At 41.3% G+C, this 144179-nt stretch overlaps 2 protein-coding genes across 5 annotated transcripts; one reads left to right on the forward strand and one right to left on the reverse strand.

Annotated features, from left to right (window-relative positions):
* Positions 1–5999: 5999 nt before the first annotated feature.
* Positions 6000–92884, reverse strand: mylk4a (myosin light chain kinase family, member 4a). 4 transcript variants are annotated; one of them, XM_042346874.1, is made up of 15 exons: positions 92701–92883; positions 91306–91564; positions 31845–31941; positions 31026–31758; positions 29997–30319; positions 27913–28018; positions 26801–26894; positions 26298–26407; positions 25567–25708; positions 24880–24950; positions 22088–22216; positions 14832–14984; positions 14285–14363; positions 10768–10843; positions 6181–6241 (listed from the first exon to the last, which is right to left on the reverse strand). In XM_042346874.1, exons 2-14 carry the CDS (start codon positions 91474–91476, stop codon positions 10796–10798), a joined length of 2256 nt encoding a protein of 751 aa, XP_042202808.1. In that variant the 5' UTR covers positions 91477–91564; positions 92701–92883; the 3' UTR covers positions 6181–6241; positions 10768–10795. The 4 variants fall into 4 exon arrangements, with proteins under 4 accessions (XP_042202807.1, XP_042202805.1, XP_042202806.1 ...); XM_042346873.1 differs by lacking the exon at positions 14285–14363 and having other exon boundaries at positions 6000–6241; positions 92701–92884; XM_042346871.1 differs by lacking the exon at positions 14285–14363 and having other exon boundaries at positions 6000–6241; positions 10711–10843; positions 92701–92884.
* A 27679-nt stretch (positions 92885–120563) lies between these two features.
* wrnip1 (WRN helicase interacting protein 1) lies at positions 120564–139171 on the forward strand. Its single transcript, XM_042346319.1, has 8 exons — positions 120564–120778; positions 121322–121636; positions 130032–130232; positions 130734–130969; positions 133652–133881; positions 135296–135451; positions 136314–136393; positions 137521–139171. The coding sequence occupies exons 1-8, from the start codon at positions 120584–120586 to the stop codon at positions 137743–137745; spliced, it is 1638 nt and encodes a 545-aa protein (XP_042202253.1). The 5' UTR covers positions 120564–120583; the 3' UTR covers positions 137746–139171.
* The last annotated feature ends 5008 nt before the right edge of the window (positions 139172–144179 follow it).

The following is a 144179-nucleotide window of genomic DNA, read 5'->3' on the forward strand; positions in this document are numbered from 1 at the left end:
AGGACTTCCGATAGAAACCCCTGAGGAACCCATTGTAATCCTCCTCAATTTGGACCGGGTTCTCCTAACAATTACCCTCACTTTCAACCCTTCAGACAATTTTAATTCCACATCTATGCCATGTTCTTACTGTCCAATACTATCAGGTTGTGAAGAAGTCCATTCCCTCATGTGGTACTTTGTTGAAAATCTTTCGGTTGTCTAGATATACTGCTTCAAACGGCTTCCCACAGTTAATTTGGGATGTCATCACCACAATGAGATTGGTCAGAAAAAATTCTATCCCTGTTGAATCGGTGTGATCTGTCATTTATTAGGTTATCTTCTGATGATTGACTGTCATTTTTCCAATTATTGAAGTCAAGCTAATGGGTCTATGGTTGCCAATTATGATTCTGTCACTTTTGTCTTTCCAGTTGAAGTTATAAATGTTTTGGGAAAATGTGTATAAGGTTGGAGATTATGGAGCACATCTTTTCAGTTTACAAAGATGAAGTGGTCTGAAAGGTGGAAGTAAAATATAAACAGCATCCCACAATACCTCTCCCACCAAAAGAGAACACCCCTAAATCTCTTTCAGCCTTCCTATTGACAATCAGTACCCTATCCATGAAGTACACACATTTTCTATTAATGTTTCTTGTGTGTAGTACCTTGCATTTATTAGTATTAAACTTCCCTGCTGATGACAGATTAGCCAGCTCATCGAAAAACTTGGAAGGGCAGACAGGTAACTGGGGGCAGGGACTCTTCTCACTCAATAGTGTTAATACTGCAAACCAAAACCCTGTTGGATAGGGTGGTCCTAGCTATACAAACAATAGAAGCTTACCAGAGAGTGCTTTCAATGGCAAGCTGTGAAATTTTAGCTGGTTAGATTCCAGCAATACCACAAAGCAGTCTGGCGTCCCTAAACCTTGGCTCTTACCTTCCTTTCTGGAATTAGGTAAGCAAGATGCATCCCTCCAGGAAGAGAGTGTGCATTCCATTCCAAACATAGGAATTTCCATGGCATGGCAGGTCACATCAGCACAGTCACGAAGGACAGTCCAAGCAAAGTTAATGCCCATTAAACCCCCCATATACCAATATGAGTCAGCAATTGGGATGGATGCCCCTTGGATCTGCGAATCAATGACTTCAAGGTTCCTCTTGATCCATAACACTGCACTTGTCTCACAATAATTTCCCACTGAGTGTCGCAATGTTCCGGATTATGAGTGCAGCATGCAAGATCCCCACTTGAGTCTGCCAACAGCACACCTCATCTTTCAGATAATTCTATAATATTTGTATTGATTTTGTATCAAATTCTCAGTTTCCACATCTCTCCATGGGCTGACCCTGTTGTTTCACACAGCCATGGTCACTTTGTAAGGCTATAGACACTTTGTAAGACTACAGTCACTTTGCAAGACTATAGTAACATTGTATGGGTTTAGACATTCTGTGAGGCTATAGTCATTTTATAAGATGACAGACAACAACTTGGATTTATATAACGCCCTCCAAGCCGGATGGTGTCTCAGAGCGCTTCACAGTAACTGATCTCGGGGTCGAACCAGGGGGATGGGGAGAAAGGTGACCAAAGGCGCGGTTGAAGAGAAAGGTCTTCAGCAGAGACCTGAAAATAGGAAGAGAGGGAGTGAGGAGAAGGGAGAGAGGAAGAGAATTCCAGAACCTCAGGGCATAGTGGTCGAGGGTGAAGCGGAGGACTTGGGGGATGAGGAGGAGGCCAGCCCTGGAGGAACAAAGGCAACGGGTGCTGTTTTGAGGAGAGAGGAGGTCAGAGAGGTAGGGGGGTGCAGAGGAGTGGAGGGATTTGAATATGAGGGTGAGGATCTTGAAGTCGATCCTCTCTGGGACAGGCAGCCAGTGCAGTCTGACAAGGACTGGGGTGATCAGGGAGCGGAGTTTGGTGCGAGTGAGAATGCGGGCGGCAGAGTTTTGAATGATCTGGATTTCATGAATGGTAATGGATGGGAGACCGGCAAGGAGGGCATTAGAATAGTCCGGCCGAGAGGTGACAAAGGCATGGACTAGGGATTCAGCGGCCTTCGGAGAGAGGTATTGGCCGAGACAAACGATGAGTCGGAGGTGGAAGAAGGCGGTGTTGGTGAGGGACCGGATGTGGGAGAGGAAGGATAATTGGGGGTCGAACCTGATGCCTAAGTTGCGTACGGATTCGGAGAGTTTTAGGGGGAGGTCGGGTAGGTGGAGGAGGTGAGAGGCGTGAGATTTTAGACGTTGACGAGAGCCAAAGAGTATGGCTTCCGTCTTGTCAACGTTCAGCTGAAGGAAATTTGCGCTCCTCCAGCCCCTGAGGTCTGACAGGTAGGCTGACAGAACATCAGGGGACTGGGGGTCATAAAGAGAGGTGGAAAAATAGAGTTGGATGTCGTCCGCGTACATGTGGAAATGTACCCCATGTCTGCGGATGACATCTCCAAGAGGGAGCATGTAGATCAGAAAGAGGAGGGGTCCAAGGATGGATCCTTGGGGTACCCCACAGGTAACCGGGTGAGAGCGGGAGAAGAAGCCATTTGTGCAGATGTTCTGGTGGGGGTTTATGAGATAAGTCTCGAACCAGGCGAGTGCGGTCCCACTGAGGTGGATGGCGGAGGAAAGGCGGTGGAGGAGGATGGCGTGATCAACTTTGTAAGTCTCTTTGTAAGTCACTTTGTAAGTCTCAAGACTCGTTTACGCAAAGGCAAATGGGGGGGAAGAAGACCACAATCTGTAGTTTCTGAATTAGGAGTTACATTTGTTTAAAGTGACCTCTAGTGGCTTTAAACTGAATCAAAAAAGTAATGGCCATGCAATTAAGTTTTTTTTAAAAAAGGCTACTTGTTATAACATGCTGTATCTTTTAAATTGCTATTGATGACTGAAACGAAAAACAAAGTCAGCATCAATTATGAACCACAGTGGTTGTTTTTACTAGATATATAATACCAGTGGTTTTATTCTGAACAAACGTGCCACTTGTAACAATCTCGGCTCAATCAAACAAACCGTGACTTATAAAGGAAATAACTTCCATCACTGTGTAATGCATATATTTTTTCAGTTCATTAGGACAAAGAAAGCACATTACGAGGAAAGTTTAACATTGAAGTGACTTTTAAGGTCACAAAAAGAAATGCCAATACATCCTAAAGTGAACACATAGTCAATGTGAACTATCGCTAAATACCATAAGCATTTCAACTATGATTTGTAAGCAGGAGGCCGGACCTCATATCCAAGTGACATATCTTACGTTAGGTAGTTCCTTGTTGGCAAACTGGCCTTCATGGAAGGTGAAGAGAAGATTCTACAGTTTCTAGACTCAGACAATACAGCATTGCTTGCATTCACAAGATGTCTCAAATATGAGCACTCGATTGGGGGGAGTTTAAAATCATGTATCATGGTAAAAATCTACACATCACCTGAACAAAATAACACCAACAAAATAACCTCCTTGTGCATTAAGCAAAGTCCTTCAAAATTCAGACATTCAAGTGTATTTGATGTGTCTAGTCTTGTTTTCTCAAATTCTAGCTGTATCTGAACTGGCAAAGCCCCTACCTAATGAGAGTTACACATATTCAGCAGATTCCTTACAATGATGGGCTACTGATACCATACTAATAGCCCCATCTTCACAGTATTCACAACCATATGTCTACTATTTGCCGAGTTTCTAAAATATAAGATTTCCTTCCACCATTACATAGAGAATGTAGTTATTTTCCCAGCAACACACAGTTAGTACATAATCTTAATATAGTAATATGCAGTTATGAAAAAACACACTCTGCCGGATTATTATGAAATTATCAAAGTGAAAACCACAACAACAAACACTTTTTGCAACAATTTGCTCATGGCTTAAATATTGCACCATACAGGGGGAGGGGGAGAAAAAAATCATAAAAATTGAATATCAGGAGAATTACCAGTTGTATTCAAAGATTTGAATACTTTGGGTTTTGCAAAAAAATAATTTCAAGTGAGAAAATCTAAATTGATAATATTTGATAATATTTGTATTTGCATTAACTCCATTAAGGCATTTATAATCAATAGGGATTCCATCATGAAAATACCCAGATGATCTGTAGTGAAAACACAGTCAGATTAGCTTTGAACATTGAAATATTAAATTTCAAATCCATTGCTCCTCACAACCATGTCTCACATTGCAGCGGCTTTAAAAACATTGTCACAATTTAATTTATTTGTTTCAGTTTAAATTAAAAATAAAATGGGATACGGGAAGTGTAATTTCCTTCGCAAATTCAAGCATAACTGTCTCGTGGAGAACAACATGATAGGTTTGTGGGAATGTCTGAACATTGGTTCTGCAGACTAGTTTGATTCCCTGTTTAAAATAAGCCATTAAGAGTGCAACTTTTGCAAGTTTCATGAAAAGAGACATGGATTAAAAGTTAGCTTGGGCGAGAGGCCTGCAATAAATATGACAGAGTACTTGAAACATAAATCAACCACAACAGTAACAAATAGCGTTTACAACAAGAACAATAACTTGCATTTATATAGCGCCCTTCATGCCGAATGGCACCTCGGAGAGCTTAAATGTGCTTTTCACATTTGGAGGACATACCAAGGTGTTGGGCAGTCTAGGGTTTGCATTCAAGCTGGGGGTTGGATTCAGGAGGAGTGGGGGCCAAGACCGTTGTGGGAGGGGAGATGACTGACAACACGGTCAAAGAGAGAGGTATTAAGAGAGACCTTCAAGGAGGCGAGGGAAGGGATGAGGCAAAGGGACTCTGGGACTCTGGGATGAAATGACAGAGGGTGTGGGCAGAAAGGCTGAAGGCCTGACCACCGATGGTGGGGTGGGCAGGGCTGGGGACATGGAGCAGGCCAGTGCCTGAGCGGAGGAAGTGAGATGGTTGGTAGGGATTTAGAAGATCACAAAGGTAGGGTGGGGCAAGACTATGAAGAGATTTAAAAATGAAGATGAGGACCTTGAACACCACACAGTGAACTCTTGCAATGAATGGCCTAGTGCAGGAAAACATTGCCCTCGCCCTCAGCCAGTCACGTGGTAACTACTTTGACTGTTGTGGCAAGATCTCTGTGAGTGGAAATTTTAGAGTTTGCCTTCTGTGAGGTTCTGCCTGATTGTTAAAACCTGAGCAATTCAGGTTGTTAAAATAAGCAAAATGAACAACAGTACATATGTCTACACATAAACGTATACTGTACTTAACTTAAACAAGTTTTAACAAATAAACTGCCAATTGTGGGGTGGGGGGGCTGTTCTGTCACACTAAGAACTGCTTACTCTGCGCAGGTTCAGTGTGTATTTGTGTAGGTCCTCCTGGTTACATCCCCTCCTCTTGGCCCCGGAGGACTCATGCCTACATAATCACCCCTGACATAGAGTCACTGAGCTCTTTTCCCTGGAGTGACGAATATATCAAGAGTTTAGTTGGTCAAGCAAATTCCTCTGTTTAACATTGTATCACTTCTGAAAGTATTTCTTAAATGTTATTTTCCTAATATTTAGCAGGATTCACTGCTAGAAGTTGCATCGAATGAATTTCAACTGAATCACTTGATTCCCACTTTCTCCAGTGAAAACAATTTTACTGCAATTGAAGGCCATCCTGAAATTGGTTTTCTGTGATTAAAAAGGGAATATATTCTGTCTTCTGCCTAAAGACTGCATTAAACAAGGACACTAAAATATTAATTACAAATTAAATGATATTGATGCACACTCTGGCCCTCAAATTAATATCAATAAATTACATATTTATATTTTGTAAGTAGAGACAGTACTGACATATCAGACTACAATTATGCTTGCTTTTTTTTTAGAAAGAATAACACATCAAAATAACTCTGAGTTGTTTTGTGAATTATGCTCGTGCTGCTGAAATTCAAATTTCTGAACCTAGATTGATCTAGGTTTAGATTTTCGCCCACAGTCAATTCACTTTATAGTATATTCTGTGAAGCGCTTTGAGACGTCTCGAAGATGAGATAAGGCACTATATCAAATGCAAGGATTATTATTATTATTATCTAACAGCCTTGGATTAGCAAAGAAGTAAGGTGGTTCAGTGATGTGTATCGTATCCAGTTTTCTACTGCTGTAGATGAAAAGCAAAGGTGTGTTGATCCAACTAGCAGAGGCAGCTCATGCTTCTACAGAGGCTGAAGCATCAGAATTGTTGAATTTCTTGAATCGGTTTGTAGCTGTTACTCCATGATAGGTTTTCTGCAGAGAAATAAAATTAAAACAATTGCCGACAGTCCCACAGATTCACAAGTTTCTCTTAACTAGTTGGCAATGGAGGGTTAAAGGGAAGGGGGGCATTGACAGAGGCTTGAGGCAGTGTGCCGTTTTTATCAATTACCTCATGTAGCAGTGAAGTGAATCGGTGACATTTGTTACATGCCTGAAGTGAGTCAGACAATCTTTCTGAGTATTATCAAACATAGAATAGGGTAATACCAATGATAGGTACTCTTCACTGCATTGGACCACACCACCTTCCCCTGTCCCATCGGTTTCAGTTTATTCGGTTTAGGAATTCCAGGCTGTACCACTAGATTGAGTATTCTCGGCGAACCGGAGAGGAACAGTCCTGCCCAACAAGAATACAACTCCCAAACTGTGGATGGTAGTGCTGTAATGGGCCATCTTCTACAATGCAGGTGGAATGTAGCATTCAGTGGGAAAAATAGAACAGGGAGAAAAGGTAAAACTAAACTGAAAAATGAAAACAAAAAAAAACATTGAACAGCAAATGCAATAAGTTCATAATAAATGAAATTTGGTTCTACGCCCAGAGAGAATAAGAAGTATCCACTCAGCATTTATTGAAAAGTTTACCAAGTGGTGTTGCAATATAGAAATACACCTAGAGGATTCAACATTCTTTGTTTCTGTTGGTGCGAGGCATGGAAAAAAATCTAGTTTATTCATTTTAACAACACATACTAGAGGTACAAGAGCCAGATAGTGAGACAGAATGAAGCATGGGGCGCAGATCCAAAATATGGGCTACTTAGATTCACAAATTCAAATGTTGTGTATTGCAAGAGATATTGGAGAATTTTGCTGGCGTCTATCTTTCTTCAACATCTGACCCACATTTATGCGGAGAAATTCCACCTGGATCCAGCTTTACTCTATTTGTATAGGATTTCAGAGCATTCAGAATGTGATAGTTTGCTGAATTCAACCTTATTTTTTAAGCTGATTTTCTGCAGTTCACAAAAGAACTTACTGAAAACTGATTTCAAGATTAACAACAACAAATTATACTTATGTAGAGCCCTTCACGTCGGAAAGAGTCCCAGGGTGCTGGATAGTCAGAAGTTTTTGGACCCGAGCTGGGAGTTGGGGTCAGGAGAGGTGGAGGGCAGGGGGTGTGGGGGTGGGAGGGTGGCCAAAGGCACATTCGAAGAGGAAGGTCTTTAGAAAGAGACGAGAGAGGGGGTGAGGTGGAGGGACTGTAGGATAGAGTTCCAAAGTGTGGGGGTAGAGATACTGAATGCCCGATCGCCAACGGTAGACCAGGAAGTGCGGGGGACCTGAATCAGGCTGGTGTCCACTGAGTGGAGCGAGCAGACCGGATGATATGGGGTGAGGAGGTCGGAGAGGTAATAAGGAGCAAGACCGTGGAGGGCTTTGAAGGTGAGAATGAGTGTTTGTACTCGATTCTCTGAGGGATGGGAAGCCAGTGAAGCCAGGCAAGAACACAGGTGATGGACTCTATTTGTATAGAGTCTCCTCTAGCTTCTCGCAGCTGTCATGCCTGTGGACTGACGATGCCCCACTGATCGCTCTGCTCCCAGTCTTGCGTGCGTGTTTGCCTGCCAGCCCTGACCCGATCCACACGCTCCCAAAATGCTCCCGTTCCTACCACCCCACCCCCATGCTCGGTTCCTGATCCTTGACTGTCCAGCGCCTTGGGACGGCCTCCCGACGTGAAAGGCGCTCTATAAATTTAATTTTGTTGCTGTTGTTGTTCGTTACTCCCACTCAGTCCTTCTCTCCTACCACCCTCCCCGTCTTCTCTCCCTCCTGGACGCTCTCACAGCCCCCAGCTCCAGCTTGGGCATCCTCCGCCGGGCTCACTGTGGCACTCGGCGATGGTGGTCCTAGAGCAGCCACCCTGACTGTTCCATATTCTACTTAGTCCGCAAAACCCGTCTCCCCCGCCTGCAACAGATAAATCACCTTCTCTCATCCACATCCTTCCTAACTCTCTCCTCTCATGCTCGACAGTCGTTTCCCCCCCACACAATCTACAACCACCTCCAATCCCTCCCCTGCCTGCGCCCTATTCACATTGGCTTCAAAATGTTTGCTCCCTCTCTAATAAAGCTCTTGGAAATCCACGACCTCATCCTGGCCGAGTAATTAGACATTTGGGGGTTTATGGAAACCTGGCTCTCCCCGGTCCCCCTTGTTGAATCCTCCCCACCTGGTTACACTTCTCACCACAGCCCCCCACCCCAACAAATGCGATGGTGAGGTGACCCTCATCTTCAAACCTTCATTGATCTATCCCTCTATTCCTCTGGCTGTATCCCCTCTTTTGAGCACCTCACCCTGTACCATCCCTCCTCTCTCACTTCAAAATTCTCATATTTTACTGCCCCCCAAACCTCCTGGGTTCTTCCTTGCAGATATCTCCTCTCTCCTCTCATTCCTGTTCCTCTGCACAAAACGCCTGCTCATAATTTCAATCTTCATCTCCATTCCCCCTGCCCCATCTCCCCTGACTTTTCCGCCCTCCTCTCCACCATAAACCTCATCCTCCATGTAAACTCCCTAACCCACAACCGTGGCCAATTCCTTTACCTCATCATCACCCACAGTCTAGACATCATTGATCTGTCCATCACAGACAAGGCCATCTCAGACCACTTCCTCATCTCCTTCTCCTCTCATATCACCCTCCCCTCCTCCAAGCCCACAACCATCTTTTTTCACCTATGGAAACAGCTTCCACTGGAGTCCCTCACAAACACCCTCTCATTCTTGAACCTTCTTTCTCTCTCTGTCTCTCCACTTGCAGCGATCCAGACTCAAGCTGCTAAACGATCACCTCTCCTCAACTTTCAATTCCCTTGTCCCCTTGAAAACCAGCTCTGTCTCCAAGCCTACCCGTTCCCCCTGGTACAATAGTAATCTCCACCCCCTCAAATCCCAAACCTGGTCGCTCAAGCCCAGACGGCACAAAACCAATTGTGGCATGAGCATATTCATATCTCCCTCTGCTCCTTCTCTCAAACCAAAACTACGTTCTACTCACAGCCCTTTGTGAGGACAAAATCAAAACCAAAATCCTGTTCTCCACTATCCACCACCATGTTTCCTCTCAAGCACCCTTGATTCTCAATTCTGATGCCAAGCGCGAAGAGGTCCTGAATTTCTTTATCTCTGAGATGGATAATATTCTCCTTTTCCCCTACCCCCATGTCGCCCACCATGGCCCCCAACTTACACTCATTTGCCCCTATCTCCTCCCTGCTCCCTTTACCCCACCATCACTCAGATGGAGCCCACCACCTGCTGCCTCGATCCCCTCCCCATCCAGCTTCTGGTCACTCAACCACCCCTCCTCTGCCTACTGCTAGCTGACGCAATCAACCAGTCCCTCTCCTTAGGCTGTGTCCCATTCCCCCTCAAAACCGCTGTCATCACTTCTCCTCTTAAAAAAAACTACCCTCAATCCCTCCAATCTCAGAAACTTCAGACCCATCTCAAACCTGCCTCTCCCTCAGACTCACTGAACCCGTGCGCAACTTAGGCGTCAGGTTCAATCCCCAGTTTGCTTTCCACCCCACATCCATTCCCTGACCAGGACCGTTTTCTTCCACCTCCGTCACATTGCTGGCCTCCGTATGTACCCAACAAAGCCCAAATCCTTGTTTAAACTTTCATCACTTCCCGGCTGGACTATTCCAACGCCCTCCTCGCTGATCGCCCCAGCTCCTCCATACACAAAATTCAATTAATTCAAAACTCTGCCACCTGGATACTCACCCGCACAAAACTCCATACCCCCATCACACCAGTCCTTGCCAGGTTCCACTGGCTCCAAATTACTGAACGGATCGATTTCTAGATCCTCTCACTCGTTTTCAATCCCTTCATGCCCCCCACCTCCCAACCTATCTGATCTGCTTAATATGCCAATCAGCCAATATGCCCCAAAACTCTGGAACTCTCTCCCTCAATCCTTCTGCCTTGCCCCCTCCATCCTTCAAATCACACCTAAAGACCTTCTTTTGGTCAAGCTTACGTTCACCTCCCACCTCCCTCTCCCCCTGGCTCGGTGTCAGATTCCACCAATGTCAAGCTACCCCGTGGGAAGGCCACTATATAAATGCTAGTTGTAGTTGTAAATTCTGGACACTTAGATCTGCTACATAAATAGAGTAAATCTAGACCCAGGTCGCATTTTGTCCCAAAAGACTCATTGGGGAGTAAACCCAGATTGTGAACAGCATACTAGTCAGAGTTCACATTATACTGTGGCACTAAACACTTAAAAGGAAAGTGTAAAACTGTCAAAGTTTATAAAAAAAAGAATTTTAGAATAATTTTTTAGCAGATTTGTTGTTAAAAAATGGGCCATGCTGATAGATCCACACTTTGATTTGAATTGGATGAGCATAAAAAAGTGGAAATGAGACATCAAATTCTGTTGTAAACTATCATTGTACCTTCCATTGCCGTCGCACCATGTATTTCTGAAGAAGGATCTGGGACTTGAGACGAACCTTACACTGTTTGGCTTTCTCTGCAATGTTATTTAGCCAAGTCTGCTTCAGGCACTGGGCAGCACTGATTCTTGCCCTGTGTACATAAAAAGAAGGGGAAAGTTATATCTCAGAGTTAACAAGAGGGAACAGTTCATTTCTATGGTAATTATTAGCACAAAACAGCTATTCAAGGAGCACCTTACAAATTGCTTCAGTTGTCTCAGCAACAAAAACAATAACACATACAAAATTACTCATGCTCACACAATGCATGGATGGATTTGCAATTGAGCTGTAATGGTAGAATCAAAGAGAAACAGATACTTGGGTAGTAGAGGCACATTGTTCTATAAAATAAATTGTTGCTGCAATTTACAGTATATCACATGAATCGCTTTGAACTGTCTTCTTGACATGATAAAGCACTATATCAAAGGCAAGAATTATAATTATTAATATTATTGAGGGTTATTACAAAAGGGCAGGGCATTGGCCTTAAAAAATCTTTCGCTATGTTCCTATCACAGCGAGATCTGCACAATGTAGTGGGTGTAGATGAAGCACGGTGTTAGTATGTGCAGTGAGCTACACGTACACAATTTATGACTCAACTCAGGCCACAATGCCTTTTGACTAATATGCCTGCAATGAGCAAGCTGTTACATGGCCAAAAGTAGCTGTGCAAACAATTCAACAGCAAATGTGATGCTACACAACAATTTCACATAAATAGAGCCAATGTGAGATAAATTATTCAGACTGTTTCAAGTTTCAGCAAGGTGAAGCGGGTCTGTTACCATCAATCCTGAATTGTGCTGTCATCAAAGAAAGATTTTGGACCGACTTGCTTTGAGAATTCAGTTGATGTGCTACATTGCTGGCTGCCATGACATGATGATTAACAGAGACGGATCTTCCATTTAATATAAAGCTAAAGGAAACACCCAAACTGCATGAACATTTTACACACAGTTTGGATATTTATTGTAGCTCTATATAAACACAGAACAATATCTAAGGGCAACAAAAGTCTCTGATGAGATTATATTGTTAAACATATTGTTAATGATTGAGCTACAAAAATGGTCTTGAACATGTGTACCCATGAAGTATCGGCCCATTATACCCCAGCACTGGTAGAGGCCTCCGATTATATTCTTTGGCTGTTTCTTTTTGGAGAAGGCTACGTAGAAGGGAAATTAATAGCGGAGCGAGAAAATCTAAAAAAACATAAATCTATCCCACATTTTAGATACAGCGATTGATCCACACTGTGGTGTATACCTACGCATTCTGCTGTGTGCAAGTCTGGGGCAGAGTGGAGACAGAATGATGGGCAGACTGTAGGATTACTTGCAGCACAATGAGTTCTCAGAGTTCTTTTGGCAGACAGATGCCCCCAGTCATATTAAGACTTTGGAACAAGCAACTTAATTTTATATTGTACTTGCATATATGAGATCAACATTATGCCCCATTAAACACAGCCACAATAAAACATCACTCCCTGCATGCTAGCCAAGAAATGCAAGCAATGACATCTAGCACTGCAGTTCTTGTTATTCTTATATTAAAGTAGACCTGCATTGGGGCACTAGAAGAATACACTGACAGTGATGTATTATGGTGAGGTTGCAAATATTCTGCTCTAGATTGAAACAGTTTAGATCATTGCCTAGGCCAATATAAAATAAATGAAGATCTTTTATTCCTTATTTTCTCAGCCTTTGCATATCATGCCTAAATTGCAACCCATGTTGTCATTCAGCTAAAACAATGCAATCAAATAGGTTGCAATGTGTTTAGATCCCTGTTTCTGCTCCTGTCTGTTGACTGGAAGCAGATTGTGGCAGTGCAAAGTGTAATGGTTAAAGGGGGTAGGGTCACTGTCTTCATAAAAAGGCTTTACAAAATCATTGCCTTCGGTCCTGTTTGTGGAGGGAGAAGAGTCCTGCATCATTTTCATCGCAACAATTTCAGCTACAAGGGACCAGGAATGCATTTCAATGTGTTTTATGTCACCCTGTAGTGCACTTACACACAGACAAATAAGGTTTGCCAATTTATCATGAAGACCAGTGCCTCTTTAACCTGTCAGTAAATTGGTTTTACATTCTGTAGTGGGGTTAATTTGAATTACTCTGTTCCTTTAATAATCTGAGGTCAATGTACAGAATCTGTAGCTCTTTGATGGTTGAGGGATGAGGGTTGGGGATGGGATTAAAAAAGACATTTTCAGGCAATAATTTGAACTAAATACAGATTATTCTGTTGTCAAAAAGTAGGTGAGATACTCCCATCTAGTGGTCTGACAAGATATACCACACAGTGAATTCACTGCAACACCTTCTCATTCTGGGACATGAAAGGAATAGGAGACTATCAGCTCCTCCTTTTTGTTTATCAAGGAACAATACAACTGAACAAAGATTTGTCTGTCAGTGTAAGATCTGGCATTCAGAGACTGCAACTGAAATCCAATTGTTGGTCCCACTGCCATGGAGTCAAGAGTGAAAAAGAGCTCCAGAATCAGCTGCACAACCTGCTAAGTGTAAAACACAAAGCAAAGACTACAGTCGGATATAGAGCAAGTAACTGGTAACTTAATGGGGGCTTAATGAACTTACCCCACAAGGCATTTGCTGTTGTGTAAAGAGCAACAGTGAAAAGGCCACAGTGAGCAGCAATCTCTTTATGAATAAGCTCTATGTCTCTTCTGGTTTATCAGAGTCTTGTTCACAAGAAATTCACAAGAAACTCCATATCCCTGTGGATACTATGGTGTGTGAAGTTTCAGTTCAGAAATACTAAATTTCTCGATTGAAATTATACAGTATTCTGAAAAGAAAAACGGGAAAAAAAGAAGCAAAAGATAAATCCACAGCTGCGTTTAAGGTGTTTACATTTCTGAAAATGACTAATTAAATCTTTTCTGAAAGTTTATTTTAAACTTTTTATAACATGCACACACACACAGTTTGCAGGCAACATGGGACTGCTCATGTAAGAGATTACTAGGAATAAATGTAACTTTGTAAACACATGGATGACCTGGTATCTGCAGCAGAGCAAAGATGTTTTGCTGAAAGATGGAAACAGCAGCTATAAATTAACTATAATGTATAACTGGCTGGACTGCATGCAGGTATCAAGCAGCTAATGATCCTTAACAAGAATATTATATTACTTTTCCTGATTTATTAATGAGCTCCACGAATGACATTTTCACCTTCCATTCTAGCAAGATCGCCAAGCATACAATGCAGTCTGGATAAAGGCAGCACATCATAAAAAAATCCTTTTTTGTTTCACTTGCAAAACGATAACTGAACACATTTACAAGCAGATCCTTATGCAACATCAAGCCCATGTTCATGAAAACACTCATAACAGCCTTTTCTCATGTGCTTTAACATGTAGCAAGAACTTCAATCATCTAAGCAAGTGCGAAGTTCAATGAATATGGGCCTGACCACCACGATAAAGCCAATGAAAAGATTCACTGTTTTCAGGACGGATGTAGAGAATGTAAGACCTTGCGACTGAGCCTGTAATGCAGGTTGTGGTCTGACAGCCAACGGTGTTTAAGGGCCTCTTTTGCACTAACTCTCCAGCTAAAGGAAAATAAAAATAAAATCACAGGAATTTATATGAAATATGCATTGAATAGACCAACTGATTTTCAGGGAGCACTTATATAAATAAACTATATTAACAATTTGACATTAGTATATTATTTATAGGTATTTCTTCACCTCTCACTCCCATTACTACTTGTAAGAAGAACATTAGACAATTTGTATTTTACTAAATGGCAATTAATGAGCTGCTATTCTTTTATGCAATAATAGTATCTAACTTACACTCAAGGTGAATTGACTTTGTAACATAAATTTTTATGAGCCTTCAAGTGATTGACATGTTATGGTAATGAAGTGTTAAAATTAGCAATGTACAGCAAGTTATTTGAAAGTATAACTCTTGAGTACTATTTTAGAAAGCCACATGAAAACAACAGCTTGGATTGCAAATAATAACTGGAAGCTATAACGTGGTGTATGGTGTACAATAAACAGATGTACCCCTTTTCCTTGATGAGAAGTTTGGATATGAATTCTTTGGCATCCTCTGAGACATTGTCAAATTCTTCATCGTCAAAGTCCCAACTACAGGTAAGAATGTTGTTCAGGGTCTCATTGTCATCCTCTCCAAGGAATGGAGAAAGTCCGGTGAGCCTAGAGTCAACAGGAAAAGATAAATTGGAGGGAGATGCATCAGTAAAGATCTCCTGTGTATAAACCTGCAGTCTGTGATTGACTAATAGCTGTTGCCAAAATGTGAATCGCTTGAATACTAGTGAAAAGGATAAATAGGAATGTAGAAAAGAGATCTGGTTACAAGCTGGGCAGGACTGGGAGCTAAATATTTCAGGCTATAAGATCTTTAGAAAAGACAGGGACATTGGGAAAGGAGGAGGAGTAGCAATATTGATAAAAGTCACTATTACAGCAGTGGAAAGGAAAGATTTCAGTAAGGACGATGAGGTAGTGAAACACTGTGGGTAGAAGTAAGGAACAGCAAAGGAGATAAGACTCTGTTGGGAGTAGTCTACAGACCTCCTGAGAGTTGTGATGAAGTAGGGAAATGTATAAATCAGAGATCAGGGAAGCATGTAGCAAGAGCAATGTGGTTATAATGGGAGATTTCAATTTTCACAAAGAACTGGGAGAAGCAGGACACCTCGGTGGAGTCCTGTAGCTCAGTGGTTAGAGCACTCGCTTTGCAAGTGAGAGACCTGAGTTCAATTCCAGGCAGGGCGAAAACTTAGACAAGTTTCCTTATTCCACACGCCTAATAATAATCCCTCCAAAAAAAAACAAAACAATAATAAATTGGTCATTTTCAATCTACAACTGTTTGTGGGACATTGCTGTGCGCAATTGGCTGCCGCGTTCGCCCACAAATACCAGTCAATTCACTTTACAGTGTGTTCTGTGAAGCGCTTTGGGACGTCCTCCCGACGTGAAAAGCGCTATATCAAATGCAAGGATTATTATTATTATTATTATAAAGGCAACACATTTCTAAAATGTATTCAGGATAGTTTTTTTGGAACAACATGTTTTAGAACTTTCAAGGGAACAAGCCATACCGGATTTGGTGATGAGTAATGAAGCAGAACTAGTCAACAATCTGACAGTAAAGGAACATCTTGCAAATAGTGATCATAATATGATTGTAATGAAAGCTATGCAAACTCCTTACTTGTCGGCTCCCCAACTCCTCCCTACATAGGTTGCAGATCATCTAGAACTCTGTAGCCCATGTCCTCTCCTGCACCTATCAGCCCCATCCTCGCCCGACTCCACTGGCTTCCCATCACACAGAGGATACTGTACAAGATCTTAGTACTCACCTTCAAAGCCTTCCATGGTCTTGCTCCCCCCTACTCTGCAACCTTCTAACCCCCTACCAAACTGCTCGCTCCCTCCGCTCAGCGGGCTCTAGCCTGCTTCATGTCTCCCACGTCACTCGCCCCACTATTGGTGGGCGGGACTTCTGCCACTCTGCTCCCACCCTCTGGAACTCCATCCCGCAGTCCCTCCACCTCTCCCTCTCCCTTGCCTGCTTCAAGACCCATCTCAAGACTCTCCTCTTCGACCGTGCTTTCGATCACTTGCTTTACCCACTGCCCTCCACCTGCCCCGATCCCGACCCCCAGCTCGGGTCCAAAACTCTTGTCTGTCCAGGGCAATGGGACGTCCTCCCTACATTAAAGGCGCTATACAAATATAATTTTGTTGTTGTTTCCATTGTAATACAATTAAATTGGATTTGAGAGGGAAAAGGGAGAGTCCCAAACCAAGGTTTTAAATTTAAGTAAGGCAAGCTTTGATGGAATGAGAAATATATTGACCACAATAAACTGGGCTGAAGTGTTAATGGGTGAACTTGCAGATGAACAATGGGAAGTATTCAAAAAAGTATTTGATACAATACAGAACAAGAACATACCCCTAAAATGCAAAAGCTCCAATCGTGTAGATACAGAAAAGTTATTTCTTCCGGTCGGGAATCCAAAGCAAGGGGGCATAGTCTTAAAATTAGAACCAGGCATTTAAGAATGAAATCAGGAAGAATTTTTCCACTCAAAGGGTGGTAGAAATCTGGAATGCTCTCCCCGAAAAGGCCATGGATGTTGGAACCATCCACACCTTCAAGAGTGAGGTTGATAGATTTTTGGTAGGTCAGAGTATTAAGGGATATGGGGAGAAAGCGAGAAATTGGAATTGAAAAGATTAGTTGTACAGATCAGCCATGATCTAATTAAATGGTGAAACAGGCTCGAAGGGCTGAATGGCCTCCTCCTGTTCCTATGTTCCTATGTTCCTATGGCCTCCTCCTGTTCCTATGTTCCTACGAATAATTGTCTTCCAGACCAAACAGAATAAACATTTCAAATTCTATTCATTTGTTGGAACCTTTTTTTTAACACCCATTAATTCACATGCATCCTTCCATACCAAGGACAGACCACAGTCAGCAATGGAGGATACCTGGAGCAATCATCAACCATTAGATTTAGCAGTGTGCAGCTGAAACTTAGTAAAATAACACAAATAACACCAGTAATAAGAAAATAATCAGGACAGCACTGATCTTAACTCTGTCAATGTTTGTCATGAGCCATCAATATAAAAGTTGCAATCTTTGCCCTTAACAAATTGAGTGTAATTTGCAATATATCAGAATGGAATTACATAATAAGGAATATCATTTAAATTTCCTTAGATTCTACTCCGAAGTAGAGTTGTCATAGATCAACACATTGCACTTCTGGTTACTTGAGTGACTTGGATTAAAAACATAGAAATCTACAGGGCAGAAAGAGGCCATTCTGCCCATCTAGCTCATACTGACTCACACAGGAAGGAGATCACTTCAATCCCACCATCCATCTTATCTTACTTATTAATAAACCCCATTGGGAAATGTAGAAGTACCAATTATATCCCTATTATTTTGGACTCTCGAGATCTTTGTGGAAAGGGCTTTCAGTATTTGAAGTATAAACGGAAAGAAACCAAAACAAAAGGAATACATTAAAGTGTAGGCTAAGTACAGTGGGAAACTGCTGATGAAAATGAATTGGATTTCTTAATGAGTATAAATCCATATCAAAGAGTAAACATAGTAAGATAGTTGCCTCTCATTTCTTTCTCAAAGTGAGATAGACCATTGGACTATAATGGTCTTTTCTGACCTTGGACAGCCTTATGTCCCTAATTCTAGCTACAATATGTTGACCGTGGTATGCACCAGTTTCGCTAGAATTCACGAGAGTAAGATGATCTAATTAAATCAGATGTGGAGTGCTTAACTGGGTATCAGAGATGTCCCTTGTTCTCCCCGACTATTCCAAGGGACCCCTTTGGCCCTGAAATTGTTTGGGGTTGCTATATTCCAGGGTGACAGTAGTGCTGTTGAGATAAGAATGTTGTGAGTAAGGAATGAACGTTGTTTAATGGCTGTCATTTTTGATGGTGTCAGTTTGTGTTGATGTGGCAAGTGGATCCAGGTGCTACCTCACAGTGAGAAAGGGAAAAATATTGGACATTCCCCTAGATCATATTCATCCACCATCTCCTAGATAATAATAATCATCCATACATTTGATATAGCACCTTTCACTTTGATAGGATGTCTCAAAGCACTTCACAGGATTTACTGCAAAGTGGAATGTGTATGTCACAAGCTTTGAGAGCAGCTCTCTAACTCATGTTTTGGTCAGGGTGGTGCAAGCTTTTGTTATTGAATGGTGCAGTGAGTAACAGCAAGAAAAAACAGAACACCTCAAAATCAGTTTAAAACATTAAACCTATTAAGTTAAGCACTCTGAGACATTGCCCGTATGAAGGGCAGTGTATAAATGCAAGTTGCTTATTGTATACCTGTTCTGTAATAATCAATTATTTTGTTCACTGTAAAGACTTGTTTACCACCTAACTAAGCTGAAGAAACTGTTTCTAAACCAAAAAGCATAGTAACTGTGAAATTACTTTGGGAGGAAGGTGAGAGATAGACAACGTGATGTGATTTTAAGTCCTGGTGGTAATTATCACACCACATACTGCATTCGTTCCCCCTGTTTTGTACATGAATGCTGGTAAAGCCATATGTTCCACATGTTCAATTCAATTATTAGCTACAATTAGCACAAAGTCTCTCTTACATTCACAATGCTTTTAAGTGAATATAATTATTTTTCAACTGCACTGACTGAATGCTTTTAACTTTCAATAGTTTTCCTGTATGGGGATTCAGTGCGACTGAGGAATGCAGATCATCTAAGGAGGTTTTCTGGTTGACTGCCCCTAAGGAGGCGGCTTGATTCAGAGTGAGAGTGAGAAGTTAATTAAGCAGAACTACAAGGATATTTGATTATGGTAATTACAAACGTTTTTGGAATGGACGGTAAAGATTTGTTCAGAGGGAAGTAGACTGCAGGACACACTGAACGAGATGCCATTGGGAGGGGCCTGCTTAACTTGGACCTCTGCTAATTGGTAATGAACATTGTCGGATAAATACTGCTGAGACATTAGCTGGAGCAGAGCTGAGGTTAGCTGGTTGGATCTGCCAACAAAAGCAGGCAATGGGACGATGGTACTGTTGACTCAGAGTCCTGAAGGCATATTTCACAAGACACACACTGAAATAATATTACGAGGTTTTCAAATGTCAAAAATGTCCATCTGCTAACAGAATGCAACAAAGTTTGTCTGTAAATATCTCAGAAATAATTTACTTTTATGGCAGCATTTCCTGGAATTTACATTACAGATTTGAGATACATATTAATTTCTTTAAAATCACAAATATATCTCAGATGTCTTCTAATGGTCTTCATTCATTTGTTGCTAATCTCTCAAGCCATTTGACTATATTTACTTTATGCTGGTGTGCTATTGCATGGACATCAGTTGCTGAATGGCTTTCTAACAGTAGCGTGAGCCTAGGTTGATTTTCCCATTCTAAACCAGGGAAAATCTATGCCAACTATAGCATGCTTGCTGGTCCGTTGGGTGAGATGCAACACAGATGGCATCAAACTGCTGCATTCGGATAATGCAACACAGGTGGGATCAAACTTGGTAGGGAGGTCCAAGCTGGACAGGCAATGCCAAGGCAGGCAATGGAATCACCAAGTCAGTTCTTACCTATACTTATAAAACGACAATGTCTGTTTGTCTGTGTGTCGTGTATCCATCAATCATCCAATAACCGATTGAAGCAGGGACATGATTTATACCTCATCTGACAGTGTCATGGGCATATTTGTTTTGAGGGGGAACTCCTATCGTTGATGAGGAGATATATTAAAAAATGCTTTAATTAAGCGCCAAAATATGAGGTATGCATCGTATTTTGTAGCTACGTAGCAACAGAGGAAAGCAGACACCGTTCAGAGAGATACATCTATATTCTGCAACAAATGAATGGGACTTTTTTCTGGTTGTCATGAGAGTTAAAGTCCTCCCTTGTGGGACAGACAGAGAGAGACTGAGAAAAAGAGACTGAGATCGTGAGAATGACTGAGAGAGAGAGAGAGAGAGAGAGAGAGACTAAGAGAGAATATATTATAAAGTGTAGGGACTGTGTGTTTTGTGGGAGAGACAGAGAAAGACTGAGAGAGACAGGCTGAGAGAAAGAGACGAGAGAGACTGAAAGAGACTGAGAGTGAGACTGGAAGAGAGTCACAGAGAGAGACTGGGAGAGAGAGACTGAGAGAGAAAGAGAGAGACTGAGACAGTGAGAGAGAGACTGAGAGAGAGAGATAGGGAGACTGGGAGAGAGACTGAGAGAGACACTGAGGGATAGACAGAGAGAGAGAGACTGAGAGAGAGCGAGACTAAGAGAGACTGAGAGAGACAGATAGAGAGAGATTGAGAGAGAGAGACTGAGAGAAAATATATTAAAGGAGTCCTTCCACTGAGTCCTCCCAAAAGGAGTCCTCCCAGCTAAGTATAGATAAAAATGAAATGTCTGTCTGTGTGTCAATCTATATTCCATATTGGATCCTTTGGTTGCAAGCGAAGTTGCAACAGGTACAGCTAGTAATCTATAAGTTTGTGTTCACTCAGAATGCTACTAAGGTTGTCTGAACTCATTTCACATAGGACCCTTATAACTTGTACAAAAGGGAACATTTCAAACCATTGCACTGGGAAGGATTATTTTTACACAGGCCACAAAAGTGTACTGATTCAATAGTATAGTATAAAATACTGCCTATTCCCTGAAATTTGACTATTTTGTGGGCGGGGCGGCGATGAGGTTGACATGTTCTCCAGAGAGCTAAGCTGAGTTGAGTTGGCTCCAAGGTGACATGCTTGATAACAAAGATCAGAATTGAGGCAATCTTTTGTAGCAGTTTAGGTAATGATATAATAATAATCCTTCCATTTGATACAATGCAGTATCATATCACTGAGACGTCACAAAGGGAATACTGTAAGATGGAGTGATTGTGTACATTTTGTAGCGTGCCACACTATAGGGTCCCCAAGCCTTAACTATCCCCAACCTGCACCCCAAAGAATCCCCAAGCCTCCCCTCACTGGAAATAGATAATTAGGATGCATCCCTCTAGGGAGAGAGTGCTCATTCTATCCAGACAGAAATTTCCATGCAAAGGTGGCATACAGATGTGGAATGCCAGTCTTTTTTGGATACTCTTAAGAACTAGGGAAAGGTTTCTGCATGTGTGAGACACCTGGCTGACTAAAACATTTTTTTTAATTCCAGAGAATGGGAAAATTAGTGCAGGGCCAGCAAGTATCTGTGCACTATAATTTATTGATGTAAATGAGGAATACTGACATTTGTAGCAAGTTTTGCAAGGTGAGGCAGCATTTATCTGTGTGTCAGCAGAGTTTTGGGGCTGCAATGTCTGCAGGGTAGAGGAAAGTCAGATTATAGCTGCTGCCCTTTGAGTTACATCGATCTGAAAGTTCATGATTGCACTTCCACAGACAGTTTCCCCTGGACTTGGCAGTGATTTGAGCAAATACACTGAATCCAGCTGTCCAATGATTTACAGCAGGTTTAATATCATGGTTGGTTGTTCTTACCTTGCTCTGTGCATTTTTGCATTCTTCTAACCCTCCCTTGCATTGTACAGAATTGCTCTATTGTCATCTCTCAATTACACAGTGCAGGAGAGAAACAAGGAAAAAGGCCTCCGTATGGAATAAGAAGAATGGAGGTGATAAATTTAGAATATGATTCCCTCTGATTCCCCCACTCCCCCTCCGAGCCCCTGTATTATACTTACAACATGTAGGTAATTACTCCCAGGCTCCACATATCCGTAGGAAATGACACAAAATCATAATTAACAACTTCAGGAGAGAGGAATTCTGGAGTCCCAAAATGTATTTTTAGTTTTTCTCGAGGCTTATATCTAATATAAAAGACAAACAAGTTGAAATTAGATCTTAGTCATCTCCATCCATTCACCTGTAAAATGGTATATACCAGTAACACCTATATTAAAGACAAAACCAGATTACTTCCTGAATTTTAACCATTTGTCTGGACAAGGAGGAATCTATATTTTAATATCTCTAAATTTAAATTTTATAGTAAAGCATAAAATAATTTTATCAAAGACTTATTACCTCTCTCTTTAATGTTATACACAATTGCGTAAAAATTCCATTTAGCATCAGCCACATGAATGGAATTTCCCATTCATGGCAAAAGGTAGTGTGTGCAACACTGAATGGAATTATTACCCCAATATTCAACATGTGTTGTTCACAGATACCAGCAAGCGTTTCGATCTGGATCTGAATCCTAATATAAGAGCAGAACAAATCTTCTTCAGTGTTTGTGAACAGTGCATATTGGACTCAGTTACAGTGAAAGGTGCATGTTGGACCCAGTTAATAATCATAATAATCCTTGCATTTGATATATAGTCTTTCATTTAGTGAGGATGTCTCAAAGCTCTTTACAATGTTTACTGTGAAGTGGACTGACTGTATTTTTGTAGGCGAACACAGCAGTCCATTTGCTCAGAGCAATGGCCCACAACAGCCAAGAAATGAATGACCAATTGTATTTGGGGGATTGTTAGCCAGGACACCAGGAGAAACTCCTAAGTTAGTGAACAGTGCATTTTGGACCCAAGCCCATTTTGAATTCAATAGTCTTAACATGCTGGGCAGCATACCTTATAGGACTTGATAACACATGCTACCCAGCATGGAAGGTGCTACATAAATGCAAGTGGTTGTTGTTAATGATGGTGCTAAGCGATTATAATGGGGAAATCCCATTAGAGACTTATATTAACTTTATCGAACGCCAACCACCTGAATTATATTGTTCAACAACAACTAGATCACACAAAAAATAAAACAATGGAAATTATAGTAAGCACGGCATATCACAAGTAAGCAAAACTATTTTATTGTTAATAATAATAATCCTCGCATTGGATGTACTGCCTTTCACATTGGATGACATTTCAAAGCGCTTTACTGTTGTTGTACTGTGTCTGTTCAATTAATGAAAGCAACAATAACACATGTTCTGCAAAACCTGATGGCTTTTCAATCAAACATGTCCAGCAATTCAATAAAATACAACAATTTAAATTTCCATTTTTATAGCATTGGGAGGACATCATAAAGCCCTTAAGATTACTGGATGGCATCTGAACAGAGAGTACGAGTTGAGCGGCTGGGAGGGGAATGATGTTGACCAAAAAAAATGGTAAAAAAGTAGGTGGAGTCCTGTAGCTCAGTGGTTAGAGCACTTGCCTCACAAGCGAGAGACCTGGGTTTGATTCCCAGCAGGGCGAAACGTTGGGCAAGTTTTCTTACTCAACACACCTCTGTTTACCTAGCAGTAAGTTGGAACCCAGTTGTTAGTTGATTGGCAGATCGCTTTTCCAGGGGTAATAATTCCTTCATAAAAAATAATAATAATTTGGTCACTCAATCCACGACTGTTTGTGGGTCATTACTGTGCGCAATTGACTGCCGCGTTCCGCCCACAAAATATACAGCTAATTAATTTACAGTATGTTCTGTGAAGCGCTTTGAGATGTCTCAATGATGTGTTAATGCGCTATATCAAATGCAAGGATTATTATTGTTATTACTATTATTATATTGGTCTTGAGACGGAGCTTAAACGAGGAGCCAGTTGGAGGGACTCTGGGATGGAGTTCAAGAGAGTGGGGTATAAAATGCAATGATACAGTAATAAAATTATATACTATATGTTGGAAACAGTTTTGGAAGCAATATCGTGTGTGGCGGATTTGAACCTAGGAAAAATAATAAGCAATCCTCATGTGATTTGATGCCAAACATTTTTTGATTATCATCGGATTTTTTTAAATTCAAAATGATTTTTTTGAAATGGTATCTTTTCAATAAAATGGAATTTCTTCATTTAAGGAAATTCGTGAAGTAGTATTACCCGTTGGGGGATTTGATCCCATTGCCTTTTGCTACAACTTTAATAAGATTAAATTGGAAGCATTTGAACCTACATAATCATAGTTTGCACAGTAAAAGGATTTACGGGTCACATATATTGGCAGGTACTTTTCTCCATTTAAGACACTTAGTCTAATCCCTCTCTGTTTGTCCACTTTAGTATCAATTAACAAAAGGAAACTGAACATCATAGTGTCCTTGCTACCTAAATTCTTTGTAAAATATTGCATTTGTTTTGCCAGTTCCCAGGCCACTTATTAATGTGACAGAAAAATATCTTCTATTGTGACACGAAAGGAAAAAAACATTGTTTATCATCTCTGCTATCGGGTATTGTGTAAGATTGTGTGAAATGGGGCTTCAGTTCAATAGGAACTTAGCAATAATAATCGTTGTGTTTGGTATAGCGCCTGTCCACCTAAACAGACAGATGGGACCTCAATTTAATGACTCATCTGAAGGACAGTATTTCTGACAATGCAACTCTCCCTGTACTGGAGTGTCAGCCTAGTCTACAAACTCAAAGTACCGACATGTGGCTCAAACCCACAAACTCTTGACTTAGAAGCGAGAGTGCTACCAACTGAGCCATGCTGATAACATGTCTTACCTTCTCGCAAAGCCAAAGTCAATTATCTTTACTTGATTGGTTACTCGGTTAACACACAAGATATTCTCAGGCTGAGGGTTTAGAAACAGAATAAATGTGTCAGAAACCATGTCAAACAAATACTGATCAAAATTTTCACCTCAAACAAAATTTAGCCCTGTGCAAGAAGTTTAACAAGGTTAGCCTGAAAATATTAAAACTTTTCAGCACCATTCTGCCATATTATACTAATGAAGACACTGGGGATTGGATTTGGAACACAAGCAATAGGAAATTCAAGCAATAACATAAACATAAACAGCAACAGCGCAGTAAAAACCATCACTGAACTTCATCTCACCTCAGCTGAACTATTACTTGAAACTGTATACTATAGTTTGGTAACTTTAAATAATACTTAATGATCAGCATGGGTTAAATAATGTATAAGGATTTGATCATTTTATATAATTATATATAGTGACCAAATTAAGTGATATAGTAATTATGATTAGGTTATTCTATGTGGTGTATAGTCATTACATTGCATTTCGTACATATAAGAAACTAATAAGTATAAATTCAGTCCACATCCCAAGCATGCAATAAACGAATAAACACTTCGTAATGTGGTTCCACTGTAAGAAGGCATTTCATAATAAGTTAAATTAATCCTTGCATTTTTTTGATATTTCTCTTGCTACATACCTTCAGATCCAGGTGAACAATATACATCTGGTGCATGTACCGAAGCCCTTCGCAAATCTGCCTTGTGAGCAAGATTGTGTCTAGTTCTGTTAAATTGCAGCTCTCATCTATTATCCTGTCAAATAGTTCTCCACCTTCAATACTAAGGAAAGAAATTAAAACAATACACTCTTTTAAACTAAATTGTTACAATATCATCTGATAATTTTTAGTTAATAGATGCTGGGCCTGGTTCAAATCAGGTCAATGTTATACATAGAGCCTTTGGCAATGTTGGCCATAAATGGGATTTATTATCCCATTATATTCAGACATCACCAAAGGTGCTACATCTAATGCTGACTGGAAATTTCAGCTCAAGAGGTTTAACAAGATTAGATTGAGAATATTAATTCTAGATGCAAATTCCATTCAGTTTTAACAGTATACATAATGACAAGCCACACTATTTTAGCTGTTAGACTCTAGCAATACGCCAAGGCTTTGCTCTTGCCAACCTACACCTAACACTTTCCAGAATTTGGTGCCCAACCAAAAAGGGAGTTCACATTCAATTCCAGACATAGGAAATTTCCATGAGCAGGTGGCACATATATATGGAAATCTCCATTTCTTGGATACTCTTAAGTAAAATGGAAATATTTCTAGTGGAAATAGTATCTCACAATTTACGCTATCAAATGTCCAGCATTAAAAAAGTGCTGAAAGCAAAGAAAATGAGCAGTTCTTACTATTCCATGATCAGAATAATGTCATTCTTTGATTCAAAAGCATCGTAGAGTTGGATGAGGTTTGTGTGATTTAGCTGGTTCATGACTTGGATTTCATTCTTTACTTCCTCCTGTTAGTCAGTGAAAACAGCAACAATTTTACATTTACATAGTGTCTTTCACGTCGGGACATATCACGGCATTTCACAGAGCTTTTCACAGAGTCAAAAAGAAAATTCTTAAAGTGGATTTTAAACGTGGGCAGGAGGATCGAGGAGAAGACTTCAGGATGGAATTCCAAAGAGCAGAGGCAGAACGGCTTAAAGCTTACCCACCAAAGGTGGGGCAAATGGTCAGGGGTAATGAAGCAGGCCAAAGTTCACAGAGCAGAGTGAACAGCCGGGTGTAATTGGGAAGCAGGAGGTCACAGATGTAAGGTGGGTCAGAGAAAGTCAAATTATATCAAGTGATGCCTAATCTAAAGGGAGTAATTTTCATCATTCTGTCTCTGGTATATACTGTACCTTATCCTTTACGAATCTGACTTTAATAATCTTAGCAGCTAAGGTGAGACCTGTTGATTTCTCTACACACTTGTGTACTTGTCCAAATCGCCCTCTGAAACAAATAAGCATGTTACACAAGTAACAATGTATTATGAGAAAAATCATATGAAAACAGAACTTATACATTTTCTGAATAATATTAATAATAGTTCTGGGCACAACTATTTGACTATTAAAAATGTCATATCGTATGCATTTAATGAAAATCTTTACAAACCTCCCAAAGTAAGAAAGAAAAAAAATCTGACAGTGCAAGTGCAGAACGTTGCTTGACTATTCACCTACATGTTTAACATTGCAGTTAGGAAGCAACTGTGTTCATTATTAGAATATTTTAAGAGCATTGCATTATTTTCACTCCTGCCTTTTTACCCAGGATATTCTCCCAATTCCCAAACTAAGGGCATAAAGATACAATAAATCTAACCCAGAGTGATAGGATTTTTGATTGAATAATAATAATCTTTTAATTTTATATCATGCCTTATTAAGTCAAATGTCTAATTGCTGCATACATGTTGGCGAATGTGGCAAACAATATGCACACATTAATGTCGCACAAACAGCCATGAAGTGAATTCCATTTTTTGCTGAGGGACTGTTAATTTGGACACCGGGAGAAACTCTCTTCTTTTTTCAGATGGTGCCATGGGATTTTTAAGATCCACCTGACCAGACAGATTGGACCTCAGTTTATCGCCTCATCCAAAGGACGGCACCTGCAACACGTAGCACATCCCCAGCATTGCACTGAAAGGTCTGCCGAGACTATGTGAGGTTCAAGTCCACAACCTCCTTACTCAGAAATTGTGGTAAATTTGCAGGTAGGCAGATGGTACAATGTATAAAGGATATGGTATTTGCAAAAAAATCATTTGCTCAACATTTTTTCTATGCTTACCAAAAACTGTGACAGTTAAAAGCTAAACATAGTGAAATAAGCCATTACAATGCAAAAAGAAACACCACCAAGTATGTTCCAATATTCCCTCTCCTGGATTTGCCAAAAAGACACTGAATCATTTATTTATTGTACTATAGTTTTCAAATAAAATCTAAAGATAACTGACCCTCCAAGAACATCCGATTTGTGGACAGTATAGTGGTTGCTGATCTTTGCTGGTTTGGCTGAGACAATCCGATGTTCAAATGGTGCAGGAGCGGGAGGGCTGTCATCTAGGTCAGGAAACATGAAGTATGTTAACATTTTAGCCCCTCCGTTTAGTACAAGAGAGGAATGCAAAGGACACCAAAGCGTTACATTGGTTGTGTCCTCTCCTATACCAGGCTCTGTAAGTCCATCAGCCCCCCAATTCTTGCTTAGCTCCACTGGCTCCTCATCCTCAGGGAATCCAATTAAAGATTCTTGTCTTTACTTTTAAATGCCTCGTAACCTCACTCAATCCTCTATCTCTTTAACTGGCTTCCAGATATTTTTTGCCGTCCCTCCTCAGCTACTCCAAGCTTGGGCTCCCAGTCAGTTATATGAAGTGCTTTAAGCCAATCTCTTAATGTGAAATGCTCTATATAATATGTTCCTTTATTCTGTGCTTCAGATCACTGGGATGTAGAAACATAGACTTCTTTATCACTGAAAACATTATTAATAATAATAATCATCCTTGTATTGATAAAATGTCTATAATGCTGAAATGTCCCAAAGTGCTTCAGACTTTTCTGTAATGTGTAGTGACTGGTTATTTGTAGACAACCACAGCACCTTCCCAGGCCTGCAGTGGAATATTAGTCTAGACTACGAGGCTAAATTCCCAACATTGGGTTTGAACCCACAATCTTCTGATTCAGAAATGAGAGGGCCTCCAACTGAGCCAGGCTGATAGCTGATATTCGTGACAAAATAACTCATAGGACACACTTTGAAATATTGGACTCACTTCTGGTCCCACTTATAGGCCGAGCAGAACTTTGCTGAAGCTGTTCTCCCCAGTTTAGCTTATTTGCTTTATGATTCTCATTTTAACATCACATTGAGAACAGCACCACAAGCCACATCCAGACTGAGGAGACCCACACACCTGCCAATAGGTGAGGCAGGCCTGATAAAATTAGGTTACTGTAGCATAAGCACAGCTATACAAATGTAATCTTGTTGTTATTGTTGTTGTGTCAGTTCAAGCTTTGTCGAATGCTCTTCCAGGATTAGATAGTTTTCAGGGTTGAAGGAGAAAGACAAATTGAGCACAACAGGGGTTACAAGCATAGAGGAAAGTTGGGACCAAGGGAGATTTGAGGGCAGAGAAAGGGACAATTTCAAGGCAAAGAGGAGGATGTGCCAAGAAACAAAGAGCCTGTTCAGGACCTAGAAAACCGCATGTAATATGATGCAAGAATAGGTGAAGTAGGAACATGAGTGGATAGTGATAATGTGAGTGTGATCCTAATGTAAAAAGAAAGATGTATTTCATACACTACTCTCAATATAATAGTTACAACAGCTCTGATCATGCATTGTAAGAAACTGGTGAATGGTGCACGATCAGAGTTGTTCTAAGTATTACATTGAGAGTAGTGTATAATAATTCTTGCATTTGATATAGCGCCTTATCTCATCTTATCTTATCTATCCTTATCTCATCTCTTCTCAAAGCACTTTGAGAAATCTCATCAAGACTTCTCAAAGTGCTTCACAGAATATACTGTGGATTGACTGTGTATTTTGTGAGCAAAACACAGCAGCCAACTGTGCACAGCAGTGTCCCACAAACAGTCATGCATTGAGTGACCAAATTGTTATTTTATTTTTGAAGGGATTATTTCCTCCAGAAAACGATGCCCTAATTGACAAGCAACTGGGTTCCTACTTAAAGCTAGGTAAACAGAGGCTTGTGGAGTAAGAAAACGTGCCTCATGTTTCACCCCATTTGTATGGAATACATCCAGGGTGTGGCTGGCTGAGGTGCAACTCCAAAGGTCCAAAACACCTAGTCCTGAACCAAAAGTTAACTGCTGGTATTATTTCGACAAATGGATTCAAATAGTTATTCCAAATGGATATTACAAATATCTGTACATAACTACATTTTAAAAACTTCACAAAGCTACTAAAAAAAAGTTCTCTCTGATCGTAATGGAGAATGATATTTACTGGCATAGTTTTGGGATGTAAACTCTTAGCAAGTTGGGCTACACTTACCAATCACAACTGGTGTGTTTTCCTCTTCCTCAGCTTTGTCAGACAGTTTTTTATTTTCCTCCTGACTGTCCACAGGTATCTCTGCGTTTGACTCAGGCTGGGCTGTTCTCTGTTCACTCTTGGCGTTTTCCTCCACTCTGCTCTTCTTGTCGTCATCCTTAATCAGGTCTTCATCAGTCACTCTTTTTTTACTGGGAGTGCCGAGGGACCTGGCTTCACTTAGCTCAGTATTGTCTGAAGCTACGGCCTCTGGTTCTGCTGAGACTTCAGGCTCTGCTGCAGCTGCTAGGAAAGCACCAGCTTCGGTTTCACTATCTTCATATCTTTCAAATGCAAACAGGAAACATGCATGTGATATAACATTGATTTTAACTTCTGCTCTGCCCATCCTACAATCAAATTTACAATGCAGAAGGAGGACATATGGCCCAATGAGGCTGCAGGAGTTCTCAGAGCAAGATATTTATTTGATCCCACTGCCTTATACCCATACCCCTTCAAGCCTCTATCCTTCACATCCCTGCTTTAACCATAGGTTTGAATGATCACTATCACATTGAATTCCTCATTTCCCTTCCTCATTATACATGCTCGACCTTAAAAGGGTCATTGCAACTTGCTGAAGAGGGCTCTTGCCTAATACTTTCTGGAATTAGGTAAGCAGGAGGCATCCCTCCAGGAAGGGAGTGCACATTCCATTCCAACAATCTATCTCTGGAATTTCTATGTGTAGGTGGGATGCATGGAATTCTCAGTTTGGTTTGGATACTCTTAAGTGTGGTGATGGTTGGCTTTCTGCATGTGTCAGACACCCAGCTGATCGTCCCCCTTCCAAAAAAAAATTGAAGAGAGTTCAGAGAATTCCAATAATATTGATTTCACGACATAGCACTCTAACATATAAGGAGACACTCACACGACTGAACTTTTTCTCATTGAAGCAAACGTTACAAAGTTTTCCACTTAAACTTTTTTCTTAATCTACACATCGAGTGCAGTTTAATTAACTAGATTAATTAAACAAAGTACCTCTGAAGCAAGACAATGCAGTTCTTGCTATGCCCAACAAGCTCTTGACCCTCGGGTACTTCCTCCATTGGCAAAACTTCTACGGTGCTTTTGGATTCCTCCATAATGATAACGTCTGAGCCTGTGTCTTCACATAAATCCAGCTCAACTACTTTATTGGATTTATCGGCTTGTATGTCTTTTCCTTCTGCTTCTTCATTCTCGTCTATTATTAGAGGTTCAGTTTCTTCTTTTATTAGAGGTTCATTTTCTTCTTTTATTGAAGGTTCACTTTCTTCTTTAGCCTTATGTTCCATAATTAGCTCTTTGTATACTTCATCCATCTTTTCTTCAGCCCCTTTTGCCCCTTGTTTTAGGTTTTCGATCATAATTCTTGTTTTCTCTGGCTCATCAGTTGTTTGCTCACTCTCCTCTGATTCATCCTTTTCACTTTGCTCCTCCTCAGTTATGCATTCATCTTTGTTCTCGTCACCAGAGTAAGCCTCCAAAACAGTGTCAGCCACATCTGGGGCAATGCTCTTTGTAGGGCTTGAAGACTCTGACTCAAAGGCTCCATCCTCCTCTTCAAGTGGCTTTTCTTTGAGTTTTGTTGGAGTTCTCTGTTCTGCCAGGAGATGAGCTTCTTTGACATCTCCCTGAACCACTAGGACACTAGATTTGTCAACATTTTCTTTATTTAATTTCTGAATCTTCTTATCAGACAAAATGAGTGCATTCTTCTGAGCTGAACTCACTGTGACAAGAAAGAAGAAAAGAGATGCTTTTGCACTGTGTGTTGCGTTCAATCTAATACACTGGCAAAATATTTCAGTTGCTTACCTGCAGAATCTGGCGGTTTCTTCTTTTTCTGGGATTTTTTTTCTTTAGTACTCGAGTACGGCTTCCCTTTTAGATTATTTGATTTTTCATCTTTCACCTGCACAGAAGATTGGAAAGGTGATTAAAGATTTATTGACCAGCCAAAGAACCCTATGCAATTTAAAATGAAATAAAAGAACATCTTGATACAGAACACATTTGCAAACAAACTGAGTTCCCCCCCCCCGCCACCAGTGTCTTGGTCAACAATGCTCCAGATAAACTGATAAATCACCTCATGGCCATTGGTGAAAACTTGCTCGGTGAAATGGCTGCTACATTTGCCTATCCGTCTGTTACAGTCACTCCACTTGACAGTAATTGCTGTCATGTGCTTTGAGATATTTTGATGTGTTGAGGAGCTATGAAAATGCAAGTTCTTTCTTTCTCTAGACTTTCTTAATTGAACAAGGATTAGATAAGATAGGGCTCTTCAGTCTTGAGAGAAGATGTCTGAGGGGTTCTTCTAGAGGTGTACAAAAAGTAACCCTAAAACAATACTTCAGGTTGCACCAAGACTGTAGAGCAAGAGAACAAAGATTTAGACTTTATCAAGAGGACAATTTATGACTGGAACGGATTGCTAGGAATGGTGTTTGAGACCCAGACACTGGATTAATTTAAAAAACAACTCAGTGTTGTGATGTGCAGATGGTAGAATGCATATTCTGAAAGGATGAAATCTAATGGGCTTTCTTCATCCAAACCAATCTTGCAATCTTGTTAAAGCAATTTACAACAGTACCACATAATTCCCATTGCTTTAATTTTGGGACTTATTTCACAGGATATATCTTTCCCTTATAATTAAACAGTTTAGTCGAAAAGTGTCTCCTTAAAGACTTTCAGGCTTCTCAGGAGGTTTGATGACTTGCACAGAACATCTCAAAGTCTTAGTATCAGGTTGTACCCTTCATAATAGTGCCACCCATTGAGAATGACTATTAGAGGAGACCAGGATGAAATGTCTGTTTTCATGTCAGGGTTACAGATGACCTTGCACCTATTTGAAGTATGTTTGAAAGAGCCAAAAATACAAATTTCAAGCTCCTATGCCAATAATGTGGCAGATGATCGTCTGTGAAATAACCATGCATAGAGCAACATGATTTCTGTGTCATCTGAAGAATCTCTGATACTTTATCATTATCACCAAGAATTTGTGTTTCTCTAAACTGCTTTTGAGTAAACACTTTCGAGCCTGCAATGTGCTCATTTTTTTCTGCACATTGCACACTGGATATGGTCACTTTTTATTATTGGTTATTTTCTTTTTAATTTTAATTTCCTTCTGTACAGTCACTTGAAGCTTTAGTAAAGCAAGAGCTGCTCAAACGTGACATTGCTACCCTACACACAGAGAAGGTATGACGGGAGCGTCAAGGTACCAAGTCACCTTACTGTGCATCCAAAATGTTAGGCAGTGCAATCTTTCAGGAATTAACATTCTAAATATTATAACTACAACAGTACAGAATACTGATCATAGTCTAGCTATTAGGTAACCTTTAAAAACAGATGCAAGAGTCACTGCAGAGAATTCTTTAGTGTTGGCAACACTTCTCTGGAAATCAGAAACTTTAAAACAGTTCACCATATTGTAATTCTAGTATGTAATTACACCAAGGTCAAGTTTATAAAATGTAACAACAACAACTTGCATTTGTATTGTGGAGTCCTGTAGCATAGTGGTTAGTGAGCTCGCCTCGCAAACGAGAGGACCCGGGTTCGATTCCTGGGCAGGGCAAAACCTTAGACAAGTTTCCTTACTTCACATGTATCTGTTTACCTAGCAGTAAGTAGGAACCCAGTTGCTAGTCGATTGGCGGATCACTTTCTGTGAGTAATAATCCCTCCTAAAAAAAANTTGGTCACTCAATCCATAACTGTTTGTGGATCCAGGAAAGAATGCTTGTGGGATACAACTGTGCGCAACAGGCTGCCGCACAGTCATATCCCACAATCATATCCCACAGTGAACCTACTTTACAATATTTTCTGTGAAGTTCTTTGAGATGTCTCAACGACACGATAAGGTGCTATAACAAAGCGAGCATTAACTCCCTTCATGTAAATAGCATCTCAAAGTGCTTAACAGCACTATAGTTTGATTCAGAACTAGAAAGAGAGGGGAGGTAACTGAAGGTATGGTCGAAGAGAAAAGTTTTCATGTGAGATTTGAAGACGGGCAAAAAGGAGGAAACATGGAGGATTGAGGCAGGGCATATCCACAAGTGTATAGTATGAAAACAATATTGGATAGTCTTTCCGGAACTATATCTGCCTATATTTCATAATCCCCTTTTGCAATATAAAGCTTCTATGTTTCCACACTGTTCCACAGTGCACATTAAGTGACATCAGCCATGCTTCCTACTGACAGGTGCGCAAAACCCAGGAAGTGACAGCAGCAACGTTCATGAAGGAAGCCAACTGATCATCACTGGAGGCTGGGTATACTATGGTGAGCATGAGTCCACAACTGACTTACACACTAAGCTCAACCAGGGTGTGTTGTATCAGGTTTGCCCTTTAATTTCAACATTCTTCACTAATTCTGTTACATATGTTTTACACATTTGAGGACTTGCTTTAGACAACTAGATAGATCCACTTACGTGGAACTCACACAAACAAAGCTTTTGGTTTCTGGTAAAATAAATGAATACACTGGAAAATGAAATGATTAAGAGCTGATTTTTAGAGCTACAGATTTTTTATTAATCGATTGATTTTAAAATTATACAATTTTATTTTATTTTAAAAATTGCTTGCTTAGGTTTATTTGAGTATAGGGTAGTTAAAGCCCCACAGCTTGTCAGTTTCACTGTTTTACTTCAGTAGCATTCATCAAACGAATGAGCTTCTAAAATGCAGAAAATTGCTTTAATTTGAACAGAATGGAGTTTAAACTAATAAAACAAAATTATGCTTTTTGATCATAAAGGACTTCATCAGGTCTGAATTTAGCTGTGTGCCAGCTGAGCAAAACAAGGACCATACATCCAGGAAACTGAACAAATGTACGTGTTCAGTTTCTGAGTGTTAGTATCCCAGGTAGCTGAGTTTGGTGAGCACTCACTTAGTCTTGGGGCCAGGATATTCTTACAAATCCAAGTGGGCCCTATACTCTTTCAAAGTCCATTAACTGGGTAACAAAATGTAATGGGCAATTGGTTTTATATGGACCTATACTGCGGGTTACTGTTATTTGTTTGTAGGGGTAGGACAAAGAGCGTGGAGAAGAAAGTCTTTCCCCAGTGAGAGGTAGTACAAATTTTACAAGTTGTGCTTAGTCCTAATGGGGAAAGAGTGCATGCCAAAAAAGCATTCACTGAAACAATAGAATTTAATCAAAACAGGATTGCTCGTGACTCCAACATCTCTGCCTGTGAAACCAAATGTTATCATTACACTTTTTAATGCTTATATTGAAGTTTCTTGAGCAATTGCACATAATAATATAATTAATTGATAATCCTCATATTTGATATAGTGCCTTTTGTTGTCATGAGGACGTCTCAAAGTGTATTTTATGGGCGATTCGTACATTTTCACAAAAGCATGGGTAGCTTCAAGTATAAGATCCCAAGTGGAAGCTTTTCTTTGCACAGACTACATGATTAACCCCAAAAAATTAGCCTGAAATAATTCCTATAATTAGAATCTCCCTCCCAGCCCAAACACATGCATACACATATGCATTTCATCAAATCCTATAAAGTAGTTAGTACTTGAGTACTTGATTAATTTCTTTGCACATAAGTGGATTCATGGTTATAATTGGGGATAAAAACTCAAAGGACAATGTCATTGGTAGAGATGATCAAATGCTCTGTGGAATAAGTTGATTCCTGAAATGGAACCAAGTACCTACCATACCATAGACAGCAACTAATCAGGGTCAAGTCACTTTGTGGGTTAGATAATTTGGAGTTTTGCTCGATTACCTTTAAAATTTTTAGAAGGAAGGCAACCAATAGAGAGAACATTTTAAGACCTTTGCTTTGGAGATCATAGCTAAATTGCTACTGGAGTCCAACTATTTTTTATTTCTTTAACTATTTTATCATTCAAAGTATTATTTTTCGAGTATTATTTTACTAAATACTGCTAAAGAAAACAATTGTTCATCACTGGGACTTGAAATCTTAAATGTTCTTTTTGTGTTATAAATACAAAAGAGCTCCGTTGAAAGCAATAATTGGGAGTGCATGAATTCGCAACCAGCGTTATAATGGGGTGCAAATCCCGATCAGCACTTCATTACTCATTGCAAATAAATGCAGAAAGTGATGACAGTAGTGACCTCATGACCTGAAGGTTGGCCATTTTTAGCTTGTGAGAAGCCTGCCAGAATTATGAAGTGAGTTGCCTAACTTTCTGAGCATAATTTTGGACTTTTCGGTTAACAAATAATAATCATTGCATTTGATATAGTGCTTATCACATTGTCGAGATGTCTCAAGGCACTTCACAGGATTTTATTGTGAAGTGTAGTGACTGTGTGTTTGTAGGCAAACAAATGTCAGGATTCACACCACAATTATGTTGTAAGTGAAACAGCATTATCATAAAGAGCATTGCAATTGAGTTTGACTGTAACATTGAAATGCTTTTAGAGTAAAGTGCTCTCAATTCTACCAGTTTCTTACATGCAGTTTCAAATGCCACCGGTAACACATCAAATTTGACATTAACCATATAGCTCAAGAGAAACAGGAGAGGCAGGAATCATGAGCAGAGTTGCCATTCTGGCATATGTCCAAGATTGGAGGCTTGGCAAATGGAAAGGATTACTCCTTCACTTTCTGTACTTGTAAAGATTAAAAAAGGTCATAAAACACAAAATTACTGCCTTGTGTTACGTGATGGTTCCAATCGAATCACTAAACTAATAACTGATGCCAGAAAAAATAATCCAGCCAGGAATGATCGCTCCTTCAAACCACATATATTGTAGCATGATTTAGACACAGTACAAGCTCTGTTTTTATAATAATAATCCTTGCATTTGATACCTTGCCTATTAAAGACAAAACATCTCAAGTTACTTGTAATTACTGCTGAGTGAAGTGACTATGTATTTGTCGCTGATGCACGCACAGCAAGATCCCCCAAGCTGCCAGGAGGTCAATAACCAGTTTTATCTGGAGGATTGCTAGCCAGGACACCACTCTTGAGATCTTTAACATCCACCTGAACAGGCAGGCATTATAACCAAAGTCCTCTGATAACTAATTGATGATTTCATTACAGGGCCCATTCATTAAACTTTTGGAAAGTGGCAACATTTTTGCCTGCAATTTAGTAAGGGTATTTTATTGTTTTCCTATCTTCACAAACTGCAAAAGTTTTCAGAACTGGTCACCGAATGATATGGAGTGGTACAAGTTATCTCAAAGGGGGCATGTTTGACTAAAGACAGATGTCAAAATGACATGTGTCAAAAACGAAAAGGTTTTTACACTCATATGGTATAGCCAAACCCAATAGTAAAACCAAATATAAGTTCAACAATATAGCAAGCTTCGCTAAACGTCCCTGGGACAAACAATTGCTATATGTGACTCTCAAAAACACCTGCAATAAGAAGCACACAGAACCATAGAAATTTACAGAAGAGAAGGCCATTCAGCTCATCATGTCTTTACTAAAGCTTTGAAAGAGCCATTCATTCAGTTCTATTGTCCTGTCGTATCCCCTCACGTCTGTTAGAAAACAAGTCTATCTCATAAATATGCCAGTGATCTGCGAATACTAAATATAAATGCACTCTTCCTAACACATCGCTTTGGAGGAAAGGTCTTTTGCAAGCTTTGTTTTGAAGTAACAGTTCACCACAGAGCCTGAAATTTGATTTTGTCTTGGCCTGTAAGACTATTTTGTGTTAAAATTAAAAAATGTGCTGAATTGAGGAAAATTCTCAAAATTCAGTCTTAATTTGGAAACTGTTTGTTGGCAATGGCACTGTGGAAAATTGGCTGCAAATTAAGACTGATGTTAAAAATGTTATTTAATTCCACTTGATCTCTGGCATTACAAAATGGCATTATAGACTTCTACTAGAGGCAACCAGAAGTCTACCTTTCCTTGGCAAATCCACCATATTTTACTTTTTGCTCTGCTTCAGATTGGTCCAATAAAGACTCAGATCTGGTCATATTAGCTCATTCTGTGGTTTAGCTCCCGACATTAAAACTTTGGTAAACACATGGCTGCAGTTGGTCATTCATGAGATGAGTACAACCAATAATTAATCCTAATGGTTGGCGATCTAAACAGTTTGGACAACTATCTGCTCACTCTAGCTATTTGCACGTTATTTTCCTAACTTCAGTAACTTCAGTATCATTGTTATGCATTACATTTGAACAAAGAACAAGGAACTACAGGGGTTTTAATCACAGCTGATGGATGTGTCCATGAATATGTACTCTGGATATTTCACACATTCACAAAATCTTCTGCAAGGGCTTTGTTAGCATCAACATTGGGAAAGTGATTCTAATTGCTCAATAGAATGATTTTGTAGCTCTTGCTACAGCTTGTGGTGACATAGTATAGTATTTCAATAAAAGATCCCTCTGTGGTTTGCCTTTTTAATGGGTGTGTTTGTATTTAAAAATATTTTATGTTGCAGGAAAGCTCGACTGAGCAACTTTACCACTTCTTACAGTCACATTTCACAAAAAAAGAACCTAAAAGCCACCATCCGTAAATTAAAGTTAGCTGAAGAAAACGTGATTTATAACCATGTTAAAATAAAGCACCATGTAATGCTAGCTGCCAATTATGTTATATTTTCCCATTGGTGGTTCTGATCAGGGTGGTTTTAAAGTGTTTGAACAAGTCTCATATATCACCCCAGATCTGCTGATTCCTCAGGAAAAAAACACACATTATTGGACTCTACAGGCAGTCATTTACCACCTGGACTCATATCTCTGCAGACGCACACCACAACACCATCATAATTTATTACAGTTATAAAAAAAATTCAGGCTTTAAGTGAGGTGACCGATTTGTGAAGTTTGGAAATATATAGAGTGAAATGTGTGACTATTTACAAGGAATGTCATGTTCTTGACAATAATGCACAAATGTATTTTATTCTGTTGTCATATTTCTCAGTGCAATTGTGTACATTTTCTGTAGCATTAATTCCCCACACATTTCTGTATCTTGACATTGTTCAGCTGGGGACAGTTGCCTCTTTTGCTCCCCTGGGTGGTTAATACTCTTCAGGTGACCCTCACTTATCACCGTGAGTTGCAAAAATTCCAGCTCCTTTGTGTCAAATGTCTTTTGTATGTCTGGACACGTTACCATCCATGACAAAATATTCTCTCTCATGCTTATCAGATTGAGCAGATTCTTGATGTTATTCTTATGTCATCGCACCTGCTCTTGATAAATCCCACCTAGATGTCAGAAATAATACCACTGTCCTGTTTATACTGGAATTTTGTCAACTGCACGTGTTATGAGGATGGCCTGGAGGGGATGCGTGAAGGGGATGGGAGTATTTTCCTTCCTTGAGTAACACTGAAATGAATATCGTTCTCACCCATGCTTCACTGAGAAAATTTGACGGGAGAAGTGCTGGACAACAGCCATTAACTTATAAAAGATCTGCTACAAATCAGTCTGACCCTATTTTCTAGTCCAGAGGCAAGTCATAAATTACATGTTAGTATTCTGCATATTGCAGCTCCATTGCTGGCTACTCAGGATAGGTCTGGAAGCACAGATAAACAATGGAGATTGATGAAGTGAGTTACAAATGTTCAGATGTCCTGGTTGAGTTTTTCAGGACTTATAGCTCCTAACAAAAAACATTTCTGCCAAGTATACGCCATAAGCTATGAAATTACCTACTGTGTTTGAACTGAGTCGACAAGGGACAGGCCAGTGCAATGGGATGCACACTCACCATAATCGACAAACATGCAGACCTTTAATTGCTACACTTATTGTTTAAATTGTGAGCCAACGTGAAAGAGCAAGGCCACAGTGTTGTAACACCAGCAAGGTTGAAAAGAGCAGAAAAGAAACAAGGTAGGAACATAAGAAAGGAAAATATAATGTTATAACACATTTATGTTAATAATAATCTTGTATTTGAAGTAGCTCCTTAACTTGTCATTGAGATGTCTCAAAGTGCTTCACAGAATTTTACTGTGAAGTGTAGTAACTGAGCAGTTTGGAGGCAAATGCAGCAGCCAAGTTGCACATAGCAATGTTTCAGTGACAATCATGAAGTGAATGACAAGAGTGTCAGACTAAATTATATGAGTTCAAAATCCCAATGTGGGGCTAGAATCCACAATCTTCAGAGGTGAGAGTACTAATAAACTGAGCCAGGCTGACAAGTGACTTTTATGAAGTATAGTGAAAGGATGGGGTATTAAGATTAAAAGAATGGCCAAAATCTAATAACACCAACAAAATTACGTTTATAGAGCACCTTTCATGACAGGAGGACATCCCAAGGTACTGGACAGTCAGGGGGCAGGACCCGAACATGAGGGAGGGTGGGGTAGGGGTGAGGGAAGGCAGAGAGGTGGGAGGGTGACCGAAGACACGATCGAAGAGGAGAGTCTTGAGACGGCTTTGAAGGAGGCAAGGGAGGAAACGAGGCAAAGGGACTGTAGGATGGAGTTCCAGAGTGTGGGGGCAGAGGCTGAAAGTTCGGCCACTGATGATAGGGTGGGTCGGGCGGGAGACATGGAGCAGGCCGGAGCCCGCTGAACGGAGGCAGCGGGCAGGTTGGTAGGGAGTCAGCAGGTCAGAGAGGTAGGAGGGGGCAAGGCCATGGATGGCCCTGAAAGTGAGGACGAGGATCTTGAATTCGATCCTCTGGGGGAAGGGGAGCCAGTGGAGTCGGGTGAGGGTGGGAGTGATGAGGTCGCGGAGCCCCTGGTGCGCGAGTACACGAGCTTCAGAGTTTCGGATGATCTGCAGCTTGTGAAGGGAAGAGTTGGGAAGGCCGATGAGGAGGGAGTTGCCATAATTGAGCCTTGATGTGACGAATGTGTGGGTGAGGGTTTCAGCAGCCTGAGGGGTGAGGTAATGGCAGAGTCTGGCAATGTGGTGGTAGGCAGAGCTGGTCATGGCGCGGATGTGGGGGAGAAAGGACAGCTCAGGGTCAAACAAGACACCCAGGTTCCTGACTGGCTTAGTGAGGTTGAGTGTGCAGCCGTGGAGGCTGATGCTGCCAGCGCCTGAGGTGCGGAGGCGCTGGCTCGAGCCAATCAGGAGGGCCTCTGTTTTGCTGACGTTCAGTTGGAGAAAGTTGTCCCTCGTCCAGGACTTCATGTCGGACAGGCAGTCGGTCAGGACGCCAGTGGTCCCGGAGTTGAGGGTGGAGGTAGAGAGATAGAGTTGGGTGTCATCTGCATACATGTGGAAATTTACCCCATGTCTGCGGATGATGTCACCAAGGGGGAGCGTGTAGAAGGTGAAGAGGAGGGGACCAAGGACAGAGCCATGAGGAACGCCGCATGGGATGCATTCTAGGTTACTGAGGGAAGTAAGGGTGGAAATAGCGGAGGCTCTGGCTGAATCTTTCAATCCTTCTTGGACACAGAAGTGGTGCCAGAGGACTGGAGGGTTGCAAATATTACTCCCCTGTACAAAAAGGGGCAGAAGGATAAACCTGGGAACTACAGGCCAGTCAACAGAACGTCAGTTGTGGGGAAACTTCTAGAGATTATAATCCGGGACAAAAAAAATTTCACTTAGAAGAATATGGGTTAATAAAGGACAGCCAACATGGATTTGTTAAAGACAAATCATGTCTAACAAACCTGATAGTGTTTTTTGATGAAGTAACAGAGAGGGTGCTATATTCCTGAATCAGCAAGCTAGATGTACACAACTTGCTGGACTCATTAAAATACATTGATGAAGGATCAATTAACATATGCAGAAGCAAATGCCCCTTGTGTCATTTATATATCAAAACATTTATAAGATGCATGACACTAGCTCTTTCATGTTCTCAGCAAAGCCTCTTAAAATAGCAGAAAGAGCTACAAACTGTTATAACACAATGCAAGTTATGTATACATAGTGATGACCTTCCCTGTACATAAGGGAGATTTTCTTCATATTGGGGCCTAACTTTCATGTGTTAACTAATTTTAGCAAAACAGGTGGATTATTTGTGCTCCTGAGAGCTTCCTACACCTCAGGAATCTTTAGCGAAAATGAAGAAAAAAGGGCTGATTTAACTTGTTAAAACAATTAAAGCTGGGCTCTTATAGCATTGTATAGTTGAGAATTTGTGCACAGCAATGTATCACTGACAATCATGAAATAAATGACCAATTTTATCTGAGACTGGGGAAAACTCTCTTCTCTTTTCGAATAGTTCAATGGGATCTTTAGTCCTCACCCAAACAAGATATTATATCTTCTTGAGAAGTATTGAAAAGTATTTTATTTCTCCCGACATGAAAGGCGCTCTATAAATGTAATTTTGTTGTTGTTGTATATTTAAGGGAAATCGGGAAGTACAGTGCAGCCCTGATATAAATGTGATTTTGGTGTAGCACTGACTCACTTGTAAGCCAAGTCTCACTTCAATGCACAATCTAACCTGCTTGCTATAGTAGCTTTGGTTGTGCAATGTGTCAATACACAAACTAACTTACTACCGTGAGAAGGTTCGGTTGTGTATTGCAAGCTCAGTGGATTTCTGCACACATGTGCAGTCTGCAGAAACTGGCATCAGTACGACCTGATCACCCAGAACTCGGCCATTTTGATACGGAAAACTTTCTGCGTGCATGGGCGTTTTTAGATACGGTCATATGATTAGTGACTACAAGATGGAAGAGCCCCCATTGTAACATGGTTGGTATATTATGGACCCCTAATTCTGGATAGTAATGGGGCATTTCTAGAACCAAAGAACAATAGAAATTTACAGCACATAGTTTACAGCCTTTGGCCCATATGCACCGTCTCGTTTAAGAACAATCCTTTCAGTCCCATTTACTTTCCCCAAACCCCTGTAGTTTACTCCGTTTTAGATATTTATCTAGCTAGTTTTTGAAAACTAATATGAGATTCTGCCTCAACCATCACTCCCAACAGGGCATTCCATATCCTAATTACTCTGTACAAGAAAAATTTCACCTAAACTCCCCATTTGCTTCTTAGCTAACTACTTTACATTGATGCCTTCTCGTCACGGATATAACATAACGAGTAACAAATGGAATGGGTTAACATGATGGATGATAGAGACTAGGTGCTGGACTCAGATCATCTTGATGCTATAATGACAAGATAGTCAGGTTAGTATTTAACAACAACAATAATAATAATCATCTTTGCATTAGATATAGGCTTTATCTCGTCTTCAAGAAGTCTCCAAATGCTTCACAGAATATACTGTAAAGTGAATTGACTGTATATTTTGTGAGTGAAAAGTATGCTAGAAGATGAGATCAATTGGGTTGAAGGGTCTCCAGACCCTCGTAATTTTTCAGACACGTTTGTATGTTTCAACCATAGCCTTGCTGTCCACAATATACTGGATATTTAATATTTCCTTTACCAACTGCAGTAGTAGGGGGAGGAGAGGAGAGAATTCACTGCACATGATTTACTCTTAATTTTAACAAAAATAGTGAAATGTTGAGCCCATAGTTTTGCTCAAATGGAAGACAACAACAACAACAGGCACAACAAGCATTTATCTAGCGCCCTTCACACAGCATAGTGTATCAGAACACTGGTCACTTATTTCATGATTGACAATGATATATTGCTGTGCACAAATTCTCAACTATACAATGCTATAAGAGCCCAGTGGCGGGGTTGGAGGCTAAACAAGAGAGAAGGGGGCGAGATGTGACCATGGGTGCTGATGAAGAGGCAGATCTTAAGGTGGGATTTAAAGATAATGAGGGAGTGAGGTGGAGGGTTTGAGGCAGGGAGTTCCTGAATTTAGGCTGAAGGCATGGCCACCAACAGTGGTGCAGAGGGGTCAGGCAATGTGTAGCAGGCATGTGTTAGCTGAGCAAAGGAGTGGACAGAGAAATGGGATTCGAGCAAGACTGGATGATATGGCAGTAATCTTTCAGAGGAAACATTTTATGCAACGTTTTCAGGCCATCAGAAGGAACAGGCTCGATGGGCTGAACGGCCGCCTCCTGTTCATAGATCTAAAACAACTCTACTGAAAATCTGAAACGCTGTTCCTCTGACCTCACTTTAACCTCTGGTATATTATAAATGGCATGCATACAGAATGTACCTAACAAAGTGTGCCCTGCTTTTTTAGGTTACAGATTAGTGCCCCATATATAGAAAAGAAAGTTGACTGGTGACATTGTAAATGAATAAATATTTTGAATGTAGAAACATACTGGTGTAGATACTCTTGCTATGGAAAACTTCCCAAATATTGCTGAGGATTATTTGTTTGTGAGGTGGAAATCTTCTGTTACATGACATTTACCGCAAAATCAAATCTGCAGGTCAACAAGACTTCAAATAAATTTAAAGCATAAGTAGAAATAAGAATAACAAATGGTTTGATTGCGTTCTATCGCAGGAAGAAAAACAAAATCTTACTTATTTAATGCAACTTTAAAAGCATTTGATTTACTGTTGTGATAGTCAGAGTACTTACCCTTTCTTTTTTTGTTCTCAATACAATTTTTTCTGAGACAACTTGTTTTTTAGAAGCCTTTTGTAGGTGATTACCTTTTGGAGCGCCACCACTACTTCCTTGGTTTGAAGGAGTTTGGCCTTTGACAAGAAACTCAACAAACCTGAAATTTTTAAACGTCTCTCCTAAAAAGTTTATGACCTGCTGTATTCCTAGCACAATGTTTTCGATTCCGTCTATCTTTTTACTATGCTCCTTTGAACTTTGATCCAGAATTGACAGCACATCAGTGATTTCAAAGAAAACATCTTTCTTTTTATTGGCATCTTCATCACATTTGTTGGTCTCTTTTGTTCCTTTTTTGTCAACCTTCAGTATTTCAATGTCTTTTCCAACTTTATCAATATCTTGAGTTATGTCATTCAGTTTTTGAATGACTTTTTCCTGAGCTCCTGTGAGGTTATCAATCTTCTGGCTTAAAGATTCGATCTTAATATCCATTACATTGAAGTTATCCACTGAATTGTTATAACTGCTCATAGAAAACCTTCTTGAACTTCCCATGCTCATAGGGGGTCCTTGGCTCTGAATGGCATTGGAGTCATAAACTTTAGCCAGAGAATGGACCAAGGTACCAGAGTTCTTCCTTGGAGGAGTGCTCATTATAAGAAGTTCAATGGGACAGGGAGAATATCAATACTTCGTAAACACCACTGTATTACTGGTACTGGCACTGCCGAAAAGGCTTACCTTACAAGTTTGAAAGAATGCAGAGTTGTGCAAGTTCTTAGGCAACTAAATCTCCGTGAAGATGCATAGAAGAATCTTGAGGTTATTTTTCCTGATTCCAGGGAGTTTTCTGTGAAAATCTTCAGCAGCTCCTGCAGAGTGTGTTTTTCAGTGCCTGGGACAGAAGCTTTTAATACCTGGATAAAATGCTTTCAAATGTTCCAATTAGAGCAGCAAATCTCTAACATTCAACTTCATGAAGCAGGATCCAGCAGAAAATATAGGTTGGACAAGAGCCTCAGTGGTCAGAGAAAGCATTCTTTGCTCACTTGCTGTCCTTTATTCTTTTAATCTATTTTTAAAAGGCATACAATGGCTACATTTAGCCGTAGCAAAGTGAGACTGAGATTTTCAGACCTATTCTAAATGTACTCTATCCTGTGACGCAAGCATGGAATGAAGAAGGCTATTTGGGCACTCATTTGGCAGTACATATGTTATGTGACATTTGAGATGCTTCAAAGTGCAAGGCCATTTTTGCAGTACTGTTGCTAAGCAGAAAAAAAGGATGTGTAACATCCAATACAATTTCTAGTTTTAATAATCTAACAGCGAACAGTCACATTTAGTAGATAACAGTGAAAACAGTTTAAACATGTTTGCCGATAAATGCACAAGCACTCCATTTCACAGTAAGTTCTATGAAATGCTTTGAGCCGTCCTCCCAACATGAAAGACACAATACAAAATGCAAGAATTATTAGTATAACATTTGATTTATTTCTAATCAATTATATTTCTTTGGTTATCTCCCCTCTCTTTTCAGCTTGGAATCAAACCACACCACTGTTAAGTGCTCTGAGATCCTACTGGCCTGAAGAGCACTATATAAGGTTGTTGTATTTTGTAAAGCACTTTAGGAAGTTTATTTCAGAGATGTTTATTTCATTATGGGAATTTATTTAAGTCACTGGGGGCAACAATTGAATTGGGATTGAGTGGAGTGTATGGCTTATCACTGGGGTCTCCAACTGGGCAATCACCACTAGTTGGCGCTATCGTGCATGATAAAAAAGACAAGAGGAAGGAGCAACAAAACTGTGTAGTTATTACGTTCAATTGAAAACGAAGCCAGATGCATAAAGTATGAAGTATTTTATGCATCTTGAAATAAAAGTATAAACTGGTCGATTGCCACTAGTTGGCACTATTACACATGATAAAAAAGGCAAGAGCAAGGAGCAACTAAACTGTGTAGTTATTGAGTTCAATTGAAAACTAAGCCATATGCACAAATTATTTCATGCATCTCAAAATAAAAATATAAACTTTAATGTTTCAACTGTGGTAAATATTGCTCCATCCTTTTGTTTTATTGAGTGTGTGTGAGACATAATAATATAATAAATACAATATAATCCTTGCATTTGATATAGCTCTTTATCACATGTTTGAGACGTCTCAAAGTGCTTCACTGAATATATTGTAAAGTGAATTGACTGTATATTTTGTGAGTGAAAAGCGGCAGCCAATTGCACACAGCAGTGTCCCATAAACAGTCGTGAATTGAGTGACCAATTTGTTTTTTGAAGGAATTTTTTGCCAAGGAGATGCCACCTAGCAGCAATCAACTGGTTGGAGACCCCTTGTTGCTTCTTAGTCGCATCGTACACATCTCTTTGGAATTGTGTTTGAATAGTTTTGTTTCAGATTTCAGAAGAAAAAATGATGATCTCAGATACGGTCCTTTGCATCAGACTCACAGAATGATTGTTCTGTCTAAACAGGTATGTCCCATTCAAAGAAATCTTTCAGAGAGAAACAATCAAAAGCCAGGAAATGTAACGGTAAAGGTTGTGGCACGATCACATCATTGATAAATGTAGTCAATGAGGCCAGTTAATAAAAGACTGGCTATCCATCCCACTATTACTATGTTTGGGCGTGAAACAGCCCACAGTGGCCAGTGAATTTCTGGTTCATACTATTGCAGTGCCAGCTAGCTAGTAAGTTAGTTATCTTATTAACCAAAAAAGATCAGTGTTAAGCTGCTCTCACGATCCATGGGCCAGAAGTGCATTGGTTGCCTTGAGCTGATTTCTGGTTCAACCATCGTGATGCTGTTGGATGGGGAGGAGCAAGAACACACCACTTCGAGAGTAGTCAGTCTTGTTCTTCATTGATGTGGTTGATTGTATTTATCACCAGTATAAAAATGATCATACAATACAATATAAAATGACATTTGTATAATGCATTTCACGTCGGGAGTACGTCCCTAGGTACTGGATAGTCAGAGATTTAGACCCGAGCTGGGGGTTGGGATCTAAGAGGATCAGGATTAACTCAATACATGTCCCAATTTTTGCCCCATCTCAGCTGTACCAAGTGATATTCAATACTTGAAAACTGACTCCAAAGGTTACTCTTTGATGTGAAAGTTAAGAATCAAAGGGTGGGCAAGAGAAATTTGCCATATGTGGTAGGATAATTTGTAATTGACATGATAATTGTCACCATTTGATAATTATCACATTCTATAAATCTCCCCTCAATATCAGTGTGTCAGCTTGGCTCAGTTGTAGCACTCATGCTTCTGAGTCAGAAGGTTGTGGGTTAAAATCCCATGTCAAGACTTGAACTTACAGAGTCTAACCTGACACTCCAATGCAATGCTAGAGATATGTTGCATTGTTGGAGATACCATCCTTCAGATGAAACCTTACATCGAGATCTCGTCTGCCTGTTCATGTGGACATCAAAGACACCACAGCATTATAAGAAAAGAGAAGGGAGTTTCTCCTGGTGTCCCGGCCAACAATCCCCCCCAAATAAAAATAGGTCATTCATTTCATAGCTGTTTGTGGGACATTGTCCTGCCGCATTTGCCTACAAATCCATAGTTACTCCATTTCACAATAATTCCTGTGAAACATTTTCCAAATCAATAAGGTGCTATACCAAATGCAAGGATTATTTTAAAATGTTATGTCATTTGCACCTCCAACCACACTCTGAAATAGGCTGGTTTATTTGCTGTAAGGATTATGTATCTTTTTAGTTACACATGCATGAATATGTTGTGAATATACATTTGCTTTATTGCTTCAGTAGAAACTCTTTGAAAAGATTTTTTTACAATAATAACTCTTTAAACATTCCAATTAGTCATACTCATAACAACCAGTGAAGCTGCTAGAACCCATGCTACAAACAAGATTATTTTTGTCAACCTCAAATGTACAAAGCTGGTTTCAGAGGCTCTTCAGAATTGCTAACTCAGTAACTGAGATGTTTAGTTCAAGAGTTTTTCCATAACAGCAGTTTAACAGAACCAAATAGGATACTTAGTACTGGATGAGATGCCAAGTGTTTTTTCATTACTCAGACATATGGACGCGACTTTCCACCTTACATCACTGTCACCATAGTGAAGGGCTTTGCAAAGGTTATCTGTGGAATAGATAGGGGATTAATGACCTGATGAAGTTGGATCAGATGCTTGTAAGTTAGTCTTCTGATGAGAAACTGATATAGTTTGGGATGTAAAACATGGTAATTGCAAACAGGATTGATTAATTAATTAAGGAATCTGTATGGAGTTACTTCCAGTAACTGAATGTGTATCATGCATGTCACAACAAATTATAATAATTCTTGCAATTGATATAGTGAAACATCTCAAAGCGCTTTCCACGGTTCTCTGTAAAGTGCAGTGACAATATTCATAGCCAATAGGGCAGCTAATTATTAAGGATAGCAATGAACCAAATAACCGCGAAGTGAATGACCAATTTTATCTGGGGGACTGGATGTGGGGGAGGAAAGACAGCTGAGGTTCGAACTGGACACCGAAAGAGCGCACTGGTTCGATAGTGTGTGGGAGAGCCCAAGGAGGTTGAGGAGTTCAGATCCACAGGTGTGAAGACATTGATGGGATCCAAGGAGTATGGCTTCTGACTCCAAGGTGATGGGATGTCGGAATCGAGCCAGCCCTCTGTGGCGATCTTGGTAGTCCAGTTCTTGAGCCAAGTGGGTCCATAGTATTTCAGGGCACTGCTGATGACAGTACATTGACAGGCTCATTGGCAGGATGTGGAATGGCAGACCAGTTTCTGGGGACAGGGAGAATCCCTCAGCTCCTGTTAACTCCGCAAGCCAAAGCCGTAATCGGTAGGATGGTCCTAGCTGGACAAGCAGTGGTAAAACTTGGCAGACAGCAATATCAATGGCAAGCTATGCGGTTTCAGCTGATTAGACTCCAACAGTACCCCAATGCACATTCTGGGATCCCCAAGCCTCGGCTCTTGCCAACCTGCGTTCCCTCCAGGGGGAGAGTGCACAATCCATTCCAACAATCTATCTCTGGCATTCCCATATGTAGATGGGATGCATAGGAATCTCAGTTTGGTTTCGATACTCTTAAGCATGGTGATGGGTTTCCACATGTGTCAGACACCTGACTGACCAAAATAAAAAACTTTTTTTCAAATAGTGCTATGGGATCATTAACGTCCACTTGAACAGGCAGATGGTCCCTCAATTTATTGTCTGATCTGAAGGATGGCACCTCCAACAATAGAGTGCTCCACTAGCATTGCACTCGAGTCTCTGTCTAAACTGATAGCTCAAACTCCTAACATGAGGATTGAATCCACAGCCTTGCTGGACTGTTGCTCAAAAAATTATTGAATCAGAGCAGAGTTCCCACGAGTCAGCATGATGGATTTCCAGATTTCTAAATTTAAGAATCACATTTGAATCTCCAGATTTTCAGATCATAATCTGCTCTTCTCAAATTGTATCCTATCCTCTACCAACCCTCCCCCTTCCTCTCTCACACACACACACACTATTTGCAGCTGTCACAATGTATTAAGAGAATGCAATAGTTGTTCCAAGATGAAAGATATATATTGGCACTTGGCTTCGGAACGCATAGCTTTTACAACAAAATAGCATGCATACAATTTAGGATGTACCGAACATCAAATACAAGTATTAATTTCAGTTCAGCTGACTTCCTCAACTGCATACTCTGAAGAGTTTATTAGCTGATGCTGTGTATGGTCAATATGGTGCCATACGTGCCAAATCTGAGTGATCCATTGCAGAGAATATGACCTGAATTGTTCTGTGTGATCAGCTGCTGTTCTTGGGTCTCAATCTATGTGTACTCAATTCTCCCATTCAGTACATCTATAGTTTGCATAAAACACCCATCTTCATCCACCTTATTAATCTATTCTCTTCGTAATTGGAAAATTACAACTGTTTTTTAAACGTGAGAATAGATTTATCACAACAACAACAACAAGATTGCATTTATAGAGCGCCTTTCACGTTGGGAGGACGTCCCAAGGCGCTGGACAGTTGGGTCGGGACCCGAGCAGGGGGGAACTGGTCAGGGTGAGGGGAGGAAAGGGAGGGAGCGAGGAGGACGTAGCGAGTCGAGAGGGAGGTGAAGGCACAACCTGTATACAACTTAGGCATCAGTTTGATCCCTAGCAGTCCTTCCTACCCATATCCGGTCCTGACTAGGAACAGTTTTCTCCACCTCTGCTGCATTGCTTGTCTCCAACCATACCTCATACGCTGCTGAAATCATATCCACGCATTCGTCACCATCTGCCTCAATTTTTCAAATGCCCTTCTTGCTGGTCTCACCAGTTCCATCATTCACAAAATTCAATTAGTTCAAAACTCTGTCACCCATATCCTCACCCACATCAAACTACATATCCATATCACACCAGTTTGTGCCTGGCTCCACTAGCTCTCCATAATAATAATAATCCTTGCATTTGATATAGTGCCTTATCACATCTTCGACATGTCTCAAAGCGCTTCACAGAATATACTGTAGGGTGGACTGACTGTGTATTTTGTGGGTAAAACACGGCAGCCAATTGCGCACAGCAGTGTCCCACAAACAGTCATGGATTAAGTGACAAAATTATTATTAATTATTTATTTTTTGAACTGATTATTACCTCTGGAAAGTGATTCTCCAATCGACTAACATCTAGGTTCTATTGCAGAATAATATATAATATAATAATAATATCCTATTGCAGAATGGATCAATATCAAGCTTTTCACACTCCCACACAAATTACTTCTTGCACCTCCCTACCACTTCCATCCCACTCCTCTACCCACACCACTCGCTCAGGTAGCTCTAGCCGCCCGCACATTCATTGTCCCCTCTGCTCCACCATCAGTGACCATGATTCCAGCTGCCATGTCCCCGTACTCTGGAATTCTCTGCCTCAATCCCTCAGCCTTGCCCCCCTTTTGATTATATCTGAAGATCTTCTTCTTTGATTGTGCTTATGGTCACCTCCCGTCTCTCTCTAGCTTGGCGTCAAGCTCTGCTAGCGTTAAATATTCTGTGATGCTACCCCTCATGAAGGGCGCTATATAAATGCAAGTTGTTGTTGTTGTATGATCCTTAGCTTCATATCATAATTCAGTTCTAACATCTGGAATAACTCCTTGTCCATCCCTAAGGTTTTTCAGAATAAATGTGTAATTATCAAGTTACTAAAGTATCAAATGTGTTGAAGAATGCACTGCTCAGCATATTTAATGTCTAAGAAATTCAATCATAAAATGTACAGTACTTCTTACTAAGAAATCAGTTGAGAAATGCTGTAAATTGGACCCCGTTTGATAATTCCTTTATCACCTCAAATGCCAAGTGCGTGGTGATGTTGGACTTCCTCAAATCCAAAGTCATGGGAATCCACTCAGCTGCCGCTGCACTACAACTGCTACCCCCCTCCCCATATCCTCTTCCCACCCCAGCCACTACCCACCCCTCCCTCCACACCTTTGAACCAGTCTCGCCATTTGCTGAAACCCATCACCTGCTCCCTGGACCCCATCCCTACCCCCCTCCTTACCACCCAGCTCCATCTCCTTGCTCCTCTACTCACTGACATCATTAACATCTCCATGTCCTCTGGTACTGTTCCCATCCCTTTAAAAAACACTATCATCATTCCTATCCTCCCTGGACCCATCTCTAGTCTCTAACTACCGATCCATCTCCAACCTCCCTTTCCTCTCCAAGGTCCTGGAACAAGCTGTTGCTTCTCAGCTTCGCGCTTTCCTCTCCCGCCACTACCTTCTCGAACTCCTCCAATCGGGCTTCCGTGCCGCCCACAGCACAGAAACCGCTCTGGTCAAAGTGCCAAATGACATTCTGTCCATCTGCAACCAGAGCTCCCTCTGCCTCCTCGTCCTCCTTGACCTCTCTGCTGCTTTCGACACCGTCGACCACTCTATCCTCCAACCCCCGGACCGTCTTATGTGGGCTCAGGGCTCTGTCTTTGGTCCCCTCCTCTTCAATATCTATATGCTCCCCCTTGGTGACATTATCCGCAGACACGGGGTCAACTTCCACATGTATACGAATGACACCCAACTCTATCTCTCCGCCTCCACCCTTGACTCCAGGACCACTGCTGTCCTGACAGAATGTCTGTCAGACATCAAGTCCTGGATGAGAGATAATTTTCTTCAGTCTTCTCCTGATGGGCGCCTCCTCACCTCTGGCGCTGACAGCATCACCATCCATGGTTGCACACTCCACCTTGCTAAGCCAGTCTGGAACCTTGGAGTCTTGTTCGACCCTCAACTATCCTTTCTACCCCACATTCGCACCATGACCCGCTCTGCCTTCCCCCACCTCCGCAACGTCGCCCGGCTCCGACACCGTCTCACACCGCAGGCTGCTGAAACCCTCATACGTGCCTTCATTACATCGAGGCTCGACTACGCAAACTCACTGCTTGTCAGCCTCCCCAACTCTTCCCTCCACAGGCTCCAGATCATCCAAACTCTGCAGCCTGTGTCCTCTCCTGCACCAGGCTCCGTAACCCTATCATCCCCATCCTTGCCCAACTCCACTGGCTTCCCATCACACAGAGGATACAGTTCGAGATCCTGGTCCTCACCATCAAAGCTCTCTACAGTCTTGCTCCCCCCTACCTCTCTGACTTCCTAACCCCCTACCATCCTGTTCGCTCCTTCCGCTCAGCGGGCTCCAGCCTGCTTCACATCCCCGACCTTGCTTGCCCCATTAGCGGTGGACAGGCCTTCCACCACTCTGCACTCACTCTCTGGAACTCCATCCCGTACTCCCTCCGTCTCACCCCCTCCCTCGCCACCTTCAAGACCCACCTAAAGATCCTCCTCTTCAACCGTGCCTTTGATCTCCCTGCTTCCCCCCCTGCCCTCCACCCTCCCCCACCCCGACCCTCAGCTAGGGTCCATAACTCTGTTTGTCCAGCACCTTGGGACATCCTCCCGACGTGATAGGCGTTATACAAACGTAATTTTACTGTTGTTGTAAAAAGAAAGGACCGGGCATGATGTCTTTTGATAAATTTTAATCCCTTTGTGCTGGATCACCAAAGAGATGTTATTAAGAATCTACATGCTGGTGGGGGCCCTTAGATTATTTGTCGATCTATAGACAATCTTTAAGTTTAAAATTTCTGAACTCCCATTACTTTGACTGATAGCACATGCCTCTCTGCATTCTGTTCAAGAGCAGAGAATTCCTGGCTGGAGAAAAGCTTGGATGTCAAATTGAGGAAAGCTTGCATGAGCTTCACTACAGTTAAATGATTTGGGGGTCAGTTTTGTTTAATAGAGCACCCATAGTACACGTGAAGTATATCCAGTTGAAGGTTATAAGTCACACCTCTCGCCAGCTGTTTGTTCTAAATGAAATTTTAATTCTCAGACATTATTATTTTGCCGTCAGGGTTAAGTGGCTGCAAATCTGCTTATGCTCCTGGGTGGGGTGTTTAAATAACAACCTTTGCAGATTGAGGTGTGGGATTCGAGCAGATGTGTGTCTGTGAGTGGGGGCTGGGGTGGTGGGCGGGAGGTGGTGGTCTATAGTTTCTGCTGTACTGACGTTCAGTAGCAAAGAGGAATAACAGTGTTCAATCTAAAACTAATCCAACAATTCCAATAATGCATTGGAAACCCTTCTGTACAACATTGTTCCCCTTTTTTTAAAATCACTTGTGATCTTCTAATGTCGTCGTAGTAGCATTAAGAGAAAGGGGTACCTACACTAACTTCACACAGGTCCCTGTTATTCTGCCTCGGGTGTGCATCCCCTCAATTCTGAAACCATCTTGCCAGGAAACTGGAAACCAAATAAATGGCAGCTCCCCAATTTAAAGCTGCGATTATACTAAAGTTTTAGTGATGCAGAAAACACGTTAAATCAACTTTGAAAGTACAGTATAAGTGAGTCATGAGGTAAACCATAATTGGTAATGGAGCTCTGCTCAGTTATACATTATCCTGCTCAATCAGTAGCTCTCTCGATGTCTCCCAATAATCTTGCAGATAAAATTGGTCATTCACTTCCTAGTTGTTTGTGGGACATTACTGTGCACAAATTAGCTGTCACATTCACCTACAAATACACAGTCACTACATTCTTCAATAAATCCTTTGAAGCGCTTTGAGACATTTCAATGACATGATAATGCACGTATTATTGTGTCTAGTTATTGCCTTGAAATCACCACTCAATCCATTTAATTCTGGATATCATTAACCCACAGAGATTAGTATTTAGACTGAAGGTTAATTAATTCACTTTGAATAAATATGGAGCTCATCTGAGAATTATGTGATTGCCAAAGAGAAAGGAGTCTACCATGACAGTATCCAGAGGTAATTGGAACAAAATGGACCAATAGGTATTGTCTGGCAAGTGGTAGAAAAATAAGCGAGCCATGGAATCCAATTGGAAATGTAACACAGCACATTGAATACTTATCAGGGATTTTGCTAACCTTGATAAGATTTGATACCGCATCACATTCGCATTGTGTTGCAATTTAATGTTTCATTGCACTGCTAGATGTTACCAGAATAATTCAACAGATATGAAACATAATATATAATATAGCCAAACCATATTGCAGCGCATCAGTCCTAGGAAGCAGAGTTTTGGGGTAAAGTAGTAGGTACAGACAACTGATTTTCATACATATGCTGTCTTCTCTCTTACTATTGTTTTCCAATGGGATTTTTAATCACACACAATACAATATTAAATTCCTGATTTTGAGCTGTTGTAAAATTAAATTAATAACTGGAAGCGTGCACAAAGCCCAGATGTAAAAGTATTGATTTGCTGGAAATATTCAAAATGTGGATAGAGCTGGCTCCTTCCAGAGAAAATGTGGAACACATTGGCCATCACTGCCATAAATCAAGAAATATTCAATCAAGAAACATTTATTTTGTTGTATAAACAAATGCAAAATAACGCACATAACTCAGGCCTCTATCATAAATGACTTGTCTCTTATGAAACACAATATCAACAAGTGTCATGGTTTTCTATACACCACCTCTTCCTTCCTTTTGTCTGCCATTTTTTTTCTGGTCAAACAGATACCTGACACACGTGGAAACCCATCACCATACTTAAGAGCTATGTAAGTACTGTCTCTATTTACCTTCTATCAAGTGCATACTCTTTCCAAAACTGGATGCACTCTGGTTACCTAAGGTACAGAAAGCTAAGAACCAAAACTTGGGAATGTGCATCGAGGTTTAACAGTATCTAACATTACAATACATAAGCCTAACTACAACTGGGCTACAACAACATGCATTTATATAGCACCCTTCACATAGGTAGCATCTTGGAACTCTGAACAGTGGCAGAGCTTGATAGAGATTAAAAGAAGGCGAGTATACACGTAATTCAGGGCCATGAACCATTGAGAAGCTCATGTACAGTATAAACTGCAAAAAATAATAAATGTAGATTAATCATTACCAGGAAATTAGTTCAGTTGCTCAGTTGGCGTCATAAATATGTCAGAATGGAACTTAAATATTTCAAAAAGTCATCTGAAGTCTTCAATGAAATTCCGCAGTTAACTCAATCTACAACAGTGTTTATATACACAAAATAGGGCTTTTTTTATGTCTAATTTTTCTGCTGAAAATGAGAGAAAATCAGGAGGTGATGATGAGAGCGACACGGGGATGAGGGGTGACTAGACACAAAATAAATGGATAAACTTGGTGAAAATTAAGATTTATTTTGGAGCATCAAAAAATTCTCTAAATCAATCTGGATATCAACAAAACATTAACTTTTTTTAATTAAAAGAAACATTCACAGGTCAAAACAACAAATCGGATTGAGTTTTTTTGAGCTAAGAATGCACATGTGAAGCAATGTCATGCATCCTGAAAACTGCCTCGCTGCAGTGCTAGTTTGGGGAATATACACGCAATGTTACATGCATAAGCATTCCCATAATCTGCTTCCCTCCAACAGCATTCCATATCTACACATTCCTGGTACTAGCCGTGTAATAAGGAGAGTTTCAGATTGTGTGTGCACTGAAAGGATAGAATTGGAGAATTCTGTTTCCGAGATGGAATTTTTGTTACCAACTGGTTTTCACCCAAGCAAACAGGTATTTCTCTATGAAAACAGGTAAATAAAAAACTGTTTTAATGGTCCTCAATGATACACACTATCATACAGAGATAGTCGGTAGCAAAAATAACAATAAATAATTCAGCAGTTCCTTGCTGTATCAACAACATCAATAATAACAACAAATTACATTTGTATAGCACCCTTTTACGTCGGGAGGATGCATTAACTGCAGTGCTTTGAGTCATTACAATAACAGTCCTTGCATTTGATATAGCGTCTTATCACATGGTTAAGATGTCTTAAATCAATTCACAGAATATACTGTTAAGTGAATTGACTGTAAATTTGGTGGCCAAAATGCAGTAACCAATTGCACCTAGGGATGTCCACAAACAGTCGTGGATTGAGTGACCAAATTATTATTATTTTTGAAGAGCTTATTACCTCTGGAAAGCGATCCACCAATCAACTAACAACCGGGTTCCTACTTACAGCTCGCATACCCTTTGTGTTCTTCATAATTTTTTTGCAACCAGATGTGCATATGATGAAACAAGGTTAATCAGTCTCAAAATGAGATGAGCCTATGTTCAATATTAACAGTAAACAAACTCAGCCACCGAGAGTGTTTGTTGACAGTGAAAATAGCCACAATGAGCAAATGACCCCAATGATCAAATGACCTAAATTAACAACAATAAATAATCCTTCCATTTGGTACAGTGCCTTATCACATCATCGAGACATCTCAAAACGCTTCAGAGGATATACTGTAAAGTGAATTGACTGTATTTTGTGGGAGAAACGCAGCAGCCAATTTGCACAAAACAATGTCCCACAAACAGCCATGAAGTGAATGATCAATATTATTTGGAGAATTGTTGGCAAGGACACCAGGAAAAACTTCCTTTCTTTTCGAATTGTGCCATGGGATCTTTAATGTCCACCTGAATAGGCAGATGGGACCTCGGTTTGAAGGCTTGTCTGAAGGATGCCATCTCTGACAATGCAGCACACTCCCAGCACTGCATTGCAGTGTCAGCATTGACTATGTAATTCCAAGCCCGACATGGGGCTTGAGCCCACAAGCTTCTGACTCACAGGCGAGAGTGCTACCAGTGCAGCAGGATAACACCAAAATTGATGCAGTGCCAGTCCCCATAGAGGTTGTTTAACTATCAGAGGGAATGATATCTATTACCTAAGGCCATCTGGGGTAACGGATCCAGGGAATGGCCTGGAATTGACAAGGTTCATAAGAAGGTGCCAAAAAACTTCGTGACCTCAAGCAATCTTCCTAAGCTAAGATCAGCCATGGTCAACAACTGCTTTGGCACCTTAGGATCATGCAGTATTGTTCAGAGAATTTTAGTTTGGATGACGAAGATCCTTTGGCCCATTTGATCTCATCCTTGCAAAACATCCACCCTAATGCCTTACATGCTTAATAGTCCTCCTGTTTTCAATGCTGGGAGAAGTCTATTAGGTGCTGTTTAAAGGATCTCAATTTATTTATTGTTATCCATGGTAATAATAATGATAACAATAATAATCTGTTTATCTGTTTAAGGCAGTATTCTTTAAAGCATCATTGAATGGCCACAGCTCAAAATCTAAAGCTTCAACACCAGCAGCAGAAACTTCAAGAATCAGTAGAACGGTCACTTTTGTGCTTATGATTTGCTGGGTGGATGCACTCCTTAGTTCGGGTTAGAAAAGGGGTACTTTTTTCCTTAGCTTTAATATCATTAAAGTAGTTGATGAGGAATCACAGGCCATTTGCTGCTCCTAAAATATTCATACCTCAATAGTGCACGTACCCTGCTCAATGTGGGGAGGTGCACACGTGCAAATGTAATGTCAGGGCAGTATTAAATTAGCCTTTCAGAGACAACACAAAACCTTGTGAATGATTATTACCAGCTTAGGATCACAACCTGCAATAATATACCACGAGATCAGGAAGAGTAACACAATGGACTGCACTATAAGCAGAAACACTGCAACAAAAAACTTGCTGACTTGAAGGTATAATAATAATATTCCTTGCATTTGTTATAACATCTTTAACATTGAGAACATTTCAAAGCACTTCACAGAGTTTTTCTGCAAAGTGTAGTAAATGTATGTTTGTGAGCAGAATGTGGCAGCCAATTTGTGCACAGCAATGTCCCACAAACAGCCATAAAGTGAATGAACAATTTTATATAATGGATTGTTGGCCAGAACACCTTCTCTTTGTGAAAGGGATCTTTAATGTTCACTGAATTAGCAGACGGGCTTCGGTTTAATATTTTTAAAGATATTAAACCTAAATAACAAACAACAACAAATTGCACTGCTTTAGGGCCTTTTAGAAATAAATATTCTCTAGTATGATAACAGCTGACAGTTTCTGGTTTCGTATATTCTGTTGCATGCTTCAGCTTCTACATTTCTGTCCAGTTTCAAATTATTTTCAGTAGGAGCATGCGCTGTTGTTGATTGAGTAGCTTTCATGTGGCAGACCCAGCACATTCCTCTCATTGCTCCTTTGCTGCCAAACCAATAAACAGTTCCCCTGAAGCTCTATAGCTATCCTATATTGGGACTCAGCAGCAAAATGATATTTACCACAGTTTAATATGGACAAACAAGAGCTAGTATTTGTTAAACGTCTTTGCTCCAGTACTTATACTGTCAAGTAGATTCTGCTTATGTTAAGTCTGTAGAGTATGCACTTTGGAAGAATCAATCATGTAATAGAATGATTTATCAACATTAGCTGAACACTCAATTTTGTTATTGCTTTGTATTGCACTCCTACGGATTTCTTTTATTCTTTATAGTTGTGCAGAGTGAATTGAATTCAGAATACAGCTGGTCCAATATTACAGCAACTGTTAGCAAATAAGAAAATGTTATCTTAATGTTTAAAATCGAGCTCTGATTGTTGGTAGAGACTCAACGGATCCAATGGCCTCCTTTCGTCTTGTAAATGTCTCTGATTCTTTGTGTTATGATTTTATCTATAATTTTGATTAGTATCCACTAAAATCACCATTCCCACCTTCATCCTTTTTAATCCTCAAAAGAAAATCTCAAACATTGATTTTCCAAAAGAGCTTCTCAAATATCAGAAGCAGCTTCATTTCTATAATAATAACTGAATAAAAAAAACTAAAATAAGACAGCAACAATTTTCATTGATCTAAAGCTTTTTACTTCAGGAGAATATCTCAAAGAACTTCACAAAACTGACTGAGAGCCCAAATTGGGTGGGAGAAGGTGAGCATCAGATGGGAAAGCTGAAGAGGTAAATTTTAAGGCAGGCTTTAAAGGCAAAGAGGGAGGGGGCAAAGTGGAAGACTCTGAGATGGAGTACCAGAGAATGAGGACAGAATGCTGAAGGCTCATCCACTGATAGTGGGATGGAGTGGGAGTGGGGAGAATGTAAAGCAGGCCAGTGTTTGCTGAGCAGAGGGAGCAACAAAGTTTGGGAATGTAGACAATACATTGCTATAATTATAGAATTGCCTCATGTTCTTCAGCCTAGAATTAATCCATAATAATAGTACCATTTAATGTAGTACCATAACACATTGTCAAAACAATGTCCAGATGTGCGCAATTATATTTGTGTGCAAATTAGAAGCTGTGTATTATCACTAAAATATAGTCAGTACACTTTCTGATATGAAAGGCACTATAACAAATACCAAGGATTTTATTATAATGTTAATCTTCATTGCAAACTATTGTTACAACCACTTATCATTTTATTAAATCACCATTCCATTTAATTCAATATGAGAGTCCAATTCAACAAAATGAAGATATGGGTAGCTAAAGAAACAGATGGTAATAGGTTAGAAAAGATTTAAAAAAACGGATAACCAAGATTTTCAGAACAGAGCTGGTTGCCACAGTGAACCAACAACAACAACTTGCACTTATATAGCACTCTTCACGCGGGGTAGTGTCCTGGAACGCTGCACAGTGGCGGAGTCTGACAATGAGCCAGGAGGAGAGGTGACCATAAGCACGATCAAAAAGGAAGGTCTTTAGATGGGATTTGAAAGTGGGGAGGGGAGAGGCATGGTGGAGGGATTGAGGGAGAGAGCCAAAGTTTCAGGGAGTAGTAGCTGAAGGCATGGCCACCGGTGATGGAATGGAGGGCACAAGAGACATATAGGAGGCAGGAGCCAGCCGAGCGGAGGCAGTGGGTGGGGGGTTAGCAGAACGGATAGTAGGCAGATGTGAGGGAATTAAGTGATTTGAAAACAAGTGAAAGGATCTTGAAATCGATCCCTTCAGTGAAGCCTGGCAAGGACTGGTGTGATGGGGGAGTATCCGGGCGGCCGAGTTTTGAATTAATTGGAATGAAAAGAATTACTGGTATGTTTAGGGAAAGAGTTTAAACCATTAAATTACTAATCCACAGTCGTAGGTTTAAATTCCCAAAACAGCTTGAGGCATAGCTCAGATATCTGGATTATCCTGATTTTGGATGCCCAACAATCTACTCTTGAACCACGTACAAGAATAGCACACAGTGCAGCGTACAATGCCAATGCCTTTTTTGGAAGTGCAACAATGAAATGCAGCTGCAGTCTGGATTAATCAATCAATACAATCACGTTTCTAATTCTGTGCAATAGCTGATCTTTTTCTTCTTTCTGTCTCCAAGCTTTTCCATGGTCACAGATAGTGTGAATGACAGCACTGACGTCAGCACTAGCATTGCTGACTAAAATGTCATCTCTTAGTCAGTTTGGCCCTCCTCAGTAATTTAACACCTGCTATTTACTGCTTTCTATTTCCATGATCTACAAAACTTGTCTATCATTTTTCATATTGCTCAACACTCAACATCTAGTTATGTCTACAATGTTCATATGATTTTAAGGGTAGAGCAAAGCGCATTGGCATCATGTGAACACTTCTTCCAAAACTCAAAATGGTAAACTCCTAAAAACAAAATGGATTATATAATATTTTTTTCTGATTTGCAGCAAAATTGGTGAGTGTTGATGACACAAATTAACTTCAGGGACAATCACAACTTTAACCAAAAAAGGTGTTTTACTTGAAGAAAGTGGCATAGCCACATCTCTTATCTACTGTTGGACTCCTGTATGTCAGACTCATTCTTGATAGTACTCTCGCCCTAAATCAGAATGCTTTAGATTACAGATCTGTCACTTCTGGCAACAAAACAGTTGCATTGACAGAGTTAAAGTAGGCTTCTGTGGCCTAAACAAGTCCCAGCCATGAAGCACAGCCTAATGCAATGACTGGCTTATTTAACAACAAACTGCATTTAGCCTTTATATAACGTCGGGAGGACATCCCAAGGCACTGCACGATAGAATTACAAAAGCAAAGTATATAAAATTTATTTTCCCTGATGCCTGTGTAAACTTTCAACTTTCAACCAGCATGAAATAGATTTTCTGCAATAACAATTCAGATGAAATGAGATCCTGTATTTTCTTTGGCTAGTCTAAAGAAAGAACCTCTGTGAATATTTCTTGCATCAGATAAGCATTATCTCTGCAACATTTTAAGTGTTGTTTTGCAACAGTTTTTTAAAAAGAAAAATCTGAAACCTGAATAAGATGCATAAATTTCAGAACATAATGGTATCAAGAAATTAAAATTCTTTGCTAAATAAATTGGAATTACAATTTTTGTGTATCAGAGGTAAATGTTTAGAGATTAGCTGTCATGAATCATTGGCTAATTTGTTCATTGCTGTGCAGTCGCTGATGCAAGGAAAAACTCAAGATCAACAAATAAGCTGCTTCAAAATTATATGACATTCTACCCTTTTGAATTGTCCACACTAATCTGGATAATAATTGGATTAATTTCTGGCGTTACACTGCTTATAGCTTTAGAATGCACTTCTATCAGAGTTGGCACCAACTGATATCTGGAGCGACACAGCTAAATGTTTTTTAAAAAAAACAGTTTTATTGGTAATACAAATACTTCTTGAATGTGCTCCAAACACCATTGCAACAGTATGTAATTTGAAGAGTTCAATTACTTTTTTGGAAAATAGACATGTCCCCGAGTGATATGAAGATGCAAGGAGATATAAAATGACAGAGACCCTAACCTCAAACTGGTGGATTGCTTAAAATATTATTTTGACATTAATCTTGGGCAACCTGACACGGTTTCATGTTCATGGCTATATATCTATTTTTGTGTGTGTTGGGGGTGGGGGGTTGGTGGTGGAGGGGAGTAGGGTGACTGCTAAATTGGTTGCTGGTGGTATAATTCATCATTTAATAGACACCGAAATCACTAGTGCACACATGGTCATCATTTGCTGCATGTATGCTATAGTACTGAAACTAGCTCAGTTTTATAGCTCTACCATTGAAATTTACAGCAGAGAAGAAGGCCATTCAACACATTGTATCTCTGCATTTCTAAGTTAATGAGGTATTGAGCCTGTCTATGAAAATACAAGCGCCTTCTCAAGAGGTAGTTAGTTTTCTCTATGTCGCAACAAATCAATTGTTTATCTGCAGGAATATCAACGATATCCCAGCTATCAGATACCAACATGAAGTCAGTATTTGAAATCTCCAAAAGCTGCACAAGCCCTAACTCCCAAACTGCATCCCTACATTCAGTCATTTATTTGGTAACTGATGCAGTCCAATCCATCTTGCAATGCAAATACCATGATCTTTGCAAGACTGCTAAATCATTCCAGTACAATTCCATGAGAAGACACAGACCTAATATTCTCAAACTGAATTGATTTGATATTTTATTTTAGGGGGTTTTACATCCTTGGGGAAGTAACGTAACAGTTTCAGACAGATTAAACTATTAGTTTATCCAGCATACCATCCAACTTCCCATATGAAATGCAATGTATGATCCTTCCTTTGTAAGTCAATTGACGACAAAGCGTCTAATATTCCTGAATTACCAGTAAATGTAGTAAATTGTAATTTGAGGTCTGAAATTCTACTTTGTCTTTCCCAATTATTAAGATTGTATAGAATTGTGGAAAGTTCTTAGATTTAAAGGCTGTTTTCTTCAGTTGCTGAAAAAAAACAGCTTCCAAATTAAGTCTGAATTTAAGAATTTTCTACAACTCTGCACATGCAGAATTTGAAGAAAAAATGGTATTATTGGCTAAGATTAAGTCATTTTCTTACTCCACCATTGTTTATGAGTAGCCCTTCAATGAATGTATGCTGGATGTTTCTGGTTTACTGTCACGACTCACATTTCCCTACATTGAAAACCATTTTCCTTGGGGGCAACCAGACATTGTTCTATCCAACATTTACAGCAAAATCCTTGGTGCTGCTGTGACAAGTGAATGCTACAAAAAACATTTTAAAATGTATTGCAATGTTTCCTAACTAAAGATTTCACTCTGAGAAGTGTTTTATTTGTTCTCAATCTGCAACCAACGTGAGCTTTCAGTGATGCACAATAATAATCCTTGCATTTGAAACAGGACTTTATCATGTCTTGGAAATGTCTCAAAGTGCTTCACAGGATTTATTGTAAAGTGTAATGACTGTGTATTTGTAGGCAAACTCAGTGGTCAATTTGTCTTCAGCAGTGTCCTACAGCCATGAAGTAAATTATTTATTTTATCTGGAGGATTGTTAGCCAGGACACTGGTAGAAACTCCCTCCTCTTTTCAAGTAGAACTATGGGTTTTTGACCAGGCAGATGGGACCTCAGTTTTTAATGTCTAATTCCAACAATGCAGCAAATGACATCTCCCAGCATCGCACTCGAATGTCAGTATAGACTATGAGATCAAAGTCCTCATGTGGACTTGAAATTATAATGTTCTGTTACAGAGGCGTGAATGCTACCAAATGCACTAAACTGATACCGATGACAATGATTTTGATGTGATGGGAGGAAAGCAGGTGTTATAGTCCCTGTGCTGAAATGTTTGACAGCCTACAAAGAAAGTTTGTTGGAAATCTTTGGAGGAGAAGCTATAATGGGCTCAAAGGACGTCAATGGCATTTTCCCCCTACCCAGGCTGAAGTAGCTACATATTTCCATCCTAATTATATGGCTACAGCAGCGCAGCCATGCAATGATAGAAACAAACATAGTGTAGGATACATTTTTTAAATTTGCACTGTCATCAGTGACAGACATACAACATTTCAGTTTGTCAGGAACCACATGAAACGTATTTTAGCAGAAATGGCTGAGTTAGATGTGAACCCTGTGTATGTGTGAGTGTGGGTGTGAGTGTAGAGGACTGAGGGTGGTGGGGGTGGGGAGGCGGTGGTGAAAGTGCAGCCGGCAAAGGAACAAGAAGGAATATCAGAATCCCCAAGTGTCTTTGTTCACCAGGAAGCCTTACAGCCTACAGTCTCAACCAGTGTCATCACACTCAGCTACTATACCCTGCTCTATGAAACGTTTTTCCAAAATAAATTCACCAAGCGCCTTCTCTTCCTGCTTTTAAATCCCTCTTAAAAACCTCACTTTGATTGTGCCTTTGATAATATCCTCAAATTCCTCTATCTTTTTCAGTTGCATGAGGGACGCTATTTGAATGCAAGTTGTTGTTGTATGTGAAAAGTGCTTTATAAGTGAAAATTGTTGCTTAAAATGCTGAATTTAATAATAATACTTGCATTTGATATAGCGCTTTTTACGTCTTTGAGACGTCTCAAAGCACTTCACAGAATATACTGTAAAGTGAATTGACTGTATATTTGTAGGTGAAATGCTTTTTTTTGTGATTTGTAATTTGTCCTTGTTCCCCTTTTCTGCTCTCTCAAAGAGCATTTGACAGACAGATCTAGCATTTGTAGCCCTGTGAGACATATTGCAAAAACAAAGTTAACAGGCTTTTTTCTCATTGCTTTTATTATTTCAGATACAGAGTATCACTTAGAAATGATGTAGCATGGAAACAGGTCATTCAGCCCAACTGGTCTGTGCCAGACTAGTTGTCAAGTATCACTGCATGTCAAATAGCCTGCTTGCCAAGACATACTCTTAGTTATAGAGTCTCACGTTCAATCAACACCCCTTTAAAATCTGATAAAAAATAAATAGCACTAACTTTAATAGTCTCTGGGTTCTGGCTGAATCAAGGGAAAGGACTTGGAGATGCTACTGGGCCTAAGGAAGTGTGACAGATTAATTAGGCTGCTGAAATAAAGAAATGACAAGATTGCTTTAACTCAGAGAGTATGTAACCCCATATGGTGGTCTTCAATTAGCTCACATTTCTGGGCAAATTAACTTTTCTGAGTCAAATGATATCATCGATCCTCACAACTGAAATGGAAACATTAAGAGCAACTGGGGAGAAATTCCACCGTGGTCTGTATTTACATTGTTCATGTAGAATTTTAGAGCATCCAGAATTTGGCAAATTGTTGAACTCTGTCTTAACTTTGAAGTTGTTTTTCTGCGGTTTCTTATAAGTCATAGGAAACCGGGTTCAAAATTAAGATTAAACATACAAATCTCCAGTGCAGAAGAGTCATTGGGCCCATGGAGTCTGCACCTGCTCACAGAGCAGGAATAATGCTTCAGTTCCACAGCCCACCTTATCCCCACACCCCTTCAAGGCCCTCTCTTTCATATGCCTGTCTAATTCCCTCTTGAAAACCACAATGGACTTAGCGTCCAACACATTCCAACCACTCTCTAGGTGAAAAAATTCCTCCTAAATTCTCTTCTCCCTAAATTATTATTATTATCATCATGGCATATCTTTGTATGGTCATATTTGTTAAATTATTTATTTGTTAAAATAATTGCTGGTAGTCTGATAGAACCTCATCAAACAATTAACTATACTACTTTAAAAATCATTTTGCCCACAAATACACAGTTAATTTACTTTACAATATATCCTGTGAAGTGCTTTGAGACATCAACGAGGTGATAAGACACTATATCAAATGCAAAGATTATTATTATCAATAGATTCTTCTAATTGATTTATTTTGAACTAACTATTTTAACTCAGTGTTGTTTTATTTGAAGTTGTTCAGTTGGTTTGACGTCAGAGATCCTATATTATATGCAGCGGACAATATTATTTCATCAATGAGATAGTTTTCGTATCTCATCAATAAGAACAGAGGGAGCACTGCAGCACTGTGATAAGTTTTCTAACACAAATTCTGAATTTCAATAACCATCAGCATGCAGAGTCTGCTTTCTGTGACATTAAAATGTGTATACTCAGCTCTCTTTGACATTCAGAAATACATAAATGCAAGGATTATTATTATATTGTGCCCTCTGTAAATGGCATTAAGCAATGTATACTCCACTCCCTGTGATAAATACATAGTTTGCTCTCGGTGACAAAAAAATGTGGAGTCCTGTAGCTCAGTGGTTAGAGCACTCGCTTTGCAAGTGAGAGACCTGAGTTCAATTCCAGGCAGGTCAGGGCGAAACCTTGGGCAAGTTTCCTTACTCCACACAGAGCCTAATAATAATCCCTCCAAAACCAAAAACAATAATAAATTGGTCATTTTCATTCTACGACTGTTTGTGGGACATTGCTGTGCGTTCGCCCACAAATATACAGTCAATTCACTTTACAGTGTGTTCTGTGAAGCGCTTTGGGATGTCCTCCTGACATGAAAAGCGCTATATCAAATGCAAGGATTATTATTATTATATTATTATTCCCGCGGGCCAGGGAGAAACATTAGGCAAGTTTCCTTACTCCACATGCCTCTGTTTACCTAGCAGTAAGTAGGAACTCAGGTCTTAGTCGATTGGCGGATTGATTTTCCGGGGATAATAATCCCTTAAAAAAAATAATAATAATAATTTGGTAACTCAATCCACAATGTTTGTGGAACACTGCTTTGTGCAATTGGCAGCCGCATTTCGCCCACACAATATACAGTCAATTCACTTTACAGTATATTTTGTGAAATGCTTTGAGACATCTCAAAGACATGTTAAGGAACTATATCAAATGCAAGGATTAATATTATTATTATAAATACATAGTGTGCTCTCTGTGATTGACAATAAGAAATGTCTGCTCTGAAATCCTACAAATAAAGACCACTAGACTTTTTGGGCAGGATACAATGAAGTATGTTGAATCTAACACTTGACGAAAACCACATACACAATTGACATACTCAGTTTAAGGCAGATGGGTATTGCACTGCATATAGTTAACATCCTGGATTTGCTGTTCTGAGAAAAGCTGCCTAACTAAGGGAGGACAGGAAGCATTTGACAATATGTCAACCTAAAAATCTGATTTGTGGGCCCAACAACAATAGCATTGGACCCTCGAAAACAGGTTGATTTCCTATCCTCTTGTAAAAGGAATTGCCTGTAGGGGAAGGGGTGAGAATGGAACAACAAGATATTAAGAGAAAGAAGGTACAAAAATAAGAGGGGAATGGTATAAAGAATGAGGCTATTTAAAAATCAGACAGCAACAGACTTTGATGCATATAATGTAAAACCATTTAATTCAATGCCCGCTTTCCAACAAGGCCGACTGCTTCAAAGTTGTATATTTTTGCACAATCAATAAGGGTTTCGTTGTCTATCACGTTAAAGTGAAGGTAAGTTTTGATTGATTTTTTTTTGCCCATTTATTTCCATGCAACCACTTCAGAGCAAGAATATAGTGAAATTAAATGGGCAACGAAAGATACCGGTTCTACAGTTATAAAGTCTAGAGCCATAAAGAGTCATTCTCCAGTTTATAATAGGAAAATCCATTATAAGCTAACTCTGCAAAGGTCAGTAAATTTACAAGATAATAAATCATAGATAAGAATAATAATCCAATAAAAATAAAAATTTGGTCACTCAAACCTAACTGCTTGTGGCGACACTGCTGAGTGCAATTGGCTGCCGCATTTTGCCCCCAAAAATATACATTCAATCCACTTTACAGTATATTCTATGAAACTCTTTGAGACATCTCGAAAATGTGATAAAGCGCTACATCAAATGCAAGGATTATTATTTATTACTATTATTATAGAGAATCAGATGTGCTCCCGCTGCCAAGGCTGGTATACCCCCGAGCATATTTCAAAGCGTTAGCAAATATTTTTTTGCATTCTCAGACAGGGTTGGATTACGCACTAATACTTCACCAAGCCATGTTAATACCACGTTTACATTCTTGACAGATATGAAAAGTAATGGTCAACTTTGTCCCCTCAAGTCTTGTTGGGAACAGAAATGGTGCATTTTGGCAACGTTTGCTTTGGGTACTACATGTCCAAAAACAAATAAGAAATCCAAAAATTTCCAAATATATTTGCAGTTCTCTTGAAAACTGTCCTATTAGTAATGCTGCTTTCTATTGTGGGGATTTGAATTGCATTCAGTACTATTTATATTTGAGATTTGGAATGCAATTGATGACAATGAATTTGTTCTGTGTCAAGAGTGCAAGAGTTTCAAGAGTGTCTATCAAATTCTGACAGCTAAAAACAGCAATTGTTTTATAAGGTCTAGTTTGTGGGTTATACATGAGAAATGTGTAAATATATGTGTAAAAAGTGAATTTTGCAATTAACAACCAATGTAAAGGAATCTTGAATCACCTTGTTGTTGATAATGTGGAATCCTGTAGCTCAGTGGTTAGAGCGCTCGCCATGCAAGCGAGAGACCTGAGTTCAATTCCAGGCAGGGCGAAACCTTGGGCAAGTTTCCTTACTCCACACGTCTAATAATAATCCCTCCAAAAAACAGAACAATAATAAATTGGTCATTTTCAATCCATGACTGTTTGTGGGACACTGCTGTGCGCAATTGGCTGCCGCATTTCGCCCACAAATATACAGTCAATTCACTTACAGTATATTCTGTGAAGCGCTTTGAGACATCTAGAAGTTGTGAAAAGCGCTATATCAAATGCAAGGATTATTGTTATTATTATTATATAATTTTTATTGCCAACCCTGGATTCCTTTTTGTTGGCATTTAATTACGCAATTAGGTCCATTTGCAATTCTTCTCTTATAACAACATACAACAAGATTACATTTGTATAGCACCCTTCACGTTGGGAGGACGTCCCAAGGCCCTGGACAGTGTACAGGATTTCAGACCCGAGGTGGGGTCTGGGGGGAGAATGGAGGGGAGGGGAAGGGGGGTGGCCGATGGCATGGTCGAAGAGGAGGGTTTTGCGGCGGGATTTGAAGGAGGCTAAGGATGGGGTGAGGTGGAGTGATTGGGGGATGGAGTTCCAGAGGTTGGGGGCAGAGTGGCTGAAGACTCTCCCGCCAATGGAGCGACGGTGGGTTGGGGGATATGGAGCAGGCCAGAGCCAGCTGAGCGGAGGGAGCGGGCGGATTGGTAGGGGCTTAGGAGGTCGCAGAGGTAGGGTGGGGCGAGGCCATGGAGGGCTTTGTAGGTGAGGAACAGAATCTTGAACTGGATCCTCTGAAGGATAGGGAGCCAATGGAGTTGGGCAAGAATGGGGGAGATGGGGTCACGGAGTTTGATGCAGGAGAGGACATGGGCTGCAGAGTTCTGGATTATCTGCAGCCTGTGGAGGGAGGTGTTGGGAAGGCCGACAAGCAGGGTGTTTGCATAGTCGAGGGTGGAGGTGATCAAGGCATGAACAAGAGTTTCAGCGGCCTGAGGGGTGAGGTAGTGGCGGAGTCGGGTGATGTTACGGAGGTGAGGGAAGGCAGAGCGGGTCATGGCTTGGATGTGGGGAAGAAAAGACAGTTGAGGGTCGAACAAGACACCCAGGTTCCTGACTGGCTTGATGAGTTGTACTGTGCAACCATGGAGGTTGATGTTGCCAGAGCCTGAGGTGCAGAGGCGCCGGCGCGAGCCAATCAGGAGAGACTCAGTCTTGTTCACATTCAACTGTAGGAAATTTGCCTTCAAACAGGAATTGATGTCAGACAGGCAGTCTGTCAGGACAGCAGTGGTCCTGGAGTTGAGGGTGGAGGCAGAAAGATAGAGTTGGGTGTCATCCGCATACATATGGAAGTTGACCCCATGTCTGTGGATGATGTCACTAAGGGGGAGCATGTAGATATTAAAGAGAAGAGGGCCAAGGACAGAGCCCTGGGGGACACCAGATGTGACAATGCGGGGACTAGAGGAGAAACCGTTAGAGGCAACAAAGTGGAAACGGTGAGAGAGAGATAGGAATCGAACCAGGCAAGGGCAGGTCCGCGAAGATTAAGTAAAGAAGAAAGGCGGTGTATGAGGATGGAGTGGTCGACAGTGTCGACAGTGTCAACTGTCGACCACTCAATCCTCATCCATTTAAACATACAACAACAGCAACACAACATAATAATAAACACAATACAGAAATTAGGCCCTTATATGCATTTATAACAGCAAATCCCATTATGAACACAAATTAAAACACTTGCTATTCAGGCATGATAGAGGCCATTGTGAATCAATTTATAAGGAGTATTCTTCCACTGGAATCATTTCAATAGGATTTGAGTGGAGGGCGGGGAGTATAGGGGTAGGTTAAAGGAGGGGTCGAAGAGGAGGATCGTGAGACGGGCCTTGAAAGAGGCAAAGGAGGGAGCAAGCCGAAGGGACTGTGGGATGGAGCTCCAAAGGGTGGGGGCGAAGAGGCTGAAGGCCCGACCACCAATGGTGGAGGACTTGGAGCAGGCCGGAGCCTGCTGAGAGGAGGGAGCTGACAGGGTGATATGGTGATAGTAGGTCACAGAGGTAGGGAGGAGCAAGGCCATGGAAGGGCTTGAAAGTATAGACGAGGATTTGGGTAGAAAGGAGAGTTGTGGGTTAAACGAGATGCCAAGGTTCTGGACTGGCTCAGTAAGGTGGAGTGTGCATCCATGGATGATGATATGTCAGTACCCAAGATGTGGAGGCACTGATCGAAGCCCATCAAAAGGGTTGGTCTTGTTGACATTCAACTAGAGAAAGTTAGCTCTCATCCAGGACTTGATATCTGACAAATATTCCGTCAGGAGGTCCTGGAGTCGAGGATGAAGGCAGAGAGATAGAGTTGGGTGTCATCTGCATATATGTGGAAGTTGACTCCATGTCTGTGGATGTCACCAAGAGGAAGTATGTACAAGTTGAAGAGGAGAGGACTGAGGACAGAGCCCTGAGGAGCGCTGCATGTGACGGTGCAGGGGTTGGAGGAGAAGCCATTCGTGGAGACAAAATGGAGATGGTGAGAAAGGTAAGATTTCAACCAGGTAGGGACAGGATCATGAAGATTGAGCTGAGAGGAGAGGTGGTGGAGGAGGATGGAATATGAATATGTATTTACATTTATATAGCGCTATTCTCATCAGTAGGAAGTACCGAGGCACAGGGATGTTAACAGATGTTAATTGTGATAAATAATAAAATTACTGTATTGCCACAATACATACTTGCTAGAGTTGCAACCTCCTCCTTGTTGGCAGTCTCATTGGAACTGAACTGGCTCCAAGGTGACATGCTTGGCAACAGAATGTCAGAATCCAGCCTGCCCTCTATGGTGTTTAGAGTAGTCCAGATCCTGAGCCAAGTGGGTTTGCGGTATTCCAGGGCACTGCTGATGACAGACCAGTCAGTCTGACTCAATTGCAGGACTTGGAAGGACAGACCAGTCACAGGGGGCTCATTCCATTTAGCTCTTGCTATCCTTGCAAATCAAAGCCCTACAACTAGGTTGGTCCGAGTTGGCCAAGCAGTGGCTCAATGACAAGCTATCTGTTTTTAGCTGGTTAAACAGCAATACCCAAATGCACACTCTGGGATCCCCAAGCTTTGGCTCTTGCCAACTTATGATAATACTCTCCATATTTAGCTAAGATGGCTGTTTTCCTCCAGCAAAAGTGTTTGGTACATTTCTAGACACAGAGAAATTTCCATGGAATGCATACGTCGAACTTTCCGTCCAATTTTGATAGTCTTACGCATGGTGATGGGTTTGCACATGTGTCAGATACCAGCAGATGAAAAAAAAGCTGTTATTATTTGTAAGATATGTCTCAATCAAACTGCAGTAATAGCAAGACACATGCTATTAACTACATTGTTTTCTCTATACCTGTGCTCTGAATTTGTGTGCTGACTTTGCGTCAGTGACAAAATAGCAAACTTGGCATTGGTCCTTGTAGAAATGCTGTTAAAGCCAAGGTGTCTTTTCAAACATACAAATAGCTTTGTGGTAAACACTTACTGCAGACTTAGAACATCACCCGGGCAATTATTATGGTGGAGGATCCAATTACTACAAGTATTCAAATTGCAGTATTATGAAATCTGTGATATTACACAAGAGAACTGAGGCCTGCAACATGAACACAAGTGCAAATGCCTCAATACCCATTTGCAGCCAGAATAGATTTGCCTGACTGGCAGGAAAACAACAACAATTTGCATTTATATACCACCCCTCACACAGAGTAGAGTCCCAGAGTGCTTGACAGTGGTGGAACATGACACCCTGCCAGGGGAAGGGGAGGACACCATAGGCATGGTCGAAGAGGAAGGTTTTCAGGTGCGACCTGAAGATGGAGAGGAAGGGGCAAGGCGGAGGGATAGAGGAAGAGTGTTCCAGAGTTTCGGGGCAGAGTGGCTGAAAGCTGACCACCGATTGTGTAACAAAGGGCACGAGGGACAAGCAGGACGCCAGAGCCAGTCGAGCAGAGGCAGCAAGTTGTGGGTTGGGGAGTAAGAAGGTCGGAGAGGTAGGGAAGTGCCAGGGCATGAACGGAAATAGGACCAAGTGTCCTTGGACAGGGAGAATTCAGGACAAGAAAGACACAGCATAAGCAGTATAAATTTCTTAGGTGTGGTCAAAGCACCACTGCACTAAAATATGGAACCTCAACCGATTACACATGATTTGTACTAAATAATCACACCATATTTGGTGGGGCTCCTCTATCATTTCAGCTGTTCTTTCCATGGCTGTAAAGGACAATTCTAAATGTCTTTGCCACATGTCTTTTTCTGCCACTGGTGGTTCTGATCTTGCATTCATGTCAGATTAGGGACCACTTCATGGAACAGGACTTAGCTGAATTTGATATCCATTAACCGTATGCTATGTTTGCTTCATAGAATCTCACTCAGTGAAATATCATCTCTAATGCTATCTATGTATATCTCCTAATGCTGCATCACGTAACAATAATAATCCTTGCATTTGATATAGGGCATTATCATGTTGGTGATACGTCTCAAAGCGCTTCACAGAATATATTGTAAATTGGCGTGACCGTGTATTGAACAGCTCCGGGATGCTACCCTGTGTGAAGGGCGCTATATAAATGCAAGTTGTTGTACTTTGTGGGCGAAATGTGGCAGCCAATTGCACACAACAGTGTCCCATAAACAATCATTGATTGAGTGACCACATTTTTTTTGTTGAGGGAAATATTACCTCCAGAAAGCAATCTGGCAACTGACAAACAACTGGGTTCCTACTTATTGGTAGGTAAACCGAGTCATGGGGATTAAGGGAATTTTGCCTTAGGCTTCACCTCACCTGGAAGTCAAACCCTGGTCCCCTTGATTGTGAGGCAAGCGTGCTAACCACTCTCCAATGGGATCCCACATAACAAAACTGATCAATCCCTTATCAGTTTTAACAATGATTTGGTATAACAACCACTTGCATTTATATAGCACCCTTCATGCGGGCTAGAGTCTCAGAGCTCCAGTACCATTTGTAGCTGTAATTAATTTGTCTGAGGAGGAGATTTCCTCCTTTCCCTCTTTTCACTCCTTCCTCTCCCGCCACTCCCATCACAAACCCCTCTAATCGGATTTCCGTGCCGCCCACAGCAGAGAAACAGTTTTGGACATTTTGTCCATCTGCGACCAGGGCTCCCTCTGCCTCCTCGTCCTCCTTGAACTCTCTGCTGCCTTCAATACTGTTGCCCACTCTATCCTCCTCCACATCTCTTCTCACCTCAACTTTCATGGTTCAGTCCTTGAATGGTTCAGATCCTAGTCTCACACTGCCTCCAATTCATCTCCACAAACAGTTTCTCCTCTAGCCCCCACACTGTCTCATGTGGTGTTCCTCAGGGCTCTGTCCTTGGTCTTCTCCTCTTCAACATCTATATCCTCTGTCTTGGTGACATCATCCGCAAACATGGGGTCAACTTCCACATGTATGCAGATCACATGTATCTCGTTGCCTCCACCCTCGACTCCAGGATCACTGCTGTCCTGACATAACGTTTGTCAGACATCAAGTTCTGGATCAGAGCTAATCTTCTACAGTTGAACATCAACAAGACCGAGGCCCTCCTGATTGGCTCCCGTCAGTGCCTCTACACCTCAGGCGCTGACAGCATCACCATCCATGGATGCACACTCCACCCTACTAAGCCAGTCCCCAGGAATGGGGATAAGTTGGGGAGATAGGATTGAAGTAATATCCTTGCTCTGTGATCCAATGCAGGTTTGCCAAATGCCTCCTTCTGCACTGTAGATTTCCATGTTTCCATGGAACTACTCACTATCTTCCTTCCCTACCTCCAATTCTCAACAAGTATTTTGGCATCACACCTATTTTAATTTAGCTTGTCATTCTTCCCAACTCCTTACAACATTGGATTTGGCTAAGTTTCCAATGGAACAAAAAATGGTTAAGTTCACTCTGTGGAAAACATCCTTAATTGCAATGAAATAAGCACTAAATATTTGACTGTTAGTAAATGTCACATGTACCTGCACCATGTCCCTGGTCCAACCCGACCCACCATCGGCGGTTGGGTCTTCAGCCTCTCTGCCCCCATTCTTTGGAACTGCATCCCGCAGTTCCTTCGCCTTGCTCCTTTACTTGCCTCTTCCAAAACACGTCTCGAGATCCTCCTCTTTGATCGTGTCTTTGGTCAGCCTCCTACCCCTACCCTCCCCACCCTCCACCCCTGCTAATCCCAACTCACTGCTCGGGTCCAAATCCCTGACTGTCCAGTGCCTTGGGACGTCCTCCTGATGTGAAAGGGGCTATACAAATGTAATTTGTTGTTGTATCATACTACTCTTTGGAACTCGCTCTCTAAATCCTTTCACCTGATCTCATCTCTGTCTGTCTTCAATAGCCTCTTAAAAACCTAGCCCTTCAACCACGATTTGAAAGGAATTAAATATCAAATATAAGGAAAAAAATGGAAAATGTCTACAGTCACTTGCCTCTTTCACCAACCTCCCCGCTCTGTACCATCTCTGTAAAGCAAGATGTTACCCCACATAACAGGTACTATATGAATGCAAGTTTATTGTTTTTGCTGGTGTTCTAACTCAATGAGAATTTAATCAGTATTTCATGAGAATTGGAAAACAATTTGTGAAAATGGTGCAGATGTGAATCACCACTTTTCCGTGATTATTATTGCTGCTAATAATGATCATATCACATTGCACATTTCACCAATTTCTCTTGCAGAAACAACAACAAGATTCCATTTATTGAGCGCCTTTCACGTCGGGAGGACGTCCCAAGGCTCTGTACAGTTGGGTCAGGACCCGAGCAGGGGGGAAATGGTCAGGGGGAGGGAAGGGAGGGAGCGAGGAGAGGGTAGAGAGTCGAGAGGGGAGCTGAAGGCACGGTCAAAGAGAAAGGTCTTGAGACCGGCCTTGAAGGAGGAAAGGGAGGAAGCAAGGCGAAGGCTCTGGGAGATAGAGTTCCAGAGCCTAGGGGCTGAGAGGCTGAAGGCCCGGACACCGATGGTAGGGCGGTTGGGGCGGGGGATGTGGAGCAGACCGGAGCCAGAGGAACGGAGGGTACGGGCAGGTAGGTAGGGGGATAGTAGGTCGGAGAGGTAGGAGGGAGCAAGGCCGTGAATGGCCTTGTAGGTGAGGGTGAGGATCTTGAATTCGATCCTCTGGGGGATGGGGATGGGGAGCCAGTTTTCAACGCTGCCATGATATTGCTTTCCGCATATGTCACTGTGAGTCTATCGTTGCCAATTTCTGTATTATTTAGCTCCTGATAAGTTGAGTCATGACTCATGAGCAATCATAATATTGCGCATGAGTACAATATCTCAAAGCCTGAGCCCTGGAGAGTGACCAACACATCTTTTTATCGAGTTCTAGAGTTCTAAAATGGCTAACACATTTACCAGAGAAGAACAGGCCATTGATAAACTAGGCACACTTGCCATTGTCTACAGCTACCTTTTCCATTGAATAACTAATAGTTGTTTTATTTTCTGTTTCAAACCACAAAATAATACAAGCAGTAGTGCGTATAATGAGATATGTTGGTTTCACACAGAGCATGACACGATTTATTCTTAACAAAAGGAAGCAATACTATGACAGTGACATGTATTTCTATTGATTTGCAAACCAGTTTTCCAACCAAAGTCCCTTTAATGTCTATGAAAAATAAATATTGTACCAGACATGTTAAATGACTGAGGTAGGTGCTATATTATAATCAAATAGCTGATTTATGTGTACAGTAAAGACCGTTTATCTCAGCACTTCCAGTCAAGTCATCATCAGAGATGAAAATATATTAAATTCTCCCTTCCTCCCGAACAAAACTTTTTTTTGAATGCTCATTGTATTTTGTCCTAATTGAGACAATCATATAAAATGTCAAAACACACATCAACAAAAAATTGCATTTATATAGTGCTATTCATGATGGAAGGACATCCCAAGATGCTGGACAGTTTGGGGCTTGCACCTGAACTGAACTGGGGGTTGGATTCGGGGATGAGGAGCCAAGGAGGAGTTGGGGGTGGTGGTGTGAAGATGACTGAGACGCGGGCTTTACTGTTTTGAGACAGATCTTGAAGGAGGTGAGGGAAGCAGTGAGGTGAAGGGACTCTAGGATGGAGTTCCTGAGGGTGGGGCAGAGAGGCTGAAGGCCCCCATCTTTGATGGTGTGGCAGGCAGGAAGGGGACATTAAGCAAGCCAATGCTTGCCAAACGAAGGGAGCAGGTGGGTTGGTAGAGTGAAGCCAGGCAAGGATGGGGGTGAAAGGCTTGCAGAGCCTAGTGTGGGAAACATTTTATAAATGAGAAACAAATTCTATAAACGTAATTTCTCTCTTCCGTGTACAAAAGGTTAGATTGCAGAACGACACACAAATGCAATCTTCACACATCATAGTAAATAAGGCTGATTATTCAAACAAATGGTTAAATATCAATCACTACCTGCAGCTCTTGGCATGATGAGTTCTGTCTGTGTCTCTTGTAGCTGAACAGTGTCCAGAAAGTGCACCAAAGGTAGGTTAAAAGGCAAAGGATGTTATCTATCCAGACTGATTTTGCTTTACGAAAAAACTCCATTTCTGGTCATGTGCATGTTATGCATACGTATACTGTAAAATTCTTATTTTTGCCCAATTCAGAAAGAATCATGTAGCTTTAATGAAGCACGATTGTACAAGTCCTTCTGAAAAGTCACAAGGCTTCACGCTGTCAGACTTTGCCAGGAACCAGACCTAAAAGGAGAAAATACACATTGGCTCCTGTGACAAGTCTGAAACAGGTGCTGAGAAATACGCTGCGTATAGCAATTGTAGAGATATCGCTTTGACATGTTAGCACCAAGCACGCGGATGTACTCTAACACCATGCGACAAGTAACAAAACCTATGCTATGCAGAGACTGTTCCAAGGAAAGACCAAAGGGGAAGGGGTGATCTTCTTTTCCAATTTTCTCTCTTCCTCAACATGCTTACTCTTTTTTTCCTTTAATTTGGGGGGCCCTGCAGATGAACCTCCAATACATCACCTTCATAATCACTTTTGATGAGGGAGAGGTTGGAAGGAATTTCTTAGCTCAGTGGATTGTTCAATACTTCGAATGTCTACCAGGACTGGATGACATCAGCATCATTTATTCCACCTACAATTTTCCAGGATGTGTATAGCCCAGTTCTGCATCATGCATGCCTTTACTCACCAGGTCATCAGAGGAGCTGCAGCAAGTCGTGGAGGATTCCTTATTCCTAATAGGGGCTGAGTTGCCATTCACAGGAGCCAACATGTATTTTTTCCTTTTAAGTTCACCTCTTGGGAAAGTTTGACCGCAGCAAGTCTTTTGAGTTATCTGAGGGGTTTGTACATATGTGCTTCAGTCCACCCCAATCCTCATCAGGCTCGACTTCACACAACTAATACTGACCTGCTGTGCAGTCAATGATCCCTCTGCGCCACCATTGGTGTCCAAGTCTTCAGCCTCCACACCCTAACTTCTGGAACTCTCTACCTCAATCCATTTGCCTTGGCCCTCTTTACCTACCTTTAAATCCTACCTGAAAATCTATGGCTTCAACGGTACCAATGGTCACCTCCCCAATCCTCTTCTTCCTTGCTTTACATCCTACCCTACCACCGTACAATACTCCAACGTTATCCTACGTGACGGGCATTATATAAATGCAAGATGTTATTATATAGTTGGTATATATGTTGTTATCTATGTCAGTCTGGCTCAGTGGTAGCACTCTCGCCACTGAGTTAGAAGGTTGTGGGTTCAAACGCTGCATTGGGATTTGGAATCACATAGTCTAAGCTGGCACTCCAATGCAGTTCTGGGGTGTGCCGCATTGTCAGAAATACCGTCCTTTGGACGTTAAGCCTGCCTGTTCAGGTGGATTAAAGATCCCATGACACTATTCAGAAAGGAAAAGGAGTTTCTCCCAGTGTCCAGGCCAACAATACTCCAAATAAAATTGGTCGCTCGCTCCATTGCTCTTTGTGGGACATTGTTCTGTGCAAACTGGATGCCTCATTCACCCACAAAACACTCAGGCAATTCACTTTATAGTATATCCTGTAATGTGCTTTGAGATATCTCAACGACGTGATAAGGAGCTATATCAAAGCCAAGGATTATTATTATTATTTACTGTGCACTCTTCATTATGATGACAAGGGGTTACTTAGGTGAAGTTATGTGAACAAATGTGGTAAGTAATATAAAGAGATGTGATAGAAAAAGTGTTAACAAAAGTGGGATAGAACCCGGAAAACTGTTTTAGGAGATGCAGTAGGTATAATTGATCACTAAATTACAGCTTTGAAAATCTCAAACAGGTATTTTGTTAGTATTCCCAAGATGATGCTGTTGATGCAAACATACTTGTCGAGGATCAGGATATGTATGCCACCTACACATTGAAATGTCCCTGTGTCTGGAATGGAGTGCATACTCTCTCCAAGAAGGACACACTCTCCCCCTGACATGAAAGGCACTATACAAATGTAATTTGTTGATGTGATATATTATATACCGATGTGATTCGATACAGTCGACCATGCTATCCTCCTCCACCGCTTGTCCTCCCACCTCAACCTTCAACGCCCTGTCCTTGAGTGGTTTAGGTCGAACCTCTCCCACCGACTTCACTTTGTTTCCACGAATGGCTTTTCCTCCGGCCCCCGCACTGTGTTGTGCGGTGCCCCTCAGGACTCTGTCCTCGGTCCCCTCCTCTTCACCCTCTATATGTTCCCCCTTCGTGACATCATCCGCAGACATGGGGTTAACTTCCACATGTATGCGGATGACACCCAACTCTACCTTTCCTCCTCTACCCTCAACTCCACGACCACCGATGTCCTGACAGCCTGCCTGTCCGACATCGAGTCCTGGATGAGAGATAACTTTCTTCAGCTCAACGTGCGTAAAACTGAGGCCCTCCTGATTGGCTCACGTCAGCGCCTCCGCACCTCAGGCGCTGACAGCATCAGCATCCAAGGCTGCACTCTCCACCTCTCAAAGCCAGTCAGGAACCTCGGGGTTCTGTTCGACCCTGAGCTGTAATTTCTCCCTCATATCCGCGCCACAACTGGCACCACCTTCCATCACCTCCGGAATATCGCCAGACTACGGCACTACCTCGCCCCTCACGCTGCTGAAACTCTGGTCCACGCCTTTATCACCTCAAGGCTGGACTATGGGAACTCTCTCCTCACCGGCCTTCCCGGCACCTCCCTCCACAAGCTGCAGGTCATTCAGAACTCTGCAGCTCGTGTACTGTCCCGCACCAGTGCTTCGCGACCACATCACTCCCACCCTCACTCGCCTCCACTGGCTCCCCATCCCCCAGAGGATTGAATTCAAGATCCTCATCCTCACCTACAAGGCCATTCACGGCCTTGCTCCCTCCTACCTCTCTGACCTACTATCCCCCTACTACCTGCCCGTATCCTCCGTTCCTCTGGCTCCGGTCTGCTCCACATCCTCTGCCCCAATCGCCCTACCATCAGTGGCCGGGCCTTCAGCCTCTCAGCCCCTAGGCTCTGGAACTCTATCCCCCAGTGCCTTCGCCGCCTCCTCCCTTTCCTCCTTCAAGGCCGGTCTCAAGACCTTTCTCTTTGACTGTGCCTTCAGCTCCCCTCTCGACTCTCTACCCCCTCCTCGCTCCCTCCCTTCCCTCCCCTCACACTGACCATTTCCCCCCTGTTCGGGTCCTGACTCAACTGTACAGCGCCTTGGGACGTCCTCCCGACGTGAAAGGCTCTCCATAAATGGAATCTTGTTGTTGTTATTGTTATTGATGTGAGCTACAACAGTGAAGGCCATGATTCGTGTCAGCTAGCGTACACCGTTTCTCACCGTGTAACTCTGTTATACTCTTCAGCAGACACACACCCTGGTGATAGCCCAAATGTGCACAACAGCCACGTGTGTGTGAGGTACAGCAGGAGATAGTAGTGCCCTAGCACGTGTTATAATAATAATCCTTGTACTTGGTATAGTGCTTTTCATGCCTTTGCAATGTCTCAAAGCGCTTCACAGAATATACTGTGAAGTGAATTGACTGTATATTTGTGGGCGAAATGTGGTAGCCAATCGCACACTGCAGTGTCCAACAAACAGTCGTGGATTGAGTGACCAAATTAATATTGTTTTTTTTTCTTGAGGGATTATTATCAGGCGTGTGGAGTAAGGAAACTTGCCCAAGGTTTCGCCCTGCCGGGAAGGGAACCGTCTCTCACTTGCGAGGCGAGCGCGCTAACCACTGAGCTACTGGACTGCATGAGTGTTCAGGAGAGAAAGGGACAAACTGTCAAACTACTGTCTTAACTGTGAGTCACTAGTACTGTCCATATCAAAATGTTACCATTATTTCCTTCACATCTCAAAGCAGATTCTCATGTGGGCTCTTAACAATACCAACTCCTGGAAAGCTTTCCCACAGTAACAGCATCTTTCAGAATGTTTGTGAATTTTCTTCCACTGGGACTGAGCAAAACTATACCAATATTTGGCACATATACAGTCTATCTGGTGTGTGACTGCTGTTATCTCTGATCAGCTCTGGTCAGCCGGATGTCTGACACATGCAGAAACCAATCAACATGCTTAAGAGTTTCCAAACTCTGAGATGCATCCCACTTCCACATGGAAATCCCGGAGATAGACTGTTGCAATGTAAAGGTCACTTTCTCCCTTAAGGGACTCATCCTGCATCGCTGGTGTACCTTGAACTCACCTGACGTTGTAAAACTCTTTCAACATTAGCACATTTATAGACTCTCTCCTGTGTATGATCGCTGGGGTACATCGAGCTCCCCTGATGTTGTGTAACTCTTTCCTCATTCAACACATTTATACGTCTCTTTCCTGTGTGTGATCTGCGGTGTCTCTGGGGGCCCACTGAACAAGTGAAACTCTTTCCACATTCAACACATTTGTACGTTCTTTCCTGTGTGTGATTGCTGGGTGAAGCCCGTAAATAACTTCATGATCTTATAATGAATAAAATATTGAGAGCTGTATAAGCCATCAAGCTAACTAACCAAAAACCTTGAAATGATCCATATTCAGAGGAATTAATATGTGCCCAGATTTGCCAATAGGTTCTCATTCACACACTGGGGCTCAGTCAGAATGTACAACAGTGACCAAAAAAGAAAATTTAGTAAAGAAAAATAATCTGATAGGATTTGCATTTAAGATCTTGAGTAGCAATTAGCACAATCGCATCCAAACATTGGTATGACTGAATAAATTGCTTAGCAAATAAATAGTCACAACATTTCTTAAGGGACACAAACAATGGCTCGAACATATTAACATGGAAAAGGTCAGCCTAAAGTGCAATGTCACTGAAGAACTTGACTGGCACTGAGGACATGAGATAAGTTTCATTCGTGAGACTGTGTGTTCAAAAACTAAATGAAAATTTGGAGCTAAACTCAGTTTTCCCATCCCATTGAGAACTGGATGAGAATATAATATTTTTGTAATTTAACTTTGTCTTTTATTTGCATTGATTTCATGGAAGGTCATTTGTCACAGAAATTACAGCACAAAAAGAGGCCATTTGGATCATTGAATCTATGCTAGTACCATTTTAGTCACTGGAGCAAACCACACTGAGGCCAATTCCCTGTTCTTCCCACTAAATAAATAAATAAATCATAGCTTAATCGACCTTTTTATGATCTGCAAAACTTGGAAGAAGTAATGGCTTCAGCTGAGAACAATGTTTTTTTCTTTTCTGCTACCTGCCATAATACTCCCTTGTGCAAAGTGATTCTTCGGCTATTGCTTAATTTGATCCATCTTGCCACAAGCCATCATATAGACAGAGTACTCTAGATTGGTTTATTTGTTCTTAAAATTTCAATTTCCCCATGTTATCTCCTATTGCTATTCCCCAGGAGTTCTGAACCTCTCCTGAGACCTCAGTTTCTCCCTTTCATCTCTTTCCTGCATAAAATGTTATATCCTGTAAAGGTAAATAGGAACTGGACAATTCCCCTAAAAGCATGGCAATGCAATCTTATCAACTATTCAGGGATTTGTTTTTTTCCCCCCACACCCCCAATGGTGTCACTTGGCTCAGTTTGTAGCACTCTTATTTCTGAGTCAGAAGATTGTGGTATTAACCCCATGTTGGATCTTTGAGCTCATAGTCTATGCTAACACTCCAATACAGTGCTGGGGATGTGCTACATTGTTAGAAGTGCCGTCCTTTGGATAAAATGTTAAACCCAGGTCGCATCTGCTTGTTCAAGTGGTTTTTAAAGATCCCATGGCGTGGTTCAAAAGAGAAGATGGATTTTTCCCACTGTCCTGATCAACTCAGATAAAATCTGTTCAATGGTTCATATGAAAAAGCAACAGGAGATAACACGGGGGGAAATGGAAATTTTTACCAGTAAATGATTCTAGAGTGCTCAAGCCTTATTTTTAAATGTTTTATCATTGAAATAGTTTTGTAAGTATATGTCAGTTCATAAAAACATAGAAACAGGAGTAGGCCATTCAGCCCCTCAAGCCCGTTCCGCCATTCTATAAGATCATGGCTGATCTGTATCTCAAGCCCCATACCCCTTGATACCCTGACCTAACAAAAATCTATCCACCTCAGTTTGAAAATGTGAATGGATTCAGCATCCACAGACTTTTGGGGGAGAGAATTTCTGAATTCCACTACCTTTACGGTGAAAAACTGCATCTTGGTCTCACTCCTAAATGGCCTAGCTCTAACTTTAAGATTATGCCCCCTTGCTCTGTATTCCCCTACCAGAGGAAATAGTTTCTCTATAACTACCCTATTGAATCCCTTTACTATTTTAAAAACCTCACTCAGATCACCCTTCAACCTTCTAAACTTAGGGGAATAGAGATCAAGTTATGCAACCTGGCCTCATAATTTTACCCCTTAAGCCCTGGTATTGTTCTGATGAATCTGCACTGCACTCCCTCCAGAGCCAATATATAATAATAATAATCCTTGCATTTGATATAGCGCTTTTCACGTCGGGAGGACGTCCCAAAGCGCTTCACAGAACACACTGTAAAGTGAATTGACTGTATATTTGTGGGCGAACGCGGCAGCCAATTGCGCACAGCAATGTCCCACAAACAGTCGTAGATTGAAAATGACCAATTTATTATTGTTTTGTTTTGGAGGGATTATTATTAGGTGTGTGGAGTAAGGATTGCCCAAGGTTTCGCCCTGCCTGGAATTGAACTTAGATCTCTCGCTCGCAAAGCGAGTGCTCTAACCACTGAGCTACAGGACTCCACATATCCTTCCTGAGGTGCCCAAAACTGAACACAGTACTCCAGATGGAGTTTGACTAAGTTGAAGCATCATTCCCTCGCCTTTATATTCCAGCCCCCTTGAGATAAAGGCCAACATCCCATTAGCCTTTTTGATAACTTTCTGTACCTGTGAGATTGGTTTTAGTAATCTGTGTAATCTGGATACCTAAATCCCTTTGATCCTTCGCAGTTCTTAGTTTCTCATAATATATAAAATATTCTGTTTTGCTATTTTTGGATCCATAGTGGATGACTTCACGTCCCCTCTTTGAATTCCATCTGCCAGAGTTTTACCCACTCACTTAATCTGTCTAAATACCTTTGTAACTTCCTGCTCCCATCTACACAATTTACCATGCTTCCTAACTTTGGGCCATCTGCAAATTTTTATATAAAACATCCAAGTCATTTATATATATGGTGAAAAGCTGAGGCCTCAGTAAAGACCCCTGGAGAACACCACTTGTCACGTCTTGCCAATCATAGAAAGTTCCTTTTATCCCCACTCTCTGTTTCTTGCCTCCCAACCAATTTCCAAACTACATCACAAGGTTACCTCCAATTCCATGCAAATTCATTTTTCCTAATAATCTCTTGTGCGGAACCTTAACAAACGCCTTCTATAAATCCATGTAGACAACATCCATAGCCACTATCTTATCCACCATGTTAGTGACCTCAAAACATTCAATTAGATTCATCAGACATGACCTGCACTTCACAAATCCATGCTGACTGTCTTTGATTAGCTCATACTTGTCCAAGTGCTCAGTCACTTAAAGTAAAATGTTGTCTCAAATTACCTGCTGCATTTACCTACAAATACACAGTCAGTACATATTACAGAAAACTTTGTGAAATGTTTCAACGTGATCACATGCTATGTCAAATGCAAGGATTATTATTATTTATTAATAGTGAGCCTGCTATATTATCGTGCTTTACATCCTGTTCAGTATCAGATCTCTGGCGCAATTTTCAAACATTGTCACATGTGCCTCCTCCATTACCTTGCCATTAGTAGTGATTATTCACTCTGGGTGGTTAAACGTAATACTCCTCTGAAGAAGATTGAGGAGATACATGATCCAGTTGCTGCAATTGATGATGCGGATGTATTGAACTTTAATTATGAGCACAAAACTAGAAAGTGTAGGTTTAGATTAAAAGTTGAAATTGGCCTAGAGATCAAAAGATTTGTACCCCACATAGCAATGCATATGTGGAATAGACTCACATCAAAAGTTGCTGATGTTACATTGCTTATCTTCTTTAAAATGTAATTGCATGAGCATTTGCTTGGAACAGTATTGTAGGACAGATGCTGAATGAGGTGAGCAATATATTGTGATCAAAATGATCTCTGGGCTGCTGAATCTGGTTGGGGAGTGCAGGCTGTCTGGGGAGGTAGGTAGCCAGGAATCAAAAGCAGAGATGTTGGTAAGGATAAATATTTTGAAAATTTTGCTTAATTTAGAGGATTACGATGTCTTTATGCAGAACAGCTTAACCTCTTCTTAACAATGGTACAATGGAATGGTGTGAAGTCCATAATAGGATAGGCTTTCAGTGACTGTAGGTCAGTAAATGGGCCAATATCATTTTCTCAATCCGTGCTTTATTAAATTATGTTTCCTCAGTACAAATCTCAATGTTAAAATAAAATAATCAAGTTCAAAGGGGAACCTGTTTTTCCTCAGTCTCTCACATAAGCAGTTACAGGTTTACCAACAGAGCTCATCAAATACTAGGTTACAATTTGATAGCTTTTGAGCACAACTCAGAAGAAGTTGTCCTAACCATTGCTATAGCCACATCCGTAACATTTGTGTCCAAGTTTGGGTAGTTAATCTTCAAATGCACATTTATATGTTGGCGAGGGTTCAGAGAAGGCCAGCAGGATTGATTCCAGGACTTTGATTTATAAGGCGAGTTGTTCAGAGCTAAACTTGTTTTCATTGGAGAAAAGAAGATTGAAAGGGAATGATTCAGGTCTTTAAAATGCCAAAAGACATAGATGACATAGGTGAAGGAAGGATAACTGTTTGGCTTAAATCAGAGTGCAGAAACAAAGGGCGTAGATTTTAAATGAGCAATTCTCAAGTGAGAATGGAGAGTGGATGATTAATTTTGCTCACAGGTTAGTGGATATGGGAAGCAGACTCTCAGCAAAATCAGTTGATGCAGTATTGAATAACTCTTTTAAAAAATAAATGTTTAAATCATAGTTTAGAACAGAATTGAGAGTCTTAGGGATTGGCATGGACTGAAGTGAATAAACTTCTATGGTACATAATAGTTTCTATGTGGGAACCACAAAGGTGGGTGGGGGGAATTGATCTTGAAATCTTTGGGAATTGGGGAGTATCCACGCAAAGGTGTTTCCCAGGAGATTGATGAGTTAGAGGTGAGGAAGCATGAAAGGGACTTGGATTAATGCACTTATTTAAACTTATCTCGCTCCATCAAAGTGTTCTGATTAAGAGTCAAGTGGCTACTGGACTCATGAAAGTGCACAGATATCATTCTTCCCAATTGCTTTGAACAATTTAGTGGTCAAACAATGCAGAGCTGTGCATCCAGACTTGCATATAAATTTAGCTTTGTGTCTGTCCAAAACCCAACAGAAGATAGGAACAAATGGTACTTGATGTTGAACCTGACAGTGATAGAATTGCTATTTAAATGCTTTGAATTCTTCCTGAAGTACAGGTGCCAAATAAATGCAAATGATATTGTAAAATGTGTTGGATTTTAATAAAATTGTATTTTCTAACATTGCTAGATATCTGCCCACAGATTTCTGGGATTGATTTAAGGATTAAATGTGAATGTTGTCATGTGAGGTAAGTAGTTGAATTTGACATGAGATAAAGGAGATTGAAGTTGTAGTATTTTTCAATGGGACTCCTTCAAATGGAATTCTGTTCAACCCACAGGAATTCTACTCCAGAAATAGATTGAGTTGCTGCAGGTTGGTGTGATGCTGAAAGGAGCCCCATTTGCAAGATTCTTATTTCTTATTATTGGAATCCTGTCTAGAAATACTAAAAAATGGACTCTGTTCAGTATTTATTTAGCGCAAGTTTATTTTGAGTCAAGGACACCCATCAAATTGTGACAAGTCATGCTGAAATCATATAAACTGTGGAGTCAATGGGTGCATCTTTCTGGCTTGTTTCCATGGATCAGGGTGAGAATCACAATTCTCTCTGTTCCTGGATGTGGATACATTGCACCAAATACAAATTTACATTTTTGTAGGACCTTTCAAGTTGGGAGGACATCTCAAGTCCCTCGACAGCCCTGGTTTGGCAGCTGAGCTGAGAATGGGATACAAAATATAAGGCATAAATATAATGTAAGATTTGTACCACCTGGGACTTTGCTTTAGAGGATTTGCATTCCTGGCACTAGAATTATTTTGCACAGAAATACAGGTCAGTGTAAGACAATACTCTGTAAGTGGAAGAAAGTCTAGATTACTCCCTAGAAAATACTCTCGAAATTGTTTAAAAAAATACTCTCTCCCTGAGGAGGAAATCTTCAACATTGAGTGTTGGAAAAGGTTATGTGCTGGTGACCAGCAGTGTCAAATTTCCTGTGTGTATCCCACAGCCTGTCTTCCCTGTGGCTGCTATTAATCTACTCTCACCAGCTGCAGACAGATCTGTCACATACATCACATGGGCAGTTTGGAAGTAGTAGCATGGCAAGTCTCTAGGAGGGTACACTTACACTATACAAATAGACAAAAGTTAGTCTCAGAGAAGAGAGAGGGAATTCTTCATGATTTTGTTTGCTGTATTTATGCTGGAAATCCTTTGGAGTCAATGTGAAAAAGGGAGAATAATGACAATAAAATAATCTTTGCATTTGATATAGCACCTCATCACATTGCCAAACATCTCAAAGCACTTCTTGGTACTTTATGATATTTAGTGCAATGATTGTGTATTTGAGGATAAAACTTGTAGGAAATTTGAACACAGCAATGTCCCACAAGCGTGCATAAAGTGAATTGCCAATTTTACATGGTGTACTTTTGGCCAGGATTTTGTAAGAAACTGCTTTTTTTNAACACCAGGAACAAAACTAAAAATCTGCCCCGAACATCCAATGAAAATTATTTGACCACCAGGATTTTGACATAAGTGAGACTGAAGTTCTAGATAGATTCAAAGGGCTGAAAAATCACAAATCCCCCCAAATAGATGAGCAGGTTCTTAGTGAGACAAGGTAGGAGATTTGTGAAGGATAAACATCATAATGGAGTCAATCACCAAAAAGGAGATTCCAATGGGCTAGAAGGAAATGTACTCACTTTCCAAAAAGGTGACAGAACCATACCTGGCAATTATAGACTGACTCAATAATTGGAAAAATAATTGAGTCAAATATTACAGAGAAAATGGAAGATTATTTGTATAAAATTATTCTCATAAATGAAAGCCAACACATGTTCAGAAGGGGTAGATATTGTTTGACGAACCTCATAGACTTCTTTGAGGGGGTGACATTCCAAATTATTTGTGAAAAGCCATACAGCATAGCATATGTAGACTGCCAAAGGGCACTTGACAAAGTACCAAATAAAAGTTCCTTCCACAACTGAAAAACTGGTTATTAGGGCAAGACGTGGATTCAATTGGCTTAAGGATCTAAGTTGAAATAGGGATAACAAGGATGGTCCCAGTATGAGAAGAATGAGCTATCAGCAACAATTAGACAAGCTAGAGCTTGGAAAGGGATGTTTCTGAAGGGACCTTATAGAGGTCTATTGGATTCTAAATATGATTGAGAAAGTAAATAATACTTATAGGTATTCCAAGGCAACAGAACAAGAGGGTTCAAAGTTGCAAAGGGTAATGTCAGGAAAGACATCAGGAATTATTTATTTACCTAGAAGATAATTAACGATTGGATCAGATGACCAGAGAAGGGTGGTTTAGACCAGTACTGTAATGCTGTAATGGGAGATGGGCATTCTGGAAGGATGAGATCAACAGGACTAAATTACCTTTTTCAACTGAACTCCTTTGATCTTATGACCATTCATTACAGCGATATTTCTTCATCTGTCCCTACTAAAAAGGGTCTACCCTTTCATGAAGGGGGTTGCGCTAGAGTCTGATTTTCTGGATGATAGTAGTTCATGGGTACCTGACAGTGGACATTTTTAAGCCTAGACTGCAAATGTTGGCAGGCTATTCTACTTTTACTACTGCTGTTTTTAGACCCTGCTGCGCAGATTCATGAAATTCTGGCTTGAATGTTGAGATATGCAGGTGTTCCATGTAACTACCCTAAACGAAAGCAAAGACTCAGGCAGATGTGGTCCATAAAAGTGACTGCACAAACCACAAACATGGCAGCTTCCACAGACTCTAAATATTTTGTAGGCCAGTTCTTGGAGTACTTTTAGCAGTTCTAAGTTGAAGTTTTGGATCCTATATCATAGCCTTAATTTACAGGAGAGTGACTCAATTTAAAACAGCTTCTGAAAGTCTCAATCCAGGGTCCAAAACAACAGTGCCACTAGACAGGAAACGAAGATGGAAGCTCGCAACATTTTCAGTCAGCTTTGAGTACAACTAGTGTTCAAAATTCAAGAGACATTTCAAAACACATTTTAACACCACTCCTTAATTAAGCAATGGAGGAATACTGCAATTGTGACCCCTATGTTAGCTCCCTTTGGAAGATATTTCATGGAATCATAGAATCTTGTAGCACAGAAGGCCATTCAACCCATCGGGCCTGTATCAGCTCTTTGAAAGAGCTACCAATTAGTCCCACTCTCCCGCTCTTACCCCATAGCCCTGCACATTTTTCCTTTTCAAGTACCTGTCCAATTTCCTTTTGACAGTTAACTACAACAACAAAATTACATTTGTAAACCGTCTTTCATGTCAGGAGGACGTTTAACTATTGTAAATTTCTATTCATGTCTTTGCAAAATGCACAACACAGACACACCAGCAGTGCCAAAGTGAATATCTGTACATAAAATTATTGGAGTAACAAAGGATACACAGTGCTTTCAGCTATTTTCTATTCTCAAGCTAAAAAGAAAAAGCTTTACTGAATGCTCTTTTATTAAGTCTTTGTCATTCAATAAATTTACCTTCCAACTCTCCCTAGAACTCCCCAAAGCAAATCATTACAAGGCCCATTTCTGATATTTATTGCAAAATCTGTCACCAGCAGCAAGTGGTTTAACCTAAAGCTCATTTACTCTTTCCATATTTCATTTTTAATGCATTGTATGAACAGAAAACATTATGAAGACCTGTGGGATACAATTCGTAACCTGCTTGACTTAAAGGAATACCATCTCCTTGAACCTTGACACTGGTGAGTTATGACAAGTTATGGCTAGCTCACTCTCCAGCTCATGTTTTGTCGTAAGTACTGTAGTTCCTCATGTGAATTAATTCATAGCTTTTAGAAGTACATTGTGGCACAATTCAAACATGAACACAATGGATACTTGCCAGACACTGAAGTACATCACAGGAGTCTTAGGTCATATTTAATTTAATAAAATCATAAAGACTGCATCTAGACTGCTTTAATTAAGTGTGTTTGATCTGGGACTTTATCTGCCAACGTCAGGTGACAGACTGAGTTTATATTCAGCAATAACGGTTACCTCATCGTCTTCAGTGCTACCATCTGGCTCCCTGGTTTTCTCTTCCCAGAAACTTCTCATAGTTTCCACTCTTTCCAAGTAATGAGAGAAAGCCATTTTCCCCAGACTTTCACTGATGGACTCCTTCACTCTGGTCACGTTTGATGATTTACTGGGTTCCATCACTTTCATATCCTCATACCTGGCTCTTCATGTCTGCCTTTCATATTGTTCCCGTAAATTCTCACTTAGCTGGTTCACAGACGTTTCTAGTTTCCCTCTGCAATGGAGAAAGAAAGCATCTACTTTTCCCATTCTTTATGGACAAATATATTTTCATGCATATTAAAGGCTAAAAGGGTCTTTTTGCTGCACTCAAAGCAAATGTGAAATCAAGAACTACACAGAACTATGTTGAATTTTGAAGTAAAGCTTATAAAAAGGGCAAGATGGCAACATTTCAAACCAGATTTGAAACATCAAAATTTTCACCTCATATATTCATAAGGTAATATTTGGGAAAGTTAGTAATCTTAATTCCAACCTGGACAACATGGCCCAGTCAATAAAATCATTTGCAGTGGTACCTACACAACTCAATCTATGTTCAATACTGTAATAATGTAAAAATAGTGTTGCCTTGACTATTGATGAGGAAGGATTTCATCGGACTTTAACCATAGAGATATGTGAATCTGTATATGTGACTTTAGTCAACGAGATTTAATGTGCAGTAATTTGCCTTCAGAGTGATCGTAAAAAGAACCAGCAACTCCTGATGATAATTGGAATGTGTTATTTTGCTCCATGAACCTGGACATAGTTTGCTGATTTCTCACCTGGATAGCACCAGGATAAGGGATACATTTAGGAACACAGCTTGAAAACAGTAATGGGAAGACAGTAAGATTGGTATCCTGAAAGGATGAGATCAAGTGGGCCAAAGGGTATTTACATCCAAATGTGTCTGTTGATCTTGAAATCATTTGATACATGTCCTCATTATTTATATCAGCCTGTTTTTTCGATATCAGAATGGGACACATTGGCTGAATGCTCTGAACCCCTTAATTCCCCTTCTGGTGGTAGTCCCAATGATTGGAGAAAATCATATGCTAAGCCTGCCTCGAAAAGCTCCTTGGAGAGATGACTCATATATCAGACATAGCCACAGAGAGGAGCTTGCAACATTGCCCTAGTTTTTGATCGAGAAGTCACAGAATATTTAATTCTTCCAACTATATTGGTTCATGGACCTGGGCATAGCTAATCAGAGGCTACAAATTCTGAAGGCCTTAGCCATATGACATTGTTTTTCCCACAGTTTTCAAATAGCACTATAACTTCCAAAGTAAGGCTAAGACTGGAAGGTTGTAGCGCTCCTTTGAAGCTGTGGTGACTGATTTCTTTCCTCACCTGCTTCTTCACAGGGACTTCAGCCTTGCCAATTCTCCACACTAACAGATGTGGCTCCAATTTGCCTTTGAGGTCTGGCGGTACAACATTTCTTGTGTTAAGTAAGTGTTTATGTGGTAGTGGAATATTGGAGTATGTCACGGCAAAGACAAAAGCACTTCTTAGAGTCGGGTCAATGATTTGTGGTTCACTGCAATGTATTCTGGATGGTCTGCAGTATCTGTGGACATAAGAACAGTGAACAAGGACAAATAATAGTTATAATAATATCCTTACATTTGATATAACACCTTATCATATTTTTAAGATGTCTCAAAGCGCTTCACAAATATACTATAAAGTGAACTGACTGTATATTTTGTGAACAAAACTCAGCAGCCAATTGCGCCCAGCAGTGCCCCACAACAGTCGTGGATTCAAGTGACCAACTTATTGTTAATTTTTTAAAGAATTATTACCCCCGGAAAAGCGAACCGCCAATCGACTAACAACCTGTTCTGACTTACTGCTAGGTAAACAGAGGTGCGTAGAGTAAGGAAACTTGCCCAACATTTCATCCTGCTGGAAATCGAAGTCAGGTCTCTCACTTTGCGAGGCAAATGCTTTAACCACTGAGCTATGGGACTCCACATATTGGTAGAATTGAGAAACAGCGCAGATCCTAATAAAAACAGGCTAAGATTCACAAACACTGTGACTCTAATCAAGGCCGCTAAGACAAAGACAGAATAAGATTCACAAATATCATCATCCTTATTATTTTGTCATCAAGGTTGCTACAACCAAGTGCCCTTATTATGTAACCTGCGAGGTGTCTGCCCTATCCCAGGAAGCTGTTAGAATCAGGGCTGCACCTTGTATTGGCAAGAACAGACCTGTAAAGAAAGAAAACTGCTAAGAAAACTACTAAGAAAACTCTGAAGAATACTCTTGCAACAGAGTATTCTGTTCTCCGGTTCAGTATTTATATAGTTCTGTATCATGCATAGTGCTACAGAAGGCTGTAAGGTTCACTTTCACCTGTTTCTGTGAGCATGATTGTTTTGGGATCCTGAAGCACACAAAGACTCACAAATTTCTGAGTCCACAATTTTTTTTAATTTACTGCAAATAAATACAATTAAAATATACTGACAATTTAAGACAACAGCTGTGAAGACTGATGAATCATTTGGCCAAACCCATGTACCTTGTGGTTTCCTGCAACTCTTTCTTTAAGTCTTTATTGTTTCAAATTGATATAAACCTGTTGCTATGGCAGTCCCACCAGAAAGTTAACAACAACAAGAAGCATTTGTATAGCACCTTCACACAGTGTAATGACTCGGAGTGATGAAACATTAGGCGAACCAAAAATTGATTTTAAAATACCATCCGGACTTCAGATTGACAAACACAAAATCACAAAAATAGAAATATCATATTTTATTAACCTAAGTAGAAGGAGTAATTAATCAAGGAGTATCAATAATTACAATTTAATGTCTAGTATCTTTGACTCACCTGATGTGTCCATTTATTAATATGACTATTAATGGTGTGCTTATTATTTTGTCATCAAAAATATCTATAACAACACAAAAATCACATGAAATATGGTAACAACAAGGTTACATTTGTATAGTGCCTTTCACGTTGGGAGGACGTCCCAAGGCGCTGAAACATTTTGGTATAGAATCATTCTCATATTTCACAGAGACTATACACAAAGCAACAATTCCTTTATAGCCCGTCGGTTGTGTGAAGCCAGGTGGAATAATAATAATAATCCTTGCATTTGGTATACCACTTTTCACGTCTTCAAAATGTCTTGAAGCGCTTCATGGAATATACTGTAAAGTCAATTAACTTTGAATTGATTTGTGGATGAAATGCAGCAGCCAATTGTGCACAGCAGTCATGGATTGAGTGACCAGATTATTGTTTTTTTCTTGAGGGTTTATTATCAGGTGTGTGGAGTAAGGAAACTTGCCCAAGGGAAGCGAACCCAGGTCTCTCACTTGTGAGGCGAGTGCTCTAACCACTGAGCTACAGGATAGTAAGATTGCATATCTTATTAATGCCAGTGGAATGCCTACCAAAGTCTTGCGATCCTTATGAAAGTTAGTTGTCTCAGAGAAAGATCTTCCAGGATCAGAGTTTTGTGGCGGTGGGTGGAGGGGAGAGAGACAATCAAAATAGTTGAAATATTTATCATTGATGGAACTTCAGCTGGGATCTTTTCCGAGTAGCTTCCAGATTTACGCCTTCAGCAGCTGAAGTCTTGTGAAAGCCTGCTCTAAACAGCCTTCGCAGAACGACATCTGGGTGCCACAGGGAACTGAATCACTCATCACTTATTTTGTTCTGAAGTTGTAGTACAGTGGAGACTGCTCATGATTGTCAACAAAGTGAAACAATCGTGCACTGTATTGTGACAGAAAAACCATATCGTACATTGATGCGGAGTTTAAACAACAACAAACAATTTCCATTTCCATAGCGTCTTTTACGTCAGGAGGACATCTCAAATCATTTTGCACACTGGCTGGGAGCCTAAACTAGGATGAGTGGGGAGGGGGCAAGCGGAGCTTATGGGGAGGCAAAAAGCTGGCCAAAAGTACAGTCAAAGAGATACGTTTTAAGCAGATTTTGAAAGTGGAGAAAAACGAAACCTTAGGCAAGTTTCCTTATTCCACACTCCTCTGTTTACCCAGCAGAAAGTAGGAACCCGGTTGTTAGATGATTGGTAGATCGCTTTCCAGGGATAATAATCCCTCAAAAAAAAGTGGTCACTTAATCCATGAATGTATGTGGGACACTGCTGTGAGCAACTGGCTGTCACATTTCCATAAGACCATAAGACATAGGAGCAGGACTAGGTCATTCGGGCCTTCGAGACTGCCCAGCCGTTTAATAAGATCATGGCTGATCTTCTAACCTAATTCCATTTACCCGCCTTATCCCCATATTCCTTAATCACTCTATCCTTTAGAAATTTATCAATTTCAGTCTTGAATATGTTCAAGGACTGAGCATCCACAACCTTCTAGGGTAGGAAATTCCACAAATTCACTAACTTCTGAGTGAAGAAATGTTTCAACTCAGTTCGAAAAGGCTGACCCTTAATCTTTTAGATTCTCCAACCAGGGGAAATAGTCTCACGGCATCTACCCTGTCAAGAACCTTAAGAATCTTATAGGTTTCTATAAGATCACCCCTAATTCTTCTAAATGCTTGAGAATATAGGCCTAGTTTATCAACCTATCCTCATAGGTCAAGCCCCTCATCCCAGGAACCAACTTAATGAATCTACGTTGCACCCCCGCTAAGGCTAGTATGTTCTTTCTTGACCACAGTACAGAGACTGCGCAGTTATATCCTCTCTATCTATGACCAGGGCTCCCTCGGCCTCTGTGTCCTTTCCGCCGTGTTTGACACAGTCGATCACACCATCCTCCTGTACCGCCTTTCCTCCGTCATCCACCTCAGTGGGGCCTCACTCGCCTGGTTCAAGACTTACCTCACAAACCGCCAGCAGTACATCTGCACAAACAACTTCTACTCCCGCTCTCACCTGGTTACCTGTGGGGTACCCCAAGGATCCATCCTTGGCCCCCTCCTCTTTCTGATCTACATGCTCCCTCTTGGGGATGTCATCCACAGACATGGGGTACATTTCCACATGTATGCAGATGATACCCAACTCTATTTTTCCACCTCTCCTTGCGACCCCCAGTCCCCTGATGTTCTGTCAGCCTGCCTGTCAGATCTCAGGCGCTGGATGAGCGCAAATTTCCTTCAGCTGAACGTTGACAAGACGGAAGCCATACTCTTTGGCTCTCGTCAATGTCTAAAATCGCATGGTTCTCACCTCCTCCACCTACCCAACCTCCCCATAAAACTCTTTGAACCCATACGCAACCTAGGCGTCAGGTTCGACCCCCAATTATCCTTCCTCCCCCACATCCGGTCCCTCAACAGCTCCGCTTTCTTCCACCTCCGACGGATCGCCCATCTCCGCCAATACCTCTCTCCGAAAGCTGCTGAAACCCTAGTCCATGCCTTTGTCATCTCTCGGCTGGACTATTCTAATGCCCTCCTCACCGGTCTCCCATCCACTACCATCCATAAAATCCAGATTATTCAAAACTCTGCCGCCCGGATTTTCACCTGCACCAAACTCCGTTCCCTAATTACCCCAGTCTTTGCCAGACTGCACTGGCTGCCTGTCCCAGAGAGGATCGACTTCAAGATCCTCACCCTTATATTCAAATCCCTCCACTCCTCTGCACCACCCTATCTCTCTGATCTCCTCTCTCCTCAAAACAGTGCCCGTTGCCTTCGTTCCTCAGGGTCTGGCCTCCTCCTTGTATCCCAAGTCCTCCGCTCCACTCTCAGTGGCCGTGCCTTCAGCCACTATGCCCTGAAGCTCTGGAACTCCCTTCCTCACTCCCTTCGCCATGTCCCCTCTCTTCCTATTTTCAAGTCTCTGCTGAAGACCTTTCTTTTTGACTGCACCTTTGGTCACCTTCCTCCCCCTCCTCCTGGCTCGTCCCCGGGATCCGTTACTGTGAAGCACTCTGAGATGCAGTCCTGCGTGAAGGGCGCTATATAAATCCAAGTTGTTGTTGTTGTTATTGTTCTTAAATAAGGAGACCAAAACTGCACACAATATTCTAGGTGTGGTCTCACCAAGGCCTTATACAACTGCAGCAAGACTTCCCTACTCTTGTACTCTAACCCTTTTGCAACAAATGCCAACATAGCATTAGCTTTCCTAGTTGCTTGCTGTACCTGCATACTAACTTTTTGTGACTGGTGTACAAGAACACCCAAATCCCTCTGAACACTAACCCCATCTAGTCTCTCTCCCCTCTAAAAAATAATCCACTTTTCTATTTTTACTACCGAGGTGAATAACTTCACACTACCCCACATTATACTCCATCTGCCACCTTCTTGCCCACTCACCTAGCCTGTCTATTTCTCTTTGCATTCTTCATGTGTCATCCTCACAGCTTACATTCCCACCTATCTTCGTATCATCCGCAACTTTAGATATGTTAAGTGGGATTTCGCACACAAAACACACGTTCAATTCACTTTCCAATATATACTATGAAGTGCTTTGAGATGGTTGGACAACATATAAGATGCTAAATTAAATGCAATCATTATTATTATTATTATATTATTATTATGAGCTCAAAGACCCATTTGTGGGGCCTGAACCCATAACCTCTGATTCAGAGGTGATGATGCTACCAACTGAGTCAGTTAGACTATCTCTGCACTCATACTGTACTAGAACCGGATTTCATAATGGCACTGTGTTGAATCACATTAACAAACCTGAAATTTAACTTAAATAATGTTTTAAGGAGTATCCCACCTACAAAATTTAAACATTTTACCCAAATGTCTCATGCTAAGGTGTGATTGGATGTGAGCCCCACCCAGATTTGCAATTCACCCATTCACTAAATTCCTGAAACTACTTACAGAGGAGACACCAAGGAGGGGATATTTATCAGAAGGATGTAAAAAGTCACAGGGCAATTCATTCTAGATGTGCCCATGCATAAATCTTGTGGTTGTCTTAAGATCAACACACCTTAAACAGCTTCAGCAAACTGTATTCACAAGGAGGAATCCACAAGGAAAAAAGAAAAAGCAACAAAAAGGAGAGAAAAAAACATTCACTCTATTGCTTATCTAATGTGCTTTTATAACATGTATTTCTCTTCCTTGGTCCTCTCCTAAAGGCACTGGTCATCCATTCTCTGATACTTTGCTCAAGTGGCTATTCTTTATCACAACATTGGTTTGGATGAAGAAGGCACATTTGATCGAATTCTTCCAGAACCCCATCCTATGATGCTTGATCACAGCATCAAACGTTTTTTTTAAACGAGTACAATGTCCTGGCCTCAACCACCCTTCCTGACAACCTGTTCCAGTTGTTCATTACCCACTGGGTAATTCTGGGTAAAGAAAAACTTCCTGGTGTCTGTCCTGAAATTACCCTTTGCAACTTTAAATCTGTGTTCTCTTTCCCTGCATCATAGCATCGTATATATTGTTCTGCGTTTAGTTTCTCAATCACATTTAAAATCTTGTATACCTCTTTAAGGACCACTTTGCAGTGTCTTCTTTCAAGATAGAAAGCCCAAGCTTATCTAATCATTGCTCATCATAGCTCATACCTCCGACACTCAAGATCATCCTCATTGCTCTCCTCTACAGCCCTCTTATGTGACAGCAGCCAGACTATATTCAGTACTCTAGGTGTGATCTCACCAGATCACTGGACAGCTTCAGTATGACATCTTGGGATCTGAACTTAATTGATTTGATGATATAGACTAGCATCCTGTTTGCATTATTTATTGCTGCCTCATTACTTTGACATGGTGAGTAATCACAATCAGTCAGTTAAATGATTCTTGTGATTAGTGTGTGTGGTGGATGGATGGATTTTGTGTGTGTGTCAGGGCTTTCAATGATGGGGGAAATTTAAGGATGGAAGAATCTAAATCAAGGAGGAGACGAGTCAATCAAAACTGATTCATACAAGTTTACAATTCCTTACTTTTCACAGCACAGTCCTCGACCATTTTCACCACCTGCTATGTGGCTGATGTCTCTGTCCTGCAGCATGTGTGAAAAAAGCCTGAGAGCACATTCTTGAAAGGGAAAGAACACCTTCCAGCCCACATTTGAATTTAGATGACATTCTTTGAGTAATCTTGAATATTTTTAATATTTTTCACCGTGGTGCAGGAATTCCACTGCAGATGTAAAGAGTTCTATTTAGCATTTGTCACCCTTAACCAATTGGGAGTGACATTCATCAGCCCGAGGTGACGTTTTCAAATTGTTGTGGGATGTGTGAAACTGGCACACTCAACAAGAAGCAGGTGTAGCACATTCATGACATTCGTAACATGAACCTTTCCTGCTCCCAGCAGCCAGTCAATCAGATAATGATGCAGCAACGAGCTATCAAATTAGCACAGGAAAGAGGTGGATCATTAACTGATTGTTTTATGTTGTTTTTAATTAAGTACAGACACTGCTGACAGTCAGTCTGAGTTTTCAAAACACATAATTCATTTCTTTCACTATCATCATTGTACGCATTGAGATACCCAACTTATGCAGAAGGTGCTATTAAATTAAAATTGTATTGTATCCCAACAAAGAGGTTAGGGTTAATTTTGAATAGCATGAAGTGCAAAACTACACAATTTAGAGTGTCATTTAATCTTTATCTTTGGAATGAGTCTTGCAGCATAGTGCTTAGCGCACTCTCCTCACAAGCAAGAGGACTTGGGTTCGATTTCTGGGCAGGGTAAAAGCTTAGGCAAGTTTCCTACCTCCACATGCCTCTGCTTACCTAGCAGTAAGTCGGAACCTGGTTGTTAGTCGATTGGTGGATCACTTTCTGGGGGTAATAATCCCTCCCCCCCAAAAATTTGATTACTCAATCCACGATCGTTTGTGGGACACTGCAGAGCATAATTGGCTGCCGAGTTTTGCCCACAAAATACTTTACTATATGTTCTGCGAACTGCTTTGAGACATCTCAAAGACATGGTAAAGTGTTATATCAAATGCAGGATTATTATAAATTGTTACAATTTAATTTGTGCTGAGGAGTGCTACTGGAGTCCTCAATGGATAACAAGGAATCAGCACATGCTTACTTACACATACTTTTGAAAAAATGTTTTACTTATTGTAATTTCCAGAGAGAAGATATTAAGTAACAAACAAAGGAAAACTAAATTCAGAAATTTACAGCTGCATAGCAAGCAGTAACATAGGAGGAGGCCACGCATCAGTCAAGCCTGTTCCACCATTTTATTAGGCAGATTGTTTAATTTCCCTTATTGCCATATCCCTTAATACCCTAAAGCAAGTATCTTTCCATCTCGCTTTTAAATATTCCAATTGATTCTGCCTCCACAGCTCTTCTGGGGCAGTGGATTCCACATTCTCACAATTCACTGTGTGACGAAATGCTTTCTGATCTCGCTTCTAACTATTCAGGTTTAATTTTAAGATTACGTCTCCTTGTTTCAGAATCCTCTATTAGAGAGCAGAATCATCTCGTTCATTTTTCTAGTCCCTTCCATGAAATGTCTCAGGAAGGTCAAGAGGCCACCAAAATGATGACTGTGGAATGCAACTGGTGAGGTTTTAATATTATACAAATTTAGTATTATAGAAGGAGGCCATTCGACCTATTGAGTCCGCATCGGCTAACAGAACAAAGAGATTAATGCCACTGCCCCATCTTATCCTCATATCCATTAAAGTCCCTCTGTTTCATATACCTGTCTACCTTCTTCTTGAGAACCACAATGGACTCTGCCTCCACCACCCTACTTGGCAGGACATTACACACCCCAACTACTCTGGGTGAAAAAAATCCTCCTAAATTCTCCTTTCGCTCTCTTATGGCTATCTTAAAGCTATGTCTCCTAATCACTGACTCCCCTACAAATGTAAATAAGTTCTCCTTATTTACCCTATTAGAACCCCTCATACTTTTGAACATCTCCCTCAGGACCCCCTCAACCTTCTCTGCTCCAATGATAACAGGTCCAGCTTCTCCAATCTTTCCTCATAACTGTAGCCTTTCATCCCCGGAATCATTCTCACAAACCTCCTCTGTTTCTCCTCTAAGGCCTTAACATCTTTCCTGAAGTGAGGTGCCCAAAACTGAACACAGTAATCCAGTTGCAGCCTAACAAATGATTTATACAAACACATTGTTATTGCTTTGCTTTGGGACTCTATGCCCCTGGGTATAAAATCAAGCATTTTATGAGCTTTCTTTACAGCCTTTGTCATTTGTGATTCCACTTTCAATGACACATGTACATGCCTTCCCAAATCCTTTTGTTTCTCAGCTCTTCTCAATCTTTCTTCCAAAATGAATCACCTCACAATTCGATTAATTAAACGTAATTTGCCACTGATCACCCATTGTGTCAATGAAATTAATTAAATTGTGTTTAAATCCTCTTACAGTCTCTTGGCAACCTCATCGCTATACACTATACTTCCTAGCTTGGTATCAACTGCAGGCTTTGATACTGTTACCCTCTATATCCCAGTGAGGTCTTTTGATATATGTGGAACAAAGCAGCAGCCCCAATACAGAGTAGTGTAGCATTCCACAAACAACCTTTCTCTAACCAGATTTTTTTTACTCTAATCTTTGCTTTCTATCCTTCAACCAAATTTATATCCAATCCACTATGTTTCCTCCTATTCCATGTGTCCTGTAGCTCCTTTATCCTTGGTGTCCTTCTTGAACAGAGCCACATCTGCTACCCTCCAAACCCCTGGCACTCCAATAGCCTCTAAATATGCTTGGAAAATTATCGATAGAGCCTCAACTATCTCCTCTCTGGTTTCCCTCAACATTCTGGGATGCAAACCATCAGAAGCCCGTGATTTCTTGATTTTCAGTTCTCCTAACTTTTAATAGTTTTCTTTTTGATCTTTCTCTCAAATTGCTGTTGTATTCAGCATTCCTCATTCCCCTTTTAAGCTTTATTGTGGGATTATCTATCTCCTCAGTGAAAACTGAGGCAAAATACTTATTAAATAACTCTGGCCTGCCCTCCTTTTCTACCACCAATTTACCACTTTTATCCACAACCCCCTTTCTGAGCTATCCTTTTACTTCTAATATGTTTATAAAAACCTTTACAGTTTCCTTTAGATCTTTATGGAAGGTTTGCCTCTCTCAGGAGATGAAATAAAATGCAAATGGTGTTTGGAAGGAATAGGTTTCCTAGGCGAATTGGCTTCTCTCATTTCATATTTCTTTTTGTTGTTTTAGCTCTAATTTTTTAAACACCTCTTTGCAGGTGTAAATGAATGAGTGCCATATGTACTGTATTTGCTTCAGGCTGTTAAAAAAAGAGTGAAATTAGGTGAAATAAATTTTTGGGCACTCTCTCTGTCGTCTTCTATAAGGTGAAAAAGCAGGACTAAGGTTTATGACCCATATTCTCCGCTGCCAGCACTCAAATTCAAAGTACAAAGAATTCTGACTTCATTGCAGCGAATGAATATTAAATTACATCCAAAAAGGTTTTCTTCCCTCTAACGATCATGCTGTCTGATCGTTAACAAATCGCCAAAAGCAGGCATGCTGTTTCCAAATGTTCAATATGTTTCTTGGCCAACAGTCTGGAATGTCAATTTGAAAATATGTGGAAAAAATATGAAAAAAAATTATAGATTAAGGAAATGGATAATTCATACTCCCCACACTGTGCAGATGCAACAGACCTTGAATACTTTGAGAAAACGCTTAGCAACCCAGAGTGAAGCAGTTTCCTGGCTTATAAATAACTAACAGACCATTTAATGTAGTTTAGGTAGTACATTTTAAAACCTCTATAATATTGAAAATAATTATAACCTTGCATTTGATATAGTGACTTGTCATGTCTTTTGAGCCATCTCAAAGCACTTCACAGAATATACTGTAAATTGAATTGACTATATTTTTGTGGGTGAAATGTAGCAGCCGGTTGCACACAGCAGTATCCCACAAACAGTCGTGAATTGAGTGACGATTGTTTTTATTTCTCTTTATTTTTTTAAAAGGGGTTATTACACCTGGAAATGTGATCCCCCAATCGACTGTCAAACGGGTTCCTACTTACAATGAGGCGATTGCTCTAACCAATACACTACACTACAGCATTCCACATGGATCATGAAGAGACAATAATTGGAATTATTTGAATTACATAGCATTAGAACTGTTCCAAAACTTGGGTGTAGAATGAATCCATTCCATATAAAAAAACTTGTCAATGAAAGACAAGGTTCAGATAAGGACCTGGATGCGAATACAGCACATGAATGAATAACCTTCATTCATTCATTACCTTTTACAAAAAAGGATTACAAAATAAGAACGAAAGAAAGTATGAAATGAGAGTTCAGCTTATGTCACCGTATGGGATTTGTTAAGTCTGAGAAAAAAGTTAGAAAGCTAAACCAGCCTTCAGGATCACAATTTTTTCCCCTGATTTTTTCAAATTTGCTGAAGAAGAATCACAAGATCACAAAATTGGTTTGGATGAAGAAAGTCTTTCAGACCATCTGAAGTCTGTTACGTGCTCCAAGATGCTACCAGCATGAAGGGCACATGATAAATTAAACATGTTGTTACTGTTGTTGTTGATCTCATCTTTCCAGAATACTCACTACTATTGCCCCATCACAGCATTAAGCTGTTTTTTAAATAAGTCCTGGTTCTGGCCTTAACTGCCCTTCCTAGCAACCTGTTCCAGTTGTTAATTACCCCTTGGAGTAATAAAACTTTCCTGGCATCTGTCCTAAAATTGCCCTTTACAACTATAAACCTATGTCCTCTTATTCTACTATCTTTATTCATCCTAAACCACTGTTCTGGGTTTACTTTTTTAATCCTATTTAAATACATGTGCACTTCCCGCAAAGGTGAGTTCCGATTTTCAAATGCCACATTTTAATCCCCATCGAAAAAAATAACAAATATTTGGTAATGAATTGAATAACAACAACAATAACTTTCATTTATATAGCACTTTTCATGTCAGTAGGATGCCCTAAGGCACTGGACAATCGAGGCTCTGCACCAGAGCTTGGGATGGGGGGAGGAGTTCAGGAAGGGTAGGGGGGTGGAAGATAACCAAAAGCATGATCAGAGAGAAAAGTCTTGAGAAGGAGCTTGAAGGAGCCGAGAGAAGTGTTGAGTTTCAGTTTCAGAGTTTCATTTACATACAAAATTCCTTGTTCACTTCAACAACAACAACAAAGTTACATTTGCATAGCACCTTTCAGGTTGGAAGGATGACCCAAGATACTGGACAGTCAGTGTTTCGGCCCCGAGCTGTGGGTTGGGATTGGAGAAGGTGGAGGGGGAGATGGGTCTTGAAGGAGGCAAGGGAGGGGGCAAGGTGGAGGGACTGCTGGATGGTGTTCCAGAGGGTGGGGGGCAGAGTGGCAAAAGGCCCGCCCGCCAATGGTCGAGTTTCAGTTTCAGAGTTCCGTTTACATACAGAATTCCTTGTTCACTTCAACGACAACAATAAAATTACATTTGGAGGATGTTCCAAGGTGCTGGACAGTCAGTGTTTCAGCCCTGAGCTGGGGGCCTGCTTTACAGGGGACATGAAGCAGGCTGGAGGCCGCAGAGCAGAGGGAGTGGGCAGAGTGGTAGGGGGTTTGAAGGTCATAGAGATAGGGGGGAGTAAAGCCAGGGAGGGCTTTGAAGGTGAGGACCAGGAACTTGAACTGTATCCTGTGTGATGGAAAGCTAGTGGAGTCATGCGAGAATGAGGGTGATAGGGTCACGGAGCCTGGTGCGGGAGAGAACACTAGCTGCAGAGTTATGGATGATCTGCAGCCTTTGGAGGGAGGAGTTGGGGAGGCCGACAAACAAGGAGTTTGCATAGTCAAGACTCGATGTTATGAATGCGTGTATGAGGGTTTCTCATCCAGGGCTTGATGTCTGACACTCATTCTGTCAGGACAGCAGTGGTCCTGGAGTCAAGGGTGGAGGCAGAGATATACATTTGGGTGTCATCCGCATACATGTGGAAGTTGACCCCATGTCTGCAGATGATGTTACCAAGAAGCAGCATATAGATATTGAAGAGGAGCAAACCAAGGACAGAGCCCTGAGGAACACCGCACGAGATGGTGCGGGGGCTAGAGGAGGTGACTATTACCCTATATCAGATGTATAATTAGTATTCCCATATTAAAATGTTACATGAAACACAACAAATAAGCATGGACATGATTCTATGCAAAATATGATTGAATTTTACATTTAAAATTTCATGCTATTCACAATTGAAAATTGTATTAGGTTTATTTCTAAGAGCATAGGGATGAACTACTAAAGCTTACCAAGCAGAGCAGAACAGTGCTCAGCCCAAGTTACAACTTCAGAATGTTTAGCATAACTTTACTTAGAACAACATTTACATAGAGCCCTGCGTGCAGGATACAAACCCCCTCTCTCCATCATCACCAGGATACTGAATACCAGGTAGAAATTTTAGGGATATGTTAGGAAAATGTTCCACATAGGATCAGGAAGTGGCACATGTGCTAAATACGTTTTTCACATCAGTCTTCACAAACCAAGATTGTGGTCAAATTCCAACTGCAGAGTTTTTGGATCAGGAGTCTTTAACACAATTAGACACCAGTAAAGCATATGTTCTGAAGAAATTCATAAAGTAAAATGTCTATTGCGGCACCTGGGTCAAATGGAGTACATCGTAGAATTCTTAAGGAAATGAGGCAGGAAATGGTTCGTGAAATATTTGTTGATTTAGAAATATTCAAGCTGTATCTGAGAACAGGAAGATGGAGAATTTTATCCCAATATTCAAAAAAGGAATGGGACATTAACCTGCATCGAAACTATACCAGTTAGTCTGATATTTGTAATGGGGAAAGTAAAATAACAATCTGCTATTTAATGTAATGTTTTGTCACATCAAAATGTCTTAAATAAAGCATTTTACACCACAAGTTAATTTGAAGTGTATTGAATGTTGTTATGTAACTAATATAGTTGCTAATCTATGTTGACAATGTCCGACATGCAGCGGATGAGACAGATGATCAATTAATCTATTCTTTTTTTAGTCCATTTGTATGCAGAAGGAATTTGTGGGACATTGCTGTGGGCAAACGGATTGCTGTGTGCACATAGAAAATATGATCATTACATTTTACAGGACATTCTGTGAAGCATTTTGAGAGACCCCCCACATGAATGGCGCTATATCAAATGCAAGAATTAATATTGATATTGCCCATGACATTCGATATGTTTTCTGCACTTTTTCTAAATAGTGGCGTAGGTTTTTAATATCTCTTCAGGTAGAAACGCCTTGAATTAAATATCTCATTCAAAAGATACTGCACTTTATCTAAGTATTCCACTGGAATGTCATCTTAAACTCTGAGCTCAAATTCTAATGTGGTGCTTTAAAGTAATATTTGGGATACTGTTTGCTGCTTAAGGACATTATATCAGATATTATCAAAGCTCATCTTAAAAGTATTTCAAGAGCAGAGAGGCAGTTAACATGGAATTAAGAAAGCTACTGGGGTTTCCAAATGATTTTAAAAGAGTCATTTTAAACAATACGGAGGTTCTAACAAAATAGAAAAAAAAAGGGCTGTATTAAAAAAGTGCGACAGTGATAGCACTCCGGGTCCTCAATTTCAAAGCCCTCCATGGACTTGCTCCACCCTACCTCTCCGACCTCCTAAGCCCCTACCAAACTGCCCGCTCTCTCCGCTCAGGAGCTCCGGCCTGCTTCACGTCCCCCACCTCACCCGCCCCACCATTGTCAGGAGGGCCTTTAGCTGCTCTGCCCCACCCTCTGAAGCTCCATCCCGCACTCCCTCCACCTCGCCCACTCCCTTGCCTCCTTCAAGACCCGTCTCAAGACCCTCCTCTTCGACTGTGCCATCGGTCACCCTCCCTGCCATCCACCATCCCCGATCCTGACCCCCAGCTCAGGTCCGAAACTCTTACTCCAGCCCATTGGGACATCCTCCCGACGTGACAAAAAGTCTCAGGGAGAAATTTTTGGCATGTTGGCTTCTCCAGTAAAATTTATGTTTGAACATGCACCAATTTTCTGCAAGTGATTCAGTTGACAGAGACCAGGAACTTCAATATTAATTGAAATATAACATGACACGTGTATTTTAGGTTCAATGGATATGCCTAATTTTCAAAAGGAACATATTTGGAGATTGCTAATTCCAACCGCAGTTCAATCCTGACAAACACATTTGTTTGCCAAGAAATGTTATGCTTGGGTCAGGATAACTGGCGAGTAATATTTGTACCTCAGCCCATTTACCCACTCAAACTGTAACTGAATATGAATTGAAAGACTTTGGCCCAGATACTTCTCTAAGCGCAAAGCCATAAACGTGGCTTACATTAGTCCAAACAGTGCATGCATTCAGGACAAGCACAAAGTTAGTTGTACACTGGTACAGGAAGTGGAACAAGGAACTATCAAGGTTTCAAAAAGAAACTAGACACACTCCTGGAAATTAAAAGGATTCAGAGTTATGAATGACAAGACATATGTGCCCAAGAAATCTTTTGGGGAGTTAAATGGGTAACTCCTGACTGAAACTCTCACTGCTAATACAGTGTTACTCCTATGTTTAAATTTGTCCCATAGACTCATCAATCATTTGCAAGATGTGCTGATTGGGATAATAATAATCCTTACATTTGGTTTAGTGCCTTATCAAGTCGTTGACACGTCTCAAAGCGCTTCACAGAATACACTGTAAAGTGTAGTAACTGTATTTTGTGGGCGAAACGCCGCAGCCGATTGCGCATAGCAGTGTCCCACAAACAGTCATGGATTGAGTGACCACATTATTTTTGTTTTTTTGGAGCCATTATTACCCCCGGAAAAGCGATTCGCCAATCAACTAACAACTGGGTTCCTACTTACTGCTAGGTAAACAGAGGCGTGTTTGTGTGGAGTAAGGAAACTTGCCTAAGGTTTTGCCCTGCCCGGGAATCGAACCCGGGTCTTCTCACTCACAAGGCAAGCGGTCTAACCACTGAGCTACAGGACCCCTCCGTGAAAGGAGGCAAAGGGTGTGGGAAAACATAATAACAGAGACCCCAGTTTACATTAACACTGACAGCCTCGTACTTTTAAATAAAATATACATTATTCCAAATTTGTACCCAAAAGGAATGTCCTGACATAAGAGAGAGATCTAAGTAGTAGACCTACTTTATCTAAGTAGTTCAACACATTTAGCATACACTGTATGTTTTCTTTGTAAAAAGATAGATATGGAAGACATGAAAATTACTATTAACTCTCTTTATACTAGCAGATATTTTCCATATGAAAAGATTCCTGTCCCAGGGCACCAAACTCACGTTTTCCTCACAGTTGACACTGTTAATGTTCCTTCACCATAACTGACAATTATAGGCTGTAGTATTCAATTATAAATCACTGTGGCATCAGTGCTCTGAGAAAACACTCTATGTTTTTGTGCATTAAATGATAACATTGAAAGAAAGAACAGACACAAGGAGTGAGACCTGTTGGCTCTGGTAGTTTGTTATTGGTGGTGATGAACACTGAAAGTGGCAGTATAATATGTTATAGTGAATGTTGCACTGCTGAACACAAACAGACCTACAAAGATTGATGGTATTGGTTAGAAACGTATTAATACACTTCTTGCTATAATTAGTGCAAGGAAAGTTTTAAGGATATCCTGAAAATTTTCTCCGCTGCTCCTCTCAGCTTCCAACTTTGTTTGCCTACAAATATACAGTCACTACACTTCACAGTAAATTTGGTGAAGTGCTTTGAGACGTCTCGATCATGCGTTAAGGCACTGTATCAAATACAAGGATTATCATGTTATTATCCCTCACACCTAGCTTCTACCAGCCACCTGGCTGCTGGTGGCCAGGAATGTGGAAAAGCCCCCAAGTTAAAACAACAACTAATATGGATTAACAACCTCATTCTCTGCCTACATGAGGAAACTAACTGCAAAAAATCAGCTTCCTGTTTTTTACTGGCAAGCATAACGCTGAATGGAATTCTTACTCATATGAATTTTTTTTGCTAAACTAAATTTGAGAAACAACTTCAATTATTTTTGATTCAGTTATCCGGTCTACACGTGATCAAACTGCCAAGGCAGCAATCTAGGGCGACCTCCACTGTACAATCTTTGATTCTAGGTAGTCGACGGAAAAACTGAATGTTTGAGTAGAGAATTCAAGCGAGTTAAACTTGTTTTTAAGGATTTATCTTAGATTTGTCCATCAGAGAAAAGAAAAAGAAACAAACTGTGTGCTGCAAAACCATAATCTTTTTCATGTGAGTTGTCAGCATGTAAACGATAATTGGTGTGCTGGAGTGACAATATTCAATATACTGAGCAATGAAAACATGAATAATTGGGCAGCATTTTATGTTTGGAGCAGCATAATATCTTTAACAGCTATGACCATACCACCATTTCTCTATAATGGGAGTGAATGGGAAGTGATTTGATGGACTGGAATTCCACGCTTGGATTAAATATGCGTTCATGTGGAGTCAAGTGCAATAATTTTATTTTAATAATAAAGCAAAGTTGTCATTAAAGCTAATTGTTAGTTTCTGCAGGGGGACTTTGAACATTTACAAATGACAGATTGTTCCGCTGTAGAAAAAACACCACCCAATGAGGTATTAATCATCATTTTATGTGCAGAAGTTAACTGCTTACAATATGTAAAACCTTGGAATCCTAAGGAAAGGCTTAACCTTTTTACAAGTAAACAAAGGTTTGGACAAAATCTTCTTTCTCTTTTTCAAAAGAAATAGATGTGTGTTCAAATGATTACAGGAAATTGGGCCTATTTAATAACCCCCATCTGGCCATCCATCCAGTCATCTGACTCTATCCTCCTGAGATGGGATGTAAGTGGGATCTCCTTGGAGTTGAGCTCGCTTTAGGTGATGTGTTTGCCAACGGAATATCGGAAATGAGTCAATCCTCTGTTGCAATCTTGGTAGTCTGGTTCCTGAGGCAGACAATTCCACAGTATTCAAGAGCACTGCTGATGGCAGACCAGTCAGCCTGGTAGGACTTAGAATGATAGACCATTCACAGGGAGGCAGAGGCCCAGATTCTTCTCACTCAACTCCTTTTAACCCTGTAAACCAAAGTCCTAACGGATAGGTGGATTTAGCTAAACAATGCAGTGGTAAGCGCCAGACAGTGCGAAAAATCTGACTTAAAACAGTTGCTCAAAATAGTAATAACATAACAATCTTTGCATTTGATATACCATCTTATTACATCACCAAAACAACAACTTGTCTTTATATAGAGCTTTTCATACCGGGTAGTGTCTCAGAGGGCTGCACCGTGGTGGGATTGGACACCAGCAAGGCACAAGGAGGAGGAGGGGGGGGAGGAGGTCACTCTTAGCACAGTCGAAGAGATAAGTCTTAAGGTAGAATTTAAAAATAAAGATGGGGTGAGGTGAAGGGAATGAGACAGGGAGTTAAAGAGGTTAGGGACAAAGTGGCTGAAGACATAGCCACCGATGAAGGGGCAGGTATGTGTTAATTGAGCGAAAGGGATGGGCAGAGGAGTAGGTTACAAGCAGGTCAAAGAGGTAGGGGGAGTTGGGGAATTAAGTGATTTTTATGTGTGGATGAGGATCTTGACATTGATCCTTTCAGACAACAGAGGAATATTGAGCAGTCTGGGAAAACTCCTTGTTCTTCTGTGAAATAGTGCCATGGAGTTCTTTAATGCCCACCTGATGCACGAGTAAAGACAGGTGAGAACTCAGTTTAAAATTAATGTAGTTGTTTAATTCAAAATGCTGTTCAACAATTAATTGAGCTGCAAGAAGAAACCTGCATATACTAAATATTGTTATGTGGTGTATAAAATGAAGTTATAAAACCTAACATAATGAATGTCACACAGAAGTTATACTGCATTATATGAGCTCTCCAACTTTTAAATTTACATAAATAAAGATATTATTTGGTGTCAGTAAATGTATTGAGATGTGATATATAAATGCCAAACTTTACTCACTAACGGGGAAATATTCCATCTGGGTCTAGATGTACTCTATGTACTATCCAGAATTATGTTCTTGTAAGAACAATAGAAAATTGACTTCAAAGTTAAGGCTGAATTCAACAATTTGCCTAATTCGGGATGCTCCCGATAATGAGAGTAAATGTAGATCGAAGTGGAATTTCTTCTCATTAGTTCATGAAAAAGACTAGAAAGAGTGGTCAGGAGCATATTGCTAAGTATTATGTACAGCCATGAAGTGAATGTTCAATTTTATCCAGGGGTTTATTCACTAGGTTGTTGAAAGAATCTTGGTATTGTATTATAAAAAATATATTTTTAAAAGATTTGACATCTTTCCCTTAAATAAATGAACAGATTCAAGGGAAGCAGTTTGTTACTGTTCCACTAGATGTCCCCATTCATTGACAATGACTCTTTATTTACCTCATAGCCCTACAAATGAACAGGGCTAAATTGTATTTTGTTGTGGTGCCACTCACAGGACACATTTGGGGTATTCTGTACTCAGGTTGGTACCCATTTTGCATTGATCAACAATGAGATTTAAATAATGTGGAGATGGCATGGGCTAAAAGCAGTTCAGAGTCAAATTAGCCACAGGTTGGCCACATATTGATTTACCAAAAAGAAGGCACAATTTTGAACACTGTATAGCAGTTGCTAATGATATAGGAAGGAGTCAAAATCATATCGATGATCAGATCTTGGATTGTATTGAAATGATAATGTAGTTATTTAAAACACACAATGAGAGATTATCTGTGTGGCGGAAACTGCCTGTACACAAGAAGTCATTTGAGAGGTTATTACTAGAGGTTATTATTATTATGCAAAAACTAGCTATTTTAGGAAGCTCAAATATATGAAGAAAAGTAACATCTATTCATATGTAAAGTGCCAGTGTTACTGGTCTGCTGATGGCCAAGCTGTATTGCGGACAACAAAATAAGTTTTCTTGATTGAATATTTCTTGATTTATGCCACAAACACACTACAGATCGAACACGGATTTACCTAGACTTGTGTGAATGTTCAGGATGGGGGCTGCTTCTTGACAGCCCCGGGAGCCACTTCCAGCCTGTGGGCCACAGAATTGGCCACCACTGCTCTAAAGTGTCAGTCTGGCTCAGTCGGTAGCACTTTTCCTCTTGCCAGAAGGATGTGAGTTTATGCCCCATGTTGGGACTCAATCTCAACAAATTTGCTGACAGTTACTCTTGATTTATCTCACATTCCCACAAAAGTATGGGCTAAATTGTAATTATCTCACCCTACTGATGAGCGACACTGGCTGGGCTATCATCAGCAGTGCCTTGGAGTCTTGCTAAAAGACTTACATAATCTAGGCTGACACTCCAATGCAATGTTGGGGATATGATGCATTGTCAGAAGTGCTGTCCTTCGATTGAGACGATAGACTGAGCTGCTGTCTGCATGTTCAGGTGAACCTTAAAGATCCCATGGCACGACTTGAAAAGAGAAAGGAATTTCTCCTGGTATCCGGGTCAAAAATCTCCCAAATAATATTGGTTATTCATTTCATGGCTGTTGGTGGCACATTATTGTGCACGTGATCACGTTGAAGCATCTCAAAGTGTCTCAGAAGCAGTTACTGTGTATTGCAGCAATTGATTTAATAGGCAAACACAGCACTTATCACACGGGGTGTGCTTTCAGACCCAGATATTCCCAAAGAGGCTTCATAAGGCAAAGGAGTGAAAGAACGCCAAAAACACAGATTGATAAATAGTCACCATAAAACCTTAGAGTTATAGCCACTGGTGCCTGTAACTTGGAAATGGCAACAATTGTGAAATGTTAGCATGCTGGAGCAAAAATCCTAATCAAATTTTGACTGTAGTTGAAAATGTTCTTACTAAACTATTCCACAGGAAATTCTTACATATTTTTGGAACAAATATCGGTTGAATGATTTATTATTCATGCACAGGTTTATTTGTATGTATATAGTCTGACTCACCACTAGAACTATTTGAAACAGTCCCACATCTGTAATAAATTCATGCTACCTTCTATGCATGTCTCGCTGGTACTTATAATAAAATAATATCGTACATTAAAAATTGTAATCAGTGATTTGAAACTGTAGCCAACAAAAAAATTGGATCTGTATAGAATGCCAAAATGGTCCAATATCTCGTCTCCTGGGCAGCCTTTGCATTGATGTGCCCAGAATTTTAAGAGTATCTAACTCTGATTTTCTACTGATTGTGAGTTCTTTAAATATTATTAATAATAATAATAATCCTTGCATCTGATATAGTGCCTTTCAAGTTAGGAGGTCATCTCAAAGTGCTTTGAAGCATTTACTGTAAAGTGTAGTGACTGTGTATTTTGCAGGTGAATGTGCAGCCAATATGACACTGCAATGTCCTTCAAACAGCCATGAAGCGAATGACCAATTTTATCCTGGGGTTTATTCACTATATCATTGGAAGAAACTCTCATCTCTTTTTGAAAAGTGCCATGGGATCATTACCATCCACCTGAACAGGCAGATGGGACCTGGATTTAACATCTCATTCAAAGGACAAATTTACTCTACAAGTTTAATGTAAAACGTGAAGAAAATGTTGTCTTTTACTGTGAAGTCAAAAATACGTAACTGAATAGAGTGAAATGTGTGTTCAGACTAAATCTAAAAACTTAAAAACCACAAAAGCAATAAAAAGAGCAAGATCATCTTTAAAAAATGTTTATTTCCTTGTCAACTACACCACAAATCTAACAATGAAAACTGAGAAATGGTTTCTTTATCATGATCTGTAATATTCAACAAGCAGTAAACTTTTTAAATGTTTTAAATTATAAAATGCGAAAATTATGCGTTTTAAAATATATACTAATAGCTCAAATGCTTGTGATTGTAAACAGATACTATTCTCGTATATATCATATCAGTTTTTCAATGTTTGTGGAATCACTCAGATCTGATAATCCTTTGTGAATTTACACTTTTCTAAAATGAATTTTCTGTACAAATTTGAATTGTACTACGATCCATCTTAGTGTAGAGAAGATCCCAAATTTTTCATTATTCAATTTTCTGTGGTATTAATTCTAGTGTATTGACATTGAGGCACATTTGCAAAGAAGTTCCACTTGAGTCTAGATTCACTCCATTTTTGTTGCATTTTAGAGCATCCAGAATTTGACAAATTCTTAAATACTGTACAGCCTTAATTTTGAAGCCAGTTTTCTGAATATTGTTTTACAAACAACACAATACTGATCTCAAAATTAAGACAATTCAACAATTTAACAAACTCTGAATGCTCTAAAATGGATAAGTAGAGTAAATGTAGAACCAGGTGGAATTTCTTCCATAAACATTATTAACCTACCCTTGTTCTATAAGTTCAGCTATATAGAGTAGGCAAGCTGGAGGTGTTAGGATGTTGCTATACTGAAGATAATTTTTTTTGTTTACTCCAATAATAAAACAAATCCTCTAATCCAATGCCCAAAGACATCAACAGTGCAGGTACCAGCCTCAAAATTAGAACTTAAAATATAAAAGAAAATGAGAAACAATATTTTGTTATTTATATCCAATTAATACAGGCACTTAATCAATTAATAAAGTCTTTAACTTAAAGCTTTGTTTACAAATATTTACCTACCCGAGCACTTGTTCACGCCTTTTTAACAGTATTAGTTATTGTCCCATCTTTAAGAAAATATGATTAACATAAAATCTTGAGTGAGTTGCATGTAACATTCATCTAGATGCTTTTTTTGGCTATATCAAAAAGTGAATCCACTTGATTAATCAAAGCCTTAAATAGACTGAATGGCTGAAATAGTGACAGTTAGCAACTCTCTCCTTTCCTCCCAGAAAACGACACAACTACGCACGGAAAAACTCTTACCAAAGGGATTTAACATTAAAAAGAGAGAAAACCACAAGCACACAATGTGGAAACGTTTTTGATGTCAGGCGCTTCTGGACAAAATCAAGTAGAATTTTGAAGTATATACTGCTTCGTGAAGAGTAATAGAAGTATATTTGTCCAATGCACTGTGTGTGACTGGCATGTGAATATATTTGTTCTCATCTGTGAGAATTGAGTGAAAAAGAATTTTGTGCATTTTTGCTCCAGATATGCTGGAAGGTAACTGTTTCAAAAGTTTCAGTGCAATGTCAAAGATGTACTTTTCTGTTGTGTATTGATTTAGTTACATTTATTATTTCAACATGTGCAGACTGAAGAAATGTTTGAATGAGCTCCAGGCCACCTGGAAACTGACCTTGTTCCCAGCAAGTGTTGGGTACAGGAATATACACACTATTGCCAAGATTGGACCATTGGAAACTGAACAGTGCTATTGATTGCAAAGGTTTACAAATAGAAATGAAGTGGTATTTTTTTTTAAAAAAAACAGTAAGACTTACAGAAAGAGGTTAGATTTTTCCATAAGAAATTTCAAACCAGCCACAGGAAATAACTGATGCCTTATTTATAGTCCGGATCTGGCTACCAACACAAGCACTGAACTCAGCAGTAATTGGTGCCATAAACCTCGTGGATCAGTGTGTTTCTGGTGCTGTGAGTACCAGCTGAGGTGGTTTTTATCCATCCCTCTGAAGTTAGTGTCATGCGTTACTCAAAACTAAATTGAGGGTGCTGAAGGTTGCCAGTTACTAATGGAAGGCAAATGTGTTACCACAGAAAACAGGGTATAATTCATATTGCCTGAGACAAACAGAGCATGTTGCCACAACTGGCCTAATGCTGACTGAAGTTGGGTGAGTACAACTACATAATTTGCATTTCCAAATAACACTCTTAAGACATTACTTTTTTAAACAAATATTAATAAAATACTAGCTCACCTACCAATACACAATCACAACACTTTAAGGAAACTTTGCGAAGCAATTTGAGATATTTTTGATGTTACAGTACATGTTTTGTATAAAATGTAAGGATTTTTTAAAATAAAAAGCTATTCAGCTCCTTGGTAAGGAATACAATCCATTCTATTTCATTTTAGATCAGAAAAAAGATGAATTACTACTTTTTACTACACCAATTCGATTTCTTCCAGGCACATTTAATGTTTTCTTTATCACATCACAAGAGGAAACACCAAACAATTTTAATGGATTTGAAACATGTGCCAATATTTCTCATTGTTGAATCATCCCTTTTGTGCTTCGAAAATTACAAAGCACATCATGGTACTGTATTTATACATTTCACAGATTTCCTCTACACTCCTTTACTCCCGCTTTATTCCCTCTCCAACAAAACACTCACCATCCAAGACCTCATCATCGATGAAAACATCAACATTCTCGCCCTCACTGAAACCTGGATCACTCCAGGCGACACCTTCACCCTGATAGAGGCCACACCACCCGGCTACACCTTCCATCATACCCCACCTAACCGCCGTGGTGCCGGTGAGGCTCTCATCTCCCAGTCCCCGCTCGGCCTATCCCCTTACTCCTCTGGAACTTTCCCCTCCTTTGAGCACCTTACCCTTTATCAACCCTCCAACCTTTCCCTCAAAATTTTCCGTATCTAACGACCACCTCCAAGCCCTCCCCCACGTTCATTCCCGACATCACCACCCTCCTATTTACCCTCTCCCTCCGCTCCAAACGCCTCCTCATCCCCTCCTGCTGTACCTCTACTAACTTTTCCTCCCTTATCTCCTCCCTCAATCTCTCCCTCCACATCCACTCTGCTACCCAAGTTCGCAGTCACCTCCTTGACCTGGTGATCACTAGGAGCCTCACCGTCTCGGACCTCACCTCATCTCACCAAAGGAAGGGAAAAGTGATCTCGGACCATCACTTAATCTCCCTTAACTCCTCAATCCCTCTCCCCACCACCACCCAACCCACCTCCATCTCCTACTGCTCTTGGAAAAAAATCTACCCCCCCCCGCCCATCTGTCTCAGCTGCCTCGGAGTCAGCTGAACTCCTTCCCCTCTGGGCGTCCTCCCGCAATGACCTATCCTCCTCGATCACTTTTCTCCACAGCTCCCTCTCCCTCACTCTCGATTCCCTCACTCCCTCTCTTCTCGAACCAACCTCCACTCCCTTAAAGCACTGGCGCTTTCCGCTGAGCGCACTTGGCTTATAATCTTGTTCTTGTTGTGAAATCAAACCTAACTGTCTATCAGCAGATCTGGCTGGACAATATCAAATCCTACTGCTCAGCCCTCGCCTCCGCTAAATCGTCGTCCTACTCCAAGACAATCTTGGAGGCTGAGAACAACTCAAGGCTCCTCTTCTCCATCACGAATCGGCTCCTCCGCCTACCCTATCATGTCTCGCCCATCCTCACCTCAAATGCGAGGCGATGCTGGACTTCCTTGAATCCAAAGTCGAGGGAATCCATTCAGCTGCTTCTGCCACTGCATCTCCTACTCCCTCCCCATCTCCTCCTCCCACCCTACCACCCCTCCCTCCACACCTTTAAACCTGTCTCCCTCTCCTCTCTCATCACCACCATAACCCGTATGAAACTGATCACCTGCTCCCTCAACCCCATCCCTATCCCTCTCCTTACCTCCCAGCTCCACCTCCTTGACCCTCTACTCACTGACATCATAAATCTCTCCCTGTCCACTGGTACTGTTCCCACCCCATTAAAAACCACTGTCATTACTCCTATCCTGAAAAAACCCTCCATGGACCCTTCTCTACTCCCTAACTACTGCCCCATCTCCAACCTCCCTTTCCTCTCCAAGGTCCTGAAATGAGTTGTTGCTTCTCAGCTTCGCTCCTTCCTCTCCCGCCACTCCCTTCACAAACCCCTCCAATCGTGTTTCCATGCCACCCACAGCACAGAAACAGCCCTGGTCAAAGTGACAAAGGACACTCTGTCTAAATGCATTTTGTGTTGTTGTTGTTTGGTCTCCCTCCCACCTCTCTGCCTTCCCTCACCCCTACACCACCCCTCCCCCATGCTTGGGCTCCGACACCTGACTGTTCAGCGCTTTGGGACATCCTCCCGACGTGAAAGGCGCTCTTTAAATGTATTTTTGTTGTTGTTGTTAAAAATCCCGTGGCTCAATTGAAAAGAGAATGGAGTTTCTCTCCCAGTGTTCTGGCCAAGAATCCCCAGGTAAAATCGATAATTCACTGCAATTGGCTGTATCATTTCGCCCACAAAATATTGTCAATTCACTTTACAGTATATTCTGTGAAGTGCTTTGAGACGTCTCGAAGACGGGATAAGGCACTATATCAAATGCAAGGATTATTATTATTAGTCATAGCTGTTTTGTGGGCCATTGCTGCGTAAATCGGATGTTCTTGCTTGCCCTCAAATTACACCGTCGCTACACTTTATAGTAAATCATGTGCAGTGCTTCAAGCCGTTTCAACGATGTGCAGTATCATATGCAAATATTATGATTCTAATTTCTAATTTTAGGACGTCTGAAAGCGCTTGAGAGAAATTACTGTGAAATAGAGCGACAGTGTATTTGTAGGCAAACCCGGCAGCATACAACAACAACAACAAGATTCCGTTTATAGAGCGCCTTTCACGTCGGGAGGACGTCCCAAGGCCGGGGCAAGGGGGAAATAGTCAGGGTGAGGGGAGGGAAGGGAGGGAGCGAGGAGGGGGTAGAGAGTCGAGAGGGGAGCTGAAGGCACAGTCAAAGAGAAAGGTCTTGAGACCGGCCTTGAAGGAGGAAAGGGAGGAAGCGGCGAAGGCACTGGGATGGAGTTCCAGAGCCTCGGGGCTGAGAGGCTGAAGGCCCGGCCACCGATGGTAGGGCGGTTGGGGCGGGGGACGTGGAGTAGACCGGAGCCGGAGGAACGGAGGGTACGGGCAGGTAAGCATAATTGCACCCAGCAATTCCCGCCAACAACCCTGAAACTCACGACCAATTTTTATTTGGGGGTAATCGGTGGCCAGAGCACCGGAAGAGGGTAACTCCCTCCTCTTTTCGTCCACCTGAACAGGCGGCCGGGACCTCGGTTTACCCAGCAGTAAGCAGGGACCCGGTTGCATTGTCGATGGGCGGATCACTCTTCCGGGGGCTAAAAGTTCCTTTTTTTTAAAAAAAATAATAATAATAAATCGGGTCACTCGCTGCACCGCTGTTTGTGGGACATTTGGCCCACGTTCACTTTCACGGTACATATGGTCTGTGCAGCTCTTTGCGACGTGTATTATCGGAGGCAATGATAAGGCGCTATATCAGGTGCAAGGATTATTATTATCAATATTATTATTATTATTATGATACCTAAAGGACGGCACCTCCGACAATCCCCCCCACCCCACCCCACCGCACCGCAGCCCACCCCCCGGCACTGCAGCGGAGCCGTCGTTCTTGGGAGACGCCGCGAGTTCAAGTCGCAACTTGGGGGCTTGAACCCACAAACACCTCCAACTCACTCGGGGGGTGAAAGTGCAATGACTGGGGGTCAGACTGAGGCACAGGGGGAGGAAGAGGAAGTGAGGGGGAGAGAGGAGGGAGGGAGGAGGAGGGAGTGTGAGGGAGGGAGGGAGGGAGGAGGAGGGAGTGTGAGGGAGAGAGGGAGGAGGGGGAGAGAGAGGGAGGGAGGGAGTGTGAGGGAGGGAGGAGGGGGAGAGAGAGGGAGGGAGGGAGTGTGAGGAGGGAGGGAGGGAGTGTGAGAGAGGGAGGGAGGGAGTGTGAGGGAGGGAGGGAGGGAGGGAGGGAGTGTGAGGGAGGGATGGAGGGAGAGAGGGAGTGTGAGGGAGGGAGGGAGGGAGGGAGGGAGTGTGAGGGAGAGAGGGAGGAGGAGAGAGAGAGGGAGGGAGGGAGTGTGAGGGAGGGAGGAGGGGGAGAGAGAGGGAGGGAGGGAGTGTGAGGGAGGGAGGGAGGGAGTGTGAGAGAGGGAGGGAGGGAGTGTGAGGGAGGGAGGGAGGAGGGGAGAGAGAGGGAGGTGGGAGTGTGAGGGAGGGAGGAGGGGAGAGAGAGGGGAGGGAGGAGGGAGTGTGAGGGAGGGAGGAGGGGAAGAGAGAGGGAGGGAGGGAGGGAGTGTGAGGGAGGAGGGGGAGAGAGAGGGAGGGAGTGTGAGGGAGGGAGAGAGAGAGGGAGGGAGTGTGAGGGAGGGAGGAGGGGGAGAGAGAGGGAGGGAGTGTGAGGGAGGGAGGAGGGGGAGAGAGAGGGAGGGAGTGTGAGGGAGGGAGGGGGGAGAGAGAGGGAGGGAGTGTGAGGGAGGAGGGAGTGTGAGGGAGAGAGGGAGGAGGGGGAGAGATGGCGGCGGGGGGGCAGGAGGTGCTGGTGCAGTGCCCTGTGTGTCAGAGGGGAATGCAGAGCCTGAGGATCAATGCTCACCTCGACCACTGCCTGGGGCGGCCCGAGCCCGAGCCCGGGGCCGGGGCCTACAGCAGCAGCAGCAGCAGTAGCGAGGAGACGCCCAGCAAGAGACGGCGCCTGTCCCCGGGGCCGGCAGCGGGGGAGCCGGGCTGCAGCCACCCGACCCCGGGGACCCCCGGCCCGGCCCCGGGGACCCCCGGCCCGGCCCCGGGGACCCCCGGCCCGGCCCCGGGGACCCCCGGCCCGGCCCCGGGGACCCCCAGCGCCGCCGCGTCCCTCTTTGCTATTTTCCAGAAAGCCCCGAAGGCGCCTCTGGGACTCGCGGCTTCTCGCCGACCCCCCGCCCACACTCGGGGCTGCAACACACCCGAGGCTTCCCCCGCGGCTCCTCCTGCCATCCCGAGACAGGGACAGGGAGAGGGACAGGGAGAGGGAGAGGGAGAGGGACTGGGACAGGGACAGAGCCTGAGACAGGGAGAGGGAGAGGGAGAGGGACAGAGCCTGAGACAGGGACAGAGCCTGAGACAGGGACAGAGCCTGAGACAGGGACAGAGCCTGAGACAGGGACAGAGCCTGAGACAGGGACAGGGACAGAGAGAGGGAGAGGGACAGAGAGAGGGAGAGGGACAGAGAGAGGGAGAGGGACAGAGAGAGGGAGAGGGACAGAGAGAGGGACAGAGACAGAGAGAGGGAGAGGGACAGAGAGAGGGACAGAGACAGACTGTGGGTCAGAGCCTGAGCCAAACACAGATCCCAAACCAAACACAGATCCCAAGCAGAGCCCCAAACCAGACGCAGACCCCGACCCAACGTCTCTTGTCTCTGGGAGATCTTGAGACCAAGCCTCTGGCGGAGCTCATGAGACCCAGTGTCTTAGAAGCGTTGGTCGGTCAACATAAAGCCTTGGGAGAGAACACTCTCTTGAGGACTCTGCTAGAATCGCATGAGATCCCATCTTTAATTTTGTGGGGTCCACCGGGATGTGGTAAGGTGAGTACAGTAACTACACAAGTGCGTGGCCGTGAAGGGTGCAAGGCCTCGACTGTGAACAACGACAATTTTCACTTATATAGAGCCCTCCACCCAGGCTAGCGTCTCGGAGCGCTACTCGAGAGCTTCCTTTTCAACCTGGGAGCGCTCTTGCCTCGGAGACGCAAAGTTGCGCTCCGCATTGGGACTTTGAACTCCCTATGGTGTAGGCTGAACGCTCCCCAATGCACTGTCGAGGGGTGCTGACCTGAGGTTGAGGCGTTACATTGAGTTTCCGTCCTACTGACCAGGTGGATGTCAAAGATCCCGTAACACTATTCCAAGAGAAGGGAGTTTCTGCGTTCACCACAAAAGACACAATCCCTGTACTTTGCGGTAAAGCCTTTGAAGCAATTTGAGTCGTCCTGATGTGAAAGGCCCAGTATACAATTTAATGATTATTATTACTATTAAGTCCTCCAATTCCTTTACGATAATTGGCACTGTTGTGGACTGACTGACCACAGTAAGGCCACCACACATCCCATCAGGTATTTCCATCAGGATTGTCCAGTGACATTGTGTGACCCCATTTCCAACCCCCAATAAAGCAGATTCCAAGCAGAGAAGTTTGGCAAAATCACAGCAAAATATACTAGGAATGGCTCCGGGGCTCAGGATAAGTCATAATAGCCACTGGGACAGGGTGACAAAATTGCCTAGAATTGCCTTTGAATGAAACGTTAAAGTGAAGTCCCATCTGCCTATTCAGGTGGACATGGCACTATGCGAAAAGAGAAGGGACTTTCTCCTGGTGTCTTGACCAACAATGCCACAAATAAAATTGGTCATTCATTTTATGGCTGTTTGTGGGACATTGCTGTGAGTCTACAATTATGCTGACCCGTTCTTCTACATATACAACAACTTGCATTTATATAGCGCCCTTCATGCCAAGTAGTGCCCCGGAGCGCTTAAATACATAGTCCATTTTACAGTAAATCTTGGGAAGCATTTTGATATATTTGTCTGACGTGATAAAATACTATACCAAATACAAGGATTGTTATTATTATTACAAAATACACAGTCACTACATTTTGCAGTAGAAGCATTTTGAGATATCCTCCCAATGTGAAAGGCACTATTCCAAATGCAAGGATTGTTATCCCAATTCATCTGGTACAATAAACAGATAAGACCAACACATTCTATTTAATTTGGAATTAGTGTCCTACATCTATTCAGTTTTAATAATCCAGGAAGTCGAACCAATTGATGGGCATGAGTCAGGAGTGTAGTGTCACCATTAGATCAAAGATTGCAAGATTAGTTTGGTTGAAGAAGGGCTTTTAGACCAGCTGATCTCATTCTTCCGAAATACTCAGCCTACAACAACAACAACAAAATTACATTTATAGAGCGCCTTCCACGTCGGGAGGACGTCCCAAGGCGCTGGATAGTTAGGGGTCAGGACCCGAGCAGGGGGGAGGGGTGGGGTAGGAGTGAGGGAAGGTAGGGAGGTGGGAGGACGACTGAAGGCACGATCAAAGAGGAGGGTCTTGAGATCAGCCTTGAAGGAGGCAAGGGAGGAAGTGAGGCAAAGGGACTGGGGGATGGAGTTCCAGAGTGTGGGGGCAGAGAGGCTGAAAGCTCGGCCACCGATGGTAGGGTGGGTCGGGCGGGAGACATGGAGCAGGCCGGAGCCCGATGAACGGAGGGAGCGGGCAGGTTGGTAGGGAGTCAGCAGGTCAGAGAGTTAGGAGGGAGCAAGGCCATGAATGGCCTTGAAAGTGAGGACGAGGATCTTGAATTCGATCCTTTGAGGAATGGGGAGCCAGTGGAGTCGGGCGAGGGTGGGAGTGATGAGGCCACGGAGCCTGGTGGACGAGAGTACATGAGCTGCACAATTTTGGATGATCTGCAGCTTGTGAAGGGAAGAGTTAGGAAAGCCAATGAGGAAGGAATTTCCATAATCGAGCTTTGATGTGATGAATGCGTGGGTGAGGGTTTCGGCAGCCTGAGGGGTGAGGCAGTGGTGGAGTCTGGCAATGTTGCGGAGGTGGTGGTAGCAGTGCCAGTCATGGCGTGGATGTGGGGGAGAAAGGACAGTTCAGGGTCAAACGAGACACCCAGATTCCTGACTGGCTTAGTGAGGTTTGAGTGTTCAGCCGTGGATGCTGATGCTGCCAGCGCCCTCGATGGTTTGCTCTTTTTTCTACATAAAAGATTTATTTTAAAAGAAAAGGTATTTCCAAGTAAGCAGTATTAACACTAAATATCATGTCCAAATATCTTTTAAAATCCAAAGTTTATAATCACAAAGCTTTCCATTGAGAAATACAATTCATCCACTTAGTTATCCTACACAGTTTTTGCCTATTCAATGTTTTATCCACATTGAACCAATGCAAGCTACAAGCATAACTAGCATTTCAGCAGTTCCAATTTTCTTTTTTTTTAAAAAGCGCCATCCACTTTCAAAATAGATGAGTAAAAGTTCCCATAAGTATAATCCGTATGTCCTGAAGTTTGGGGAATTATGTTTGCTAGCCTCTGCTAAGAGCCTGCTCCTCACTATTCTGCTTACTGGAATTGGAACGTGTGTGGTCACGGGCTGTACCACATAGGTTTCTGGTTACTACGATACAGACCTGATGATTACAGACTGAATGCATATACTGCAAAATACTATGAAATTAAGGATAATAGCTGATGTCATTGGCAGAATACTGCATATTAACAGTGTGAGAGTTCTTAGTGATTATTTTATCCATTTAAACAGCTTTTTGTATCCAAGTCAAAAATGCCTAAATTCCACGACAGTCAATCAGCATCTGAAAGGAAAACATAGGTTTCGCTTTAGGACGATGACACGATATAGAATCCTGTATATTTCCGATTCTTTTTGACCTGCTGTGGATTTCCAGGCTTTCAGTTTCAGATTTCCAGCTTCCGCAGTTTTATTTCAACAATTTTGACCTTTTGAGATCAAAAAATACTTTCCAAACAAGCTGTGAATGCTTCCAAAAAAGCTGTACCCTTTTCTCCCTCCTCAATTTTCACTTTGTGTGATGTTTCCATCTTTGAAACTTGTGTCACATAGGTTTAAATGCAGTGTGGTTAGAGGCTCTCCTTTGACCGATGAGCAAACAGAATGTGCTCTAATTAATACTTCATAACGTAGTTGAGATGCAGCACATATAAGGTCTCATTTGGTTTCCAAATTCTCCCAGACCTGATCACCACCACCTCCCCCCCACTTTTACACACATGCGCCTACTACAATACACAGACGTGACAGCTTTTCGTTTCCAAAATATTTCATGGTCTCATTTGGTTTTTAATGAAATTTCTAAACACTGTGTGCTTTGGTGCAGACACTTCTACAGGAACTGCTAAACAACTGTGTCGATTCGTAAATCAATTACGTAAATTGAAAGTTTTGCACAAGTGCACGTGAACGGCCTTCATAATATTTAATAATAATCTTTCCATTTGGTATAGAATCTCTCATTTTGGGAGCGAAGCTCTTCACAGGATTTGCTGTAAAGTGTAGTGACTGTGTATTTTGTAGGTGAACGCCAACGTGCTCACATCCCACTCTTCTATCTGCCACCTTCGCTTAGCGGATACAGGTCTGCTGCACGACCCTCTTCCCTTCCGCTCCACAATTAACAGCCGTGCTTTCAGCCACTAAGGATCCAAATCTCTGGAGCTCCTTGTCTTAATCCCTCAGTCTGGTTCCTTTGCTCGTCTTCAAATCGCACCTGAAAACATTCCTCTTTGACAGTGCTTTTCGTTACCTCCCTGCCCCCTTCCGGCTCGACATCAAGCCAGGACACTGTTAAGAGCTCTGTGACGTTGCCCCATGAAGTTTGCTGTATAAATGTAAGGTGGTGTTCCCTGCTCGTGTCTGGCCCCGTTAGTACTAGGTGAATAGGTGAACTAGGTCTATATGAATCCAAGTTAATATTGATCTTGATCTGGGTCAGTAAAAGTTGTCCGATTGGAGATTGTTTACTATATGTCCTGAATCTGTAAGCTACTTTTGCCAGCCAGCCGCCCTCCCCGGCTCGGCATCAAAGTCTGCTATTGTTGAGCACTCCCAAGATGTTACCCCTTGTAAAATGCGCTGTATAAATGTAAATTGTTGTTGTTAATTGTGTATCAGCGAAGCCAGGTGGGCTGGTAGTCACTGACCAAATTGTTAGCACAAAAACGGAACTATGTCAATAAAGCTTCCTTGTAAATTCACAGCACTTATTTAAAAAATTCTAGAGTGGTTATGATGTGGCAAGTTACTTGTATGGTTTCCATGGTGGATGTAAATGACTTTTGTACATGCAACTTTTACTAGTAATTTCGCCAGTTATCTATTATTGCTGATTTAATGTAAAGAGAGTTTGTATCTGCTAAACAACTGAGAGATTTAAAAATCTTTAAACGTTATTTATAGTTTTGTTTTAAATTTAATTTTGGCCGGGTACAGGTCTGATTTTGCAGGGTCAGTGTTGACTGAAATATTATAGTCATTATATTATACTTAAAACATGACAGCCTGGCTTTGCAGTAGTATTATGTTTCACAAGCTTTATATATATAGTTTTATTGAGTTGCTCACTGATATATTTCATATGCTTAATCCATTTTCAAGTAGTTAAAGGGATCAGCAGAGCGGCAGAATTTCTTCACTTGTTTTGCTAACATTTTAAAATTGCCAATAAGAAAATGATATGTATAGCACATTTGTTTTTTTAAAAGTGCATGCAAGCCAGAGAAAGGCTTGTAAGTCGAATGATGAGTGGCAGCTGCAGTAGAAAAATGACAGTGGTACGCCTTATTCATGTGGGAAATGGGCTGATATACTTGCCTTTTAAATGAAATTTATTGCAAGAATTATTATATTGGCTATTGTGCCTGGAAGTGCTAGAAATAAACTCCCAAAGCAGTGATCGTAAAGCTGTGCTGAGATTCATGTTATGTGTAAAATTGTCTATGTCCTTAACTTTGCTTCCTTGCTCTGCATTGCTGAAATGATTTATTCTTAATTGCTTCTCTTCCAATTTATATTGTGGTATTTTTAGAGATGCTAAGGTCTTACGCTAGATGCATTCCATAAATAATTTGATATTAGGAGATCAAGGGCAATATTTAGCTTGTTATTGGGGGGGAAAAAACTTCTTAGAATGTTGTAGTGTAGAGTTTTCTGGTTTGGGAAGATCAGAAATAGTGATGGTATTAAAAACAACAATAATTTACATTAATCTTTGTCATGTTGGGAGGCCCTCTCAGCCTCACAACATGACAGCTCAGCATGACAAGTGTGACAGCTCAGTTAGTAGCATTCTCACCTCTGAGTCAGATGTAGAGAGTTCAAGTCCCACGTCAGGACTTGGACCACATGTGGTCTCGTTGACACTCCAATGTAGTCCTGTATTATTGGGGATGTCATCCTTTGGATAAGACTTTAAAACTGAGGTCACGTCAGGTGGACGTTAAAGATCCAATGGTACTATTCAAAAATAGAAGGGAGGTTCTCCTGGTGTCCTGGCCAACAATCGCCGAGATAAAATTGTTTCTTCACTTATGGCTATTTGTGGAACATTGCTGCATGCCCTTTGGATGCCCCGTTTGCCTATACCATATGCAGTGATAAGTCCCCCTTGATGTGAAATATCACATGTAAGGATTATTATTATTTATTATAATAATTAAGCACTTCATAGAACTGAGTAGGTATCAGCCTGGACATCTCACCATTGGTCATGGTGTCTATCTGTTTGCAGCCTAGTTTCATCTGCAACAAAATTACCTTTGGAAAGAGGCCGTGAATTTTACGAAGTATATTCAATGACTCTGTAGAGTAGCATTCAACGAATGCTTGAAATTCTGATTAGACGTAGTGGTAAGGCATCTGAGCTGCCCAAATTTGCTGGCCTGTTAGTTCAATTAAAAATTGGTGCAGCGGAGTGCCAGAGTGATGGAGTTCAAACTTTAAATCGTCACACCACTAAATTCCCAACCGTAGTCACGTTACCACCAGGAAGAAAAATCTAAGGAAGAGTAATTAATGTGTTGCTTGCACCCCTCACGGGGAAGATTCCGAAGCCTTGGATCCACTCCTGCCTTAACTGTTATTTGGCCCAAAAGGACCAAAGGGGGTGGGGTGAGGGATGCACAGTGGAGACACCTATATAAAGAGTGATTTGTGCTTTTAAAATAAAAGTTGCCTTAAAATTTCTACACGAAAATACGAAGCGTCTTCAGATATATATTATAATCCCTGAAATTTCCAGTTAAATTGGAAAACCAGGAAACTTTCAGTAAAATTGGGAAATCATGAAATTACTGAAATTAGGAGTCAGGGGTTTTGTGAAAAAGCAATAATTTTATCATATTGATAACCTTGCCTTGACATGTTAGCATTATCAACAAATACATAACAACGTAAAGCTTTATCCACTGCAAACAGACTGTGCAATGACAGCTTCACAGATTGACACTAGTCTCCACGTCCTCGACAATAGAGATGTCCAGTGATCCTCCTGTACAAACTCCTGTTTCACAGGCCCTGGAAGATCGCATGATCCAGATCAGAAAGCAAAGAGCTGCTGCACAATTGGCAAAAGTATCTCAGGCAGAGAGGATGGTAAGGTTGAGTTGGCTGATCTCCAAGCTGCTACATCTGAAAACAATGTGGCTATCCCCATCCTAGTATTGGGCAGGGGTAGAGGGAATCCCAGGAATGTTATCATTAATAGAGATTCAGACACTGACCAGTACAAGATAGCAGCGAAGCCCAGCATCCTGGTCTGTCACTATTCCAGGGACCAATTTGAGTTATGCTCACAAAGATTGTTAACAGAGTCCTATGTCAACCAGGACAAGTCAGGGTCGCTCCGTGAAGCTGTCATTGCACAGTCTGTGGTGGACAAGTCTTTACGAGGAGTAACTGTAGTCGGAAGACATTTCAGACCAATCATTGTAAATGCTTCAAAGCAAAGGTAAAATGTAACTCCTGGTGTCATTGAAGCCTCACTTGTGTTAACAAATGAACATTTGACTCATCAGTGAATTAAATGTCACATGAAGTTTATGATGAATAAATTATAAATGTTCATAATGTGTTATTTATTTATTTCGACCGTGCTTTTGACTACCCCGCTTTGCCCCCGCCCATCCTCCCGACGTGAAAGGCACTATACAAATGTAATTTTATTGTTGTTGATGATGCTAACAAGTGTTAAGTTAAATGATCACTTTTTCACAAAATTCCTGACTCTTAATTTCAGTGATTTCATGATTTCACAATTTTACTAAAAAGGTTTCACAACTGTACTGCAACATATATACATGTATATTGTTTTACAGAGATAGAAAGGATGAACAGGGAGGAAATTGAGTTATTTATGTAAAAGTTATGATATTAAAAGAGGTAGATGATTTGGATTGGGTGCAGAAAATGTGGAAACGTAGTTGTCGCTGAGCAATGATGTATTAAGGGGAGAAACCAGCTGTTGGGTGTGGAATAGGCTACCTGGTCCAGTGAAAACATACATTAGACCCTAATGCATTATTTTCGGATAAGGGAAGCATATGACAGAAGAAGCACAATGTATGAGTGACTTCAATTTACCAAAAGTTTGAGAATTATAATGGGAGTAAAAGTAGTGAAAATATGTTTTTGGGTGGGCATATAGCAGCACAATTCGAAAATATTTGAAAAGGGAAGCGAGTATCTTCCAGTGTCCTGGCCAACAATCCCCCAAATAAAATTAGTCACTCACTCCACAGCTGTATATGGGAAATTGCTGAGCGCAAACTGACTGCCACGTTCGTCCACGATATACACAGTCAATCCATTTTGCAGTGTGTCTATCCTGTGAAGCGCTTTGAGACATCTCACCAACGTGATAAGGCACCATTCTAAAATGCAAGGATTACTATAAATGGTCAAGTAACCTGCAAAAGGAGAAGTTAATATTTGACCTTGTATGTAACAACCAGGGGATGGTAGAAATTGTCACAATTGTCCAAACCTGTTCTGTTTCGTATGGACAGTTTCTAGCGGGGTTCTCCTCATAGAGATCAGGAAAAGGATCCCTGGTTGATTTTCCTCCCTCTAGCCCAAGGGCACTGAGGTGAATTGCAGCACCCACTTACTGTCTGAACCAAGATTGGCTCGTTCAGCACAGCCTAGGATTTAACCTGTGACATTCATACCCCAGAGTCTAGACTATTAGGGGAGCTAGCTCTGTGAGGTGTTTTTATTCAAATATAACCACTTCAGGGAGAAATCCACAATGCAAGATCAAATGGAGGTTAATTTTAATTATCCTAAATGCTTTAAAGATACATGTACAGTGCACCTTACAAACATTCACCGATTGTTCTTTCTTTGGATTTTTTTCAGACTTCACTTGCCCATATTCTTGCCCAAAACAGCAAAAAGCACAACAGCACACGATTTGTCAGTCTTTCAGCGATTAATGCAAACACTAACAACATTCGAGAGATGATAAAGCAAGCTCAAAATGAGCGCCGGCATTTCAAGAGGAAAACCATTGTGTTTTTTGACGAGATTCACCGCTTTAATAAGTTACAACAGGTAAAGGTAAAGCTTGTTTCTTCTGCAAAACAGTGCCTGCAACTCTTCACTGCAGACACTAGTTTACAAGAATTGATTTTTCTCAGGACCAGACTTAGATGTTCAGGATCTCAACAGTTTTCAGTATTGCAACCTTGGGAATCGAAATATTTCAGCTGAAAACTTACTGCATCATGATTTAAATGTTTCAAGTTTCACTTTAATCTTGCAGAATTCATTGAATAAAGTTTAAGAAAGCTTAAGATGACAGAGCTGTATATAATACTGCCCAAATACTATGTTCAGAAGCTAGTGTCAGAAGCTGACTTCTCCAAATATGTCTTTCACTTAAGAGCTTTACTAAATGCTCACGAGAGAAGGACATATTGGAGTTCAGAGATCCTTTAAACTGTCGACGTGTTGTGATACATTTTGAAAAGCAAAACTTACGTTTGCTGCCTCTTGATATCTTGTCCTTTTGCAGAGTGACCACTTTCGTCCTCTCTAACTCCCACCGCTTTTCTGCAGGACACTTTTCTGCCTCACGTCGAGTGCGGCACACTCACACTGATTGGTGCCACCACAGAGAACCCTTCCTTTCAGATCAATGCGGCACTGTTGAGTCGTTGCCGTGTCATCGTTCTTGAGAAGCTGTCAGTGGAAGCAATGGAAAGTATTCTGCTTCGTGCTGCAAGCTCCCTTGGGATCAGTGTTTTAGCCCAGGATAAAGAAGCTGGCTCAGTGGGGGGCAGCAAAGAGTCTGAGTAAGTCCCTGCAGAATGTAGCTTGTAAAAACAGAATGCCTGGAATCTGGTGGTGGGATGCCAGGACGCGATAATAATAGTAATAATAATAGTAATATGCTGCAAGCCTGACATTTCTAAAGAAATAAAGTGCACTGTTCTAATGAGACTAATGATGAGCACTTGGAACTCTTACAGACTGAAAGTATCTGAGCCGAATGAGAACAGCTTTTTATGTGTAATACTGCCAACAATAACAAATTGCATTTATATAGCGCCCTTCATGCAGGATAATGTCTTGGAGCTCTTAACAATGTCCGAGCTTGACCCCAAGCTAGGGAGAGGTGGGAGGTGACGATAGGCACAGTTCAAGAAGAAGGACTTCAGGTGGGAAAGGTGAAGTGATTCTATTGCTTTGGGACTTAGTGGCTGAAAGAGTGGCTGCCAATGGTGGAGCAGAGGGGACAAGGGACCTGCAGGATGCTGGAACCAGCTGAGCGCAGGCAGCGGGTAGTGGCATGGGGTATAAGCAAGTCCGAGAAGTAGGGAGGCGCCAGGGCGTGAAATACACAAGTGTGAGGAATTTAAAGTTATCTGTTTTTCAAGAGAACCAGTGGAGCCTGACAAGGACTGGGGGTATGGCATTTGGATATGGGTGGCAGAGTTTTGAATGAATGGATTTTATGGATGGTTGACCTGCTGTGTCTGGTGAGGAGGGCATTGGAATAATCAAAGCAGAAGGTGGCGAAAGCATTGGTAAGGTCTTCGGCTGTGTTGGGTGTGAGGTACAGTCGGAGTCGAGCAATGTGACAGAGGTGGAGCAAAGTGGTCCTGGTCAGGGATTGGATGTGAGGTAGGAATGGCAGCTGGGATCGAACCTGACTCCTGGGGTCCATACAGGTTCAGTATGTCTGAGGGATAGGCCGGGAAGATTAAGGAGTTTGAAACCGCAGATGAGAAGACATTGATGGGAGCTGAGGAATTTAACATCCATCTGAACAGGCAGGTGGGGCCTTGGTTTAATGTGTAATTTGAAGGACAGCACCTCCAAAAATGCAGAACATCCCAACTCTGGATGGAGTGTCATCTTAAGACTTAAGAGAGGCTGGATTCGGAATCTTTTGAGTCCGAGACAAGAGTGAACCAGGCTGAGACACAGGCACAAGTTGGAAAGAGCCAAGACCTGGGGTCCCTAGGGCTTGGTTGGGGTACTGCTGGAGTTTAACCAGCTAAAGCCATGTTAAAATCTCTTGTATGCAAATCATTGTTAAACCAGAAAGTGTGAGCCATAAACAGGTTAGCCAACCCCAAAGTGAGATTATACCCTAATCGACTGCACCATAAAAACAATGTACAATATTTCACCAACAGAAAAAAGACACTGAAGCAGTTTGTTCCCGTTTTAGAAGCTAATGTCCAAGTGTTTTAATCTGGGGATTTTTCATAATAATCAGGAGGCATTTACAGCTGCCAAAAAATGTTCAAATTTGAGGGGACAAATTAAATTTCGCTAAACATTTAGCATTATTGTTTTTATTAAAGAAAAGCTGGTCAGGTTTTCTACAGTAATAAAGGTCTCACACGAAAGGATGCCTATTATTGTAATATTAACCCTAATGAACTAGAATAAATACAAAGAAATATGATTTGGATTATTTATCCTGTGCTTGTCCCGTCGGCCCCTTTTTTCCTTCTCTTTTCTCAATCTTTCTATTTTTTAAACTTTTTTACCCATTCATTTGTTTTTTTAATCTGTTTCTTCACCTTTCAGCTCCTACTGTCCGTTTTCAAAAGTAGGAAGCAATGTGTCTTTTTCTAAAAATTGGTTGTAAACTACTTTAACAATCTGATTTTGGAGTCAACTAAAAGCTCCAACAAAGGATAGGTAGTGCCAAGACATAGATGTGAACAAGTCATTCTTTGAGCCGACTATTGTATGATAATATTAATAAATAATCCTTACATTTGGTATAGCACCTTTCACAGCAGGAAGATGTCCCAAAGCACTTCACAGGGTATATTATAAAGTGGAGGGATAGTCTTTTGTGGATGAACATATAGAAGAGGAGCTCTAAGAGTTAATAAACGACAGCTGGCAACAAAGGCTGGTGGTTCTACTGTATCATTGTGTTTGCAAACTGAGTAGCTGCTTCAGAGGAATGCTTGTGGGTTTAAAAGCTTATGAACTTGCATTGTCATGGAAATTCAAATATATTGGGAATTGGAAAACAGAGTTGGACATCCCCTCCCCCTGTGTAAGTTCAGTACTCCTCTGATAAAGCTTTCCTCTTATTGCAAGACAGCAAGGAGCCCTATTAAAATGGTCTGTCTTAGTTCCCCTCCAACATTCTCTTTCCCTTTGCCCGACTGAAGTTGAAAGTTCCCACGAGTGCAGATTTCAGGGTACAGACTGTATGGTGAAGGCACATAGCGAGGAAAAACTCATTGAATGTAGCACATGCACTGTACTGTACCTACCCACATTAGGGTTAAGGATTTCTTTGAGGGAAAAAATCCTGCTGGCTGCAGTTTTTTTTTGTAAGTAGATTTGAACTAGACCAATCCTGCAGAGCATTATGAGACCCCTCCCCAACTCCCCACTAGCAAGAGTGAATATGTCTTTGTGGTGATTAATTTAACTGCTTTGTCTAACCAAAAGCAATTGTGACAATGCGTTGCTCTTTATTATTGCTTGTCTTTCAGTCCGTGCATTTGTATTGAACCTGAAGCTATTCGTACCATTGCGTACCTGTGCGATGGAGACGCGAGGACTGCATTAAATGGACTGCATCTTGCGATTCAAGGAAAACTCGCAGTTGCAAAAAAGCCACAGTGTGACAAACAGCAAAATACCTTATCAAAAAGGATAGTGATTCAGGAAGTGGACATAAAGGAAGGACTGCAGCGGTCACATATATTATATGATCGAGCAGGTAAGGCACTAAAGGTGCCACTTTCTTTGGAGCAAACTGAAATTGTTGTGGAACCCAGTATAAAAGTTATTAGGAGCCCAGTTAGTGTCGATTAGCAGATCGTTTTTCCGTGGGTACTCATCCCTAGCCAATTTTGGCAATATAGTTTAAACACTTGCAGGCAGTTTGAATTTTCCTTAGGCTATTTGGAGGATTGTGACAGATCAGTTGGTGTATCTGGTATTTGTTCTGAATAAAGTGGTTTTCAGTGTTTCACATCACGTTTTTTTTGCATATTGTTGGATAGGTCACCAAGGATCCTGAGAGATTAATTTTTTTTAAAAAATGTATCCATAGAAATAAATAACCTTAAATTATACAGAGAGGGGAAAGTTTTGCATTCCTTCACCTCACCTGTGTTGTGTGACTTAACCACTGTTCTGTCTGGAAAGAGTCACAACCAGCAGTGTTAGAGTCACCGTAATTTCCCTCTTCTGCAAACTTCAGCAATCAAAGCCTTTTATTTAATTATTAATTGCCCATATCCGCCACTGCCTCTCACCGCGAGCCGCCAAGACCCTGATCCATGCTTTCATTACGTTCCAGCTTGACTAAGCCAACTGCCTGCTCACTGGACTTCCCAACTCTTCCCTCCACAAACTGCATATTATTCAGAACTCCGGAGCTTGTGTCCTTTCCCACACCAGGCTCAACAACAACAAGACAACAAGATTCCATTTATAAAGCGCCTTTCACGTCAGGAGGACGTCCCAAGGCGCTGCACAGTTGGGTCATGACCCGAGCAGGGGGGAAATGGTCAGGGTGAGGGGAGGGAAGGGAGGGAGCGAGGAGGGGGAAGAGAGTCGAGAGGGGAGCTGAAGGCACGGTCAAAGAGAAGACCTATAGGTCAGGGAACCTATCACCCCCATTCTTGCCTGACTTCACTGGTTGCCCATTCCTAAAAGAATCGAGTACAAAACCCTTGTTCTTATCTTCAAGGCCCTCCACGGTATTGCTCCCCCTACCTCTCATAACCCCATATCAGCCTATCCGCTCCCTCCACTCGGGGGACACCAGCCTGATTCAGGCCCCCGCACTTCGCGCCCCACCATTAGCGGTCAGGCATTCAGCATCTCTGCCCCTACACTCTGGAACTCTATTCCGCAATCAGCTCCTCTCTTGCCTCCTTCAAGTCCCATCTGAAGACCTTCTTCTTCAGTCGTGCCTTCGGGCACCGTCCCACCCCCTCACCCCTGCCTTACTCCCCTTCTGACCCCAACTCCCAGCTCAGGTCCAAAACCCCTGATTGTCCAGCGCCCTGGGATGTCTTTCCGACGTGAAGGGCGTTATACAAGTCTAATTTGTTGTTAATGATTTTGTCACAAATAAACATTTCTGCCGATCAGACATCATGTCCTGTGTGTTTGATTCTAAGGTGAAGAACACTATAATTGTATCTCGGCCCTTCACAAGACCATGCGAGCCTCAGACGAGTCGACTGCCCTTTATTGGTTAGCGAGAATGTTAGAAGGTGGTGAGGACCCGCTCTATGTGGCACGGAGACTGGTGAGGTTTGCCAGTGAAGATGTAGGTGAGGCATTCTAAAATTGTTAAACGAAATGTTAAGACAAAGTATAATTTCAAGCCTTCAGTTCTAACTTCTTGTGTAAAAGTATCTCTCCCAAATGCTCTCTTCACAGAGGAGAAAATGTGTTTAATTATTTTGTTAGTCAGGTAAATGGGGTCCCCCTATCCTCCTGGGTGGGGTGGGGTGGAGTGGGGGAATGGATGGCTGAACTGGCTCCAAGATGATGTGTCTGGCAATGGGATGTCAGAATCGAGCCAGCCCTCTGTGGCAGTCTCGGTAGTCCAGTTCCTAAGCCAGGCGTGTCCGCAGTATTTCAGGGCATTGCTGATGACAGCACAGCCAACCTGGCTCATCGGCAGGACGTGAAAAAACAAAACAGTCACTGAGGGCAGTCACTGAGTCAACCCACTTAGCTCCTGTTAACCCTGCAAACCAAACCCTTACTGGGTAGGGAAATCCTAGCTGGACAAGCAGCGGGAGAGCAGCAATATCAATGACAAGCTATGCGGTTTTAGCTGGTTAGCCTCCAGCAGTGCCCAAACGGACCCTCTGGAGTCCCCAAGCCTTGGCTCTTGCCAACCTGCGTCAAATATTTTCCAGAATTAGGTAAGCAGGATGCTTCCCTCCAAGGAGGGATTGTGCATTCCAGTCCAACAGTCTTTCTCTGGGATTTCCATGTGTAGGTGGGATTCATTGAATTCTCAGCTTGGTTTGGATATGCTTAAGCATGGTGATAGGTTTCCACATGTGTCAGACACTCGACTGACCAAAAAAAAACTTGTGTTTTTTATGAATTAAGCTATAGTGGTTATTCGTTGAATTTCAGATGAATGACAAACTATTGCTTTGCATTGAATCCCTGTAGGACTGGCAGACCCTTTGGCCTTGACTCAGGCGGTTTCTGCTTTCCAAGGCTGCCATTTAATTGGGATGCCTGAATGCGAGGTACTGTGATCTTTAAATCCTGTTTGCATTGTCATACCTGTCTCACAATCATTATTCTTTTTTGAAATGATCCCATTTTTAAAGAAAAAAAATTAAGCCTTGAGCTAGGTTTTCCTCTCACTCTGCACAGGGTTGTTTACAGCAATGCATTACTTTCAGCCACAGCTTGAAGCATCATAAGCGTGGTGGAGCTTGACCCGTAGACACAGACGAAGAGGAAGGTCTTCAGGCGTGATCTAAAGATAGTTGAGGGGGGAAAGAAAAGTGATTGAGGTATAGTTCTAAAGTTTCTGGGCATAGTGTTTGAAAGCACGGCTGCCAATTGTGGAATGGAGGGAACAAGGGACATGCCAGTTGAGTGAAGGCAAGGGGATAGTGGAGTGCGGAGCAAGCAGGTGTGAGAGGTAGGGAGGTGCCAGGACGTAAAGTGATTTGTACACGAGTGAGAAGATCTTGAAATCAATCCGTTCTGTGATAAAGAGTCAGTGGAGCCCAGCAAGGACTGAGTTGATGGGGTACGGAGTTTTGTGCAGGTGAGGATATAGACAGTGGAATTTAAAATTAATTGGACATTGTAACTGTGGAGCTGGGGAGACCGGCAAGGAAGTCATTGGAAAAATACAGTTCTTACAGTCAACATTCCTGCAATCGTCTATCTTGGGAGTTGAAAACACAGCAAGGAAACAAACGTATTTGCAACGTATTGCAAACAAAAGCAAAATGGTTAATTCAGCTATCATTGAGTTGGACTATTATCTGTCTTTAAAGAACAGAAAATGAACATCCAGGACACAATAAAAGAAATTCACATTCATTTAGCGCCTTCACTTAAAGGTACAGTCTGGGCATCAGAGCCTGGGGTGTGAATCAAGGGGGTGGGAGAGAAAAGATTACTGGAAGCACAGAGTTTAAATGAGATGAAGGAGGGAGCGAGTTGGAGGGAATCTGAGATGGAGTTACAAGGAGTAGGGGCAGATAGCCTGAAAGACAGCTTGCTGATGAGAATACCTGCGGGATAAAAAGGAAGGTTACAAGTCTCTGAAGTGACCAAGCACTCTGTCTATTTTACTAATGGTATGTGAAGTACCTCTTGCTTAAAAGTAACTGACTCCTTTCTATTCCCACAGGTTATTTTAGCACAGTGTGTAATGTACCTCGCCAGAGCTCCGAAGTCTGTGGAGGTATGCGTGGCTTATGGAGCTGTTAAAGACTCGGTGAGGAATCACAAGGGTCCACTGCCTTGTGTCCCCCTGCACCTAAGAAATGCTCCGACCAAACTTATGAAGGATCTTGGCTATGGGAAAGGTTATATACATCCTGGTTTCAGTAAACAAGAGGAGGAACATGGTTAAACTAAACAATAGGCTGTATGTATCATGCAGTCCAATTCAAGCAATACTTCTCCCAATTCTTAATTCTGTCAAAAATAAAACAAGATTCAGAAGTGGGGGGACAAAGATGGAACCGCTGATGATTCCCCACCTGATATTCATATCTTAATTTAATTCTCAGTATTTTCTGGCAGTACCATCTGTACCAACTTGAGCAGGTTGGTGAAAGAAGATAAACACAGAATGTGATTAATAAGAGTGAGTGAAAGTGTGTAAACTAAAATATTTGACTGGATTTATGTTGGTAACTGAGTGATTCTAGTGGATTGTATTAAATCTCCAGCATTTAAACACCATCATGTTTTTTGGACCACTCACAAACCACTCAAAAGAGATTAATAGTCTTCTCGAAATTAGACCAATCATCATACACCACAGCCGGATTGGTGCTGTTTAATGCAGTTGATAACCTCTCAGTCTCTTCAATAGACCTTTCCAGGTTCAAGTCCCACCTCAGATGGCAGCTTGTGGTCCAGACCAATGTGCAGTGTAGTGCTGGGGGAGCATTACATTGTCACAGCTGCCACCTTTCAAATGAGACAATAAACCAAGGTTGTGTCTGCCTGTCAAAGTGAATGTTGAAGATCCCAATTGCACTATTTGGAAAATGGTGTCCTGGCCAACAATCCTCCAGATAAATTGGTCATTCACCTCTTGGCTGTTTGTAGGACCTTGTTGTGCATAAATTGCTGCTGCATTTACAAAATAATAGTCACTATACTTCACAGTAATTTCTTATAAAGGGCTTTGAGGCTTTTAGACTTGAGTTGCTATAATGCAGTATTATTTATAGGTATCTGTATTAAGTCTCAGGTTTACTTCTGAGTTCAGTTTGATGTACTGTGGGACAAATTTTCAGCCTAACAGGATAGATGCGAATGAAGACAGATAAGGAGACTTGAGAGGAAAAAACAAAGACTATGTGGTTCAGTGACTGATTTAAAATTATAACTCATTAGTCAGTAAGTTCACACCCAGGTTAAATTTCTGTTTTGATGTGGTTAGGACATGCTGTCCTTTCATCGCTTGAGTCTTTGGTTTGAATCCATCTCAGACTGACTGGATGAATTTATATTGCAATTTCAAATCTGTATCACGTAACTAAGTAAATAATAGCATGAAATTGCTGCTTGGATATAATAATGTTAATACTCTGTGTCCATACTGCATCTGGGAATTGTATGCTGATATTTCCCAAAGTGGGGGAAAAATTCCTTTCAATAAAATTAATGCCTTTCACCTTGATAGATGCAGAAATCCATCCCCCACTCACCACTCATAAGCTCCAGTTTGTTTAGGTCCTGTTACCTTTTGGCCATTCACTCTTCAACTATTTGAAAGACAATGTCAGGAGTCCTGTAGCTCAGTGGTTAGAGCACTCGCTTTGCAAGTGAGAGACCTGAGTTCAATTCCAGGCAGGGCGAAACCTTGGGCAAGTTTCCTTACTCCACACGCCTAATAATTATCCCTCCAAAACAAAACAATAATAAATTGGTCATTTTCAATCCATGACTGTTTGTGGGACATTGCTGTGCGCAATTGGCTGCCGCGTTCGCCCACAAATATACAGTCAATTCACTTTACAGTATATACTGTGAAGCGCTTTGGGACGTCTAGAAGATATGAAAAGCGCTATATCAAATGCAAGGATTATTATTATAATGTTGTGCGCAAATTGGCTGCCATGTTGGACCTTCAGATGTAGTCAATACACATTGATAAATTCTTGTGAAGCGCCTTGAAACATTTTGACGATATGAATAAGGCATTATATCAAGTAAATTGTTATTCTTACCATGAGTATTACCTCATTCGGTTAGTTGGAGATTCATGGAGAGGAATAAAACAATTCAAAGTTCAGTTTTGTGATCATAATCCAAAGACACAGTTGAGTGTTTCTCTTCATTTATCAGTACTTAATCGTAATAATAATACTTATAGATTAATACAAAGGGTTTAACCTCCATTGCCAACGATTTTTCCATGTGTTTTGAATTTGAATGTTTGCAAGTTTACAAATGCCATTTATGTTGAATGGTTTTCTGGACACTCGATTATTGGAGTTGAAATGTTTATTATACTTTTTTATAAAACAAATAAAGCATTGTTGTACCGGACTTTAATTTTGACTGCTAGTGAGTAAACTACCAAAACACATCATAAAATAGTTACAAAGAAGGCCACGTAATGTCTTCATCATGAATCTCCTGTTCACTAAGAGGAAAGAATTCACAGGATCATAAGATCGGTCTGACTGGAGAAGGCCATCTGATCTCATCCCTCCAAAACATCCACCCTATCATCCCTCATCACCCCGTCAAATTGATTTTTAAATGAGTCCAGTGGCCTGACCTCAACCACCTTTCCTGTCAATCTGTTCCAGTCAACTAACCTTTGCATAAAGAAAACATCCTGGTTTCTGCACTGAAATTGTCTTGACAATCTAAACCTAGGTTCTTTCGTTTACATACATGCTGTACCCTAAAGTATTGATCTGGGTTTTTTCAATCTCATTTAAAATTTTATACACCTCTATGAGGTCCCCTCTGAGTCATCTTCTTGGACTGAAGGTTAATTTGACTTATTTATTGCTGCCTTACACTAGTTGGACCTTGTCAACTTGTCGATGAGTCAACTAACATTGCCTAAAACACCCTGTTTCTCTGCCCTTCCATTCCATTAGATTCCCTTCTATACAAAATATATTTCTAGGGCTTCTTATAACCTGCAGTTTTGAAACACGACATAGATACAAAAAATGCCATGAACACATAATGGGTAGCTTCTTTATAATGTAATGTGACAACTTCACATTCTAACCTGCTTTAATTTAGGAAACAAATCCCGAAGAGTCAATCTGAGGAACTGCAAAAATTGGCCGATTTGGTTTTGAATGTATTGTATGGACTGAATGTATTGCTCTTCCATTGAACTTCCACAGCTCTTCCATAAAACCAGCACAGATAGAGCCAAATAGGCATCTTCTGTTCTGTAATTTTTTGGGTTCTACGTTCTTGCTCCCCCCTACCTCTCCGACCTCCTAACCCCATATTAACTTGTCCACTCCCTCCTGCTTCAGGTCCCCCGCACCTCCCGCCCCACCATTGGCAGTTGGGCATTCAGCAGCTCTGCCCCCACACTCTGGAACTCTACCCCACAATCCCTCTGCCTTACCCCCTCTCTTGCCTCCTTCAAGACCCATCTAAAGACCTATCTCTTCGACGATGCCTTCAGCCATTCTCCCACCCCCACCCCTCTCGCCCTCCACCCCTCCTGACCCCAACTCCCAGCTCGGGTCCAAAAAAACCCTGACTGTCCAGCGACCTGGGACATCTTTCCGATGTGAAGGACACTACACAAGTGTAATTTGTTTATTGTTGTTGTATAAGGCTGTGGGCAGCCTAGGCACCAGCTTATCTGCACCTGTGACAATCATTTTCTGTTATAGCCGCTTGAATTGCAAGTTGGATAGGAGCCATTGGAGCTGCTTGCCAAGAGCGACTATCAGATATCACAAGGAAAGCTAAGCTGAAGAAGTTGCCCAATGTATAGATTGAGACTCCAGATTTACTGTGCTACAACTTGGAAAAGCTAATGTGGTGCACAATTTCATTTAAAATATAGAATCACAGAATTATATAGCACAGAAGGAGACCATTTGGCCCATTGTGTCTATGCCGGCTCTTTTAAAAGAGCTATCCAAATCAATCCCATTCCCCCTCTCCCCAAAGCCCTGCAAATTTGTCCTCCCCAAATAATTATCTACTCTCTTAAAAGTTGTTATCGAATTGGCTTCCACCACCCTTTCATGCAATGCATTCCAGATCCGAACAACTCGCTGTGTGAAAAAAATTCTCCTTACCTCCCCTCTGTTTCTTTTAACAACGATTTTAAATCTGTGTCCTCGGGTTACCAACTCATCCGCCAGTGGAAATAGCTTCTCCGATTGAATCCCCTCATCATTTTGGAAACTTCTATCAAGTCTTCTCTTAACCTTTTCTGTTCCAAGGAGAAAACATTACTGATTTAAATCATTTTTGCTTGTCTTTGGTTGTTTGCATTAGCACTTTTACTTGAATAATACGATAATAGACACTTGCTCTTGTAAGGATGTAAGCCACAAAAATAAATGTTAACACAGTTTATCAACGGCGACTGTTCTGTTCAGTAGAGAGAGTGACGTATCTTCCCACTTCACATTTTGCCCCAATATGTGTGTTTTTTTAAAAAAAAACAAATAAAAGATAAAGTACAAAAAAGCTTCAGTCTGTCAGCCTGTCACTCGAACACAAGTACAAATAATACAGTTTACATTTATATAGCGCCTTTCATGTTGGGAGATAGTCTCAAAGCACTTACTATTTTACTATTTTAAGATGGAGAAATGGAAAATTGTACAGTATAAAAGATAAATCGATGCCCAATTTAGCAACAAAGATGTCGGCTGTTAATGGCTTCAGCCAGTTTTGCTCAACCACCAGTATTAACTCAAACTGTATGCTATTCATTATCATGTTGAAACTATTATAAAGTACGGCATTTTTCACCCCACGAGGTGTCAGAAAATATCATAATTCTGACTACCTTGCTGTTTAAAGCACTGATCCATACAATTGAAAATATTGCTAAATAGTATAACCACTGGCCATATGATACATTATAGATACTGTATCTATGTTCAAAGGCAATGGGATCTTATTTGTATATCCAGTAATCTTTACATCTGATATAGTACATTTCACATCAGGAGTATGTTTCAAAGGATATTCTGTAAAGTGGAACAACTATTTTGTAAACAAATGCAGAAGCCAATTTGCACACAGCAATGTCTCACAGACAGCCATGAAGCAAATAACCAATTTCATTTTAGGGTTTGTGTTAGCATGGCTCAGTTTCACATCTGAGTCAGCAGGTTATGGTTCAAGCGTCACGTTGGGACTTGGAACCCACATATCTATGCTGACACTCCAGGGCAGCGCTGTGGGGGACTGCTTCGGAGGTGGTGTTCTTCAGATTAGGCATTAAACCAAGGTCCTGTGTGCCTGTTCAGATAGCCGTTAAACATCCCATGGCACTAAAGAGAAGGGATTTTCTCCTGGTATAGTGACCAACGATCCCTCTAAATAAAAAAAGTCACTTACTCTATGTCTGCTTGTGGAACATTGCTGAGTGGAAATTGGCTGCTGCATTTACTGACAAAAATACGCAGTCATTTTATAGTATATCCTATGAAGTGCTTTGAGACATCTTGGCAACATGCAAGGATTAATTTAAAACAGATTGCTGGGCAGATTCTCAACAGGAGAATCTCCCTTCTCTTTTTGAATAGTGCAATGGGATGTTTAATATCCACCTGACCAGGAAAACAGTACCTTTGTTCATAGGAACACAGAAACAAGAGTAGGCTGTTCAGTCCCTCAAGCCCGTTCCGCCATTTTATAAGATCATGGCTGATCTGTACCTCAAGTCCAGTTACCGCCCCCTTGCCCCATATCCCTTAATACCCTAATCTAACAAATATCTATAGGAACATAGGATTAGAATTAGGTTTTTACCCCCTCAAGACTGTTCCACCATTTTATTAGATCATGACTGATCTCCATTTACCACCTTTTCTCCATATCCCTTGATACCCTTACTTAACAAATATCTATCAATGTCAGACTTGGATATTCCAATTGACCCAGTATCCAATTGACACAGCCTTTTGGGGGAAAGAATTTCAGATTTTCACAACCATTTGTGTGAAAAAAATTGTTCAATGTCTCATCCAACAATGTAGAATAGCACCAACTCAGCACTGGAATATGAGCCTAGACTATATGAGCTGATTATGGGACTTGAACTTACATCCTTCTAACTCAGAAAGCGACCAAGGCTGACACTCATTTACAAAATCTCCACTCAAGTGACGTAAAGTTGAGATACTTTGCCATTCAGGTTACAAAGTATACAAACTACACTTAGATTCTGGGCAAAGGCTGAAGTTTTAACGATATTATTTTTGTCCTTATACATCTAAAAGGGTATAGTCTCCAAGATTTTCATAGGCTTGGAAAAGTGCTCACTTGGAAAACCACAGGGTATATGGCATCTCAACTGGAAAAAGAGCAGCGGTACGTGAAGTGCATTTCCTGCAGCAAACCTTTGTAAATTAGGCCAACTCACGAAAACTCATCTCTTTCCTGAGACTACTCGGAGCCAATTTCTAAGTTTGCCATGACGTACATGGGGTACTCTGCAGGAGACATACTCTATGCTTTTACAGGTGGGAGATTCTGTTTATGCTGCTGTTTTTCCATTAAGTGTTTATTTAACCCTTATATCAGCAGAGATGAGCAATGTTATTATTGGCAGTATAATAACATTTTCACATAACCAACCACTCTCACCCT

Source organism: Callorhinchus milii, unplaced genomic scaffold (genome assembly GCF_018977255.1).
Source record: "Callorhinchus milii isolate IMCB2004 unplaced genomic scaffold, IMCB_Cmil_1.0 Scaffold2, whole genome shotgun sequence".
In the NCBI taxonomy this organism is placed as follows: Eukaryota; Metazoa; Chordata; class Chondrichthyes; order Chimaeriformes; family Callorhinchidae; genus Callorhinchus; species Callorhinchus milii.

Excerpts from the sequence above, each read along its gene's own strand:
- mylk4a (XM_042346871.1), bottom strand. The coding sequence starts at position 91,476 with ATGAAAGTGATGGAACCCAGTAAATCATCAAACGTGACCAGAGTGAAG. Across the intron at positions 28,019-29,996 it reads AAACACACCAGTTGTGATTG|ATGACAGCCCTCCCGCTCCT; the intron begins GTAAGTGTAGCC and ends TTCCTGACCTAG. Across the intron at positions 10,844-14,831 it reads CTTCTCATCAAGGAAAAGGG|GGCAAGAATCAGTGCTGCCC; the intron begins GTACATCTGTTT and ends TTATGTACACAG.
- wrnip1 (XM_042346319.1), top strand. The coding sequence starts at position 120,584 with ATGGCGGCGGGGGGGCAGGAGGTGCTGGTGCAGTGCCCTGTGTGTCAG. Across the intron at positions 130,233-130,733 it reads ATAAGTTACAACAGGTAAAG|GACACTTTTCTGCCTCACGT; the intron begins GTAAAGCTTGTT and ends GCTTTTCTGCAG. Across the intron at positions 133,882-135,295 it reads TATATTATATGATCGAGCAG|GTGAAGAACACTATAATTGT; the intron begins GTAAGGCACTAA and ends TTTGATTCTAAG.